The sequence below is a fragment of the Eleutherodactylus coqui genome, chromosome 3 (assembly GCF_035609145.1).
Source record: "Eleutherodactylus coqui strain aEleCoq1 chromosome 3, aEleCoq1.hap1, whole genome shotgun sequence".
In the NCBI taxonomy this organism is placed as follows: domain Eukaryota; kingdom Metazoa; phylum Chordata; class Amphibia; order Anura; family Eleutherodactylidae; genus Eleutherodactylus; species Eleutherodactylus coqui.
The window spans coordinates 158,104,718-158,226,613 of NC_089839.1; the positions used below are offsets into that span (position 1 = coordinate 158,104,718).

Below are 121,896 nucleotides of genomic sequence, written 5' to 3' on the forward strand. Positions count from 1 at the left end.
TTGCCTCTAACTGTCATTGTTAAGTGACATGAAAGCAAGCAGGCATCTGATTGGTTCATTCTGTCACTGATGTAAAAAACAAGAAACAAGCATCTGAACATTTGAAGGTTCCAAGTGGGACACTACATATGGAAGATGGAAAGATGCATCACATAATATGAGGCTGAAACACTTTATATCTATGAACCCTTTTCTACAAAACAGAAAGTTCTTATACTTTTCTCTTATTTTTAGGGTAAAACAGGGGCGTCATTTGTATCATCTCATTGTTACTCTGCTTATCTGCCCCAACGTGCAGTTTTTTGCTGACATAGGCGTGTTTTCTGCTGGATGAGTTATATTGTTAATGACACCATTTAATATACAAAATAATATGCTGTAAAACTTTAAGTGGGGTGAAATGGAAATGATGCCAATGCGCCATTGTTTGGGGTTTTTACAGTGTCTACTTGGCAGTAAAAATGACAATCACTTTATTCTGCGTGTCACTATGATTATGGCGATCATGCTGAATCTGGGGATGTGATGACCACTGGAATCAGCTTGTAAAGCCACAACGGCATGTACCACGTGGACTACTTGTGTGCGGACACATAATGACAGGACCGCTCCTCTCATTATAAGCCGATGCCTATGTAGTCCACGGATACAGCTGTGGCTCTCCAAGCAGATAAAGGGGGAACACAGAGGAAGGGAAGTATAATAGTTATATCTCCGCATTCAGCGTATCGGCTCCTACAAGACCAGAACTTTATGGGGCTCATAGGAGCGGACAGATTCCCTTTTATCTGGGCTAAGGAGGGGGACAGAACACACAGAGCATTGCAGGTTGCTGAGTATGGGAGGAGGGATATAACTGTAAGTTGGTCTTAGTGCCCATGTTAACACCTTTTAGGGTTTGGTGCTTCAATAAAAGGGGTTTGCATCCTAGTGCGATCAGGCTTAATTCCTACTCCTCTGGTCACATATCTGGAGGAGGGGTAAGAAAAAAGGATAATGATGGGATGTTTCCTCGATGTAACCCGTCAAAATAATTGTATTAAAGGGGCATCCCAGAAACTTACTGCTTCTTCAAGATTTCAACCCCCCCAACCCCCCTCCCCCAATGGATAGTAGAAACCTGATAAAGCGGTGGGGGTGCAACCACTGGGACCCCCACCCATCCTAAGAACAGAGGTCTGGTAGGTCTCTAAGTGAATGGAGCAGAAGTCATACATGGAACCCTGCTGCTTCATTAACTTCAATGAGAGTGAGAGAGATGACCTAATTCTGGGACAGCATGGTGCACCCTGCATTTCCCAATAGACTACATGAGTCCATAGCTGTGATCACCGGGACCTGGCTGTGCTCTAGGCAACAATATCAAGTGTAAACTTCACTAAGTAGCATTTACATTCATCAATTGTGTCCAGTTTATGGCATCACAACCGATGATAAATGACAGTTTTATAGTTGATTTTCTCCTTTGATAACACTGACCAATTTAATACAAATGCTCAGAAGCAAAAAATCCTGACACTAATTAGTGAGTGTAAATGTCCCTCTAATGGGGGTATTCAGGGTCAGTGCCTAGGGCAGCATGAGCTGGAAATACAAGCCTCAAAAAACTTTGTTGCAGACCAAGTACACCCCCATTCATGGTAACAATATTTCTTAATGGCTGTGGCAGGATAATGCATCCTACTAAACTTCATGGATTGTTCAGTAGTGGTTTGAGGAACGTAACGAAGAGTTCAGGCTGTTGTATTCATCTCCCAACTCCTCATATCTAAGTCCGATCAAGTATCTGTGAGATGTGGAGGAATAGTAAGTTTGACCCACAGAGGGCGCTTGATCAGTCAGAGCTGTTTTGGTGACATGAGAGAGACCTACACAATATTAGGCAAGTGTGTGTTTCTATATACTATATATACAAACAATGCCAGCAGGATTGTGGGCCATTGACCAACACAGGTGGTTGGAGTACCAGCTGCATGCAGTTAATGCATTGTGGGGTCTCAGTCTAAGGCCCCCTCCACATGGGCGACAAAGTCACGCGATTTTGTCGCGTTGCTACTATGCTACAAATCACATGTATGAGGAGCCCATGCTTCTGGCGATATGCCCACAACACGTGAGGTTTTGTAGCCCATGTTTCCCTAAAGAAGCTGAGAAGCTGCTGCGGCGCCCCGAGATAGCGCTGGAAAGGTGATGTATACTTTTTTGTGTTCTGCAGTTACAGCTTATTTTCGGGATAGGGCTTAGAGTTCAAGCCCCCAGCCCCCCCAAAAAACCTTGCATGTGATGCTACCAAGACTTTGTAGCGTCACACGTGACTTTGTAGCGCTACAAAATCACGGTAGTGCCACGAGAAGACGCAGCTATATTGCACAATGCAGCGATGCGATATTGCTGCGATTTTCTCGTGGTGATGCTGTGTCACCCGTGTGAAGGAGGCCTAAATGGGTGGGATTTATTAGGCACCAAGAAAACAGTCAGGTCTGGAAGTTAATGTTGGAAGAAGGAAAATGGTCAAGTGTAAGGATACGAGTGACTTTGGCAAAGGCGAAATTGTTATAAAAAAACACATGTGAACTCCAGCACCGTACATAAAAATGTAGAACTTTATTAAAGACTCATAAAACAAAGGGGAACGTGTACAAATAAAAAACGCTAATGTGAATCATCTCTAGAGGAGCCTCAGTCTTAGCATACTCAACACTGGAATGACAGGTCATTTATAGAAGTGGACATGATGTGTCCAAAAGCAGAAACTCTCAGTAGGCATAGACACACCATTACAGAAATGTGATTGATAAAGTACTATAGGGGATGCAGAGGATGCAGTTCACTCAGGCGCAGGAGCCTTAGGCACCCTGACCACGGGCGAGGCGGAATATCGCTAGCGATATTCTGCTGCCGGAGAGCAGGGGAGAGAACTGACAGTTCTCTGTGGTGAGCCTCTCTGACAGATAGGCTCACAGCGGAGAAAAAAAAAAATCTCGTTACTTGTATAGCGCCAACTTATTACGCAGCGCTTTCAGGTAATTTCTTTTATTTATTCCCCCCCCCCCCCCCCATCAAGCTGGATGCTCATTTTACTAACCTCGGAAGGATGAGTCGACCTTGAGCCGGCTACCTGAATCATGCGGGAATTGAACTTGCAAGAATCGCGGCAAATCACAGCATGACGTGATTTGAGTCCCTATGATTCTCTGCACAGACAGGAGTCTGCGCTTTCCATAGCAACGCTATGGAAAGCATGCACAGATTTACATTGCTAAATAGTTTCATACATCAATTGCCATGTAATTTGTTAGGTCGGCATTGTCTTGGACTATGGTTAATATCTGTTCTGCATTATTCAGGACAAGGTTGATAAGATTTGGGGGCATGAAAGTCATCTCTTGGCTCTTTGGTTCAGCTAGTGTTCATGCTATGTACCTGAATGACAGATATCTTACAGCCTAAACAATCCCTCTTTTTGTTTTTCTTGTTGTCTGCTCTTCCCTTCTCCCCTCCTTCCTGCAGTCCCACTTACCTTGTCCTAAATGTTGTCTCCCCTATTGTAAAATGTATCCTCAACCCAAGACGCTTTCTTGCTTCAAGTGTCTCTTTTGGTCTACTTTTATGATACCCAAGTATCATATATCAATTCGAGAAGTTATTCCATTCACCTTTCTTCTTGGCTTTTTTTCTATTTTCATAACCATTACATACTGGGATGTTGGAATGTTTTCTTCAGATTCTGTATTCGATTGGTAACCGACATTAAAATTCTATGCTAACATAGGGCCTTTTTCACACAGCCGGTAATCTTGCACAAATGAACTAATTCACTCTCCACCTATCATTTACGTACCACACTATAAGGCCCGTTTCACACGGGCTACAAAAATCAGAAAATTTTGCAGCAATGCAACAATGCTACAAATGACATGTATGAGAAGCCCATGCTTTCCTATGAGTTCCATCATATATGGGTTGTTTTGTAGCATGCTACAACCCGACACAAGAACCTTGCGGGTTTGGCGATATGCCCATGACTCGTGAGGTTTTATAGCCAATGTTTCCCTATGGGGCCTTCCTCTCTGTTGCGCCGCATCGCATGAACATACGATTTTCGTGCATTACGATGCAACTATGACAGCAGTAAATCCTACTGTCAAAGCCTAAGTTAAGAACTAGCTGCAGGGCAAAAAGAAACAAACCACATACATGACCCTTGAAGCACTGTCCGACACTGCTGCAGCTTCCTCTTGGTCCCGGCCCTGGGGATTGAAAAATGATGCTTAGCCAATCACAGCCAGCGCTCGATGAACCAATCACAGCCAGCGCTCGATGAACCAATCACAGCCAGCGCTCGATGAACCAATCACAGCCAGCGCTCGATGAACCAATCACAGCCATTTATTGAGCTCTGGCTGCGATTAGCTAAGCGTCAACCACTCACAGCCACCGCTTCCAGGAGGCGGAGATTTCTTTAATCCCCGGCCAGAAGAAAGAAGACGACGACTCCCGGGACCGAGAAGACGCAGCAGTGGAACCCAGGAAAACCGCTTCCAGGTGATGTATCCTTCTGTTTTTTCCTGCAGCTACAGCTTATATTTCAAGCCCCTGTCCCCCCCCCCCCCCCAAAAAAAATCCTCACATGTGGTGCTACAAAATTGCCATGATATTGCACTGACCAGCGATGCAATATTACTGCGATGCCGTGTCGCCCGTGTGAAGGAGGCCTAACATTTGTACGATGTTGCATTGCTACAAAATTGTGCGATTTTGTAGCCTGTGTGAAACAGTCCTGAGGCCTCCTTCACACGGGTGACACAATATGGATGTGAGAAAATGGCAGCGATATCGCATTAGTGGTCTGTGCAACATAGCTGCAGTTTCTCACAGTGATTTTGTGGTGCTACAAAGTTCCTCAACTTTCTAGCAACAGTTGCAAGGATTTTTGGGGGTGGGTCTTGAAATATAATCCCTACCCCAAAAATAAGCCCTAGCTGCAGAAAAAAAAAAATACATCACCTAGAAGTGCTGTCCAGTTCCGGACCCTCTTCTCCCCAATACTGGTCGTCAGCATCTCTTCTGGCCAGGGATTGGAAAATCCCCGTCTCCAGGAAGTGCTGCCTCTGATTGGCCGAGGGCTGTGACGCTCAGCCAATCGGAGCCAGCGCCCGATGAACCAATCACAGGCATTCATTCGCTGTGTGATTTATCGAGCGTTGGCTCCGATTGACTGAGAGACGCTGCTCAGCCAATCAGAGGCAGTGCGTGCTGGAGGCGGGGATTTTCTATTCCCCAGACGGAAGAGATGCATGTGCCATGCAGGAAAACATCGCTCATATGTATGCCCCTATTCAGAAGAATGGGGTTCACATTTGTGCTTCTCACAACGCACAAATATCATGTGATTTTGACGCCCATGTAAAGGCAGCCTGAGGATCAGACAACTGAGGAAATTCTGATATTTTGTATAGAGCTGTGAACTCAGACGTTACGAATTAGAAAAAAGAAAAAGCAGTTTGTTGTAGAAACAGAATTTATTAAACTAATTATCCAAAAATAATACAAAAAAAAAAAAAAGTGTACAGTCGCCACTAATCGTCGTCCTGTCCCAGGATCCAGGTTATGAACTACCTTTTCTTAAAGCCATACTTCTTTCTCTCATAGAAAAGATCTGTTTTGGAACTGCCCAAGTTTACAATCTTCGGACAACCATCCCTCTGGAAAAAACAAAAAGTAAATGTTTAAAATCAACAATGGAGCAAATTACAGAAAGTTATTAAGACTTGTAATTCCTGAAGTACAGTCCAGAATCTGTTCACCCTTCTCCCCCAAAAATTGAGTGCAGATAAGAAAAAAAAAATTTCAATTTCGCAACATTGATATTCCCAGCATTTACTGCAAGAAAAGGGTGACACCATTTTCTTGATCTGCATTTTGATTGTGGGCAACCAAGAGTCCAGTGACTGCTATGAGGCAATTAGACGTTGCTCGCACCAATGGTGCCCATATTGAAGGTAGAAAGAAATTCTGAGTTGCTCTAGAAATGAAAGGGGTTGCCTGCTTACAAACTGACTTCTTAGAGGCCCCAACGATCCAGCCTTGCAGCCCCTCCATCCTCACAGTCTGTTGAGAGCGTTAGTCACCTGCCAGAGGCGGCAGCGCTACAACCTGATCTTCTGGCATCAGCGCTCACATCCTGGGCACCATGATGCCAGGAGTTTGGGATGTGTTGCTGGTCCTTTGACTAGCAGGCTGCGGTTCAGAATTGCCACGGCTGAGGACGGGTTCACTACCGTATGTTTCATTTTTTTAACTCACGCAGATCTCTTTTTAAAATGTCAGATTGTAAGCGGACATCACCTGTCAGCAATTTGTTTCCCCAGCGGTTTTGGTTCATTTTCATGAATTACCCTAATAAGGTGAACAATTTCCAGACACACTGTGAAAACCATTTCTTGTGTTCAACATCTTGAAGACTCCATTCTCTACAAAATATGGTGCAGATTTGGTGTGAAAGATCTCACAACACACAAATCTTGCACAGTTCTCTTGCCCGTGTAAAGCCGGCCTAAAACTTTTGCCCAGTACTGAAGGGAGGGTGAAACATCTATCCTATAGGCCACCAGCACACGGATGGGTCGGATCCCGCAGGGGAATCCGACCCTGTGCCCGGCCGGTGACCCCGCGTACCTGTCCGAAATTTTCTTACCTGTATTGCGGATGCGCTGGCCAACGCACATGCACATTACAGATAATGCTGCACTGTTCCTAGGCGAGGATATGGACCTCGCGACCTTTCCGCAATGACGACTGCGGAAGGGCCAGAATTTAAAAGGCTTCCATTGACTTTAATGGAAGCTGTCCCCGCAAAGCCCACCTAGGAATAGAGCAATTGATTTCTGCTTACGGTAGGAAAAAACCTGCCATAGCATGCTATGGAGAAGCCAGTTTGCTGCGGAATCCGGAGGCGGACGCCTGCTCTAGATTCTTCAATGCAAATCTACCCGTGCGCAGGCGACCTTAAACACACTTTACTCATCAGCAGATTGTTCCATTTATATAACAGTATCCACTGTACACGCACGTCTCGCCCCGTAGGTTACGTTACTCACATCTTTCTCCTGGATGGTGCACTCCTTGCAGTAGTAAGCGTCCGATACGCCGGGGCCTCCACAGATGACACAACGACCTTGGTAAGAACCGTAGTTACACTCATCACAGATCCGGACCAACGTACAAGGGCGCACGTAGGAGTCACAAATTACGCACTTCCCATCACCTACAAAAACAACATTTTATTTAGCTGTATACAATAAAAATTGGAAATACTCAAGAATAACACAACAACGTAATATTCTATAGAGGACCGCTCTCACACGACCGGATAGGAATGCAGATTCTGTGAGCGTTTGATTCGCGGATCAATCACATTGGATTACAGAAAGCCACTCACATTAGTGGGCCAGAATTGCGCATGGAAAATATAAAATATGCTGCGTTCATTTACCACTGTTATCTGCACCATAGAGCCCACTGTTCGCTATGATTGTGTTTGGGCTGTGGGTATATCCACAATTACAATGTGTATGAACTGCAGGTATCTACGCCATCGCAAAATGACGGCACGGGAAATATAAAACAGACCACAAAAAAATGTGTACTGCTTTTGACCGCTTACATGAGTCTGTGGTCACACGCAGTACATTACATCACCATATGCAGGCTCACAGCTGAATCCACTATATGGAGATCCTCAAACAATCAGGTCAATTTTTGTTGCGGTTTCTGGACGAAAACCATGCGGAGACTAAAGCAGGCAGCCACATACAGATCTGCCCCATTCACAGTGGCCAAATCCACGTGCGGATCAGCATGAAAACTGACAGCTGAACTCCAAGGCTCAGAAAAACTCATCATGGATTGTAGAAACGTTTAGTCTGTTGTCTGTATGTGATTATGACTAAGCAGCATTTAGAAGATATACTTCATGGAAGCCTCATGGGCCGTTCACTGACCCACTGACTTGTATGGAGACTGTTCTAGGCGCTGTGTGACCTGCGGGGGTCATTGTGCAGGGAGGGGAGTACATAGTCCCAGCTAATACACATTGTGAACAGTGGGTCCTGTATTATCTATAGATAGGCGTTACACGTCAACATCGTCCAGCCTATGGAAACCTTTGCAGATAAAGAAGATGGGACAATACCTCTGCAGCGCCACCTATTGGAAGGCAGCATTCCTGCAAGTCAATATTATACTCTTTATACATGCCTTTTAACAATGACTGGGAATTGATCCTTTTACATGGGCATTGAAAAGAATGTATATAAAAAAAAATTTAGAAAAATTAAAAAAAAAAACCACTACTTTTTTACTCACGGATACGAATTATGTATTCCACGAGTGGAGAAAACAAATTTCAGCATGCTCTATTTTGACGTGGACTGCCTCCCTTGCAGTCAATTAACACTGCGTATGGCCTGTGGGTACCCGCATTATCGCTAAGTGACTGCGTGGGAAATACAAACCAAAAACAAAAACCTGTACTGTGCAGGACCGACTGCGAGCTGCCACAGTTATTCGCAATACAAGAAAAGAAGGTATGCAGGGTCACCGGCTGGGTTGACAGCCGGAATCTACTGCGGGCCTACCACTTGTTAAATCCGGTCTGCCTGTGTGAGCCCGGCTTCAGTGAGAGTTTAAAGGATTATACAGGACAACAGTCACTCAGCCATCGTACAGTAACTATCATCCTGACCCCGACCACACTGGAAGCATCCTAGCCAGTAATCATGGGGTACTCCTATCTCACACATCAACAGCACCAACTGTGAAAGATTGCCAAATTCCCAGCTGTCGGAACCCCCAATCAGAAAGTAATGGTAAATGTTGGCCCCGCCCCCTTATGGTAACAATCAGCCTGATCAGAATTTACTATTAATGACATTTACATCATTTATCAGAAAGGCTTCTATTTAACATACTTACATTTTTCGCACAGTCTTCCTATAGCTGAAACAGAAAAGGATACAAATGTTAGAAGATGAGATCGGAAATCATCCTGGATCATCGTTAGCGGGGCTTAATGATCCTCACAGATAAACTCCGAAATATATCAGAACTATTATAGTATCAGCACGGAGGTCTATAGAGATACTCAAGAGTGAGGGGTGAATGTGGTGGATGAGGGAACCGCAGAGACGTCTGCGAGGAGTCCTTGTACTACTATCCTAATCCGTGTATTACACCCCGCTGGCAGTAACATGGGCGTATCTGCACCCACACGTTTATGGTGACCTACATGTACGGCATCATAAGGGGGTCTGTCCTGCTGATGACAGGACAAGGTTAAAGGGGCTGTCCGGTTATCGGACTACACCCCCCTAAAGCTCCAACTGTTTTACAAGAAGAGCCGTAGCAGCCGCTCCTCTGCCGCGGGGATCTGATGCTGTGGACCCACCAGTCTCCAGGTATTTGTTAAGGAAGTCTCCTAAATGCTGCAGCCAATCACTGCCCGACCTCCACAGGATGTTGGAGGCTACGGACAGGGGTGGAAGTAGCAAATGTGGACAAGATGTCAGAGGAAGGGTCATGTGACAGGCTCACTGTGATAATGCACATTAGACCCCTTTAATTAAAGCATTAACTATGCTACATCTTATTGTTCCCAGGTAAGCCCCCACACCCTTACATACAAGGAGGCTCTCAGACATGACGGCCTCCTATTAGACGGATAACCGATCCGTCTTTCTTTAATCCCCACTGAATCCTTCCGTCTCCGTCGGACCTTCATCTTGATCTACTGGCCAGCATGGCGGCAGCAAGTGACGTATATCCAACCATGAACTTTGGTACAAGCCCGGTTGGCCCAGATGTCTACTTGCACCGCAGAGGACTGATGGGCGTTCCGTGGGTACAAGTGGATCTGCTACAATACACAACGCGATGCCATGCTGCCCCCTAATGCCCAACACGCGTGGCCCCATATACCGGTCAGTGCTGTGTGGCCTGTACACAGCCAGTAGAGGGCAGGAGTGAGCTGGGAGTGGGTGATGCTCTGCTACATTTCCCCAGCAGGCTGATGCTCGGCTGCCGTCACCCCTCGTCGTGGGCAGATCGTGTACATCTGCCCAGGATCTCAACAGAAAACATTCCTCAGCTCTCCCGTGTAGTCGGATGTGCTGCCCGCCCCTCACACGGTACGGCTTCCCTATCGCTGCTGCCTGGACCCGCTCCCTACAGCTTCACCAGCAGAGGCCCGGAATACCCGGACCGTCTACGGATCACGGCCGCTCACCTACACCCGCCTGCTTCCTGCAGAAAATAAGATCTGGATGATGCTTCGCCATCTTTCGCTTGTCCTAGACCGGAAACACGCTGGCCCTGCGTATCAAGCCTCGTTCCAATACCCACCGCTGATTGGCTGCCATACACAGAGCCCTCTGACTTCCGGCCCACGTGATTTACTTTATTAACAGTCATCGCGCCGCCGTGTGTAAAGTGAGGAGGGAGAGTCACGTGCCGTGAGGCCATGTGACTCCCCCTAGATGCTGCTGCCGCCGTGTAAAGTGAGGACAGGTGTTCTCGTGAGAAACATAGATGGCCGCCCAGCTACACCGTCTGTGAGTGCACGGACCCCGCAAAGCCGCAGTCATTACGTAGTCCTGCCCGGTACAGCAAATCTGCACACGTGCTTGCCAGGGAGCGGTTTAACCACCCTCACTAGCAGACCTTTTATGTGTTGTCGCGTTTTTCATTCCCACCTGCAAAGAACTACAAGTTTTGTATTTTACCACCTTGTCATCTGCCTGCCCGGTGGATAATGTTACTCCGGGTAAACCCCTTTAATATGGCTCCTGTTAGGATTAATGTACTGCAATACACACTGACTGCAGTGTATTCTATCAGCTGGTACGCGATGAACTGGTCAAGTACTCATAGGGGAAAAAAGAGGAAAAACCGCATAAGGGTGGACACCCACGTGCGTTTTTCTTGCACACTTTTTTTCTTGCCTGATTGTCAATGTGACTTTCTAATGTTAAAAATGCATTGCACAAAAATTTCAAATCCCCAACTTGCGATGAGTTTATAACATTAGAAAGTCCCACTGACAATCGCATTTAAAAAATGCAGAGATATCGTGTGAAACAAACGCAAGTGGGTGTGAGCCCTCTCCGCTGTTTGCAATGGGAGGAGGGGGAGATGGGGCAGACTTTAGCTCTACCCCATCCTGCTCCTCCCATTGCAAACAGCGGAGAGGGGGCGGGAGGTCAGTGCACTGCCCCTGGCCCGCCTCCTCCCCCTGCAGAGAGGGACGCCGTACATCGGCCGGGTGTGAAAACCCAGCTGATAACGTGTGAATAAGCCCTAAGAATGATAAAAGTGCCCACGATCGGTATAACCACCGCAGTAACAGCCTATAGCTGTAATATAAAACTAACATGCCGGAGGGAAGTCTTTAACCCCTTTGTAACATACATTATACGTGTGCGGGGATTGTACGGCGCCCACTTCATGCGCAGCGGATAACCCTGTAGATGTGGCGGTCTGCACTGACCATGGCATGTAAGTAATTGTTCCATTTGTTGCGCCACTTCCACACACATCCGCAGTACAGAAAATAGAAGACCTGGACAGGTAAGCAGAAGACAGGAAGACCCACACAGGTGCGCAGTGTCCTCAGCCGCGGGCAGGGTGGGATTCTGCTGCAGGCTCCCACATGTGGAATCCGATCTGCCGGAGGACTTGAGGCCTTATGAGATTTGCTATTGCCTCAATCGTGCTGACCGGGGACTAACACTAGACATTAATAATACTGCACAGTGAATGCTGTAGGAGCAAAGCAGAACAAAGTGGGCAAATTTTAGTCCGCCCTCAAAAAACGCGTTTTTATCAAATGTATACAATGCATGTACCACAAAATGATGCTATTACACAATGTGGTCATACAGCGATGCTGATGGAAATATAGACAATACCTCCTGATTATAAAAATAGTGAAAAACTGTTGGTCATTATTGGGCTGTGTGCCTGCGACAAACATGGACGTATCCTACGGCTGCTCTCACACCGCGTTTTCTAATAGCATTTTCAAACATTTGTCGGTAAAAGTCGCTGAAATGCACTAAAATAAAGCAGACTTTAGAACATCGCGTCTGAGAAACCCCATGCTAAATACTCTAAAAAACGGACTGTGTGAGAGGGGCCTGAGGACGCTATCACCAGTCTGGGAAAATAGTGCACGATTTGTGCGTTGTAAGAATGGGGTCATACACTGAGCCATTTCCTTCCTGCACCGTGTTGCGGTGTGGTCAACAATTGCGATAGCTCCATCTCTGCGCACTCCTCAGGAACGCATCACCCATTGCTGTCAATGGGACAGTGAAACACATGGCACGGCGTGATCTGCACACGAGTGCAGTGCGAGCAGTCGCCAATCCTCTAACAGAAAGACACCTGGCATCTGCGGGTACATCGCACGTTGTAGGGCTCCTAAGAGTAGAAGAAGTCACATAAGGGCAGACTGGACGGACTGCAGGGTCTTTCTGCAGGCTATCTTCCATATATAAATCTGCAGTCTAAGGAGGATTTTGAGAAAGATTAGCGAATGGCTCAATTTTGACCGCAATTTCAAAATCCACATTCAGCCGGGTCACACGGCCGTATGGTAATACACTGCAAAAAAATGGTTCGGCCTTTTTTCAATTTCCTTCTTATGTCTCCTGGCAACATGCGTAAAAAACGACATTGTGTACGCACTGCGTTTTAAGCGCACCCATAGAGAACAATAGGGCTCTTACGCACGTAATACGCGGTACGATGGAACATACTACGTTCTTTTCTACATGTGTAACATCCACAATAATTGTACGCTAATGTGAGTGGAACTATAAAACTCAATGTGCTTTCATTGACACCAAAGCTTCTATCGGATGGGATCGTCGGCTCAGCTGTATGACAGTTGCTTCGCGCCATCTATCTCCTCCCATAACGGAGAATCCACAAGCATCAATGTGAACAATCCCTTGGTATAGAGAGACACTAACCAAATGTTGGCTTAAATTGGTTTTATTGTGCAAAAGTGAGAATGGCTGTGATTGGTGCATCCAGCGCTGGCTCCGATTGGCTGGAATAGACTTCAAGAAAAGGGGTCAATTGTCAACTTCTTCACACAACTTTCTTTATTAGAAATTCATGCTTGGAACACAAGACACATGGATAAACTGCCTTGTCCGCAGTGACGCGTTTCAGCAGCAACTTCTGGCTTTGTCAAAGCTGACCACAACAAGGAAACACAACGATTTTAACCCTTTCCAATCCTATTTGTATCCTGGTTTTCCTAGGGGGCTTACTCTTTTTCTGCCGTTATACAATGGCGCCATCTGCTGGCTAAAGCCAGTACTGCATGAGGTGAAACATTGGATAGGCTCAGACAGCAGAGAGGCTGGCAATATACAGTAAGAGAACCCCGACGGATGTCTTCCAACATCGGAGCTGTACAGCCTTAAAGGGGTTGTCCCGCGCCGAAACGGGTTTTTTTTTTTTTCAACAGCCCCCCTGTTCGGCGTGAGACAAACCCGATGCAGGGACCTAAAAATAAATCCGCACAGCGCTTACCTGAATCCCCGCGCTCCGGTGACTTCTTACTTACCGGTTGAAGATGGCCGCCGGGATCTTCTCCCTCGGTGGACCGCAGCTCTTCTGTGCAGTCCATTGCCGATTCCAGCCTCCTGATTGGCTGGAATCGGCATGGGGCGGAGCTACACGGAGCCGCTCTCCGGCACGAGCGGCCCCATTCAGAAAAGAAGAAGACCCGGACTGCGCAAGCGCGTCTAATCTGGCGATTAGACGCTGAAAATTAGACGGCACCATGGAGACGAGGACGCTAGCAACGGAACAGGTAAGTGAATAACTTCTGTATGGCTCATAATTAATGCACGATGTACATTACAAAGTGCATTAATATGGCCATACGGAAGTGTATACCCCCACTTGCTTTCGCGGGACAACCCCTTTAACCCTTTCCAATCCAATTTGTATCCTGGTTTTGCTAGGGGGCTTACTCTTTTTCTGCCATTATACAACGGCGCTATCTGCTGGCTAAAGCCAGTACTGCATGAGGTGACACATTGGATATGCTCCAACAGCAGAGAGGCTGGCAATATACAGTAAGAGAACCCCCGATGGAAGTCTAGTAACATCGGAGCTGTACAGCCTTAAATTATAATGCATTCACTGGTCAGACAGTGGACTGGAAAGGGTTAAATCATAATGTCTTCAGACGTCAGACAGTGGATTGGAAAGCGTTAAAAGAATAAAAATTATAAAATCATGAGCAAATCTCAGAAAACAGTTTTCTAATATTTTTCTTATATTCCATCTAAAAGCAGAAGTTTTGATGGATATGACGACATGTTGTCCTGTATTACTGCGGTCGCTGTCACATGGTAAGACTGCTCACCAATCACTGCAGGGCGGACATGCAGAATATATTATTAACCCCTTAGTGACCGATCCTGTTTGCAGTTTCTTTCCATCGTCACATTCCAGGAGCTGGAACGTCTTCCTTTTTCTGACGATGTAGCCGTTCGTATGAGGGCTTGTTTTTTATGGTACAAATTGTATTTTTTAATGGCATCCTTTTTGGTACATATGATGCATTGTATGACTTTTATTAGTCTTTTTTTTTTAGTGGGATTGGGGGGAAAAAGAGCAATTCTGCCATTTGTTTTTTGTATTTAATTTTTACAACGTTAAGTGGGCAAAATGAATAATGTGATGACACTAAGCTATTCAGTAAGGACTGGACAGTGAAGCCAAGCCACCTGGAATGCTAAAGATGGACGCTATTAACCCATTAAGGACCAGGCGCGGTAACTATACGGCGCCTGGTCCCGGGGTTAGAGCACTGCCGGTAGTAAAATTACGGCGGTGCTTTAAGCTCATAACCCAGTGAAGAAGGCAGGAGGGGCTTTTAACCCTTCCTGCCTTTTCCTTCCCCTAGTACACAGTACTCAATGAGCACTGTGTACTAGAAAGTGAAATCAGAACTGTAGCTTTCACTACAGAAGACGGGGGAGGGGGGGGGGGGTCAGCAGAGCTGGGGGGTCAAACTAGATCCCTGCCAGCTCTGCCAGTCACTGAGACCCTCAGGGAGACAACAGAGCCGTGGGGCAGTCAGTGGCAGGCGGCGGGGCTCACAACAATGCATCCTAGGACCTTCCAGGACCTTGTATTCTTGCACCAATCAGGAGCTAGGGGAGTGAGAGGGGTGTTCCTCCTGTCAAACCCCTAGCTTCCGGTGGCGTCAAGATACACTAATACCCCCAGGAGCAAATGCCGTATATTTACTGTGCCTGGTCCTAAAATGTTTACTTGCCTCCTACTTTTTACTAGCACTATTTGTTGATTCATGCGACATTTTGATCACTTTCTGTTCCTTTTTTTCTAAGGCTAGATAGAAAAAAAATTACCTATTTTCGACATGTTTTTTTTCACGGTGTGCACTGTGCAGGTTAAATCGCGTACCAAGTTTTTTTCTGGGTCATTATGAACGCAATGATACCACATTTGTTTTACATAGTAAAGGGGTGAGGGTGGGGTTTTGGCAGTTTTACTTTATTTATGTATACTTTTTCAACCTTTTGGATGGACCCCCTTTGAGTATAATGGGGTCCGTTCAGTTTCCATCGAGCTGTTCGGATTTTAGATGGAAGCAGAAGCACTAAATGCAGCGCTATTTCCTCCGGTATTTGGAGCCGGATCTGCGATGGAACCTCCAACCGGATGTACGACTGCCCTAAGGGCTCCTTCACACTGGCAATCGCGATTTTCCTTGAAAAAGTTGCAGCAAAATCGCACCACTTGTGCTGTAAGAGCACATTTTTACTGCGATTTGTTTGCGCGAAAGTTGGACTTTCTAATGTTAAAAAGGCATCGCATCGCACGAAAATCACAAGTCTGTGCTGTGCGATGCGATAAAAAGGAGGCCCCATAGGGAAACATGGGAGATAAAAAGAGCGTAAAACACAAGAGAAAAAGAGCATGCTGCTACGCTCGCCGCAGTGTAATATCACATGAAGAAGGTCTACAGAGGGCCATAATCAGTGTGCTGCACTGTGTCTATGCATAGTAGCGGCACATTTTTGCTCGCAGGGCCACTTCACACGTGACACACTATTTCCGTGAAAATCAATGGCTAATAAGGGGCAGGTCTTCTTTTTCCTGAGTTTTGCGTAGTCGCACCTTCCTCTTACACATATTCCCTCCTGTCATAGACTTCTACAGCAAACCCAGGAAAATAGAGCAGAATGTATTTTTTGCGCACGCAGAACGTGTTTGTAACAACGAACCCATTGAAATCTCTGTTTAACGCACACAGATTTAGCGCACACAAATACCTGCACAAACATGGCCGTGTGATGGAGCCCTGAGGCCCTCTCCCGCCTCACCAGCAACCTACAGCACACGATGGATGGCTAATCCCCGAAGCTACAGGTTATCTGCTCCTTCTGGAGGGACTCTGGTTTATATTCCCAGTCATTTCTAGAGGTCCCGTTACAAGGTCAGACATCGTCTTGCAGGATTGCTCCCTTCCACCAGGTGGCGCTGTAGTGCTACTCTTCCACCTCCCAGTCTCATTACTATTAACAGAACAGCCTCGCATTACTTATCAGCCAGGACCTTCTCTCTCCACGCCCCTCCCCTAACCCCGCCCACTGTCAACTCTATAAGTATCACTGACGTGACGTCACGCTCATGTGACCTCATCTTTGTCAGTGAACAAAATGGCGTCCTACTGCCTCCTAGCTGGCCGGTTACAGGTGAGCGGAGCTTGTGCTTCCACCGCCGGAGCCGCGGTGCTGCTGGGGGGGTTACGGTCAGGGCAGGGTGAGGGGGGAGAGAGCTGTGCCGTGTGCATTGCGGCGCGGCGGAGTTCTGTCGCTGCCGTGAAGTGCGGCTGAGCTGTAGGTGACCCGTCCTGTCTCCATGGTAACGGCCTCGCCTGCTCGCACTGCTGCGCTGGTCTGCGGTGCGCGGCTGCTTCCACCGTATTGGTCAAGGTGACCCCAAGGTGACCGCGCTGCGCTGTGTACAGGGGAGGCCCTACAGGCGGGGCTGTCCTAACCCTACAGCGCCGCTCACAGGAGCGCCTGCCTCTCACTATTAACCCCTTAAGGACATAGCCCTTATTTTGGTTTTTTCATGAGGGCCTGTATTTTGTGGGATGAGTTGTACTTCCCAATCCTGATATTTAATGTAACATCTAATGTGTTTGTACGGCACACACTGCAACAGAGAGGAGCTGATCACGTTATTCTGTGGGTCGTGCGGTTACTACCATACCAAACGTTCATGTATAGATTTCCTTTTGCTGTACTTATTTTCTATCTTCTGCCATCTAGCAGCCATAACTTCTAACCTTTTCTGCCGCCTTGTTGTACGGGGCTCACTCTGTGCGCCGCGTCTTGTTTGTTTGCAGTACACACAACTTTTTGATAGCTTTTTATTACATTTTTTCTTGAAGATGTGGAAAGGGCCAAAAGCGCAATTCTGGTGCAGTTTTTTTTCCCCCATTTCAGATGACTTTTACCGTGTGGGGTAAATAATGCGTTACTCTGATAGATCACACTCTTAGGGACGCAGCGATGCCAGATGTACTCTTGTTGTTTAGATTATTTTATTATAAATTGGCAAAAGTTTTTGTTTTTTTTTAATAAAACTTTCTTTTAAATGAAGTTTTTTTACTTTTTTAAATTTAAACTTGTGATAGTGTGATCACCCCTGCAGTATGATGTACTGCCATAACATAACATTACACGGCGACCTAACAGGCATTCTATCAAGCCATGTCACTGGCATGGCTTGATGGGCAATCTGCAATGGCAGTCTCTCAGAATGCCCCCATCTGCCCTGGGAACCCACAATCTCCTTGTGGGGGCAGTGCAGGAACCCCAAACATTGATCAGGATATTTAAATGCTGCTGTCAGAATTGATGGCACTTAAAAGGTTAACAGCTCCTCTGAGCAACGCTGCTTATCAGAGATGTTGCGGGCAGGTGTCGGCTGTAAGAAACAGCCAGTACCCCCATTTATTGAAGAGTGCCCCACACACACACGCATATACATACATATGCACATACATACATGCACACATACTCGCATACATGCACGCCCACACACACGCATGCACACACGCATACATACACGCACACACATACATACACGCACGCATGCATACATACGCATGCATATGCACACACGCATGCATATACACACACGCATGCATACACACACACGCATGCATACATACACGCACGCATACATGCACACACGCACGCACACATGCACGCATAGACGCACGCATACATACATACATGCATACACACACGCACGCATACATACATGCACACACACACACAGAGCTCCCGCAGGATGTAACTGTACGCCTTGTAGCGCTAAGGCATTAAACCAGATTCAGCGCTTTTCAGGGTGGTGTCACACCGCTGGCTAGAAGAACACAGGTCCTTGGTGGCTCCAACTGGGAGAATAAAGCTTGGCTGCACCACAACTGGCGGTGACGCTGCAGATGACAGTACAGCCGGCCTTGCCACAGTCAGCCGATGGCCGTTGACCTGGCCGCTCCAGACTGGGCCACTGATCTGGCTGGGAACCTACAGGCCGTGGTACCTGCCGTAGAGAGGTAGCAGTTCTCAGCATGCAGTACAAGGTCATCATCGCGCTAGAAGACATCAGCGGTTCTCATCTGGTCTCAGGCTTCTTTCACAGGTTTAACCTGCCAAATCCACATCCGATGCGAGGCTGCACCTCAGACTTCTGTCACTGACTGTCATGCTTATCCACATGTGGGCTTAGCCCCAGATAATGGGACAAATCCCATATGCTGCCTGCGACCCCGCACCAAGAATTGACTTGGAGAGTCTCTTTTTATTTTTTTTCTGCAACCCGGGTTTCAAAATCTGCATGGTGTGTACTGTGATGTGGGTTCTCATAGCATCTGATGGGATTCTATATAGGTGCAGAATCTACAGCAAATGGGAATAAGGCCTAATAGGAGGGTCATCTGTACAGTGTAATAAGCCACATATTACATATACACTTCCATGCCAGTATCTCTGACCCCTGCTGTGAAGAATCCAGTTCTGTAGCTGCTTCCCTGCTTGCTGTGTATTCTGCACTTTTCTTCCAGTTTCTAGGTCACATGACCAGCACTCTGACAGCACTGTGTCCTGCAGTTAATGGGGCAGCTTTGTCAACTGCCTAAAAGAAAAACTTTCTTGCCCGTAGCAACCAATCACAGAGCAGCACCTTTTATTTTGCAGAGCAAAATACGAAGGGAAAACTGCGCTGTGATTGGTTGCTATCAGTGGAGGGGGGCGAGTCACATGTGTTCTGTCAGTTGACATAAATCTGCAGGACAGTGTTGTCAGAGTGCTGGTCATGTGACCGGGAGGCCAGAAGAGGAAAAGTGCAGAATACACATCCTGGGGGACGAGCTACAGCCCTGGATTCTTCACAGTAGAGGTCACATATATCGGGATGGAGTCCGCACTGATTCTGTAAGGCTGAATGCACATGGGGAAAAAAAAACTCATGTGAGGGCTTGGATGTGGCTGCAGGCTTCTGTAGTAGGTGACATTCCCAGTAACGGAGTCTGCTGCAGATCTGATGTAACAGGTCAAGAATCTGCTGGAGATTACTCGATGACCAGCAGGAAAATCTTATTAAAAAGTGTCTGACGCCAGAGCTCCTTTCCATACTTCACAACCCCCTGCTTTGGATTCCATCATGATATTTTGGAGTTTATTATGGAACAAGAAGTCCATTAGAATTAAACTTGGAGACCCTTCACAGCGATAAGCGGTTCGGAGGTGGTTCCAAATGGCTGGATATTTTTTCTGGTGTCTCAATTGCAACAGCTGAAGGGGGGGGAAATAAATTGGGGGGTGGAATGGTAGTTTGATGTTCTCCATAGTTGTGTGTTCCAGTTCCTTCAGTCAGCACACTTTTGTTCCTCCGGCCAGTCAGTAGCTGTACTAACGATCTAACAGCCTTGGGAGCTACAAAGGGTGTAATATCTTATATAGACAGATGATTTCTTATCACAGCAATTCCCAATAAAGGAAAAATGGGAGAAAGATCTAGCCTAAATTAGTGAAGATCAATGGGCCGCGGTGTTTTGTTATCTGAAGGTATTGTAATACTATCTGGTACATAAGTTTATTGGACGCCATTAAAGTTGTTGAACATGGGGATTCGATTAACCTCCAGACTGTCCGCAGTGTAGAATGGATGTGCAGATTTGATGCCTGTGTAAAACTACATATGTTTTGGAGTGCGATATTGGAGATAATTTAACAAGTACATCTTGTTGACATTGTTTTAACCCCAGACTTTGCATTTTTGTTTTTTTCTGATGGGGTTGATGGGCACACATTTTTGGAAATTACTTAGTGCCCACTGGATGGAGCCTGTGCCCCCCGGCAGTGGGAAATTTTGGTATAAGGAGGAATCACATGGCCAATTCTACAAATTCTAATTACAATAATTATTGAGGAAACGAGGTAATAGCAGCTGACTTGTATATACTGGGGGCTGGTTACATAACACATTCCCCAGAGTGACCCTTTAACATTGGTTGGTGGCTTGCTGAAACGTATGACATTATTTAGCAATAATACTTTAATGCCTTTTCATATTCTTGTTCCTCCTCCTTACAGCAAGCCTTGGGCCATGGAGCACGCCAGTACCACATTTCAGCCGTCCTGTGCCAGCGGGCCAAAGTGGCAATGAGCCACTTTGAGGCCAATGAATATATTAGCTATGAGAAAGTGGAAAAAAATATTAACATTGTTCGCAAGCGGTAAGTATATAACTTGTTCATGTCTGATACTACATTATTAGTGAAAGGAACCTGTCGGGACCTCCTGCACACCTACGTCGCCCCTCTATATACATTTGTCACTGGCCTAATTTTGTTTGCTTGCATTATCTTAAAAAGTAGTTTACTCCACATTGCCCTGGAAGTAGTCCCACTCCCCAATACTCACTGATGTCCCTATGGCTGGGATATCACAAGCCAACGTTGGCAGCATCTGCAGTAAAGTGAGGTACGCTCAGCTTCATCATTGCCTGACCCATGTACCGAAGTTGTGTTCTGATAACGTATCCTGCCCAGAGGGCATAGGAACATGCAAGTGTGATTCATTGGGAGAGCAGGACCACATGATCACTATTCAATGGCAATTTGCGTGTGCCATATTTAAAGGGATTTTACCCCACCCTACTTTATCATCCATTGAATGGGTGATAAATCTGATTCGAGCTCTGACTGTTGATGCCCCAGCTATCTTGAGAATGGGAATCTTATGTCCCCCTCTTTTCGTCGCTGTGGGCTCACTGCATCCACCGGCAGTGATGTGGAAATGGAATGAAGCACCGGTCGCAAATGTGCAGCGCCACTCTATTCATTTCAATAGGGCTGACGGAAATAGAGTCCAAGCACTCTGCTATCCTTGGCAGTCCCATTTAAGATAAACGGAGTGGTACTGCGCATGCATGACCACTGCGCCATTCAATCTCCTCACTGCAGGGGAGGGGGGGGGACGCATTGGACAGAGGCCCTCACTGATCGGACTTTTATCACCTATCCTGTTGGAGGGGGGGGGGGTCTATTTTGGTGCAGCCCCTTTAAACTTTTCATGCATAATGCAGGAACACAGAATGAATGTAGTGACCTTCAATGTCTCGTGTGGATTTTTTTAAGTGGGTACAATTGCATAATATCTGACTTCCGTTTTATCCTGCTTATGTAATCAGTTAGGGGATAAATGTCTTTCTATTATATTTAAAGTTTGGACCGACCCCTGACCCTATCTGAGAAGATTGTATATGGCCATCTCGATGACCCAGTTAAACAAGATATAGTGCGTGGAAAGACTTACCTCCGGCTACGACCAGACAGGGTGGCTATGCAGGATGCCACAGCCCAGATGGCTATGCTCCAGTTTATTAGCAGTGGGTTGCCCCGAGTGGCGGTGCCTTCAACCATCCATTGTGACCATTTGATAGAAGCACAGCTTGGTGGAGATAAGGATCTTAAAAGGGCAAAGGTATGGGCACTGCTGTACAAATCCATCTATGGGCCATCACTTCATGACTGTAGCTTTCCATACTACTTTATTTGGCTGTGTATTTAACCCTGCTGTCACCTTTAGGATATCAACCAGGAAGTGTATAACTTTTTGGCAACTGCTGCAGCTAAATACGGTGTTGGTTTTTGGAAACCCGGATCAGGCATCATCCATCAGGTGAGTCCTAGTGTACCTTCCATTTAAATACTTTTCTAGTCCTTAAAAATCGTCAGACTGCAAATGAGTGAAATAACAAATATACGTAGATTATACTATATATATATAATCTCATACATGTAGTTTTTTTTTTGTTTTTTTTTAATATGTCCTGAATTACGACTGAATCCCCGAGAATAAGAATCAGATTGTACCATAGATTTTCATAGTTTAAATGGAGACCAACGATGTATACATAGTGCTGTGAACGGTTGTGTTCTGTCCACGTGTCTGTTATTTACAGGAAAGCCATATTCGTGCAACTCAATAAAATATATATTATTTTTATTTCCTTAGATCATCCTAGAAAACTATGCATATCCTGGAGTACTCCTCATCGGTACAGACTCCCACACTCCTAATGGTGGTGGCTTAGGTGGCATCTGCATCGGCGTAGGTGGTGCTGATGCAGTTGATGTTATGGCTGGGATTCCTTGGGAACTCAAATGCCCGAAGGTGAGTTACTTGCATTTTAGTGTTTAGAGAGTTTGTCTACTAACCAGATGTATGACCCATCCACAGGATAATTGCTGATTATTCAAGACATGTGGAACCATCTCAGAGTAGGTGACGGTTATCACGTTGTTGGCAGTTTGTCTCCCGGCACTCTGGCAATCAACGGATTTGAATGGGAAGGCATTGCAAGGCCAAGCACAGCCACTACTAAATGTATAGTGCTGTGCCTTGTGGTAAACAATGAAGATTTGGTGCATGTTGGAGCATTGTGGCTGCAAACCCCCGCCAATGTGAAAGTTACAGCCAGTACTGGTGTAAATTGACGCCACCAGGAAGTGCTGGTGGAAATGAGATTGACAGGGGGGTTGACTCCCCCTGCTCCTGATTGGCCGGCGGCAGCCTCCTCTCGCAGGTCCTTGAAGTCAGTGAGATTAGAATTAGGACCGGGAATCAGCGTTCGCGGTGACAGCTGCAGCAGGTAGAGGAGAAAGGGGAGCAGTAGCAGACAGCGGGTTGTCCTCTGCCACCTCCGCTGCCTGCTGTCAGTCTCCCCTTTACTGGGCTGATTCCCGGTGGCAGTCCTCTCCTACCCTGCTGTCACTGTGGCCATCTCCCCTGTAGTGGCACCACTTCTGGCGGCTGTCCTGTCCCAGCTCTGGTCCCTGCTGGCACTCTCCCCTGTAGTAGGGCTGCTCCTGGCGGCTGTCCTCTCCCACCTTTGGTCCCCGCTGTCACTCACCCCATCTTCCCTGTAGTGGTCCTGCTGCCGCCAGTTCTCCTCTTGCACCACGGATGCCCTTAGCAGACCTGCTGTCAGTCTCCCTGGGTGCTGCAGTTGGCATACACAGGTGGGGGCTGAGCAGGGAGTGCAGCAGAGGGAGGCTTCTGTGAAGGGGAGTAGCTGAGCTCTGCCACGTTGGTGCTCCCCTGTCACAGCAGCGTCTGTATTGATTTTTCCTTGCCCTCCACGGTTAGGGTTACTTTTCCAGTTAGGCTTCCATGGAAGCCTGTACAGCTAATAATTTAAGTCTAACTGGAAAAATTACCCGAACCCTAACCCTGCAGGGCAAGGAAAAATCAATACAGATGCTGCTAGGACCTTCTGCTATACAGCCAATCGGGAGCTAGGGGTGTGACCGGTGTTCCTACATCCAAGCCCTGTCAAACCCCTATCTTCCTGGTGGCGTCAATATACACCAGTACCGTTACAGCCTATCATATGGATAGGCCATAGATATTAAGGTCCAGGAAAACTCCTCTAAATTACTAGGTGTGACCTCTGTATCTCCTCGCAGGTATTTTCATGGTGATGTGGAACATATCGTGGGAGATGGGGTTGGCGGGAGAGACAAACAGCTGAAGATGATGGAAAACCCCTAAGACATGCAACTTAAGTGCTACGCGTTATTTATACAAGTGTTGCCTTTGGTGTATGGGTTCTTTTTTCCTTGCACCCATTTCTAAGATGTCATCTTGGTTTTCCTAGTATCTCTCATGTCTATGAAATACTAAAAAACTTTTACAACCTGTTTTAGTTGGGGGATGGAGAAAAAGAAAGGGAAACCACAAAAAGCCACTTAAACTGCCCTGTTTGTAAAATGTGTTATTTCCCAAGTGACCACTTTTTATATCTATTTGTGATCTTAGGTTATTGGTGTAAAACTGACCGGAAAGCTTTCTGGCTGGACCTCCCCAAAAGATGTAATTCTAAAAGTAGCTGGCATTTTGACGGTAAAGGGCGGTACCGGAGCTATTGTAGAATATCACGGACCTGGGGTGGACTCCATTTCGTGTACTGGAATGGCTACAATCTGTAATATGGGAGCTGAAATTGGGGCAACAACATCGGTGTTTCCTTACAATCATCGCATGAAAAAGTACTTGGAAAAAACAGGGCGTTCAGGTGTGTCTGTATTCTGAAGATTAACAAAAAAAAGTTTGTACCACTAACATTGAATAATGGCGTATTTTAGAACTGGAAATAGTGGTATAGACAATGGCAGAACTCAGTGAGAAGAGAAAGGCACAAGTCAGTCAAGTACAATAAGCACTATAGAGGTTATTGGCCATATATACTGCGTGTTGCTAGTAGTTCTAGGTCATCATAAGCCAGGGCAGCAGCAACCTGCCATCCTCTTCTGGTAGGCCACCAATTTCTGCGGATGGCTCGTTGTAAAAGCTATTAGCCTGACGTTGGTGTTGAAGTGCCAGGCCCAGCTTGTCACAGCCAAGAGGTTAGCATTGGGAGAAGGGCATCTATAGGAAGAAACAGGATCAGCGTTGCCATCCCTTCTAGCCACACTGTGCCCAACTCATTTTGAGTATTTTCAGCAATATTTGGGAGTGGAAGGAAGTTGTCCAAACATCCTGCAAAGGAAAGTTGGTGTTTTTCATAGATAACTGTTTATTAAAGCACTTCATTGTTGTAGTGTAAGTATGCAGTATTTGCTGTCGTAGTAGATGAGCTGCATAGGACAAGAACTGCTTGAACACCTATGGAGACTTAAAAGGTTTTGCAAAGCTTCTTTCAGATAATGCAGAATAAAGGGTCAAATCCCTCTGCACATTGCCATGCTAGCCTTTCAGTGTTCCCTGAGTGTGAAGGGGAAGCTGTATGGGATTCACGGGGCTATAGTTATAGTGCTATGGTATCACAACTGTATATTCATCCGTTCTAGACGTGAACCCAGCAAGGTCAGTTATTGCAGGGATTAATTCTCACCACTTTTTAATCTTTGTTTCAGAAATCGCGTCTCTGGCAGAAGAATTCAAGAACGATTTGGTACCAGATCAGGGCGCAGAATACGATCAGCTGATTGAAGTTAATTTGGATGAGGTAGGCAGTTTCTAAAAAATGTTCTTTTAATGCACAAGGGCCAGTTGGTTTTATCAGAACACTACATGTAGAAAGTACATTCAAAAATAGTCCAATCCAGAATACTTTTTCTTCATAAGTGTGTCAGGTGATTAGCCATTTCCCCCTTGCCCTTTCTGCAGCCAAACAGGATTTTGACCTAGAGCCCCCCCCCCCCCCCCCCCCCCCCACTATGGCTTGTTAGGTGTGACACAGGGAGGGGGGATACAGGAGGGTTGCAGTTTAGTCAGAAAGGAAAGAATGTAATGATTACCCTGTGGGGTAACCTTTGTGCAGAGAACGAGGGCGGAAGTATTATCAGAAATGCTGGTATATACTCCAGGTGTGAGGTTTGTAGAATAGAACATAAGATATGGTGCTTGCTAGCCGTGTATGTGATTTTTATGTTTTTATCTCACTTAGCTCAAACCATACATCAATGGACCTTTTACGCCTGACTTGGCAAACCCTGTTTCGGAGGTTGGGACTATTGCAGAACAGAAAGGATGGCCTTTGGATATTCGAGTTGGTAGGTTGTTCTGGCAAAGCTTGAAATCTACATTTCTTCAACTGCACGCTGATGTGTATCTAAAACATGTCTGCTCCTGCCAGGTCTCATTGGCAGCTGTACAAATTCCAGCTATGAGGATATGGGCCGCGCAGCTGCTGTCGCAAAGCAAGCTTTATCGCACGGACTAAAATGCAAATCTCAGTTTACGATCACTCCGGGTTCTGAACAGATCCGAGCCACGATTGAGCGAGACGGTTATGTAAGTATTGGATGCTCCATACACTTCTTGCCACCTTCGACCATAAATGTATTGCAGATGGTGCAAGGAGTTAAAAATGTTATAATTAGTCCAAATAGAATAAAGTACAGAAGGCAGAAATCCATTTAGAGATTTCCAAATGACATTCAGCCCATACACTAGACTTTTTTATAGTAGTCTACCTGTTGATTTACTGCTGCTGGTTGATACGTCTCTTTATATTGCCCACAGGCTGCCATTCTTCGTGACGTAGGTGGTGTAGTTCTTGCAAATGCCTGTGGACCTTGTATTGGTCAGTGGGACAGGTATGTAGACTTCAAGCTACAGAGTAAACTGTACACCTCTAGAAACTTCTTGATTCTTTACCTATATACAATGTATTAATTAAGGTAAAATCATTCCTTGCAGGAAGGATATTAAGAAGGGAGAAAAGAACACAATTGTCACGTCCTACAACAGAAACTTCACCGGAAGAAATGATGCAAATCCTGAGACTCACGCATTCGTCACATCCCCAGAGGTACTTGGTCTGTTTGGAGCAGCATGTGCAATGACGTGAGGGACTACAAGCTGTGTTCGGCTCTGCAGTGCTAGTTAAAAGGTGTTAGCTAATATATGATTAGCAGTGTAGTAAGAGTCCAACCAGAGGGCTTTTAAAGAGGCACCTGAACTGAGTCTCCTGTGGGTTTCCTGCCGGTAAATATCAGGTTGAAGGCATTCCAGGAGAAAGAACTTTCTTCCCTTTGATTGGTGTATTGAGGCCTGCCACATTCCATGACACCAGCTTAATGCTTATGGAAGCTAAAATCTATGTATCCGAATAGGAAGCACACATGGCCTCCAAATTATGATTTACTGTGGTTGGCCATACTCTTGAAGACGGAAGTGTTGGCGTGTTGATCGAGGGTCCTCAAAGATCAGCTGACGGCCATTATCTTGCACTTCTAGTTTGTCTGGAAACAATAATTGAAACCTTATGGTCTTTTCATGAAGATAACGGCAGGTTGGCGTGAAAGATTATTGTTGCTGGGAAACCTGAGGCAGAAAAGTCCTGAAATATCAAAACTTTGAAGTCTAATTTTTAGGACTGATTGACGATGGTCTTTCAGAATGCGCTCCTTCACTGCCCAACTTAGATACTTTGCAATTACCAGCCTGGGATGTTGATTATTGGCATCTGATGATCTGGGGTCTCTATTCTATGAGCTTGAGACTTCTATGAGCTTGAGACTTCTAAGTTAATGGGGTTGATGAAGTTGTACAACCTTGGGACAATGCCTTCCCCATGCAGTAAAATAAATGGAGATATTCACGCGTCTCTCTGCTACCGCTGTGTCCAAAACCTACTGATCACTACTGAGCTCCATTATTGGCTGCAGCCCCTGTGATGTCCTGTAAACCAGGCGGTACTGCAGCTGTAAATGCAGACTGGAGCGGAGGACCAAGCATAGGCGCAGGACACAGCAGGAGTGGGGAGAGGTGAGTATATACCTATTTATGTTGCTGTATGGGGAAGGGTTTATCCCAAAATCCTCCAACTCAGACAATCCCTTTCATGCAGTTTCCTAGTATAGTCTCTTCAGCAGCCTTGCATGTGGATCTGAGTATTTAAAGGGGTTGTTTCAGCTATGTTCACAGGATAGGTGATAAATGTCTGATGGCACAACATTTCTTCTCTCTGTGATCATGATAAATATTTAAATACAGAAGTGGGTCTCATTGTCGACCACCACTCCATTCATGCAGAGAAGAGGTGTGCATGGGCATAACATTGCCTGTTTGTCTTCCATGACTTGTATGGATGTTTCTTGAGAGGGTTTTCCAGTTAAATATAATCAGCTTTGTTTGAGTTATAAATAAATGGTACTGTTCTCTAACGTGTTATATACTTCCAGATAGTCACAGCTTTGTCAATTGCGGGAACCTTGAAGTTTGACCCAGAAAGAGATTTTCTCACTAGTGCTGATGGGAAGAAATTTAAACTGGAGGCGCCAGATGCAGACGAGCTGCCAAAATCTGTGAGTTTCTTTTTTCACTAACTGCACTAAATTTAGTGAGGCAAACGGGAAGTTTTATTTGGCATTTAGAGAGAAAAACCTTTAATTTGATATGTGAAAGTTTTTGTCATGTTAAGCATATTTGCAATTTGAATGATGTGAGTTAAGCATGTGGAAATTTTCAACTAATTTTTTACCAAACCCATCTATTGTGCATACAGAAAATAAGTTGATTTTATGTTCAGGTTGTCTGCCTTTAAATTGTAATTGTTTTGGGATGGGGTGAAATATCGCCAAAAGAATGAACATGCTGCAAGTTTGTTTTCTGCATCGCAACACGGTGCGATGCAGGAAAACATTGCATGTGTATGAACCCATTCAAAAGAATAGGCTTCATATTTGTTCAAGATTTGTGTGCCTCGCAACACACAAATCTCGCATGATTCTATCACCAGTATGAAGGCACACTAACAGGCAAGCCATTCATCCAGCCTGCAGCAGCAGTGCAGTCTGTGACAGCTGACTTCTTAACTCTGGTGGTTGCGAGCACCATCCTGTACGAAGCACGAATGCTGAGGTGAGAGGTCAGTGGTCACTGGCTCAGAAGCAACTGCCTGAATGAGTGGGATGTTGGCTGGCTAGAGGCCAATAGGGGGGTTACTATTATTACTTGAGACTACTATGGGGGGCACTATTTCTACCTGGGCCACCAATATAGGGGACCCTATTACTGCTGGGGCCACTATGGGGGACCCCTATTACTGCTGTGGCCACTATGGGGGACCCCTATTACTGCTGGGGCCACTATGGGGGACCCCTATTACTGCTGGGGCCACTATGGGGGTCCCCTATTACTGCTGGGGCCACTATGGGGGACCCCTATTACTGCTGGGGCCACTATGGGGGGACCCCTTTTACTATGGGGGAACCCTATTACTAATGGGGCCACTGTGGGGACACCTATTACTATACAGTCTTACAATTAGTATCGGCCTTTTGAACCATAAGGCTGATATGGCCCTTAGCCTTACCCAATGTAATCTCCATATACCCAAAACTGCACCTCATGCTCTTCTCGTCCTGTTCATATTCCATCATAAGAACAGTCTTACCTTGGTCATCCAAAAAGTATTCTTTACCCGTGGCATTACACAAAGTGTAGGGTGACGAAGGGAAGAGGTTTCATCTATCGACTTTTCCACTGAAGACCACAAACGAAGCGCAGAAGTCATAAGAGACATGAAAAAGGCAGAGAGATCCTATATCGTGTGTTCAGTGCGGCTGGGGAGATTGTACTAAGCTTTGTGCAGGAAGTGCCGAATTAGTAAATTTCCCCCTGAATTTATATGTATGTAATACCAAAATTCTTATATTGTGTTCAATAAAACATGTTTCAAAGAGAAAAACAAACCCGTATATTGCATCTGCAGCATGTCTCTGTTGGCCATTTCCCTCACTACATGTGAACGGGGTTTTGTAAATGGCAATTAACGTACTTTCATACACCACACCTGACGTAAAGATACAGTATATAACAATTGCTATTAACTTCATGTTATCCGGCAATATCTTTGTCTTTAGTGCCTTGGGAGTTACTGAAACGCCATAACTCACTGTGCACTGCTGCTTCTAGAACGCTCTTCACTTCTATGGCAGTTTCAGTAATACTCGTAACTGCGTATTTCGGCCATGTTTGGAGGTGTGACTACTCTACCCAATGAATACAGAAAGACATTTGTACTCTTATCTGCTGTTACCTTTTATTCATATTTAATTTTACACTTGTTCTGTTGTCCTACAGGATTTTGATCCGGGTCAAGACACCTACCAGTACCCACCTAAGGATGGAGGCGCTGAGCGTGTAGATGTGAACCCCACAAGCCAGCGCCTGCAACTTCTGGAGCCTTTTGATAAGTGGGATGGAAAAGATCTGGAAAAGATGCAGATTCTAATAAAGGTAAAACACGGCAACCTTCCTGCACGTTATCTGGTGGCTAGTCACTGGTTAATCAGTAGCCAGTCTTCTGTAAAGCAGGTTGAATTCACGTTAACATCTAGTAGGGCTTTACAGAGTTACTTTCCGAAAGGGAGGAGCATATTGCAGTGTGCGAGCAGATCTCTTTCTGTACTCTAGGGGTACAAAGCCTCTGCAGATGTGCTGCTCTCTCCAGAAAGTGCAACTTGGTTTCACATGTTTTCAGTGATGGTTTTGGTGAAGTGTTATGTAGAGTTTATCCGCTGCTGATGGTGTAGGCTTGATTCCAGAGCCCAGCTGTACAACAAGTGTATAGATGCTTAATTGTAACTTCTCTTTTCTCTTTTGGGGGGACCTTAATCACAGGTGAAGGGCAAATGTACAACAGATCACATTTCTGCAGCTGGACCCTGGCTGAAATTTAGAGGTCACTTGGACAACATTTCTAATAATTTATTAATTGGTGCCATCAACATAGAGAACAACAAGGCTAATAGTGTGAAAAATGCTGTAACTCAGGAATATGGACCAATTCCTGACACTGCTCGCTACTACAAGGTAATGCTTTTTATTTTTTGCAATTGTATGTTTTTGGGGTTTTTTGTTTTTGTTTTTTTTAAACAAAAACAACCCCTTCCTATCAGAATTGAGCTGTTGTGTATAAAATAAAGCAATGTGGAGCATCTGTCAAATCACTTACATTTTAGATACGTTCAGAGCAACACTTTAGCAATATTTTATTTTATTTTTTTGTCCATTAGGTAACTAGCCTCCCAATATATATGTCGAATAGCGTTGCGTTGGTTAGTTATTCCTTTCTACCCGAAACCTCTAATCATGGGTGCATTTCTTAGACACTGTGGCCTATATTCTTTATTATTGTAAAGGGGTTTCAAAGAAATGTTTTTTTGTTTTTTTTTGACCTGTGTTCCGGATAGGCCGTCAATAAAAGATCTGTGGAGGTCTACTGCCTGGGTTCCCTCCTAATCAACTGTTTCTTCAAGCTGCTGCATGTCTGAACTAGCACAGCTCCATGCACTGCATCAGCTTGCAATACCATTCTACCCAGCTGATCCTGCGGACATGTCACTAAAAGAAAAAAAAAAAAGCTGTTAAACCCTTTTAAAAGTGTGTGTTTTTTTGTTTTGTTTTTAGGCACATGGAATTAAATGGGTTGTTGTTGGTGATGAGAACTATGGAGAAGGATCTAGTAGAGAGCATGCAGCCCTGGAACCAAGGCATTTGGGAGGTAGAGCCATAATTACCAAGAGCTTTGCAAGAATTCATGGTGAGTTTAAAGAGAATCTGTCACCAATGTTCTAGATTGCAATAATTGGTCTGCTTTATGTATCTATGAAGGAGTTTGTCAGAAACTTGCATTTTATTAGTAATAGTACACACAGGAAGTAGTCCTTGATATTCATGAGCTGCAGGCTAGCATTACCCACTGACAGCATATACATCCACAGCTGTGAATCAGTGACTAGGGGGTGGGATGGGTTGGGCTCACCTACATTTCATCAATATGAGGCCTTCCTGTAGCCTTCTGTGTGCTGCTACCAATTAAATGTAGTTTAGTTATAAACTACTCCACAGCTGCATAAAACAGACAGATCGCTGCCTCCGAGGGCAGAATAAAGGTGCTGACAGACTTCATTTAATGTGGAGCTCAGTCAGTGTGTGGTTTGAATCTTACAGTCTACTAATACTAGGACTATATTTCAGAAACCAACCTGAAGAAGCAAGGACTCCTGCCCCTCACTTTCTCTGACCCAGCTGATTATGATAAAATTCATCCGGAGGATAAGATCACACTTGTAGGACTCAAGGACTTGGCACCTGGAAAGGTAATACATTTGGCTGAAAATTATGGGCTCATGCTCCTTTATATTTATATTAATGAATGCAGTAAGAAATATTCATAGTTGGTGTGTAAGTCTGTAAATAAACGTTTTGCATTTTCTTTTTCTCCCCTATTTAGCCCTTGAAATGCATCATCACACATCAGAATGGAAGCCAAGAGACTATTACCCTGAACCACACCTTCAATGAAACACAGCTGGAATGGTTCCAGGCAGGCAGTGCGCTCAACCGCATGAAAGAACTCCAGTAGTAGAAGCACCGCGGCCGTGTTCTTGCCACTAACAGACTGTTTCCAGAATGATTAACCATGCCAATGTTGGTCACACAAATAGCAGTTAGACAATTTCCTCATCCAGTCTGTATTAAAAATAAGTAAAAATCCGTTGAAGGTTTTCGTTCTTGCAGAAGCTGCCGCTCAGACCGTTCTTATATGGGTTCCGTCATAACATTTCTTGTATGTAATGGCAGTTTTGTATCCTGTGCGATTGGTAACACTACTGTAGCGCTCTCCATTCTGTGAAAAGGTTAAAAGGAATCATGCTGCATTAATATAAATATTTTATTTCAGAGCAGACTTGATAAATTAAAATCTATTACTGGTCATTTTGCACTTTGTCCTCAAATTATTTGCGGCATTAGTATATTTGGATAATTTTGATGCCACATGCAGCTCATTTTAACCCCCAAATCGCCCATGATGGCACCAGGAGAGGAGAGTGGGTCTGCCCCAAGGACAGGAAACTTGCAGAAATAAAAGGCAGAACCATCCAGCTTCCCTCAGTAGTTTCCTGTCTTTGTAGCTGGATACCTGGAGTCTAGGATGCTACTGGAATCGGGGTAGTTTTTTTAAATCGCAAAGTAAGCACTGCCCGTCCAGGTACAGAGGTGTGGGGTGTCTCTACAGACCAGTTGGTGAAGGATGAGGTTATTTACTGAAGCTGGAGAGTTGTAGGGACTCCTCCACTTCCAGGACTATACCAGAACGTAGCGCAGGCTCACACAGTGATGCAGGTTCAGCTTTCAGTTCGTTTTTCCCTACAACATCATGACAGCATACGCTGGAGGTTGCTCACCTGCTGACCTGAAGGGACAGGAAGAGGCAGAGCATAAAAGAAACCTCCCCTCCACCAACACCAGTGTATTTCCTGTCCCTTCAGGGCCACTGCGGCAGAGCTCCAGCGTATGCTGTCACATGCCGCCGATTCAGGACTCGCCAAGGCGGCGGGCGGCATCCGTTCTGGTAGCCACGGCTACCTCAGTGGGAAGTACCTCGCCTGGGTCCTAACCGGGGGCTGCGTGGGCCTGGGTCCAAGTATGAGCTTTCCGGCACCACCGTGGCTATCATACAGACGGTGGATGCTGTATCTGCTCCCCGGCGCTTGTGGTTGATGTCAGACACTTCGCAAGAGGGCGGGGCTTCGAATGGCGCGCATGGAGAGGGGGGGGGCATGGCTTGGCTCCAAACTCAAAATTTAAAAGCCCCTGCACCAGGATGATGCAGGATGTTGGCCAGGAAAGACCCAGACAACCTCCAAATTGTAAGTGGTCCTGTGGGCCAACCTAAGTACACCTGCACTACACTCCCTTTACTAATGGAGTTCTCCCTTGTCATTTCAGGACGGATAGCCTAGGAAGGCTAGGAGAAGTAAAAAGTGTCCAGTATGCTTAGCGAAACTGGATGACACCTATACTAAAACGCTATGTGTTGCGTGTTCAGCAAAGATTCTGCAGGAAGAAAAATCTTCCCTTATGTCTGAGATCTGGACAGTCGTCCGGGAGGAAGTCCAATCCTCTTTCTAGTCTTCAGCCAGGGCACTCGAGCCGCTAGAAAATCGGCTATGGTAGTGTCAGAGTCTGACTCTTACATAGCTGAGGAATTTGCTCTGGGGGAATTAAGCGAAGTGGCACAGGAGGAGAAAAAAATATCTATTCTCCACCCGAACATGGATCAATTATTAAAAGGAAGACCATGCAAGTTGAGGAGGAAGTACAACAACCTCGCACAGCACAAGATGAAACAGTTGATTCTAAAACAGTGGAAATGTGTGGATCAAATTCCTTTGCTTTCTAAGGAATTTAAGGAGTGACTTATTTTCGGATAAAGACATTGCTACCTTTGACGAAATGCTGAAAATAGATACAGCTATCTCTATAGTGGCAAAGAAAACATGGCTACCCTTTGAGGATACGTCCTACTTGAAAGCTCCGATGGACAGCAAAGTGGATATGACCATGCGAAAGGCCTGGTCGAAATCAAGTTTGCTCATGAAAACAAACATTGCGGCCACTTCGGTAGCACGCTCCATGGCGGTCTGGTTGGATAAGCTTACCTCTCTAATCGATCAAAAAGCCTCAAGAGAGAAAATTGCTAGTGGCATTCCTTTACTTCAGTTGGCTACAGGATTCCTGGTGGATGCTTCCATAGAATCAGTCCGCTTTGGGGCCCGTATGGCAGCCTTATCCAACTCGGTCAGAAGGGCAGTCTGGATAAAAGAATGGTTACCTCTAAAAACAAACTGTGTACTTTACCCTTTTCAGGGTCTACGCATATTTGGACCAGACCTGGATCGCCTGCTAGAAAAGGTAGCAGACAAAAGCCAGGAGCTTCCAACTATCAGACTTTCTAAAAGACCATTCACCCCCTGTCCCTCTGTTCCGGCCTATACAGGGAAAGACCGGGAGATTGTCTTATCCAAAGGGAGGAAGGGGTAAGGTCCTTACCATTGTCTCCCAGTCTACATCTCTGTGCCCGATGGGCGTAAAATTTGCTTATTTCCATACCAATTGGCAGAATCTAACAAACAACGAATGTGTTCTACACCTGATAGCGGAAGGTTACAAGATTAAGCTAGAATCTCGTCCCCCGGATAGGTTTGTGTTAACCTTTTTGCCGTCTCCAATTCTAGAACAGGCTCTCCTTAAAGGAGTGCAGAACCTGTTGGACCTTGGTGCTGTCACCCCTGTCCCCAGAAGGGAATGGGGGAATGGGTTTTACTCCCTACTATTTCTGGTTCCTAAACCAGATGGGTCTCGCCGCACCATAATCAACCTTAAAGACCTAAATAATATCATAGAGTACAGGAAATTTAAGATGGAATTGATCAGAACTCTAACCCCCGAATAGTGTGATTGCTACTATTGACCTGAAGGATGCGTATTATTACATCCCCATCTATGCTAACTCATCACTACCAGTTTATTTGCCTTCCTCTGCTCTGTGGGTTTTTTCTAAGGTTGATATTGAAATAATAGCCTTTCTGCGTGATCTGGGAATTTATTATCATCCCATATTTGGATGACTTCCTTTTGGTGGTGTATTCTCCGACAATTCTAAATTCACACTTAAAGGGGTTGTCTCGTGAAAGCAAGTGGGGTTAAGTACTTCTGTATGGCCATATTAATGCACTTTGTAATATACATCGTGCATTAAGTATGAGCCATACAGAAGTTATTCACTTACCTGCTGCGTTCCTGGCGTCCCCGTCTCCATGGCTCCGTCTAATTTCGGTGTCTTCTTGCTTTTTTAGACGCGCTTGCGCAGATGGGTTTTTGGCTCCGCCCCCTTGTACGTGGCATCGTGTAGCTCCGCCCCATCACATGTGCTGATTCCAGCCAATCAGGAGCATTTGCATAATAGGCCCAAGTGTGTGTCCTGTTGATCCACACTATATAACAAGACTGTACTCATTTTACACTGTCTATTTTTGGCCAATGTCCTCCGTGATCCCTGTGCTCCATACAACTATTGTGTGTCAAAGCTGGACACGTGGCACAAACGTGCGCTGTACGCCTTGGGGGTGCTGGCGTGCCCTGCCTCTAGCGTGTTATCAGAGAAGGTGTTTAGTGCTGCTGGGGGGATTATCACAGATAAACATACCTGCCTGACAACTGACAGCGCCAACAGGCTTACACTCATTAAAATGAATAAAGGCTGGATTTCCCTAGACTTCTCTTCTCCACCGGTGGAAAGCAGCTTAACATAAAGTATCTTTAAGCTGGAACTGGAGAACCATGCACCCTCTATCATCCCAAAAAAGGGTAGAAGTAGCTTGGTCTATCCTTCTCTGATCTGCCTTCTCCTTCTAAACCAGCATGTCAGCACGCTAAACAGCCAATTCTTCAGAGGGCCAAAGGCTCTGTAAAAACTATTTTTTACAGGCTCTGTCAAAACAATTTTTTCTGAGGGCTGCCTCCAGGTTCTCGCCCCCAATTTTGAAGAGGTTCACCACTAGAGTTCAGCAAACGTGCTGGTTCCAGCTTCATACGCCCACAGAGTCCACAAATGTATCCCAGCGCAGTGTCAAGCTATCTAACACCGAGACAGAATGAATTGTCCTGGTTTGTCCACTCTAATTTCTTTATAGTACATGCTGTCTGGGGCACTGGTTAACAAGCCCCTCGGAGAGAGGCAGGGGCTAGGACAGGCGGTAGCTTGCCTGTCGGTGGACTGCCACCTGAATCCCATTAAGCAAGTACGAGCTGTCACTCAAAAAAATCTTTTAGGTTTTTACCTATACTCTTGGTAAACAAATCTTTCAGGGGTTCACCTATACTCTTGGTAAACAAATCTTTTAAGGGTGCACCTATACTCTTGGTAAACAAATCCTTTTAGGGGTTCACCTATACTCTTGGTAAACAAATCTTTCAGGGTTTCACCTATACTCTTGGTAAACAAATCTTTTAAGGGTGCACCTATACTCTTGGTAAACAAATCCTTTTAGGGGTTCACCTATACTCTTGGTAAACAAATCTTTCAGGGTTTCACCTGCACTCTTGGTAAACAAATCTTCCAGGGGTTCAACTACACTCTTAATAAACAAATCTTTCAAGGGTTCACCTATACTCTTGGTAAACAAATCCTTCAGGGGTTCACCTTCACTCTGGGTAAAAAAATCTTTTGTTTTTGAATTGGTTGTTGAATTTTGGAGATGTGTAGAAGTACTGGCATCTGAGTGCTCTTTATGCCCACGTTTGTGGATCATGAAATTTTGTGACGGAGGAGGCATGGGATTGGAATTATGATCATACGTTAATTTATCAGCAATTCTCGTCAGCATTGTGGGCATATTGATTGTGGCATATAAGGGGTTAAACTCCCAGAATCTGAGATTTTTCTGCTACTGGCTGTGTTAGAGGAAGAGCCTGGCAGTCAGTAGTCATCTAAGCCACCATGTTAAAAAGATGTAGGTGCAAATTAAAAGCCCATTAGTGAAGTCAGTAAAAAGGAGTATTAGACATCACTAAAGGGTTAAAGGGGTTGTCCCGCGAAAGCAAGTGCGGTTATACACTTCTGTATGGTTATATTAATGCACTTTGTAATATACGTTGTGCATTAAATATGAGCCATACAGAAGTTATATACTCACCTTCCTTGCGCTGGCGTCCCCGTCTCCATGGTGCCGTCTAATTTCAGCGTCTAATCGCCCGATTAGACGCGCTTGCGCAGAAGGGTCTTCTCCCTTCTGGTCGGTCTGGGCACGAGTGGTGTTCTGGCTCCGCCCCCTTCTACGCGTCATCGCGTAGCTCCGCCCCGTCACGTGTGCCGATTCCAGCCAATCAGGAGGATGGAATCGGCAATGGACCGCACAGAGCCCACGGTGCACCATGGGAGAAGACCCGCGGTGCATCGTGGGTGAAGATCCCGGCGGCCATCTTGGAGGAAAAGAAGGAAGAAGTTGCAGAGAGGGGATTCGGGTAAGTAAAATTTTTTTTTTTTATTTCAACACATCCCTTGGGTTTGTCCTGCGCTGAACGGGGGGGCCTATGCAAAAAAAACAAAACGTTTCAGCGTGGGATAACCCCTTTAATTTCAGCTTCTGCCCTTTGACATTTCAATAGCTCCCCTTATTTTCACAAAAGTAGTTTCAGACATGGAAGCTTGTAAAAGGGATATATTGGTTTTCCCTTACTTGGACAACTTCTTAAAGTCTATCAGCTAATTTTTGCCTATTCATCCCAATATACTGATTCATGAGTAACTGAATGATTGAAACGGTAACATTACCTCTGTGCACTGTGGCTCTCATCGCTAGATAAAGCTGCCGAAAGGCTTCCCACGCTATATGTTAATTAGCCTCGGACCTTCCAATGGGTGGTTCGCAGCTGTCAGCGGTTCAGGCTCTCCCTCCCTCTTCAGCTATAAGCGTCCTCTTAATTCCGAGGCTAATTAACTGCGTGGGAAGCCTTTCTGTGGCTTTATCTAGAGATGGGGGCGTCTGTGCACAGAGTTAATGGTATCATGTTAATCCTCATTCAGTTGCTCATGCATCAGCATATTGAGTTTAATAGACAAAAATTAGCTAACAGACTTCCTTTTAATCACAGCCCCCTCAGAAGTTGTGGGATTGGACCATATGGAACAGTTTCTATCTATACTTTCATCCACTGACTGGAACATACTACATGGTTAAGTATTATCTGTATCCACTGGTAACATGTTTAATTCCATTATGCATTGTGCTTGAGAAAGGAGGCTGATCCACCTGTATGTCCTCTGAAACAAATTTCACTATCCTAAACTGGTTATACTCTGTCTTCTTTCTGGAGTAAACTGGATCTGTCCATATCCTGTGAACCTCTTGTCTGGGCAACCTTGTAGTATCTTCTAAGTTAACATGGAAACTTGAGGGGGTTTGCGAATTCCTCACTCAATGTGCCTTTCATACTTTTATTTATAACCCACTTATGCACCTGGAGTGCTGTGGGGTTTTTTTTTGCGAATTTTATTACCTGTCTTTGTGACCAAGGTACTGGTGTGCCCTGGGTTACCCCTTGACTTTCTTCCAATCTATTTGGGATTAGTTTTGGTATAGTAGACCACTGGCACTACATTGAAGGCAAACCAGGACTAATGGTGTGGCAGCCTGTCTATTAACGGGCGGTCCGCACCAGGTGAGTCCTGCTTTAACGGTTTTCCACAATGTACATTCATTTGCACCAGCTCTTACCTGCTCCATTCATGAGCTGCTGTGCTAACTGCTCTAGTATCTTCATCCCTTGATTGGAGAGATAATAGAATTCCTGGCTAAGACCCCTGAAGTATCAGATGGGCATTTTGATTGTGTCAAAGGTGTGATTAAGAACAGCTTCCATGTTATGGCTTTACAGCAGCATAGATCAGAAGCCTCCATTGGAAAAAGCACCAATTGTACATTTCAGAAGAGTTGTAGTTACGGTTCGCTCTGCCCTAGGCACGAAGCCTGATGAAGCCTCTATTAGGAATATGTTCCCATGCGACCGATTAACTGTGAACTTTTTGCAGCAGAAAATCCGCAGTGGTAAAAACTGCACCAAAGGTTTGGCTATAGATTTCATTTCAGAAGTGCTGTGGATTTGCCACAGATTTCACATTTGGCACATCAAAGAATGATATAGAGGACACTGTAAACAATTGACAGACTTTAGATTCCATGTGGATTTTGTCCTCACCACGTGGATTAGATTTGCTAAAATCTCCTTCAGGGTTGTATGGCAAATGCTGCAGATTTTGCATAAGGAGATTGCACACGGAAAGCCCGCAGCACTTCCCCACTGTGGGAATCTACCATTACATACCCTTGCCATCACTATGACACTTGCTGGGAGTCAGGCTATCTTTGTTGTTGATGATGAATTGTGATGTAACAAGGTTTATTCCCCCCAATAGCAAAATATTCACTTCAATATAGTTAATTTGAAACTCTCGCCCCTCCACCCTCCCAAAAAGCATCACTTCAAAATCCTTCATGAAGCTAATCCCTACTAGATACAGATAACTCCCACTTTGTCTATCACCCCATATAAAAACACATCACCCCTCTAACCATTAGACACCGTTACTATTACTGTCTTACCCCAAAAATAAGCCCTACCATACTTTGTTTTTTTGGGGGGAGGGGGCTTGAAATATAAGCCCTAGCTATACTACAGAAAGAAAAAAAAAAGGAATACATTACATAGCAGTCATGGTCTGGATCCCTCACGCAGCACTCCAGAGGTCTGTGCTATTCCCGCAGCCCTAGCCGCTCATACATCATCACTTCATAGTGATGGGATTCATAAATCCTGGCTCCAAGAATATTGATTGGCTGAGCCACAGCACTCGAAGAACCAATCAACAGCTATCGCGTTGTGGAGGCGGGATTTATGAATTAGCTGAGCTGTGGCAAAAATTAACAAAAGACAGGGCCTTATTTTCAGGGAAACACAGTACTACTCCGCCGCAGCAGATCACCCCCACAGTGCACCCCCCCTAAACAGCATACAATGCTAGTATATTACCGCAACACCAAACAATGCTGGTCCCCTAAAAAAATATATATAACAAGCACTTTCTCAGTGTTAGCATGAAAAAGCAGCAACAAGAGGTTAATTCCCCATAAACAGTATCTTGAGATTCAGCAGCAACAAGCCCAATTACATGACTCTGGAATGTCATGTGACCCTCTGACATTAGGTCCTTAAAATACAGTTGGGTGGCAGTTATAGATTCTATGGCAGGAAAGAGAGGGAAGATGATCAGTAATGCTTGGTCTTCTCTACTAACCCTGAAGTAACTGCACTTCTACCTACAGTTCCACTAGCTGCACTATAAAGGGATGTTTGCATGTACACTGTGCTCCCCTGCACCATTGTTTTAATAGTAGGACAGAGACAGAACAGTGCTGGTGTACAGAAGTGGAAACATCATTTCTACATTTCTATTAGGGACACGACCTTGTGTCTGTCAGCACCAAGACACAAAACATAGGAAGGCAGACTAGTAAGGATGTGCCTCCCTCTCCTGAGAGGTGAGCACTGATTGGTGTAGCAGCAGACACTTCTATCTACTCTTTCACTGATTTGCAACCTGTGACCACCTATTCCACTCCATCTGCTCTCCTCCAAAAAGATTATGGTTACAGCAGTGAGTCTAGCAGCAGACAGGGCAGGGGGGGTTAAAAAAATTAAAGTGTACTTTGATCTTTAGCAGTATTTGATGGTGCCCTCCAAAAAGAGCCGCCCTAGGCACAGGCCCTCAAGTCCTTAATGTTAAATACCACCCTGCATCTCGGATGTATGCTGCAAATGCAATTTGGTTTGGCCCTTAATCTCCTCCTTTCACTTGATTCTATTTTGCTTTATATTACAATTAAAACAGAGAAATATATAAACTCTTCTCTATGTGTCCCAGGAGAACAGCCATTTCCCACCTCATCCTTCTTAAAATCTAGTGTCTGGCTGTAAGGAAACTGGCTACAGAAGCAGCTTTTCCCTCACAGCACTGCAATAAAAGACAAAGATTGTTAAATGGTCACTTTTCAAATTAAATGAAAAACGTAACAGATTTATTGTCAACGATAACTCTACCCCACATAGGTTGTAATCATCAAAGTCCAGGTTCATACCAAGGAAAAAACTCCTGGGGCCCTAGAGAACCCGAGAGCAAACACAGCAGCCAAAGCAGCAGTCCGGCTCCCCTTGGATGAAGTAATGGCCATTAACCTGGTTGTAACCAAAGCGGGCGTGTTTGGTTGTCCTCTCTGTTGTCTATTTTACAGGAACAAACCTTAAAGGGAGAAAAAGAGGAGTAGCACAAAAAGGGTGCAGAGCGGGATGAGATGGGAGTCTGGAAGAAAGGTAATCACCTGTGCCTCCCCCGAACATTCTACTTTATGACGACACATGAGCCACAGACCAACTCACCAGTCAAAGGAGGTAATGTGTGACATGGTGTCTTCTGCTTGGGTTAATCCAGGGTTCAAGAGTCTTGAAACAAAGGTTTAAACAGGTCATTATTGTCTGTGCATGTTATGGCCCAGGTATAATGTTAGAAGTACCTGCCCAATAAACTTTATGACCACCTTACCAGTTTCAGCTACTGCAAAGGAGCCTCATCCAACTGCCAGAGGTGGCAGATATGAGTGTATCTTTGTTTATTTTGATCTCTTTTTAGGTTGTGACCACACCTACAGGAAATTATGTGGCTAAGAAGCTATAGTCTGAGGTAATATGTTAGTATGGAGTCCCTTGAGGTAATAGAGGACCACATTTTGTTTATGGAGTTCTTGAGAGGAATCAGCATCTCTTAAGGATTGTACAAGTGTCTCACACTTCATAGTTTACAAAGTAGTGGCAAGGAACATAGACTCAATGGGAGCCTCAACCTTAGCAAGATTAGCAAGACCAGAGAGGAGAAACAGAAACTGAGGCCAATCTCAACTCATTACTTTATATTCTATCAGGAACACACCCCATGGGAAGATGTCACTTAATCCTTTGAAATTTTGTTTGGCTGGGCCCCTGGTATAGAGTTCGGCCCCCCACAACAGACACAAGCTATGCACAAAAGAATGGTAACAAAGCATTTGCATGTGATGGTGATTTATATTCGAACCCTATAAAAGTGGTGTGCTGACTTCCAGATGTGAAGATTAAAGACATATCTGATAGGCTATCAGGACTCTTCAATCCTATAGAACAGTGTTTCTCAGCTCCAGTCCTCAGGGAGCCCCAACAGGTCATGTTTTCAGAATTTCCTCAGTATTGCACAGGAGATGTAATTACTATCGGTGTCTCAGACATTGCTACAGGTGTTCTTACTATAGGATATCCTGAAAACATGACCTGTTGGGAGTCCTTGATGACTGGAGTTGAGAAACACTGCTATAGAACACTACCCATTCCTACTAATATATGTAGAGACAAATGGCACTGCAAAAAAGGACTCGAACTATCTGCAGAGACTTTGAAGACCTCACCAGGAAGGTGAAGGAACTAGGAGCACAGGTAACACTACACAACAAAAAAAACAACTTTTTGTTTAAGTGATTTTTCAGTTTTTATTGAGTTAATCTGGTCTCAACTAAGATTTATTGAGCATTCCCTCCTGCGTCAAAACGTTTTTCTCACTGCGAAGTTCGATTTACATATTTTATTGGTATATAAAAACAGTGCAGAAGCTTTTGTATACATAGATAAGTTTCTTTTTTTTTCTTTGTTTTAGGGAAAGTTTGTGAAGTTAAAATTTGTAGCAGTCATTTAAGAGTTCATTAATTCAGTGATGGCAACTTTTCGAACCTGCAAATATAATCCAGACTCTTTTTGCTACATCTGTGGTGTCTTTCTAAATGCCAAAAGCAGTCAAGCATAGAATCAAAGGTGCCAAGAACTTCTGTACAATCTACAAGGCCTATTTTCGCATGTCAGTGGGGGATCAAGACAGGAAATAGGCTCCCCATGTAGTTTGTGGTAATTGCAGGTCCAATCTTGAGGCATGGTATAGAGGAGAGGGTCGACAGATGAAGTTCGGGGTGCCTCGTGTCTGGCGTGAACCAACAGATCATCTCAAAAACTGCTATTACTCGGTCATTGATGTGTCTCATCACCAAAAAGGGAGGAAAACAGGCGTGTTTGACTATCCAGACATTCCATCATCCTTAAAGGGGTTGTCTCGCGAAAGCAAGTGGGGTTAAGCACTTCTGTATGGCCATATTAATGCACTTTGTAATATACATCGTGCATTAAATATGAGCCATACAGAAGTTATTCACTTACCTTCCCTGCGCTGGCGTCCCCGTCTCCATGGCTCCGTCTAACTTCAGCGTCTAATCGCCCGATTAGACGCGCTTGCGCAGAAGGGTTCTGCCTTCGGGTCTGTCCGGCAGCAGCGGCGTTCTGGCTCCGCCCGCTTCTACGAGTCATCGCGTAGCTCCGCCCCGTCACGAGTGCCGATTCCAGCCAATCAGGAGGCTGGAATCGGCACACGTGACGGGGCGGGGCTACGCGATGATGCGTAGAAGGGGGCGGAGCCAGAACGCCGCTGCTGCCGGACAGACCCGAAGGCAGAACCCTTCTGCGCAAGCGCGTCTAATCGGGCGATTAGACGCTGAAGTTATACCGAGCCATGGAGACGGGGACGCCAGCGCAGGGAAGGTAAGTGAATAACTTCTGTATGGCTCATATTTAATGCACGATGTATATTACAAAGTGCATTAATATGGCCATACAGAAGTGCTTAACCCCACTTGCTTTCGCGAGACAAGCCCTTTAAGGCCTGTTGCACACAGCGACAAGATTTCTGTTCCTTCTACTCCAAGAGAGAATGACCGTGATATTGACTCATCAGATTGTGAAAATGTGCAAGATGAGGAATTCTCTGAAGATGCAGATTCCAAACCTTATTTCCCGAATCAACAAGACTTAAAGGATTTAATCCGAGAACTTGAACTAACAAAATCAAACGCAGAGATTTTAACATCAAGGCTAAAGGAATGGAATCTGTTGGATAAAAACTGCAAGGTATCTAAGCAGCGAAAACGTTATCAAACATTCTCTCAGTGGTTTGTTCTTAAACATCAACTGTGCTACTGCCACAATGTGAGGAGCCGATTTGGAGAAATTGGATTTCCTTATGATCCAAAGGACTGGCGACTATCGATAGTTCTAGCAAACGTTTAAAAGCTTTTCTCCTTTATAATGGCAATAAATATTCTCCTATCCCAATTGTTCACTCAGCGCATCTCAAAGAAGACTATAGAAATGTCCAATACATCCTTCAGGTGTTACAGTATGGGCAACATCAATAGGATGTTATAGGTGACTTCAAAATGATCACATTCTTGGTGGGATTGCAAGGTGGATATACAAAGTATCCATGTTCCATGTGTTTATGGGATAGGAATACTGCCAGGCACTATGAAACTGTTGAGTGGCCGAGGAATAATTTTGTGGTTGGTGAGAACATAAAATGTGAACCACTTGTGAAGCAAGAGTAGATATTAATGCCTCCTCTTCACATAAAACTGGACTCATTAAACAATTTGTCAAAGCATTAGACCTTAATTCTGAAGCTTTCCAATACCTAAAGACTTTTTTTTCCACATCTTTCAGAAGCGAAGATCAGAGGTGGAATTTTTGTGGACCCACAGGTAAGGAAATTAAAGGACGATGACAAATTAATGAAGAAGCTGCTACCAATTGAAAGGAAAGCATGGAAGAGCCTCATTAACGTTGTAGATGGTTTTTTTGGGCAATCACAAGGTGAAGAATTACAAAAATGTGGCTCAGAATCTTCATAACAACTACCACAAGATGGGATGCAGAATGTCATTCAAGTTGCATGTTCTCCACTCACATCTAGAAGTGTTCAAGACAAAAATGGGCGCATTTTCAGAGGAACGGGGAAAAGATTCCACCAAGACATTAAAGAGTTTAAAAAGGAGGTAACAAGGACAGTATAATGAGCGAATACTTGGTGACAAGAGATGAGCGAGCATACTCGCTAAGGGCAATTACTCGATCGAGCATTGTCCTTAGCAAGTATCTGCCCGCTCGGAAGAAAAGGTTCGGCTGCCGGCGGTTGGTGGGGAGGAATGGAGGGGGAGACGGGGAATCTCTCTCTCTCCCCCTCTCTCCCCCCCCCACTCCTCACTGCCACAATTCACCTCTCACCTGCGCTGGCAGCCGAACCTTTTCTTCCGAGCGGGCAGGTACTCGCTAAGGACAATGCTCAATCGAGTAATTGTCCTTAGCGAGTATGCTCGCTCATCTCTATTGGTGACTATATCTGGGGAATAATTGAAGAAAGTGACGTAACCCACAAGAGGAAGAGTAGGAAAACTGTGCACTTTTAGAGGTTATTATGTGTTTAATGACATTTAAGAACCCTCAAGTGATTTTTCATGCACTGATGAATATTTTACATGTTCAGGAAAGTTTCAGCAATTTTATTGTCAGTGAATACTTTTATACAACACTGCAATCCAATTTGAACTGAGAAAATAAAGGAATTTGCTCAAATTTTGAAAAGTCGATCTCCTGATTCTAAAAATTATCTTACAGATAAAATTTTGGATGTTTTCATGGTTTGGTGACTTAATGAAATCAGAAACAAAAAAAAAATCTTGTTACACAGTGTAATCTTTTCATCCATCCTCCCAGTGGATGGCCATGGTATAAGAAGATGGAACAGGATTATAGAGGTGAACAATTGTCTACGTCGACGGCAATTGGGGCCGTCAGCAAAGATTTGGATTTCAAGACCATGTAGTGAATTACCTAGATCAGTGTTTCCCAACTCCGGTCTTTAAAGCACCCCAACAGCTCGTGTTTTCAGGATTTTCTCAGTATTGCACGGGTGATGTAATTCTTTTGAATGCCTCAGATATTGCCACAGGTGTTCTTACTATAGGATATCCTGAAAACATGACCTGTTGGGGTGCCTTGAGGACAGGAGTTGGGAAACACCAACCTATATAATGGACTCCTTGATAGAGACAGATTGCTACTTACAAAGACAGGAAAGCAGGTGCCTTGTTACTTATCAGGAAAGCTTTAAGCTAGAACAACATGGGAAGAGAAGGGAAAGGCCAGGTAAAAATTAACAGCTAATGAATACAATTGAGAATCTTGCTATTAGAAGTAGAAAGAAAGAAGAAAAAAGACAAACAATTCATAAGGAAAGTAAAGGAGCAAAAGACACCGATCACAAAGAAAAATGTATTTACACAAATGCACGGAGAATAGGAAACAAGGAGAATTAGCGCTCCTAACACAGGAAGAGAAATATGATGTCATAGACATCACGGAAACTTGGTGGGATGATACACAAGATTGGGATACAAGGCTTGAAGGATACAACTTATTTATAAGAAACAGACCTAATAAAAGAGAAGGAGGTGTTGTATTGTATGTGAGAAAAGCATACACCTCCAGAGAGATTCAAGATTCAGAGATTAGTAGTTCTGTAGAAACTGTATGAGTAAAGGCCCTTTTACACAGGACAATTATTGTTCTGGTTGTTCAAAGCCCGCACTCTCAGATTTTTGAATGACAATCGTCCCGTGTAAAAACATGCAGGTACTGAATGACTGGACAAGAATGGTCCAGTCGTTCAGTTTTAAGCATGCCTAAAATCCTGAACAGCCATCATTCAGTGTAAACAGCAGCCGTTCAGTACTGAACGGCCACTGATTACAGTGAATGGAGAGGAACGGGAGGAGAGCGGGGAGAGAACTCTCCTCCATACGCCCTGTCTCCTTGCTGGTGGCGATCCAGCGATACTTGCTCTTGTGTAACAGCATGGGACCTAGTATACACGGGGACGAGTATTGGGCATTGTTTGCCCGACGCTCGTCCCGTGTAAAAGGGCCCTAAGAATACAAGGAGAGAACAACAGATAGGACACCACTGTAGGCATTTACTATAGGCCGCCTGGACAAGCAAAAGATATGGATTAACTCTCTCTATATCAGATGGCCAAGTTCTCAAAAAAGTACAACATAGTGATCATGGGAGATTTTAACTATCCAGACACTTGTTGGGAATTTCTCCCAGGCAAAAACAATGGGCCCAACAAATTCTTATTGCTCTTGCTGACAACTTTATCTTCCAAAAGGTAGAAGATTAAACAACGGAATCTGCTATCTTGGACCTACATCTTACACCCTCCCTTAGCTACGGTACACAGATAACTACACCTCAGCTGGAATATAATGACTGATCTCAGTAACCTGTGCGCTTTGACAGACTGCTAGAATAGGGAGAAATCTCTTATCTGGCGAATCTAGGTCAAAAGTAAAACTTACACTTGAGGCTGAATTAGGCTTGTTTGTAATCATAGAGGAGTGCATTTGAATAACCTATGGAAATTAATGTAACACGTTTTGAGATTGATCTGTGCTGGATACATGTACATTGTGTTGAAGGTTTCAGTCTCATATTAGTAGTCTTGTGTTTATTCAGTCTAAGGTCTACCCGATTACTGCATTGAAGTCTGGGACTCCACCAATGGATTAAAAGACTTCAGGGAAGTTTCCCATTTGACAATGCAGCAAAAATTCTGAATTAGCGGCTTAAAAGACTTCAGGAAAGTGTGTGCTATGTAATCGTTGCAAGTACGACATTTGTAGCTGCAGCTCATCTGGGATAAGTAAATAAATGTCCAAGGGAAAAAGCAGAAAACCCAGTGGAGCTCTTAATTCAAATGTGCACTTCAGTAGTGCCAAAAGACGGGTACACCAAATACTGGCTGTTTGGATGTGGATAGAGAATGTTTACAAGTGATTGTAAAGGCAGAATGAATTGCTTCATATAAAAGTCCCTGCCTGTAAAAACGTGTGATTATGGTCAGAGCATTTAGAAATGAGAAGGAAAACAGTGAAATCTGTTACACAACTCTGTTACTTGCCTAGAAGGAGTTAATTTTTTTTTCAATGTCTTAAGTTGAGGTCTCCTGCTCTTTCTTTGCTAATCATCGTTAATTTATTTGGACCATAATAGATCTTAGATCCTGGTAGCCTTATTGCCAATTCTAAATTTAAAGAAGTACTCAAACACTGTCTACTGCCTGATGTCAAGTGATGCCAACCTATAGTAGGGAAGATGGAGAACAGGACATGAAGGAGGGTGATGACTTATGCTGCTCATTTAAGTCTGTAGAAAGCGAAGAAGGAAGGCAGAAGCAGAAAGTCACACAGATGCTCCCTATGGTGAGTGTTTATTGTGCAAGGGTGCTTTCACATAGGCGGAATTAGCCCGCAATCCAGACTGCAACACACCGTAAATTCCATACCAAATTTTGATGTGGAATTGAAAATAGCTTACGTTTGCCTGCAATTCCACATCAAAATTCGCAGTTAGAACTGTGGATTTTCTTGTAAAATTATACAGCAGCAGATTAAGTTGCAAACTGTGATGTATATTGTGAGCTAATTCTGGCCCAACTGAAAGCATTCTTCTAGATCCTGAAATCATATCTACACTGCTCAGTACATCTCTAATATCCTACTTGATATGTATCTGTATGTGTGTGTGCAGGGAAATCTGTAACAATGTATATAAGAAATCATAATAATAGATGGCTCCACTCACCAACTTAGAAAGAACTAAAAATCACAGATACTGCCTGCCGAGGTGGAAAAGGGTAAAAATGCAGGATAAAAGTCATATCATGGCCAGAAATAGTGTAATTTCTCATGTATACGCCAGTTTTCTGTAAAGTTAAGAACGCTTTTAAGGGGTTGTATCACTACACAAAGCTCACTACAATTTTATTTATAACAAAGCCTGCTATAATAAAAGCATACACCTGTCTAGCCCCCACAGGACACAGCCGAGTGGCTCCTGTCTGAAATCCTGGCATCAGTGCTCACATCCTGGGCCATGATACCAGGAGTTTCGCACAGTGAGGCTGCAGCATCTGACTTCCACCAGACATATATGCTGGAGCCGAGGCTGCTCAGCTGTGTCCTTGGGGCTGAAGATAGGTAAGTATACGCTCTTTTTTATTTTATAACAGGCTCAGCTGTGAGAATTTTTTTTTGCAGTGACACTACCCCTTTAAGCCTTGCTGTATTGACTAAGCCATACTACTAGTCATTTATCAGCCAAACATTAAGAGATCAGCAGGGAATGAACTTTTATGCACTTTTTTTTATTCATCTTAAGTTTAGGTTTCCTTTTAAGATTTAAAAATACAATAATCCATTATAAATGAGTATTGAACATGTTCTGTTGCAATAAGTGATGCGTGTAACTGTACTCCAAGGGTTGGGTCACTCTGTGGATTTTAGCACAAATTTCATGTTCAATTCCTATGAATGGGAATCTGCGTGGTCTTCACGATGTGGATTTGAAATCTGTATCATGAAAAAAAAAAAGGAGTGACATGGCACTTCTTAACACGGATCCGCATTGGAAATTCCACATGCGAATTTTGCTCATTCACAAGGGTGAAATCCACATGTGGATCCGCATCAAAGTCCACAGCCTAGCCGCAAATCTTTGCCATGGTTCCAGAGGCAGAATCAGTACACAAAAATCCATGCTGGTTTCCACAGTGTGAACATAACTTACGTAATGATATCTGTATACAAAATCACCTGCACAAAAGGTTAAAAAAGAAGCAAAATAAAATATTACATAGTTTTATATTAGACGAAGTTAAGTTACAACAGCCATCATATTTCTTAATGGTCTTCTTACACAGGAGGACTGTCAGGCGCTTCAGTCCCCGACAGTTGTCCCAACAATAATCGCTTCTGTGCTTTCACAGTTATCGGTCAGTAAATGGATGCGTAGAGGACCTTAAATCGCTTCGGCCACCCGTCTCCATTCACAGTAAACAGCCCGTCTTCGTACATGAATGACTGTCTGTTTACGCAGGCTGGTCGTCGTTTAATTTGTATGTCTGCATAAACTGAACAATAAACGAATTATTGTTCGTTCAGTCGCTGCCAGCATTTACAGTGAATGATTACCATTTAGATTTCCACTGTGAGAATCTGAATGAGGATAGTCCCTGACGTAGAAGATTGCTTATGCAGAAAAATAAATAAATTGCACTCTTCAATAAAGAGTCCGCACAAAACTTCTCTTGAATTCTCCCAACTGAAATTAATATTTACATTCTACTGAAGACAGTAAACGCAACAAATCTTGACTCCGTTCTGTTGTATAAAAATGAAGACATCATCCTGGTAACCGGCTTGGCTCCAACTGTTTCATAAAAAGTTTCTTCAAGTCAGAGAAAAGCTGTAAACAGATTCCTTGATCCTCAGTTGTTAGTCCACCAGGAAAGAAGACCCAGCCCAGGTTCACTTATGGAACCCTAATGAATGGAGAACAAAAACCAAGACTTAGTATTACATTAGAAGAAAAGGGGAAAAAACAACATGTAATTAGAGATGAGCGAGCGTACTCGTTAAGGCAAACTACTCGAGCGAGTAGTGCCTTATGCGAGTACCTGCCCGCTCGTCTCTAAAGATTCGGCTGCCGGCGGGGGAGAGCGGTGAGTTGCAGGGGTTAGCAGGAAGGAGCGAGGGGGAGAGGGTGAGAGAGAGATCTCCCCCACGTTCCTACCCGCTCCCCCCTGCCGCTCCCGGCCCTCCGCCGGCACCTGAATCTTTAGAGACGAGCGGGCAGGTACTCGCATAAGGCACTACTCGCTTGAGTAGTTTGCCTTAGCGAGTATGCTCGCTCATCTCTACATGTAATGCGTTTCCTTTACACATTTAAACTTTTTATGGTGCCGTGGGTTCTTGGTAGCTTGGATAATTTTCACACTTTTGACATGTTTATAGATATAGAAACTATATTGTAAAATAAAAAAAATTCTGAAAGCAGATGCCTGGCAGATTGTCAAAAGTCACTCAGCAAATTAACGAAAAATTGCATGAAAGCGCCTTTGCAAATAATGTGTGATTTTTTTTGGTAAAAACTGTATAAAAATTCATATTTGTGGTTAGAAGTCTGAGTTAACCAGAAAATCAGGTGCACAACTATTCCTAAAAATAAAAGTTCAAGATATTCAGATTTTACACATATCACTTATGCCTACACACCTATATATTTACACAAAATCATCAAAAATTAAAAGACCCAAAGTCTTGTTTTAAACTGGAAAAAGTAACAACTTAAATAACTTTACAGAACAGGGATTACCCTCTCTGAACAGCATTTACCCCAAATCCCTCCATACAGTATTTGCTGAAAGCAGACAACCTGACGATTGCAGTTATGTTAATACCATAGTTTGTAAGGCTACATGCACATGGATTGAGAAAAAAAAAGAGTTTCTGCCGAGATTCTGCCGTCCGTGTGCTGTCCAGGACCCCACACACGTACATGTGCTATTTTCGTCCAAGAATTGGTAAAAAAATAGGAAACGCTGCAAATTTTTTTTGCATAAATCAGGTAGGATGAAACGTAATCTTCGGGACTCTACACAGCATTTTGGCAATCCAAGAATAACTGAGCAAAATAGGCCAATGTTTGCATATTAAAGGGGTTGTCCCGCGGCAGCAAGTGGGTCTATACACTTCTGTATGGCCATATTAATGCACTTTGTAATGTACATTGTGCATTAATTATGAGACATACAGAAGTTATAAAAAGTTTTTCACTTACCTGCTCCGCTGCTGGCGTCCTCGTCTCCATGGTTGCCGTCTAATTTTCGCCGTCTAATGGCCAAATTAGACGCGCTTGCGCAGTCCGGGTCTTCTTATCTTCTCAATGGGGCTCCGTGTAGCTCCGCCCCGTCACGTGCCGATTCCAGCCAATCAGGAGGCTGGAATCGGCAATGGACCGCACAGAAGAGCTGCGGTCCACGGAGGAAGCAGCCCCCGGCGGCCATCTTCAACCGGTAAGTATAGAAGTCACCGGAGCACGGGGATTCAGGTAAGCGCTGAGCGATTTTTTTTTTAACCCCTGCATCGGGGTTGTCTCGCGCCGAACGGGGGGGGGGGGGGGGGGGTTGAAAAAAAAAGAAAACCCGTTTCGGCGCGGGACAACCCCTTTAAAAACATGGTTCAGTGGGAGGCGGAGCCTGACCACTGAGTGTGATGGTAGCCCGAGTCTGCAGCTCCGTCACATATGTCCCCTATTTAGCATCAATTCAGCTATCCCCAGCTGGAAAATGGTGAAGATTGGAAAAGTTGAGATTCGAACTATTGTGGGGACTCCAATTTCCACCAAGAATCAAGCAGACCTACAGAGATTCCTTTAAAAAAAAAGGAGCACTTCACTCACTATCCGGGGCTCAAAGATGGCACCAGCCTCAGTAGATGAGGAGCACCTTATTGCACATTCTGAACTGGAGAGCAACACGGAGGGAGAACAACGTGACACAACTCTAGCTGATATCATTGATGCCTGGCAGTCATTCAACCCTTCTTCAAGAGATTATTCCTTTTCTCAGTTGGATAAGACACACCAACATATGGCTTGATTACATATTCATCTCTCGAAATCTAGTCCCCACTATCCAATATACAAAAATTGGCAACATAACCATATCTAAGCATGCTCCAGTTTCAGTCTCCCTGTCTCCAGCCTCCCTCTGTGTCAGAGATTGGAGATGGAGACTGAATGAATGTCTTCTGGACCAAGGGGAAGCATACCAAACTATCTCCTCGCACTTAGAGCATTCATTTTTTTCAAGACAACACACAAACCCCTGATTGCCATTCCATGGTCTGGAAAACCCATAAGGCTTATATTATGAGTATCTTCATCGCCCCTAGGTCTAAAATAAAAGAAACAAAAGAAAGAAAAAATAGACAAATATACTTCGTCAAATATCTGTGCTCGAACATATTTCCAAACAAACAAAAGCCATTTTGGTCCAATCGAAGTTGATATTCTTACGAAAAAAAGCCATCAGAGACAGGGCTGGAACCCTTCTTACTAACACATCTGGAAAGGTCCAAGCTTTTCAATCCTCCTAAGCGGACCTGTACAATCTAAACACAGATAGCTCAACTCAATTCGTAGCCAAAAGAGATCAAGCTATATGCACCACTTTAGACTCACTCTGCCTTCCCTCCTTAAAGGGGTTGTCCCGCGGCAGCAAGTGGGTCTATACACTTCTGTATGGCCATAATAATGCACTTTGTAATATACATTGTGCATTAATTATGAGCCATACAGAAGTTATAAAAAGTTTTATACTTACCTGCTCCGTTGCTGGCGTCCTCGTCTCCATGGTGCCGACTAATTTTCGGCCTCCGATGGCCAAATTAGCCGCGTTTGCGCAGTCCGGGTCTTCTGCTGTCTTCAATGGGGCCGCTCGTGCAGAATGCCGCCTCCGTGTAGCTCCGCCCCGTCACGTGCCGATTCCAGCCAATCAGGAGGCTGGAATCGGCAATGGACCGCACAGAAGAGCTGCGGTCCACGGAGGAAGAGGATCCCGGCGGCCATCTTCAGCCGGTAAGTATAAAAGTCACCGGAGCGCGGGGATTAAGGTAAGCGCTGAGCGGTTTTTTTTTTAAGTCCCTGCATCGGGGTTGTCTCGCGCCGAACAGGGGGGGGGGTTGAAAAAAAAAAAACCCGTTTCGGCGCGGGACAACCCCTTTAAATGCAAATGCAGCCCTGGAATTGGTAGCTTCAATTTCTTTAGACAAACCTAGTCTGTTGTCAATAGCTTCCCTTTGAGAAAAAGTCCAGGCTCCGGGGGATTGCTATTAGATTTTATTAGAAAAAAATGTTAAAACACCCTTATCCCATATCTAGGCCAATCGTTAAACATATTATTAACCCTTTCCAATCCAATTTTGGATTCAGGGTTTCCTAAAAGGCTTTCTCTCTTTGCTGTTATACAGCGGTGCCATCTGCTGGCTAAAGCCAGTGTGTGTGCGCCAGAGAGGCTCTGACAGCAGAGTGGCTGGCAATAGACGGTAAGAATACCCTGTCGGACGTCTTCTGACATCGGAGCTGTACAAGCTTCTATCAGAATGTAAGAAGATGTCAGACAATGGATTGGAAAGGGTTAAATTCTGTGTCCCTGGAGAAGAACAAGAGGCTCATATTACTTTAATACATAAAGAAGGAAAGGATCCAGAATTTTCTGGAAGTTACAAACCAATTTCACTCCTAAATCTAGATGTTAAAATATGGGAGAAACTGTTATCGCGAAGAATAAATATATCCCACAATTATTGAAGCACAGATGAGGTTTTTCGCACGTAGGGAGGTTAGAGACAACTGGTCCTGCCTTCTACATGCTATTAACTCCTCAATGAGCGCTATGTACTAAAAACGGAAGTATAACTTTCACTACAAGAGCCGGCAGTCACCTGACCGCCGGGATTCCCTGCTACAGCAGAGCTGCAAGGTCATAGCAGACCCTGATCAGCTCTGCCAGTGACTAATATCATTACAGGGGATGTTTTCTCCTGTAGTGGGAAATTATCAAGTTAAAAAAACAAACAAACATGTGACTGTCCTCCAGAGGTCTTGTATGATGTCATGGGGGCCATAGATGGTAAAAAAAAGTAATTACATAAGAAAAACAAAATTACAGAATAAAATAAAAGTATGTACAAAGAAAAAGAAAATAACCCAGAACCGTCTCCGCATGCGCCCTGTAATCCAAAACCAAACATATTATATGTCAAAACGTCTGAAACAAAATGAGGAACCTGTTCCCATACCTTATTTTAGTGTAAATTAATAAATTTAACCCCTTCCCGCTTTATGACATACATTTACATCATGCAGCGTTGGGGTGACAGCTGTAATCGGCCGCGCGGACAATTGCAGCTATTAACCCTTTAAATGCCGTTGTCAATTCTGAATCATATTTACCCCGCACGGTAAACATTGTCCGAAAAAAAATTAAATAAAGAACGCCAGAAATGTACTTTTTCAGTTACCCTGTCTCACAGAAAAAATGCAATAAAAAGCGATCAAAAAGCTGTATGCACTCCAAAATACCAATGTAAACTAGAGGATGTCTCGCTAAAAATGAGCCCTCGCACAACTACATGGATGGAAAAATAAAAAAGTTATTGCGCGTAGAAGATGGCGGCAGAAAATAAAAAATTAAATGTCTTTGAAAAAAAATAAAAGTAAAAAAAAAGCCATACAAGTTTGGTATCATAGTAATCGCACTGACTCATAGAATAAAGTTATTATGTCATTTTGCAGTTTATGTGCCGTAGAAATAAGACGCTCTGAAAGATGGCAGAACGTCGTGGGTTTTTTTTTCATTTTACTACACTTAGAATTTTTTTAAACGTTTTTCAGTCCATTTTGAAAAATAAAACTCGTCCCGCAAAAAACAAGCCTGCATACAGCGACGACGATGGATAAATAAATGAGCTATGATCTTTTAAAAGGGGAGAGGAAAACAGAAAATGGAAAAGGGCTGCGTCATTAAGGGGTTAAAAAAATAACTATAAATGTTAAAAAAATATCTTTTCTTTTGCTTTTTACCACCAATAAAACTAAAAAGTTAAAAACATATTAAAAATATAGCCCTATATGTCACGGAATTAAAAAAAAACACAGCAAAAATAAAATCCCTAAAAATTGTCTGGTCCTTTAGGTACAACACAGCCTGGTCCTTAAGAGGTTAATGTCTTTTATCAAGTTCGCCATCACCACGTCCTCCAGAGAGAGTTCCATAGTCTCACTGCTCTTCTAGACAAAAAAAAGCTGTCCGTCCCCTAAGGTGCGCACCTCTCCAATCTCACATAGTATAAATATTTCTGTTGATGGTTGGTTATCATCCACATGCACTAAAGCTTAGGGAGGAAGACACATTTATGGCGACATTATACACTATACAATGGGATGCTGATATACACAGGAGACATCGAGGATTCATTTCGGAAGTAAATACTAATAACAAACATTCTATGTTTTTATGCAGAATGAACTCTTAGGCCTCATGTCCACGGGCAAAAGAAGAATTAAAATCCACAGCGGATTTTAACTCTTCTCCCCCCCCCGCGGATCCGCACCCCATAGGGATGCATTGACCCGCGGATGGTCAGTAAAAGTGATTTTTTAAAAATGGAGCATGAAAAAATCTGGACCATGCTCCATTTTCGTGCGGGTCTCCCGCGGGGACGGCTCCCGCGGGCTTCTATTGAAGCCTATGGAAGCCGTCCGGATCCGCGGGAGACAAAAATCGGAATTTACTCACCCGCTCCGGTTCTTCCCTTCGCCGCGGCGCCATCTTCACTCCGTCGCGGCCGGATCTTTTTTCTTCGGGCCGGCGCATGCGCAGGGCACGTCACTGACGTCATCCTGCGCATCCGCCGAGCCGAAGAAAGAAGATCCGGCCGCGACGGAGAGAAGATGACGCCGCGGCGAAAAGGAGATCCGGAACGGGCGGGAGGTAAGTTTATTCTTATTTATTCTCATTTTCAGCGCTCATGTCCGCGGGGCAGGAGGGACCCGCTCCGGATTCTCCATGTAGAATCCGGAGCGGGCCTGATTTTCCCCGTGGACATGAGGCCTTAATCTTCATTTATCCATTTTTTGGGAAAATATAACATTTTGATTGATTTTTATTCCATTTTTTTCTGGATTAACAAAACCTGCAATTCTGGCATGTTTTTTATTTTTAATGGCATTCACCATGCGGTATAAATGTTACATTAATTCTGCAGGCCATTACAATTATGTCAATACCAAATTCATATATTTTTCTTCCTTTTTCACTTTTTTAACCCCTTAACGCTACAGGACGTAAGGTTATGCCATGGCAGCATGGTATTTAACGCGACAGGGCGTAACTTTACATCATGTGGATGGTGCGGGATTAGAAGTGAGCCCGCATTATCGGACAGCGGAAGCCGGCCTCCCACTGCAACAGTGGGGGTACATGAGGACAGTGACCTCCATGGTTAACCTCCTACATGCCACAATGTATTTACATCACAGCATGTAAAGAATTCACAAAGGGAAAGTGCTTTATCTGTGATGTCATTGGACCCCCGCTATGTAATTGCAGAAGGCCGACGGGTTGCCATGGCAATACGACGCCAGAAACTGGCGTCCTGCTTTGCCATTGCCTATAATCGCTATTACAAGCGATAAGTCACTGCAGTACATAAGTCATGCAATGCTTTATCATAGCTGCGATGGATCAAGTCCTCTTCAGGGACATAAACAATGTAAAAATGTAAAAAATTGTGTAAAAAGAAAAAGACGTAAAAAAAATACCAAAACCCATTAGGTTTTTGGCCAGTCGTTAAGGCGTAAAATAACCACCCAAATGAACAAGCAAATATGTCAACGTCTGCTTTGGTGAATGACTTCTACCTCCATGTAAAAGTACCCTTAGCAAGAAAGTTTAGTCAGAGAATCCCTAGTGTAGGACTATGTAACACTCTATGGTACAGAATGAAACTCTACACATAAATTTCATTGTTCTAGAAGCTCAAACTTATTTGGCATCTCCACTAAAGAGAAAGGATTATAAGAAAAAATAATGGATACTGGACTGCTAGACTGTTTTCTCTCTCTTCTTTTGCTTATAACAGTACTTTGGTTACCCACCATCCCCCCTCTTACCACTAATGTGTAGGGTGCCTCTTTGCGTTGTGTCTCTTCTGCAGCTGTGGAAGAGGATGACTCAGTAGCACTTGGTCCAGTCGGAGAGGTGTCAATGAAAGTTTCATCTACGACACGGAACCGGATATCTTCACCAATATCCATGTACAGATCATGAGCTCCTTCGTCCGTTTCATATTCCCATACCCAAACTTGTTCTGCCTCATCACTGGAGTAAACAGGTAAAGGACAAATACTAGCTAAGGTGCAAACATTTAACGAGCTTTCCGGAGTTCGACTGGTTGACCAGGATTAGAAAACATGGCTGCTTTCTTCTAAAATCAGCGCCAAACCTTCCCACTGGTTAAGTGTGGTACTATAGATCAACCCTTTTACTTAAAATGAGCAGAGCTGCAATACCAGAGATAAGCTATGGACAAGTGTGGCGCTGTTCCTGGAAGAAAACAACAATGTTTTTGTAGTTTTGTAAAACAGCTTTAAGTTGTAATTGTTTTTAAGCGGTGTCTATGCGTGACCATGTTGCTACTAATAAACTATTTCCCGTTGGCTGCACAGAGGCCATGGGACCTCATGGCTTCTAATACTGCAAAAACAGCTCCAGATCTATTTAATGAAGCAGTCAAGTGGCCTCTATAGAGAGCCGGTGCTCCATACAACATGTGGGTAGGAGGGCGAAGGAGGACATGTATGGCCTGAGTCATGGCTGCAACATTTCTGTGTGGCTGTGGCTAGCAAGAGGGAGTGTGTGTGTATGTGTGTGTGGGAGGGGGGGGGGGTAAGACCATAATACCTTTTAGTATAACCTAGAACACAGTGATAAGCCAGTGTTGACCGTGCTATATCTCCTCCCTCATCTCTACCCATGCTCTCCACTCTGCTAATGACAGACTAATGCTGCATTCACACAGAACGTTATTGTTCAGAAAATCACTAAAACGAGAGAAACTGAATGATACCTGTTCTGCTTAAACACAAGCCAACGGCTGAGCGACGAATGAGAATCATGAGGTTCTTGGTTGTCATTCAGTTTCAGCCGCCATAAAAACCAGTGCCGGCTTGGGCACTTCTCGTGCAGTTTAAACACTGCTCGTCAGTGTTTCACATTCTCGTTGATAATCGTGCAGCCTAAGTACGCTGCTCGAGCGAGTTAGTGATGACATCACCAGCTCATTCGCTTGGATAAACAAGAATCCTGTGTAAAAGTTACTCACCAACCCCAACTTCCCACCTGTCTCCAAGATTTCTCCAAAGCGGCACCAGCTCTCTAGAATGCGCTACCCCAGACAGTCACAGTTTTAAGTGTACCCTAAAAGCACACCTTATCAGAGGGGCCTACCATATTCCCTACTCTTACTTTTCCCCACTTTCCCCGCATCTACACTTCCCATTGGAAGCCTGACCCCCTTCTTCCCACTTTATCCCTCACACAACCTATTGCAATTCTTACCTATTTATGCACAAATACGGCTGGTGACCGGCTCATACAGCTTCTCGGTTTATATGTGTAGCACCCTATATTTGTTTGTTTTGCTGGACTGTATAGAACAAGCTTTCATACGCCGTGTCCCCACTATTTCCTTCCAGTCTGTAGGCTCTATAGTTCTATAGTGGGAACTGTGCATCGGTTTAATACTGTATGTTACTTTGCGTATGTTCCCTCTGATTTATAATGCGCTACGGAATATGTTGGTGCTATGTAATGAATTATTGTTATCATCATTATACGTTAATTGGGTGCTGCACCTGAGGAACAATACAACTGTGACAGGAGTCATCGATAAGCATTAGAGTCCTGAAAAGGAATACAGTTCTACAAAAAGTACGAGTTGAGATAAGGCTTACGCTTCGAGTGTCAGATACAACAGAGCTCCAACTGCTATGAAGATACATTTAGAAATTAACACAAAGTTCCCTAACTTAGGCCCAATGTCCATGGGCAAATCGGATTCTACATGCATGAACCCACAGCCAAGGAAACTGCCTACCCATCCAGGTCTTCTGCTCTACACGTCCGGGTCTTCTATATTGTTCACTGCGGCTGTGTGTGGAAGCGCCGGCCGGCGCGCAGCCATACATGCGCAGTGGAGTTTTTTCTTTTTAAACTCCACTTTCTCACGGAGTCTGCGGCCTATCTGCAAGTACATTGCCGGGTGGGCAATAGACGGGCTGTGGATCTGACTGCTTTCACTGACTTCAATGGAAGCTGTCCGTGCGGGAACCGCACTGAAATGGAGCATGCTGCGATCTGTTTTCCGGACTAAAAGGTCGTCAAAATAAATCTGCATGCTTTAAATCATGTGCAGACGCCCATGCTTCCCTATGGGCGGCTTGGTTTGCAGATCTTCTGTGCAGGTGACCCGCGTGGATTCCGCAGATCGGAACCGCCCGTGGACATTGGGTCTAAAAAGGACATGGTGATAACAGGTGAAGATTAAACTGGGGGTTTCCCTCATCATATCAGGTCTATTTGATTTTGTTACCAAGTTGAATATACCTTGTCTTGAAACTCTTCTAAACATCTGGGATGTATAAGGGTTGATGAAGAACAGCGAATACAGTAATGAGCCCACACTACAGATGTCTGGAAAGGATACAATTTAGCAGGTTGCTGCAGGGACTCGGGAGGTATCACGATATCATCAAAAAAGCCAAGAGATACTGAGGAAAAAGAAGACTGAATTATTATCATGTCTTTTCTGTAAAGCCAAAATAAGACAGATGTCACGTAAAATAACACGCTGCAGTCCTTCCTACCAAAGACACATTGCTTCAGGGAACAAAATGTTTAGATGAGGCTGCCAGTTGCATAAATTACCACGGCCGTGGAATATCTTCAGCAGGCCAAGCAGATCAGTAAATATTGTATGCATTAGGCTGCGATCACGCTGGCGTTAGGGTCAGTTCAGGGTTTTCGTGTCTCTGCTGCGTTTTTGGAAGAGAGAAACTGAAATAAAACAGGGGGAAAACATTCCATTTTTTTCTCCCATGGATTTCAATGGGGTTTCAAAAAACACAAAGCAAATGGCAAGAATTTAGTTTGCTTCCATTCCATCTGCTTTCCGTTTTTTTTTAACCCTATTGAAATATATGTTGGAAAAAAGGGATCCTTTTTTTCCCCCTTTTTTGTTTTAATTCAGTTTCTCTCCTCCAAAAATGGAGCAGAGAGATGGAAACCCTGAACTGACCCTAACGCAGGGGTGAGAGCAGCCCTAGGCCGGTGACCCTGCATACCTATAATGACCACAGAGACTTGCAGGCGGCAATTCACAGTAGTTTTTTTTGTTTATTTGTATTTCCCGCACAGTCGCTTAGCGACAACGTGGGTACACAGCCCATACGCAATGTTAATTGCGTATGGGCTGCAGGTCAGACGCCTCCATTGACATCAATGGAGGCCGTCTGTGCAGAATCCACAGCAAAATAGAGCATGCTGTGAATTTCCTTCCACTCACATAATAGGTAATTCGTATCCGCGAGTGTGAACGACAAATTGAGAATCCATGCCTTTCAATGCCCGCATTTTACCACGGATCGTCTGATTGGGCGGTGATCACAGAATCCACAATACAAATCTGCTCGTGCGAGCCCGGCCTCACATGGGCAGCAATGATCATTTTACAGCTGGGATTATATACACAGATGTCGGTCGGATTAGGTCAGCAACTAAGGTTCTGTTCACAAAGAACTTTTCAGTTACTTTCGACACATACGCCAGAAATCTCCCAGTGTCTGCTGAATGTAAACCACAGATCTGTGCAACTGTACAACATATCGCCATTGACTCACCTGTAAAGTATGTTTCTATGCAGATTGGCTGTACTGAAAAGCATAGTCACATATACTTTTCAGTGCAACTGCAAAAAAGAAAGCTATGCTAAAGCAAAACCCCTCCCCAAAGTGTATACCACGCAGATGGTGTGTGGGTACGCCATTTCGTTGAGTGTGTTCTTTGTTGTTGACCTCGTAGAGGCCTGCACAGAAATGTCACCTCTGATGCGCCGGCTCTGCTCTGCACATGTGCCGGCTGGGTAGCAGCCGGCACATAGCAGAGCGGAGGAGATGAGTTGCGGTGGAGCACGGCTCACATCCCGCTGCGAGAATTCTTGCAGTTGGATTCGACCCGGCCATCTGCATGAGGCCTTATTAGTGTTTTTTTCAGCTTTGTCTTTATATACTGCTGGAGTTTTCATTATTAATTTTACATATATATATATATATATATATATATATATATTTATTTATTTATTTGATGTGCCAAAAGTCATGGGATAGCAGTATGTAAATTGATTACAAAGTAGTGTTATCTCAGAGGGCAGCTTGGGAATGAGGCGTCATCTTTCGAGTGAGGTTAAACACTGGTCAGCATGCTAATGGCAAGGCAATGTGAAATATCGGAGTTCAAATGAGATGTGATAATGAGTACCAGACAGGTGGGACATTCCATTTCCGAAGTTGTGCGGGCATTTAACATTCCTCGATCCATAGTGTCACGCATGTATCGGGAATGCATGATTGAAAACATTACTACCCACGGTGGACAGCGCAGTGGTGCTTAATGATCATGAGTGGCGGTGTCTGGCTAGAATTGTCCGTGTGAACAAAAATCACATCCACATTCAATGCAGGAGGCCCTACACACATATACTGCTGGCGAGTGCAGTGGTTTTTTTAGCTTCCGTGGGATATGCGAGCAGAAGACCCACCAGAGTGCTTCCGGTAACACCACAGCACCAGACACAACACCTCACCTGGGCTAATTTCTTTTCCCATGACTTTAGGCATGTCAGTATATGATGCCTGTCAATAGGAGTTATCAATCAAGGGTATAAAAAAAGAGTTGATATTAAAAGTAGAATTTGGAACATTAATTATGACCTGGCTGTCTAGCAAAATAATTGTCCACTGTTAAATGTTTTTCGCCACAAAAAAATAACACTTTAGAAGACATTATGGACATCTTCATAAGAGTTTTGCTGCATGGATAATCCGTCACACTTACCATGAACTCCTTCGGGGCTACAGCCTTTGATTTTTCCCATTAGGATCTCATCAAGGAAAGGGTGGAAGACAACATATCGGAAATGGACTGAAAAGTAAATACAAGACTATGACATCAAGTATTTATCCAATAAAAATACAAAGGGTGAGGCTTGATCAAAATAAGTGCAAAGGAAAGGTAGAGGCCTATGAGCCAATCATGGTGCATCTATCATTAAAGGGGACTCTGAAAAACGAAAAATGGAATCTGAATGGTTGTACTTTTTCTTTGCACTTGGTTTGATAAATCCCGCAGTGTGCCTCCAGAACACCAAATCATTTTTAGAAGGGCTTGTCCCAGTTATTTTGCGGTTTCAAATTCCTGCCCCTCTCAGCCCAAACTATACCTGGTAATTACACTTACTGTGATGCCCGGAGTACCTTTTCAACACCGCAGCTTCTAGCCCGGTGACATCCCGTCAAGTTATCATGTGGGCTTTTAGCGTAGAAGCCCCCCCCCCGTTTACAGAACGTCACTGATGATGTCCCATGTCGGACCTCCTATTGGCTGCAGCAGTCATGTGGATAAACAACCACTTCTCTGTTGCAGACAAAGAATAAACAAACCACTGGAGGACCAGAGCAGCCCCTTTACATTTTAATTATAAAATAATTAGATTTCAAAGAAGTTTGAGCGTTCAAGTAACAAATAACTATATAAAATAACTAATATTTATACTAAAAGAGTAACAGCAGCTTGGAACACATGTCCGCTTTTGGTTGGAAAAAATACAGTATATGAATTTAAAGGAGTTGTTCAAGAATAGCTGTCCATACAGCCAGTAAAAGGTTGGGAGAATTGATGTGCATCTAGGAAAGGGTAGGGGCCACAGGATGCATAGGCTAATACTACACTGTGCTAATGCTGATGTCATCTTTATAGGCTGTAGTCAGCCGGAGCGGTCTCTAAACAAGCTACGATTATTGGCTGCAGCAGCAGGTTTACAGGACATCAAAGGCTGACCGTATAATGACAAAGTCACAAAATGTTAGACATTTTTTTAAAAGTGTTAAAATCTGAAAACTAACATTTTGCATTGTCATACGTATTCAGAACCTTTGGTGTGACACTTGAAGTGTAGCTCTAGGGGCTTCCCATTTCTCTTGATCATCTCCAAGATGTTTCTACACCTAGATTGGAGTCACCTGTAGTACTCAGCTCAGAATTTTAAGAGACACGCTCCTGTCTATATAAGGTCTCACAACTCACAATGCATATCAGAGCCAAAACCAAGCCCTGGGGATGAAAGAACTGCCAGTAGAGCTCAGAGACAGGATTGTGTGGAGGCACAGATCGGAAGAAGGCTGCAAAAAATTTCTGCTGTATGGAAAATTCCCAAGAGCACAACGGCCTCCATAATTCTTAAATGGAAGTAGTTTGGAACAACCAGGACTCTTACAAGGGCAGGCCAACCTACCAAACTAAGCAACTGGTTGAGAAGGGCCTTGGTCAGAGATGTGACCAAGAACCCAATGGTTGCCAACCTAAATGTTTCTTTTTTCTGGACAACTTATTCAAAAATCACAGACAGCCAAAATTTTTCTTTACAGACACATGGAAAAACTCTAATGAATGATAAAAATGATAAGAGATACATGTCTATAGATCAGATACTGACATGAACTCATTCCCAGTATTTACTGTGACAGTAATTACAATAATAATAAAGTATTGCCCTATATAAGCCCATCATGTTCATGGTGGCTGTTCAATGTGATCCTGCAAGTAGATATTTTTTTTCAAACTGAATGTCTTTAGTCGCATTTATGCTTTTGTAAACTTGTATCTCCCCCAGCAGTTAAAGAGCCTGTCAGAGCTTCTTACAGTGCTTAACGGTGTACTTACTGCATCTTCTCCCTGCTGATCTTCTGTCTCCTTCAGTCCCCCAGGTCACCTCACCTCCAGCTGGCTGATTCTTCTGCTGCCTGTGACAAGTGTACATTCACATGCAGTCTCTTTCCTGCCCGGAATGTACGCTATGTCACTAGTTCACAGTCTTGCAGGGAGTGCCGAGCTATTGCGGAAACTGCGCATGCCTGCTGTCTCTGCAACAGATCAGCATTCCTTCCTAGCCAGTGAAGACTACATCACAGGGATGTGACCTTCACTGACCAGCAGGAAGAAGAATGTGAGGAATGCACGCTTCATAACAAGCGAGCCAAATTGCGGTAAGCTGACCTGGGCGACTGGAGAAGATCAGCGAGGAGAAGATGCCGTAAGGAGTCTGCCTGTGGAGGAATAGTATAGAATTTTTTTTAGTGACAGAACCCCTTTAACCCCTTCCCTTCATAGGACGTAAGGATACGTCATGGCAGCAGGGTACTTCCCGCAATTTGACATACCCTTATGTCATGTCATTAAAGTGTCACCGTGGTGACAATCGCGGCGACACAGTAGTGATGACTGCTGACAAAGTCAGTAGCCGATCACTACTTGCGGGCTAGGGACTAATCACAGTGGTCCCTCCCCCACGATCGCTGTGATTGGTCAGTGAACCGCTCACTGACCAATCACAGCGCGGCAGCAGAGTTCACGCTGTTTACAGTATTGGCTCCGTCTGCAAGCACCGCAGGGTCTTTCCGGTGCTTGTAGAGAGAGCACCTGCTGTCAAAACTGTGAAAAAAATAGAGCAATTGGTAGTGTAGTGTAGTGAGTGAGTGTTCCGTAGTGTAGTGTAGTGAGTGAGTGATCAGTAGTGTAGTATAGTGAGTGAGTGATCAGTAGTGTAGTGTAGTCAGTGATCAGTAGTGTAGTGTAGTCAGTGATCAGTAGTGTAGTGTAGTCAGTGATCAGTAGTGTAGTGTAGTCAGTGATCAGTAGTGTAGTATAGTGTAGTCAGTGATCAGTAGTGTAGTGCAGTCAGTGATCAGTAGTGTAGTGTAGTGTAGTCAGTGATCAGTAGTGTAGTGTATTCTATGATCAGTAGTGTAGTCAGTGATCAGTAGTGTAGTGTAGTCAGTGATCAGTGGTGTAGTGTAGTCAGTGATCAGTAGTGTAGTGTAGTCAGTGATCAGTAGTGTAGTGTAGTCAGTGATCAGTAGTGTAGTGTAGTCAGTGATCAGTAGTGTAGTGTAGTCAGTGATCAGTAGTGTAGTGTAGTCAGTGATCAGTAGTGTAGTCAGTGATCAGTAGTGTAGTCAGTGATCAGTAGTGTAGTGTAGTCAGTGATCAGTAGTGTAGTGTAGTCAGTGATCAGTAGTGTAGTGTAGTCAGTGATCAGTAGTGTAGTGTAGTCAGTGATCAGTAGTGTAGTGTAGTCAGTGATCAGTAGTGTAGTGCAGTCAGTGATCAGTAGTGTAGTCAGTGATCAGTAGTGTAGTCAGTGATCAGTAGTGTAGTCAGTGATCAGTAGTGTAGTGTAGTGTATTCAATGATCAGTAATGTAGTCAGTGATCAGTAGTGTAGTGGAGTGTAGTCAGTGATCAGTAGTGTAGTGTAGTCAGTGATCAGTAGTGTAGTGTAGTCAGTGATCAGTAGCATAGTGTAGTCAGTGATCAGTAGTGTAGCATAGTGTAGTCAGTGATCAGTAGTGTAGTATAGTGTAGTCAGTGATCAGTAGTGTAGTATAGTGTAGTCAGTGATCAGTAGTGTAGTATAGTGTAGTCAGTGATCAGTAGTGTAGTGCAGTCAGTGATCAGTAGTGTAGTGTAGTCAGTGATCAGTAGTGTAGTGTATTCTATGATCAGTAGTGTAGTCAGTGATCAGTAATGTAGTGTATTCTATGATCAGTAGTGTAGTCAGTGATCAGTAGTGTAGTGTAGTGTAGTCAGTGATCAGTAGTGTAGTGTAGCGTAGTCAGTGATCAGTAGTGTAGTGTATTCTATGATCAGTAGTGTAGTCAGTGATCAGTAGTGTAGTGTAGTGTATTCAATGATCAGTAGTGTAGTCAGTGATCAGTAGTGTAGTGCAGTGTAGTCAGTGATCTGTAGTGTAGTGTAGTCAGTGATCAGTAGTGTAGTGTATTCTATGATCAGTAGTGTAGTCAGTGATCAGTAGTGTAGTGTAGTGTATTCAATGATCAGTAATGTAGTCAGTGATCAGTAGTGTAGTGCAGTGTAGTCAGTGATCAGTAGTGTAGTGTAGTGTAGTCAGTGATCAGTAGTGTAGTGTATTCTATGATCAGTAGTGTAGTCAGTGATCAGTAGTGTAGTGTATTCTATGATCAGTAGTGTAGTCAGTGATCAATAGTGCAGTGTATTCAATGATCAGTAGTGTAGTCAGTGATCAGTAGTGTAGTGCAGTGTAGTCAGTGATCAGTAGTGTAGTGTATTCTATGATCAGTAGTGTAGTCAGTGATCAGTAGTGTAGTGTATTCTATGATCAGTAGTGTAGTCAGTGATCAATAGTGCAGTGTATTCAATGATCAGTAGTGTAGTGCAGTGTAGTCAGTGATCAGTAGTGTAGTATAGTGTAGTCAGTGATGAGTAGTGTAGTGTAGTCAGTGATCAGTAGTGTAGTGTAGTGTAGTCAGTGATCAGTAGTGTAGTGCAGTGTAGTGAGTGACCAGTAGTGTATGATCAGAAGTGTAGTGTAGCGTGTTGTTTTAGTTTAAAAAAAAAAAAAAAAGGTCCTGTTGTATTCCCATTTCATAGTAACCCATCCCGTCAGTCAGTGTAGTGTGTAGCATTTAGTTAGTCCGTGTAGTGTGTAGCATGTAGTTAGTCCGTGTAGTGTCGGTGTATTCGTCAGTGTAAAAAAAATACAAAAAAAAAAAAGTTTCTGTTGTATTCCCATTTTGTAGTCACCCATCCTGTCATTAGTCAGTGTAGCGTGTAGTTAGTCTGCGTGACTGAAAAAGTGCATTTCTGGCGTTCTTTTTTCGGACGACATTCACTGTGTGGGGAAAATAATGCGTTACTTTGATAGATCGGACTTTTACGGACAGGGCGATACCAAATATGTATTTTTCATATTATAATTATGGCAAAAAGGGGGTGATTTAAACTTTTATTACTTTTTTTTTACAATTAATAAAAAACTTTATTGATCTTATTTTTCTTTTTTTTTTTTTTATGTCCCCTGGGGGACCACAACTGTTGATGCTTTGATCACTCCTGCACTATGACGTAACACCGTATGATTGCAGTTATTGCCAGCAGGTGTCAGCTGTAATAAACAGCTGATGCCCGCACTGTATGAAGAGAGGTCGTGCCACGATCTCTCTTCATATATACCCCAATGCTGCAGGACGTAAATGTAATCTGCAGAGTGCCCGGCACAGAAAAAAAAAATAAAACATGGCAAAAATAGCTAATTTAGCCTATCTCACCATACAAAAAACGGAATAGAAAGGGAGCAAAATGCTGCACAGATCAACAAATGGTACTAATAAAGTACAACTAAAATAAAATAAAAACCCTTACACAGCTCCGTTTATTAAAAAAAAAAAGAAAATGCAAGGGGTCTTTAAATGCAGCGATAAAAAAAAAAACTTCTTTTTTTAAACTGAAAAACTAGCAAAAAAGAAAAAAACTATTACAATTTGGTATTGGCATAGTCATAGTGGCCTGTTATATATTATTTATACTAAATGCAGTGAAAAATAAAAATACAAAACATGCCAGAATTACAGATTTTGTTAACCTTGCCACTAGAAAAAAAATGGAATAAAAAGCGATCAAAATTTTACATGTTCCTAAAAATTAGATAAATGAAGACTAGGGTTTATCGTGCAAAAAAACAAGCCCTTCTAGAGCTCTGGCAATGGAAAAAAAAAAATAATACGGCTCTTGAAATGTTTTAAATGTACAAAAATAGCAAAACATAAAAAAACTGTATAAACTTGGTATCGCCGGAATCGTGCTGACTCAGCGAATAATGTTATCACACTATTTATTCTGCACGCTGAACGCCGTAAAAATAAAATCCAAAAAACAAATGGCAGAATTTCTTTTTTTTTCCCCCAATCTCCCTACAATTTTTTAACAAAAAATTATGCAATACATTATATATACCCAAAAATGATGCCATCAAAAAATACAACTTGTCCTGCAAAAAACAAGCCCTCATATGGCTGTGTCAATGGAAAAATGAAAAAGTTATGGCTCTTGGAACGCGACTGCAAAATTAGTTGAAATTAAATGATTAGACGATTTAAAAAAACCTGCCCTGGTGGGCACGACAGGGTGGTAAGAAACCCGCCACTCAAGGGGTTAATAGACATAGGGACTTGCTGGGTTGAGATCCCTTCTATTGTAATATATGCAGGACAATACCATAATGCTGCAGTCAGACATTGTAAAAAAGATGGAAGACTATAGCAGCCAGGACTAACCTTTGGTGTGAGAAGCTCCGTCACCGGGAAATATGTAGGAATCATCTAGTTTAGTGATATCGTACAGGCAGATGCAGAGGCCCACATTATATACAACCTGCGGGAGAAGAGAGCGCCATGAATCCTTACTCTACAACAGATTTCACATTAGATCCTGCGCAACAGACTGAAAACTGCTGCTGTTAGTACAGAATGTGCTGACAAGATGTCAATCTGCAGTCTGTGGCTAAGGAGCGGGGACTTTAAAGATTAGAATGGAAAGCTCTGCACACATTGGATAGCATATTTTGGATCCTTATAAAGAATAATAGTACTGAATATAGAGAGAAAAGGGGAAGCTATTAGTCTAGGGCAGGGGTGTCAAACTCATTTTCACCGGGGGCCACATCAGGTTTTTGGTGAACTTCAAAGGGCCGATTGTAAGACAGTACAGTAAGGGCTCGTTCACACCAGCGTATTTGCGCACATAATATGCAGAGAACAGAAGCCATTGATGTCAATGATTTCATTCACATGATGTATATTCTCACACAGCATGACCTATATTGTTTCAAACTACGCACCCCGATAGGCCATTGAAGTGAATGGGCCACGCAAATACGTGGTGAATGCGCAGGAAGCCTGTGTATTCAATGCATATTTGCGCACCATCTCAGGGGGCCCATCTACGTTCTTTTCTGCGTGCCCAAATACGCAGGCATAAGCGATTTTCGATTGCGCAAATACGTAGCGTATTTGTGCGACCGAAATGCAATTACGCCCGTGTGAACGAGCCCTAATAGTGACCCCCTCGCAGTAGTAATAGTGACTCTGATAGTGGCCTCAGTAAAAATAGTGACCCCTATAGTGGTCGCAGTAATAATAGTGACTCTCATAGTTGCTCTAGTAAAAATATTGACCCCCACAGTAGACCAGTTAGTAATAGCGATCCCCACAGTGGCCCCAGTAGTAATAGCGACTACTACAGTAATATTACCCCCTCCCAGCAGCAATATTACCCCCTCCCAGCAACAATATTAACCCCCCCACACAGCAACATTAACCCCCACCAGCAATATTAACCCCTCCCAGCAACAGTATTAACCCCCACCCACCCAGCAGCAATATTAACACCCCCCCTCCCCTTCCCAACCCTGCAGCAATATTAACCCCCTGCCAGCAACAATATTAACCCCCTCCCAGCAGCAATATTAACCCCCACCAGCAATATTACCACCCCACCCGATGCCCGCAGCAATATTAACCCCCTGCCAGCAACAATTTAAACCCCTCCCCCCCAACACACCAGCAATATTAACTCCCTCAGCCCCGGCAGCAATCAGCATTATTAACCTTCTCCCAGCAACAACAATATTAACCCTCACCCCCCAGCAGCAATATTAACTTCCCCCTTCCCCAGCCATATGCTTACCTCCTCCTCGGATCGTGCTGAGCCCGGGTGGCATATGAACTTTTCCCACAAGACTTCTGCACTATTGAGCAATTCCAGCAACCTGATTGGGGAATCAGCCAACCCAGAGAACCAAACAACCAATCAGATTGCTGGAATTGCTGACAAGTGCAGAAGTCTTGTGGAAAAAGTTCATATGCGTCCGGGTGTGCACTGACATCAGTGAGCAGCACGGCACGCTTCCTCCGTGAGTCCTCTCCTGCGGAACTGAAGAGCAGGGGACTCAGGGGAGAAGGGATCAGCGCTGTCAGTGTGATTACCAGCGGGGAGCTGCGGCACCCCAGCTGGTAATCACTACTCGGCACGCCGCGGGCCACATAACACAAGGCAGCGGGCCGTATTCGGCCCGCGGGCCTTGTGTTTGACACATGTGGTCTAGGGTATACATGGCTTATTAGAAGTACTAGGAATACTTTACTCCCGTTTTAATGTTTCCCTCTACATCCCCTCTTTTCTAGCGATGTGGCTCAGATCTTATGGTGGAGTTGTTCCTTGATGCCACACTTTGTTGAATGCCTGTCGTGGTTTCGCCCCAGTTAGCCATGGTTCATTCTCAATGGCACAAAAGGGCCTTTTGAAAAATTTTCTGGCTGACACCCGTTCAATTATTCCTTGACACTGGAAGACCACACATGAGGTATTGACGTCTCGGAGATGCATTATCTATTGTTGATGGAACAGATGATAGCAGAGAATGGTGATAAATATGATCATTTCTACAGTACATGTGCATCATGGATAGAGTTTCTTTTCGGTGCAGAGAGAGAACAATGGCTTATCTGAGCTGCCAAATAGCTTGCAAATAAGGGAGCTGGAACAATACCTCTGCAGTGCCACCTGTTAGAAGGCAGCATTCCTGCAAGTGAATGTTAGACTCTTTATACAAGTCTTGTAACAATGACTGGGAACTGAAATGGCCTTATAAGTCTCCTCACTCACTCACCTTCTAGGTGTTCTCCCTAAGGAGCAAAGATAGCGTTCCTGACCCAAATAGCTTGATACGGTATTGCATGGGTGCAATTGGATTTTCCCTCCTTTTACTCCTGTTTTACTATGATCAGGACCAGGATGTGCTAAGGGAGAGGTCAGGCACTGCTAAATCTATACGAGAGGACCAAGGCAGACCGTCTGAGCATGAATGTCTGCCTACAGGGCTAACTACAAGATCTATCTTTGAATTTGGTGCAGAAAATGAAATTGATGTAATAACCTTGTGGCTTAGATGGGGCCTGAAATATTGTGTAATGGCCGTGAGAGATGAGAGAGTGAAGAATGGTGCGGGCGTGCCACCTACCAGATACACACTCTACTAGCTGAGCGTGAGGAAGCACAAGTAATTAGACACAAAACTGGTAAAATGGCACAACCTTACAGAGAACTTGAGAGCACAAAGGAGTGTAATCCAACTTCTCTTAGCAATCAGCAGTAAAATGTGTTTCGGTATTGTATGATATTACATATTTATCTTTTTTTAAAACATGGTCTTTTAATTTTATAGCTCCTTTTGCATGTTATTATCTTTTATGTGATTTTATATCAGACTGGCTGATATACCCGGCTTCGCCTGAGTTCATGTGGTACACAGAAAATTTTGTGAAGTCGCGGTTACTTCAGAGGAACCGAAGAATAAAATAAGTATACACATAAAGGAACGTTAGATTCTGCTCAGACTGCATGTACCGATGTCCCTCTGCAGAATGTGTCACCTCTCCTTTTACCCTTAAATGTAACACCCCTTTTTATTCCAATTTACCCCCAGACTGGAGATTGCAGCCCCTTCTTCGCCTTAAAGACATGTTCCATCCCTGCAGTCCATGGCCACTTCCTTATGTACTTTACGGCCTTTCAGTATATACACACAGAGGTGAGGTAGATTCTCCTCGGTATATACACACGGAGGTGAGGTAGATTCTCCTCGGTATATACACACGGAGGTGAGGTAGATTCTCCTCGGTATATACACACGGAGGTGAGGTAGATTCTCCTCGGTATATACACACGGAGGTGAGGTAGATTCTCCTCGGTGTATACACACGGAGATGAGGTAGATTCTCCTCGGTGTATACACACGGAGGTGAGGTAGATTCTCCTCGGTGTATACACACGGAGGTGAGGTAGATTCTCCTCGGTGTATACACACGGAGGTGAGGTAGATTCTCCTCGGTGTATACACAAGGAGGTGAGGTAGATTCTCCTCGGTGTATACACACGGAGGTGAGGTGGATTCTCCTCGGTGTATACACACGGAGGTGAGGTGGATTCTCCTCGGTGTATACACACGGAGGTGAGGTGGATTCTCCTCGTTGTATACACACGGAGGTGAGGTGGATTCTCCTCGTTGTATACACACGGAGGTGAGGTGGATTCTCCTCGTTGTATACACACGGAGGGGAGGTGGATTCTCCTCGGTGTATACACACGGAGGGGAGGTGGATTCTCCTCGGTGTATACACACGGAGGGGAGGTGGATTCTCCTCGGTGTATACACACGGAGGGGAGGTGGATTCTCCTCGGTGTATACACACGGAGGGGAGGTGGATTCTCCTCGGTGTATACACACGGAGGGGAGGTGGATTCTCCTCGGTGTATACACACGGAGGGGAGGTGGATTCTCCTCGGTGTATACACACGGAGGGGAGGTGGATTCTCCTCGGTGTATACACACGGAGGGGAGGTGGATTCTCCTCGGTGTATACACACGGAGGGGAGGTGGATTCTCCTCGGTGTATACACACGGAGGGGAGGTGGATTCTCCTCGGTGTATACACACGGAGGGGAGGTGGATTCTCCTCGGTGTATACACACGGAGGGGAGGTGGATTCTCCTCGGTGTATACACACGGAGGGGAGGTGGATTCTCCTCGGTGTATACACACGGAGGGGAGGTGGATTCTCCTCGGTGTATACACACGGAGGGGAGGTGGATTCTCCTCGGTGTATACACACGGAGGGGAGGTGGATTCTCCTCGGTGTATACACACGGAGGGGAGGTGGATTCTCCTCGGTGTATACACACGGAGGGGAGGTGGATTCTCCTCGGTGTATACACACGGAGGGGAGGTGGATTCTCCTCGGTGTATACACACGGAGGGGAGGTGGATTCTCCTCGGTGTATACACACGGAGGGGAGGTGGATTCTCCTCGGTATATACACACGGAGGGGAGGTAGATTCTCCTCGGTATATACACACGGAGGGGAGGTAGATTCTCCTCGGTATATACACACGGAGGGGAGGTAGATTCTCCTCGGTATATACACACGGAGGGGAGGTAGATTCTCCTCGGTATATACACACGGAGGGGAGGTAGATTCTCCTCGGTATATACACACGGAGGGGAGGTAGATTCTCCTCGGTATATACACACGGAGGGGAGGTAGATTCTCCTCGGTATATACACACGGAGGGGAGGTAGATTCTCCTCGGTGTATACACACGGAGGGGAGGTAGATTCTCCTCGGTGTATACACACGGAGGGGAGGTAGATTCTCCTCGGTATATACACACGGAGGGGAGGTAGATTCTCCTCGGTATATACACACGGAGGTGAGGTAGATTCTCCTCGATATATACACACGGAGGGGAGGTAGATTCTCCTCGGTATATACACACACGGAGGTGAGGTAGATTCTCCTCGGTATATACACACACGGAGGTGAGGTAGATTCTCCTCGGTATATACACACACGGAGGTGAGGTAGATTCTCCTCGGTATATACACACACGGAGGTGAGGTAGATTCTCCTCGGTATATACACACACGGAGGTGAGGTAGATTCTCCTCGGTATATACACACACGGAGGTGAGGTAGATTCTCCTCGGTATATACACACACGGAGGTGAGGTAGATTCTCCTCGGTATATACACACACGGAGGTGAGGTAGATTCTCCTCGGTATATATACACACGGAGGTGAGGTAGATTCTCCTCGGTATATACACACACGGAGGTGAGGTAGATTCTCCTCGGTATATACACACACGGAGGTGAGGTAGATTCTCCTCGGTATATACACACACGGAAGTGAGGTAGATTCTCCTCGGTATATACACACACGGAAGTGAGGTAGATTCTCCTCGGTATATACACACACGGAAGTGAGGTAGATTCTCCTCGGTATATACACACACGGAGGTGAGGTAGATTCTCCTCGGTATATACACACGGAGGTAAGGTAGATTCTCCTCGGTATATACACCAAAAAACAGGGAATCCCACGCAGAACCTTATGCATGCAAGCAAGACCACAACAGAACATACATGACTCCAAACAACAAGTTTCTCTACATCCTTGAAACTAGCGAGAATCAGGAAAATAGCAAAAAGAATAAATGACCAGAACCCTCTAGAAAGAGCGGCTGTATGTATATATATATATATATATATATATATATATATATATATATATATATATATATATATATATACACAATACTTAAGAAATGTGCCAGGTGTGCCTCTGAGTTAGAAGGAGGGATATATTTAAGCCAAGAACTATTTTCTTACTTATCGACCTGTATCTTTGAATTTGGCAGTACAGAAGGAAAACCATGAAGATATCACACTTAGCTGAGACGCTTCATCAACATGTACAGATCAGTCAGGCATGTGCATGCCAATACATTTTTGCAGTGTTTCTATTCTCTGACCATGTTAAAATAATAGCCCTTTTCTCTACATCCTTGAAACCGGTAAAACAATAGCCCTTTAAGGGCTTATTCACACGGGCCCTTTACAGTTTTAGTCAAAAGTTTGGGCATGCTTTTTTTTTTTAATTATTTATTTTCTACATTGTACATTAAAGACATGAAAACCACAAAGGAAAAAACACAAATGGAATTAAATAGTAAAAAAAAAAAGTGATAAACCAGAATGCTTTATATTTTAGATTCTTCAATGTAGCCCCTTTTGCTTTGATGACAGCTTTTCACTCTCTCAATTAGCTTCATGAGGTAGTCACCTGGAATGGCCTCCCCACACTCTTGAAGGAGTTCTCAGATGTGATACACACTTGTTGGCTGCTTTTCCTTCACTCTGTGCTCCAACTCATCTCACACCATCTGGATTGGGATTAGCTCAGATGCCATGTCATCTGACGCAGCACTCCATCACTCTTCTCCTTGGTCAAATAACCCTTACATAGCCTGGAGGTGTTTGGGGTCATTGTCCTGCTGAAAAACAAATGATGGTCCCACTAAGCAAAAACGAGATGTGATGGCATGTGGCTGCAGATACTGTGGTAGGCATGCTGGTTAAGGGTGCAATCCCACAAACGTATATTGGCTCGGTTTTCACGCCGAGCCGATATACGTTGTCCACATGTGCAGGGGGGGGGGGGGGGGGTTGGGGGGAGGATGGAAGAGCCAGGAGCAGGAACTGAGCTCCCGCCCCCTCTCTACCTCCTCTCCGCCCCTCTGCACTATTTGCAATGCGGAGAGGCGGGGCTAATTCTCGGAACTTAGCCCCGCCCCCCGCCCGCCTCTCCCCATTGCAAATAGTGCAGAGGGGCAAAGAGGAGGTGGGAGTTCAGTTCCTGCTCGTGGCTCTTCCATCCTCCCCCCTGCACATGAGGACAACGTATATCAGCTCGGCGTGAAGACCGAGCCGATATACGTTCGTCTGAATGCAGCCTAAGTGTGTCTGGAATTTTTAATAGATTTACCAACAGTGTCACCAACAAAGCACCAGCATACCATCATACGTCCTCCTCCATGATGGACGGTGGGAACCACGCATGTAGAAACCATCTGCTCACTTTTTCTGTGCTTCACAAAGACATAGTGCTTGCAACCCAAAATTTCAAATTTTGACACATCAGTCCGAAGTACAGATTTCCACTGGTCTAATGTCCATTCCTTGAGTTTCTTGGACCAAGCAAGTCTCTTCTTGTTGATGATGCTCAGTGGTGGCTTCACTGCAGCCCTGATCCTCAAGTCTCTTCTAAACAGTTGATTTAGAGATGTGTCTGGTCCGTGATCTCTGTGAAGCATTTATGTGGGCTCTAATCTGAGGTGCTGGTAACGCTAATGAACTCATCCTCTGCAAGAGGTAAGGGTGCTTTTAGACGGAACGATTATCGTGCAAAAGATTGTTCAAACGAGCTAAAGTGAACGATAATTGTTGAGTCTAAATGCGAGCCAGCGACCAAAATGATGAACGAGACTCGTGCACTTCTCACTTATTGTTCATTTTATGCAGGCATAAAAATCATCGTTGGCTCGTTCACGTCTCGTTCCATTTAAACAGCGCTCATTCAGTCTTTAACATCCACTAATGTGAACGTCTGCATGATACTGAACGATTGTCGGTCAATGAATCTGCCTGTGTAAACAGGCTGCACGAGAGCGACGAGCTAGCGGTGATGTCACTGGTTCGTTTGCTTGTGCAAACGAGAATGGTCTCGTCTAAAAGGAGCCTAAGTCTTGGGGCCGTCCTTACAAAAGCCCGGTTCATTGCAGCGTTTCGATGGTTTTCCTGACTGCACTTGAGGATATCCTCAGTCTTTGAAATGTTCCCAGCTGACTGACCTTCACGTCTTTAAGTAATGATGGACAGTCTTTGCTCTTTACTTCATTGAGTTGTTGCTGCCCTAATGTGGATTAGAAGAGTAGTTGTATAGAACGAAACACTGTATGGAATTGTGTACCAGCTCTACCTCTGCATAATGCAACTGATGGCCTTAAGCACATCAAGGAGGTACGAAATTTCACAAATTAACTCTTGACAAGGCATGCCTATTAACTGAAAACCATTCCAGGTGACTACCTCATGATTGGGAGAATGCCAAAGCGTGCAAGGCTGTCGTCAAAGCAAAAGGGGAGAGAATCTAAAATATAAAACATATTCTGCTTTAACACTTTTTTATGTACTACTTACTTCCATATGTGTTCCCTCATAGTTTTTACATCTTCAATATGAAAATACAACATAAGAAAAAAAAACATGACAAATAAAGGTGTGTCCAAACTTTTGACTGGTACTGTACATAGAGGAAAAAGGTAACAACCTAGAAGGGGGTTCTTTACTGTAAGAGCAGTGAGACTACAGATCTCTCTGCCTGAGGACATGGTGATGGCAAATTAAAAAAAAAAAAAAAAAAGAGTATAAAAGGGGTCTGGACGCCTTTCTAGAGTGTTAGAATATTACATGTTATATCACTGATTACTCAGAATGGTCGGTGATCCAGGATTATTCTGATTGACAGTTTGGAATTGGGAAGGATTTTTTTCCAAAATTGAGGAAAATTGGCTTCTACCTCATTGGGGCTTTTAGCCTTCCTCTGGATCAACATTACAGGATGACAGGCTGAACTGGATGGACATGTTTTTTTTCATCTTACACACTATGATAAAGCATTATGCCGCCCATCTAAAGGGCAGATGTGTTTGAAAGACCCATGTACACATACTACCCTGACTGATAAAGAATGCCAACAACCTAGTGCTATGGGCAATACTGGTTGGATTTTGCCTGCCTGATATTGAGAAGTGCAGAGTCTCACTATTAACCCTTTAATAACGCGGCCCTTTTTCTTTTTCCATTTTCATTTTTTCCTCCCCCCTTTAAAAAAATCATAACTCCTTTTTTTATCCATCGACATCACTGTATGAGGGCTTGTTTTTTGCGGGACGAGTTGTATTTTTCAATGGTGCTATTTAAAGTACCATATAATGTACAGAAAAACCTTTTAAAAATTAAAAGTGGAGTAAAATGAAAAAAAAAACGACATTTCGCCATCTTTCAGTACGTCTTGTTTCTACGGCGCACAAACGGCAACAGAAACGACATGATAACTTGATTCTATGGGTCGGTACGATTACTACGATACCAAACTTGCATAGTTTTTTTTTTACTATACTCCTCTTTTTTTTTTTTCAAAGACATTTAATTTTTTTCAATGATTTTCTGCCGTCATTTTGTGCGCACGATAACTCTTTACTTTTCCGTCGACGTAGTTAAGCCATGGCTCATTTTTTTCTGGATGTTCTGTAGTTTCTGATAGTACTGATTTGGAATACATACGACTTTTTGATCGCTTTTTACTGCGGTTTTTCTCGGAGACAGGGTAACTAAAAAAGTGCATTTCTGGCGTTCTTTATTTTTTTTTCGGATGACGTTCACTGTGCGGGAAAAATAATGCGCTACTTTGATAGTTCGGACTTTTACGGACGCGGCGATACCAAATACATATTTTTAATTTATTATTTCGATTTTTTATTAATAGATATGGCAAAAGGGGGGTGATTTAAACTTTTACTACATTTTTTTTTTTTCAATTAAAAAAAACTTTATTGATTTTTTTACATTACTTTGAAGTCCCCCTGGGGGACTTTAACATGCGATGCTTTGATCGCTCCTGCAGTATGACGTAATGCTATAGCATTATGTCATACTGCTTTTTGACAGGCAGTCTATCAAGCCACCCCACGGGGATGGCTTGATACGCAGTCTATTAAGGCAGCACTGCGGCCTTTCATTAGGCCCCCGGCTGCCATGACACCTGCACGGCTCCCCCGATCTCACCACGGGGGGGCCGTGCGGGACCCCCGAACATCGTTCGGGGGATTTAAATGCCGCTGTCAGAATTGACAGCGGCATTTAAATGGTTAATAGTCGCGAGCTTGCCACGCAACCTCTCTTCATACATACCCCGACGCTCCATGACGTACCGGTACATCATTGGTCGTGAAGGGGTTAAAGCAACATGTGGTTTGGCCTCCAACAGTCATATTAAGGCTGGCTGTCCACGGGCGAGGTGTCATTGAGAGATCCGTGGTGATAAATCGCACCCAGAGCTCATATGACAAGCTTTCCGTAGGATAACTATGGAAAGCTCAGCCTACTGCACACAAGTGTAAATTCATAATGATTTTCCGCTTGTGTGATTAAAATCGTGGCATGCCGCAATTCTCCACGATGAGCCTGTCATTAATATAGGCTCACTGCGGAGACCTTTTAGAGCTCCCCCCTCCTCCCCCGCGGCGGAATATCGCTAACGATATTCCGTCACGACAGTGAAAAGGCGACCTAATATGGAGTCAGAGTAATGTTTGTTGAGCCAAAAGCCACCTAAAATCTATGGCCAGGTTTACCCCTCTCACATTGCCCTCCCCCCTCCATCCCATAAGGAACTTTCAGACCTGTTTTCTTTTTCGTGAGTAGTTTAGTGGAGCGTCTGTTTTAGGCCTCCTTCACACAGGCAACAGCGATATCACCACTACAAAATCCCAGCGATATCGCAGTTTTATCCCCGTGACTTTGTAGCGTCATAGCGATGCATTTTCAGGCAACGCTGCTGCATGCGATTTTATCGCGAAGTTAGGCCCTTCCCCCGAAAATAAGCCCTAGCTTAGCTCCAAAATAATTATAATAATCTTTATTTGTATAGAGCTAACTTATTCCGCAGCCCTAAAATGCTCGGGCCGGGTCTTCTGCCATCGCATTGTTTCATCCAGCGCTGCATTGGTTGGCTGAGCAGCGCTCACGAACCAATCAAGGTCATCGCTTACTGCAGACGGGATTTATGAACTCTGCAACCAGGAAGTGATCTTCCATGGGCAAAAAGGGCTGCAGGACACGTGGCAGACCCCCAAGAGCAGCAGGAGGACCCGGACTGAACCTTTTAGGTAAGTATTCCTTTAAATTTTTTTTTGGTGCAGCTAGGGCTTATTTTCTAATGTTAAAGTCACATGACATCACATGAAAACCGCAATTTTGTGTGTTGTGATGCAACAAAAACAAAGACTCCATAGGGAAACATGGGCTACAAAAAACCCCAAATCACGGCAATACAGAGCATGCAGCGTTTTTTCTTGCAAGATATCATCAGAGAAAACATTGCTAATGTGAAGGAACCCATTAGAAAGCATGGGCTTCACATACATGCGTTATATCACATTGTGGCAAAAACACGCCATTTTGTTGCCCGTGCGAAAGCGAGCGGCCTTACAGAAGTTACACAGTAATTAAGTTCCTTCTTGGGCTTATTCAGATAAGTGGGTCCATTTTCGGTCTACAAACCTTAGACTGATTGTAACATGGTGTATTTTACGGGTCTCATTCATACGAGCTTAATTTCTCTGTCAAATGTTTTTTTTTAACATTCAAAAAAACAACTGAAAATGTTTTTTCATAGCATTGCTTATCTGTGATCTGTGAAAAGCGGAGTGAACACTCATTGACTTGAATGACTGTTGTGCAAGAAATCGGACCAGAACAGGATTTACTACTACATAGACTATTGGTCCATGTAAAAATACCTGTCTGAATAGCCCGACTGACAGTACTGGGTTCGTGCAGTCATTGGCGCACACGGACAGCACAGGAAGGAGAATTATACTTGTGTGAATAAGTCCCACAGTTTACTATTTCACACACACTACAATGTTAACGCAAGTTCAAAAAACTGATCATACTCTTGGACAGTTTATCTTGCACTATACTTCACCTTGTTGGCCAACTTCTTGTTTAGTTCTTCAGCAATTGAGTCATTTAGTTTGCGTTCAAACTGCCATGGCGTCGTCCGCACAGTGTCCACCATCTCCACTAGGACGAACATGGCGGCAGCTGACAAATACAGAAAAGAAGTAAGCAACAAACACTGCCGTTATAAAAGTATTAAGGTGCAGAAATACATTAATAGCATCTGTGTAGACGACACTTCACGGATGTTGGTAAATAGAATTCATGGCTGTAGTCACCGGGGTGACAGGCGTAGCTGTGGGGCCCCAACGACTAACAGCTGTTAAGGCCCACTTAGACAGAATAAGTGTTGGGCAAACGATGCCCGAGACTCGTCCCCGCACATACTTGCTCTAATGCTGCAGCACAAGAACTAGTATCGCTGGCTTATGGCGGGGCAGCTGCAGGAGAGTTTACTCCTCACTCTCCCCTGACCCTCTCCATTGACATAACATAGCAGCCGTTCAGTACTGAATGGCTGCTATGTACACTGAGCGATCAGCTCATCGTCCATCGTTTATGCGGCATAAACGATGGACGATGAGCTGACTGTTCAGTGTAAACGACTGAACAACTGCTATGTTAATTCCATGGAGAGGGGCAGGGGAGAATAAGGAGTGAACTCTCCTGCAGCTGCCCCGCTGTAAGCCATCGTTTGCCCAACACTCTTCCCATCTAAATAGGCCTTTAGTGAAGCTGCTGGAAGGGGGCGCTCCTTTCATATAATTTCTGTACTGTGACATCATGTGTTATGTTTGCATGGTGACAACATTAGGCTTTTCTTTCCTGTACTCGGATGTCACAGTGTACATGGAAACATGCCCTTGCTATGATATAATCCACTTGTCACAGTGTGCGTCCCCTCCGCAGTGTGTGTGTTAATGTTCATCCCTGTCAGACCCGTGACTAAGACAGCCTGGTCTCTCACAGACATCAGGCTTCCAGCCTTCTTGTAGCCCCCTCTCAGGGTGTAGCTCCAGCAGTCGTACCTCCTTCGGGGAAAGAGCGGAGTGGCTCCGGTGAAGATTCCGCTGTCCGCACACCCTGGAATTCATGTGACCACTGCAGCCAATCAGGGGCCACACAGTCACCGCCCATATCCTGGACACCATGATACCAGGAGTGCAGACAAGGCCTCTGATTGGTGCAGTCACCACCTGGGAGGAGGAGAGGGGTAAGCACTGCCTAATGACATAACCCGCCATTTAAAAAATAACTCAGATAATTCCTCTAGAAACAAGAGAGATGGCAAGCCTACGGCCGGCTTCATACGAGCGATAAAGTCACGCCAGATTCATACGTTGTTAAACACACAAATATGAACCCTATTCTCATACATATGAGTGATGTTTTCCCGAAGGCACCAGGGTTCTGGTTTCCCGCTGTGTTTGGGGGAAGCAGGAAAGTGGAATCCCGTGACCAAACGGTTACATCTCCGGCCGGAGCCCCACACTTCTGGCTGCACTATTTCTTCCTGTATTTTGAGCCAGATTTGCGACGGAACCTCCGACCGGACCTTCCAACGAAAATGAGCCCCGGCCTGACACGGATGCCACCTAGTACTGTATTACCTGTCGGCGATGATCACCACCTGGTGCCAAGCTTCAGTAGTACAAGGATAGTAATGGCCGTGTAGTATAAACAGCGCCACCAGCTGGAGGGGCAACTACAGGAGGCACACTCACTGCTTTGTACAATCATGGCCCCGGTGAGATTGGGAGCCGCTTAGTTTCTGCTTGTGCCCCATCAGCCTCCCCTACTTCCCGCAGACCTTCCTTCCTGCTTTACGGGGGACGACGTGCAGGACTGTAGGCACTTACCACCCAAGGTAAGTACATGCTACAAGGTGGTCTTCTCACCTGTGTTAGGGTCAGTTCGGGGTTTCCGTCTCTTCGCTCCGTTTTTTACCCTTTAATTTCAATGGGGTTTAAAAAACTGTTCAGCCTCTGGTCGGCTTCCATTAGGTTTACACTTTTTGTAGCGCCGTCTAAAGCGGACGAACGGAGCGAACTGAAGACGTGCTTTACTTTTTTTCTCAGTTTTATTTTCACCTTCCTAAATGGCGCCCAAAGACGAAAGCCCCGGACTGACCCCGACGCAGGTGTGGGGGCGGCCTCAGGCCAGGCTGACACGAACATGTGGTAAAACGGTCCAGAGTATCATCATGTACCGCAGAGTTCTTCACCTGCACAAGACAGCGGATCTCATGCACACGTTGCCTGGTCTATTTCTTTACATTTACGCTCTGTTGCTTAGCAACATCACGCATGATGTAATTACGTACGTACAGCGCATAATACGCAGTAACATTGAACACGCTACATGCTTTCTTACACGCGTATTGTACGCTATGTTCTACTGTACGTTTTAAGAAGCCTCTGGAAGAGTAGAGTAGTGACCTGATTGGTTGCCAGGAGGAACTACACAACTTCACTGTGTAACAGTCCTACTACAAGGAGGACAACTAGAAGGACCGTCACACCGGGGTCCATATACACAGCGGAGAGCCCCTCATACCTGGAACCACGTGATGTACTCCCGGGAAGGCAAAGGACCTGTAGTGACGTCACGTTCATGTGACCAGTCACGTGTGTGGGCGGAGTCAGGCTGTTGTGCAGTGTGGGCTCTACAAGGTGCAGGCAGTAATGCGGTGATGCAGAGCTGTGTGTGCGCGCTGCTACGTGGGTTTGCTGCAGGGTTGACCACAGGATTTTGTCTGTCCCACAAATCAGGGACAGAGAAGAAGCTTCACGGACACATTATGTTCACAGATCACAAAGTGTCGCGTTTCACAGGCTTTGCAGATGGTTGGCGCCCGGGTTGTTGCAGATAGGGGGTGCGCATATACGGGCTTATTCACATGAACATATTTGTGCATGCAGCACGCAGTGAATAGAAGCCATTGATTTCACATGAGCAGATTTTGCACTTGCGTTTTGGTTGTGCGAAAAAATATGCAGCATATTCTATTTTTGAGCGTATTGTGCCCGAAAATAGCACATATTAAACCTAATCGCAAAGGGAGCATGTTTGTGTGTTTAGTTTTTTTTGTGCGTGTAAATATGCAGGACACGGGTGCGCAAAATATTCCGTATAATATGCACACACACGTACAAAAACAATGCACATGTAAATACGCTATCACCCGTGTGAGGCCGGCCTAACTTACAGATGTGGAACACCAACCATTAGATTTGCACTGCATACATCACCATGACAACAGTAGTAACACGCGTGAGCAGGAAAGCACGTGTGTGATTACACCTCAGGAGGTTATTAGAAGATGTGTATGTGTCGGTCACGGGGTTGTCGCCACCACCATCATACAGTATAAGGCCGGGCTCACACAAGCGTAATTTCATCGCGATGTACGTGCGCGTAATGTGCAGTAATTGGAGTCTATGAAAGTACATTGATATTATTGACCCATTCACACTAGGGTTTTTTTATTGCATATAATATACGCAGCATGTTTATTCCATATTACGCACGGTAGGGCCCTATGGTTTTCTATGTTCGTGTAACTGCATTGCGTATGTGCCATGTTTATACGCAACGTCGCTAAGTGACAGCGGGACATTTAAAAGAAACAAGTCAGACTTGCATGACATCGTGCGTGAGATACATGCGTGAGATACGCTGTCATGCACAGTGCAGAATCGCTGCTATACACGGTGATATGCCGGCTCACACAGCGGTAAAACGCCGCATTATACACGCAGCATCTTACACATACGCCCGTGTGCGCCGGCCCCAAGGCCTTTTAGTCAGTATTTGTAAGCCAGAACCAGTAGGGGCACCAAATCTTTCCTTCTGCCTCATTCACTCAGGCGCCATTTCAGCGCTCTGATAGCTGCGCTAAAACATTGCGGCTATCTGAGCGATAAATCATGTGAGCGAATAGCAGCCGCGAGTATGCTCCGCCCCTCCCTTTTCTGGCCAGCCTCCATATTCCTATCTTTTGATGGAGAGAAATCTTGGTGTAAAAAAAAATCGCAATCATTTAGCACACAATTTTCTTTGGCGCGTCAAGAAATCGTTCTTCTGAAAGGACCTATAGGAAACCATGGGTTCTGTGCGATGCAATTTTTTTTTGACGCACCTACTCAGCGTCAAAATGACAGCCATGTGAACGAGACCCTAGGGCTCCTTCACACAGGCGAGGGTGATATCAGGCTGTGACTCACCATGTGAAAACAGCCTCCCCTCACTACCGGGAATCCCTTCATCCCCATGGTGATGAAGGGATTCCCCTGCTGCGGCTGTCACAGCCACGGATTAGGATCATGGTGTTCTCCCATTGCTTTCAATGCAGCCGGCACAAAAGGATAGAACATGGTGCGATTTTTTTTTCTACGCAACATTGCATGAGTGATGAAACCATTGAAAATCATTGGTTTCATAATTCTGCGTTTTCACTCATTCTCGCATGGCGCAATTTTATCGCCAGTATAAAGTCACCCTCAGGCCGCTTTCAGATGAGCATACTGTCACACATCCATAATTACAGGTGACGTTATGACCGCGTCTCATCTGTATCTGCCTCCATATTTGTGCTCATTGGTTCTATTTTCTACATGTGGGGAGCCTCGTAGATTTACACCAGCTCAATATTACGATCCGCAAAACACGGACCAAAGACGGAGTTAAAATACGCCGGTCTGAAAGCGGCCTTCTATTATTTCTCTGGGAGTTCCACTCTTACAAGTACTGGAACAAGATACTAATGGATACACTGTAGTCTAATGACATCACGATTCTCCGCAGGGCTTATTCACACCAGCGATAGTGTTGCATGAGTTTTGTGAAATGCGCACAAAGCTCGCACAAATACGAAATCCATTCTTAGAATCATTCTCAAGAGCTATTTTTTCCTCGCAGCATGTTCCATTTTTGGTCGTTCCCTCGGAAAATGGGAGCATACTTGCAATAATGGTACAGCCAATGAAATGAGTGGCAGAGAATGGGTGAATGTGCCCTCTCCTCCGGGCACAGATAAGCTCCAGTAGGGGATGCAGCCTGGGACATTACTATTCAGACTGTGGCTTTAAAGGGACAGCCCTGTGGAACTCCTCCTGTCACAGACGTCACCGCTGAGGGGTGTGTAGCAGAATTTAGATGCAAAATAACAAGGAAGATTTGGATCTAGGAGAACGGTGCCCTTTAAGTGTCTCTGGAAGGTGAGAACTAGGACTTACATACATACAATGTTCATACCTGTTTTGGGAGGAGTAGATCTGAATGACAGCTGAGCCTGTCATCTGTGAGTGGGGGAAGGCAAGGTAAGGAAGACCCCTTATCCACCATATCTTCTTATCATCCAAATCAGCTATGCTATGCAAAGGGTGTCAAGACACGTACCAGTGAGGAATCATTCCTGCAACATGTTCATGCCATGTGAAGAATGGCTTACGCTTTTCATGCTACCACCGTGCAATCATGTCTGCATATTGGTTGTTTATTGTAACATTTTTTGCAGAGCTTTGTTTATTTTTTCAGTTGTTTGTATCACAATCCTATCTGTACGATTACCAAATATGGGATACAAGAGCTCATGTGACCTGATAGTAAACAGCTAAGATTACAATGTATAGAAAATAGAAATGTATCAAAATCTCATCTGCTTTATATCTGCCCTCCTCCTTCAGTCCTAGGGGGTCTCTATATGACCAGATAAAAAAAAGCGACTAACGTTGATAAATGAATGTCTGGAGCAATAATATGCCAAGACTCCTATATGTTGTATATCAGGCAGCCAGATATAAAGGGCTTTAGGTTATATTACTATCAATCATTGCAACCAAAATGGTGATAGTTGAGTAGATCCGAGGAGACAGTGACAGGTTCGTGCTGCCCCTCTGAAATAAGATTTTGTTTTTTCCTGCAGCTAAATAAGGGCGGATATCTTGATGTGTCACAATCCCAGCAGACCGGTGCCTTATTGCAGTAATGTTGCTTCTCCTTTAGCTGCCTTGTAAGGCAATTTACTATATAGCTTTGTATACATTGTATATAATATATTTTATTCAGCTGCATGCAGTATATATATATATATATATATATATATATATATATATATATATCTGCAGCTAAAATGAGACACAAAGAAGATCCAGACATTTGTACAACAGGGCGTTAAATATAATCTGGTGACAAATCCTTCCACAATAATACCCCCAGGGACAACGCTATAATCGGAGCAGGCAGCCTTTTCCAGAGCGACTCTTAACAATACTTATTAAATGGCTGGCAGCTTCCCTAGCGCAGATAATGTCCTGTAGACTGGAGTGCTGTAAACACAATTCTCAGAGAACAATTGACATACAAATGAAGTGAATCGCGGGCGTATGTGATAATATGGGGTCTACGCTGTAATCCTGAAAGCTTGGCCTGCTGTAGTGTATTGTGCCATTCCTCTGTGATGCACAAATGTGTCGGGGTAATTTAACATGGAGGGGCTTGAAGAACATTGTAGACAAATGCTGCAGTTGTTGATCCATATTTTGAAGCCAAAACTAGGAGTGGATTCGGAAAAGAGGAGAAGTGGTATCTGCCCTTTATATTTTCTCTCCTTTTGTAATCCACACCTGATTTTGGCTTCAAAAACTGCACTGAAAAGGGGAACAAAATCTGTTCCCTTTTTTAATGCAGGTACAGGCAACCTACCATGAATGCACAGATAGAAAATATTTCCTTGTGAATAAGCTCTAAGACAAATAGTCCTTGTAGTACTATATAAAGCGTGCACTGCATAGTAGGGAATCCCCCGCATGATGATGCGAAGAGCACCCTACTGGTGATTGATACAAGCTGCTGGGTTTGAGGATGTGTGATGCTTACCCACAAATCCTTGGATCTAAACAAAAATGAGCAATTGTAACAATGCTTTACAAAGTGCTTTTATGTATATGAATACAGTCCTTATATAAACTACTCGGCCACCAAAACAGCTCTGAGCCATTGAGGCTTGAACTCCATAAGACTTCTGTGATATTTAGCACTAAGAAGTTAGCAGAAAATTCTTAAAAGGGGTTGTACTATGTAATAGGGAATAACCTTATGGTGAATGGGGACCACTGATCCTGATGACAGGGGTCCGATGGCTCCGCATGAATGTGTAGCAGAGAATGTGTATGTGAGCCACCACTCCATTACAGTGTGACAGTGACGGAAATCGTCAAACACTCATACATTGTCATTTAAGTGAATGGAGCAACAACGCGTTTGCATGTCCTCCACTCCATTCATGCAGGCACCAGCACAACCCCCACTCTCGGGATCAGTGAGGGGCACAGCGGTGGGATCGTAAGGTTGTCTCCTACTCTGCGGATAGTTGCGAGGTGGGGCTTCTATGGATTAAACTTTTTTTTCCAGCACTTCATACAGATGTTGAACCAGATTAAGGAAATTTGAGGCCAAGTCAACACCTTGAACACTTTGTTATATTCTTAAAACCATTCTTGAAAACTGTTAGCAGTGTAGTACAGCACATTATCCTATGGAGAGGGGCCAATGCCACTAGGGAATACAGTTGTCACGATGGGCCGTATTTGGTCTGCAGCAATGCTCAGGCAGGTTGTATGTGTTAAAATAGCACTCCCATGAATGCCAAGTTTCCCTGTTTCACACTGCCTCTGCCTACTTACTTTCTTCATATAGTGCATACTGACAGTCACAGCCAGCTATCCGCATGACATAAAAGATAAAATGATTACTCAGACTAGGCCACCTTCTTCCATTGTCATGTGGTTCAGTTTTTGTGCTCAGGTGCCTATTTAAGGTGTTTTCAGAGATGTATCAGGGGTGAGTAAGGGCAGTCTGACTAGTCTATGGCTGTGCAGCTCCATACTCAGCGCGTTGCGATGCTTTGCTTGCTCTGGCACCTATCATAGTCTGCATTAGGATTTTCAGCAATTTCTGCTACAGTAGCGCTTCTGTGAGAACGGACCAGATTGGCTAATCTTGTCTTCCATCAATCGACAATGCATGCCCATGACCATGTTGACAGTTGGTTGTTCTTCTATGGACAAGTCTTGGAGGTACGAACCACTGTATACTGGGAACACCCCACAAGATCTGTGTCCACTATATTTCCCAAATGGCAGTTGTTTAGCTTTCCCAATATGGCCCCTGTCATAGTCACACAGATCTTCAGGGTGCTATTACATTTGCACCACCCCATTGACTTTTCTGGGGACCTTTGGTGCATATTAGAGCATTGTTCCATCTCTCCATTTGCGTATTTTGCAGAGGAGCATGTATGGCCTTATAAGTCTCCTCCCACCTTCTAGGTGTTCTCCATAAGAGGAAAGGATTCCCTTCTTGACCCAAGATAATTTTATTCCCTTCACCTCTCAGTGGTTTTAGAGCGTGGACACAAGTAGTAGCAGCTGCTGCAGTGTCTGTGCCTTTCATGATCTGGCTAATGGGTTTATACAGTATCTACAGAGACTTGCTATGATAATTTAGGTTAAAAAGTGATTCCAAGTGATCCAAAAAGATCTAGAAAAGCTTGCACAGTGGGCAGCGACTAACAGAATTGTATTTTACAAGGAGAAATGCAAAGTTCTACATCTGGGCAAAATAAAGAAAGCACATACAGAATGGAAGGACTTGAGCTAAGCAGCAGCAGCACATGTGAAAAAGACTTGGGTATACTAATAGATCATAGACTGAACATGAGTCAACAATGTGATGCAGCAGACAAAAAGGCAAACACAATTCTGGGATCTATTAAGAGAAGCATAGAGTCTAGATAACATGAGGTCATTATCCCCCTGTACTCTACCTTAGTCAGACCTCATCTGGAATACTGTGTCCAGTTCTGGGCACCCCACTTTAAAAAAGATATAGACAAACTGGAGCAACTTTAGAGAAGAGTTACCAAGATGGTAAGTGGTCTGCAAACCATGTCCTATGAAGAACGGTTAAAGGATCTGGGAATGTTTAGCTTGCAAAAAAGAAGGCTGAGAGGAGACTTAATAGCTGTACACAAATATCTGAAGGGCTGTCACAGCACAGAGGGATCAGCCCTATTCTCATCTGCACAAGGAAAGACCAGAAGCAATGGGATGAAACTGAAAGGGAGGAGACACAAATTAGATATTAGAAAAAACTTTCTGACAGTGAGGGTGATCAATGAGTGGAACAGGTTACCACAGAAGGTAGTGAGTTCTTCTTCAATGGAAGTGTTCAAACAAAGGCTGGGCAGACATCTGTCTCGGATGATTTAGTAAATCCTGCACTGAGCAGGGGGTTAGACCCGATGACTCTGGAGGTCCTTCCAACTCTACCATTCTGTGATTTCATTGAAAACTTGAATATGTTGAATTAGAACTGCTATTAAACAAGTGCTAGCAGCAGCGGCTAGTGCTTTGTGTTTTCCTGATAATTGCCAGCCTGCACATGTAAGCCCAGGTGCAGCCCAACAATTAGTACTACTGCGTGAGCAATAATGGCAAGTAATAGTGCTAATTATCCGCCCGCACCTGTCCTTGCTGGTGCAGTCAGGCAATTGTTAGGAAAACACGGGCAATAGCGGTAGCTGCTAGCTCTTGTGTAATAACACCCTGTCTTTTTATTTGGCAACAATAAGAATTATTTTCCCTTTAAAATTTTGTCTGGCATTCTTGCTGCTTAAAGCCACCTGTCCATGGGCGTTGCATTTTAACGCGAGCGGATTTCCGCCGCAGGAGAACACTTAAAATCACCTTGATTTTCCACGATGAACCTTTCATTTCGCAATTTTTATACGCATGCGGAAAATCGCGGCGGATTTCCGCTCGTGTCAGCAGGTTGCGCTTTCCATAGTTATCCTATGGGAAGCGTTTCATGCGTTACCTGCGTGCGGATTATCACCGTTGATAACGCAATGAAGAATCGCCTGTGGACAGGAGGCCTTAAGGAAGTTTTTCCCGCCACTCATGCTACATGCATATGAGCGCAAGTGTCTCAGACTTGTCTGGGCTTTCTCCTCTTGTTTATCTTAAGCCATTACTAGTGGGGTACCACAGGGGTCGGTATTGCGCTCCAACCTCTGTGTATTTGTGGTGCTGACAGCATGCACCCGCTGATAGGTCAAGATCCCGAGCGTCGGACCCCGGCTGATCAACTATTGATGACCTATCCTGATGATAGGTCATCCATAGTATTTCACTGGAAAACCCCTTTAATGACCTGGTAGAAGGATTGTGCAGTAAAATATCAATATTTGCAGATGACACAAAACTATTTAAAGGGGTTGTCTCGTGAAATCAAGTGGGGTTCAGCACTTCTGTATGGCCATATTAATGCACTTTGTACTATACATCGTGCATTAATTATGAGCCATACAGAAGTTATTCACTTACCTGCTCCGTTGCTAGCGTCCCCGTCGCCATGGATCTGTCTAAATTCGCTGTCTTCTGGCGTTTTTAGACACGCTTGCGCAGTCCGGTCTTCTCCCTGGTGAATGGGGCCGCTCGTGCTGGAGAGCTGGTCCTCTTAGCTCCGCCCCGTCACGTGTGCCGATTCCAGCCAATCAGGAGGCTGGAATCGGCAATGGACCGCACAGAGCCCACGGTGCACCATGAGAGAAGACCCGCGGTTCATCGTGGGTGAAGATCCCGGCGGCCATCTTGGTAAAGGAAGAAAGAAGTCGCCGCAGCGCGGGGATTCGGGTAGGTAATAAACCTTTTTTTTTTAACCCATCCCTTAGGATTGTCTCGCGCCGAACGGGGGGCCTATTGAATTTTAAAAAAAAACGTTTCGTCGTGAGACAACCCCTTTAAAGATATTAACACACGAGAGGAGACGAGGAGATTGCAAGAGGATCTGGATAAGTTGGGGACAGAAAAGTGGCAACTGAGGTTTAACACTGATAAATGTCAGTTTCTGCAAATGGGTAGGAAATACATGTCCCCATTACACACTAAATGGGAAACCACTGGGGAACACTGACATAGAAAAGGACTTTACTTAACTGTAAGCTTAACTGGAGCAACCTGTGTCAGTCAGCTGCTGCCAAGGCAAACACGATCATGGGGTGCATCAAAAGAGATCTAGGGACACATGATGAGAACATTGTTCTTCTTCTTTACAAGTCACTGGTCAGACCACACATGGAAGATTGTAGACAGTTTTTGGCACCAGTACTCAAGAAGGACATATCAGAGTTTGAGAGGGTACAAATCCGGGCAGCTAAAATAATAAATGTAATTGGTGGACTACAATATCCAGAGAGATTATCAAAATTGGGGTTGTTTACTTTAGAAAAATGATGGCTGAGGGGCGACCTAATAACTATGTATGGATATATCAGGGAATAATACAGAGATCTCTCCCATTATCTATTTATACCCAGGGGAAAGCGCTCTAATAACTATATATAGATATATCAGGGGACAATAAATCTTTAAATAAAAATTTTTTTTTATTTGTATAGCGCCAACTTATTCCGCAGAGCTTTCAGGTAATTTATTACCCAATACTAAGCTCGGTACTTGAGCTAGCTACCTGAGCCATGCGGGGATTAAACTTGCAGGTTGTGGGCAAGAGCATTTCTGCAGTCTGCCGCACGGGACTCTGAGATCTCTCCCATCATCTATTTATACCAAGGACTGTAAGAAGGGGGCGCTCTATTAACTATGTATAAATATATCAGGGGACAATACAGAGATCTCTCCTATCATCTGTTTATACCCAGGACTATGACTGTAACAAGGGGGCGCTCTCTACGTCTAGAGGAAAGAAGGTTTCTACACGGACATAGAAGGGGGGTCTTTACTGTAAGGGCAGTGAGACTATGGAACTCTCTGCCTGAGGATGTGGTGATGGTGAATTTGATAAAAGAGTTCAGGAGGAGCGATACAGTAATACATGTTATAATCATTAATACCCTCAGAAGGGTTGTTGATCCAAGGATTGTTCTGATTGCCTGATTGGAATCAGGAAGGCACGTTTTTCCCTTAAATAGGAAGGGTTGGCTTCTGCCTCTGTTTTTGTTTTTTTTTGCCTTCCTCTGGATCAACATTCGGGGGGGGGGGGTAACAGGCTGAACTGGACGGACATATGTCTTTTTTTGGCCTTCCATACTATGTGACTGTATTACTGTGTATGTTACTATGCTCACTGCCTACTGATTGATATTCCCAGTTCCTTTTGCGCTCTCTGCCTATCAGACTCCTTGCCACAGACTTAAATGTAGTATGTGCGGCAGGAAAGCACTGATTTCAGGAGCATGGCAGCAGTTTGAAATGAAGCAGAAGTATGAGTTTGCTCCCTTTCGCATTGCCATCTGTTATTGGGATTCATTTCCATGCATGATTATTTCTGCAAAGTATTGTCATCAAAAGTTATGATCTGCTGCAAAGTTGTTCCAAGCTGCACCCCATGACTTGGTTTATTTTACGTTGCGCTCAGTTCTTTTCTGCTGAAGTCGGTCAGGTAAAGAGACCATGCTTGCACAGGATTCTGTATCCCCCCCCCCCCCCCCCCCCCCCCATCTCAGTGGTTTACCTACCAGGCAGCATCAAGCTTCAGCTCGGTCTAACTGAGCAGTATGAAGGTAGACCCCTTTTACTGATGTAGAGGAAATCTGAAAAGAAGGGAGATGATCTGCAAATCACAAGGAGAGGGACTGCAGTAACCAGTGTAAGAGACAGAACCGTTGCAGTCACGTGAATATAGATGAAATCACAGACACTTTTCTCAGAAATGAATCAGAAGTTTCATGAATATTGTTGATACTTCAAGTGAAAATGCCGGTTGATGTTTGTGGGAGAAGTGTGAAAAGTTATTAGCTTTAAGGCAAAAGCAGAACAGTCACCTGCACTCCGACTGGATAGGGAACAACACAGAATGGACAGTATATCTATCAGAATATTGCCCCCTGGCAGTAATGACTGGTGGCTGCCTGAGATGGACTACACCCCTTGTCTGATGGATGGGGCACTTCCTTCGTCATGATTGTAAAATATTTGTACGTGTGATTGATGAACTCTTCCAACTGACCGTGCATCATATTCTTGGATGCTAGAGGGCTTTTTGATGAATAAGAAGGATTCTCAATATAACTTTTCTTCTCAAAAGAACAAGATTTGTACACATCCCAGCAGTGCTGTCTGTTTTATGTTCTATGCAGAGAAAGGCTTTCCTCTGCGCTGGTCAAACACAGACCGTGAGAGGAGGGTCATGTACTGACAATGGTTATTAGTCTAAGGGCCCCATTTACATGGGGCAACCGTCAGGTGCAGGAGCAATCATTGTTTAGTCAATGGACGTGGAGCAATCCGAATCATTCCTTCCTGTCTGCCTCCATTTACAGTAAACAGGCAGTCCTTCATAGATAAATAACTGCCTGTTTACACAAACAGATTGTCATTTGACTTTTATCCCTACCCAAACTGACCTATGCGCTAATTATCATTCATTGTTCAGATTGTGCAGGCATTTACACTGAACAATTACTGTTCAGATTCTCACAATCCAGCCCTTTAGGCTAAACATATTAACATAGTGTTGCGGCGGTTCTGGGATTGCCACTTTACTGGTAGTCTGGTGCTGGTTTTGGAGATGTTTCTACATCTTCTGGCTCAGTGGGTATGCTATTTGGTGTGACGTGCTTGGTGGCACCTGTGGATGATTACTTGGGCTATTTAGCCTGGCTGTAAACTGAGCTGAACTGTGGTTGATTCTCAATCTCTCCTTGACTGGGTTAGCAGTCAGAAGGTTCCAGCTGGATCGTTCAGTTACTTACTGCATCTAAAGCTAAGTACTGCATTTGTTTGCTTTGTTATTTTGGTTTCTGGTTTTTGGCCTCTTTCCCCACGAAGGGTCAACTAGGGGTCGAGGTACGCGGTCGGGGCCATCCTTATCGGGGCAATCGCCCTGCTTTCAGACAGGGCCCTTCTCAGTGTTTGTTTGCATATGGACACTGTTTCCCATATTTTTGCTCCATTCTTGTTTTGTTGTTTATTTGCATTTTTGTTAGATCTGGGAGTGACAGATCAAGCGCATCAAGGTGGGATGTAACACATAGTATGTAAGGCTGAAAAAAGACATATGTCCATCCAGTTCAGTCTATTACCCGCCCCCCCCCCAATGTTGATCCTGAAGAAGGCAAAAAAATCAATGAGGTAGAAGCCAATTTTTCCCATTTAAGGCTTCTTTCACACGAGCGCATGTCGGCCGGCCGTCTTCATGGCCGGCCGGTATGCGTAACGTTGGGGGCGAAAAACTTGGTGAACGGGTGCACAAATCAAAGGCCATCACCAGGCCATCTGCCATTTCCCCTCCCTCCCCATCGCAGGCTCACCTGTCTTCCTCCCGCTCGGTCTGTGCAATGGGAAGGGAAGAGATGGGGCGGAGCTAAGCACCAATCTGCCCCGCTTCCTCCCATTGATGGCTATGGACAAGGGGCACTTAGCTCCGCCACGCCCCCTCCAATTGCACCGAACCAGCATGGAGGAAGACAGGTGAGCCTGCACGGGGAAAGGGAGGAGAATAGAGGGAGATTAGCAGCCATGCTGCTAAACTTCCTCCCACCTACGGCCGCTGCCATGGGCTCTCATAGGAGCCCATGCAGAAGCCGAAGTATTCTGGCCAAAACATAGTTCCAGAACTATGTCTTAGGCCTGACGTAAAAACGCCAGGCGCTATAGTGGCTTGACCCGACGTTTTTACGTCTCACAAATACGGAATCCAATGCATCAGATCACAGCACATATCTTAGGCAAAGAAATTCCTTCTTGACTCCAATCTGGCAATCAGAATAATCGCCGGATCACCAACCCTTTTGAAGGTATTAATGGTAGACATAGTAGACATAAATAATGGGGCATATTTACTAATCCTGTCTAGTAGACAATGTAAACATGAAGCAGGTCATCTAAAACTGTGCTACATTTATCACAGTGGCTAATGCTGGATGGTAATTTTGATTTTGCCTAACTTTATACCACCTGTTGGTTGGCTTAGTTTGGGCCAAAATTATGGAAGAAACAGGCGCAGCTTATCTGATTAGTAATTTGGCCTTCCTTGTTAGGCTACCTACACACAGGTGAGTGCAATATCAAGCCGAGAGACTCTGCCCGATATCGCGCTTGCCAACGTCCATTTTCACTGCGATGCAAGGCATTTTTTGGGCAAAAACACCTATCATCTCTTCTGTGAAATAGCAATTTTCCGTCTTGGCTTTCAGCTGTGTCGGAGAATCAGCAAGTCTTTCCTGTTGTTTTCAATGGGAAACCTTGCATCGCATTCACGAACACAACACACACCAGGCGAGGTGTTTTACTGTCCCATGGAAAAGAATGGGCGATGTGTTCCGAGGAAAGGTTTTTTTTTTTTGTTTTGGTTTTTTCTACACCACCTAATAAGAAAGAACACAGTATGTTGTATTTTACCTAGTATTATGCGCAATAGAGCCCTATTGTTCTCTATGAGCGTGTAATAAACAATTTACATATGTAATTACGTATGTGCGGTGACTATATGCAACGTCACTAAGTGACAAAGCGGGACATTTTTTTTAAAAAAGGAAAAAAGTCAGACCGCGCATGACAGCGTGCATGAGATACACTGTCATGCACAGTGAAAAAGCAGTGCCACACGTGGCGATAACCATCTGACACAGCGGTAAAACACTGAGTTATACACGCAGCACTGCACAAGCCTGGCCGCACAGGAACAAGCAGGGAAGTGTTAAAATTCAGCAAACAGAAATCTGAACATAGCTTCTTGTGGCACATTACAATTTTAGGGAGATAACACACAGATAAGGCTCCGTTTACACCAAACGATTTATCATTTGACTGAACGAACGATGTCAGAATTCGCTCATACGCTCTTGTGTCGCCTGTTTATACAGCAGATACATTGTTGGTTTGTCCAAACGAGAAGTCATACAGTCATTCACATTCGCTGCATAAGGCTGCATTCCTACGAACGAATATAGGCTCGGTTTTCACGCCGAGCCGATATACGTCGTCCTCATCTGCAGGGAGGGGGGGGGGGAGGATGGAAGAGCCAGGAGCAGAAACTGAGCTCCCGCCCCCTCTCTGCCTCCTCTCCGCCCCTCTGCACTATTTGCAATGAAAGGAGGTGGGATGGGGCGGAGCTAAGTTTTGAGAATTAGCCCCACCCCTGTTCTGCCTCTCCCTATTGAAAACCGAGCCGATATATGTATGTGTGAATGCAGCCTAAGTGAAAGCGACTCAATGATCGGTATTTAAACTGAATGATTAGTGAATGAGCCAATGATGACTAAGATGAATGAAAAGCAAATGAATTATCATTCATCATTTAATCGTGTGCTGCATTTACAGGGAAAGATTAGCATTCATTGTTGCTCGTCTCAATGATTATTCGAACAATAATCGTTCTGTTTAGGAGGGTTTTCATTCAAACAAGTTAACAAACAGTGGAATAAAAGGAGAAAGATCCCTGCCCATAAGAGCTTACAATGTAAATAGCTAGTAGTCGTGAATTTCATGAGAAGTCAGAGGTTGAAAGTAGAATTTGGCGACTATTTTTATGCTTCTAAAATAAGAAAAATTCTTTGCAAATAGTTTTAATCAAAATAACTTTCTTTCTACATAATAGCTGTTATACGAACCTATGGTGCCATGGTTACAGAGTACCAACAAAACCATGTGTAGTCTGATAAAGCAGTTATATGCCTTCCATCTGTTACTGCTAGCATACATAAGTATGACTTCAGGATCAGACTACTCAGGGCTTGTTTGTAGTCTGTAACCATGCCAATACATCGGTCCACATGGGAGCTGTAGACAAAACAGGATGATTTTGTTTTTCACAGTCTCTTGATATTTTATTTTACATGCATCGGAACTACTTATGAGGGTGCCTTCACATTTGCGATAAATTTGCGCAATGCAAGAGTGACTAAAAACGCAGGATTATGAAACTAATGATTTTCAATGGTTTCTTTCCCATTTGTGATGTTTTCACTCATGCGATGTGGCATTAAAAAAAAATCGCAGCATGTCCTATCTTTCTGCATTTCATTCTTTTTATCCCATGTTCCCCTACGGAGCCTTTGTTTTATCGCATACGAATGCACTAACTTGTGATTTTCGTGTGATGCGGTGCATTTTTAACTTAAAGTCCTATTGTCTAAAACAAGCAAAACCCGCGAAAAACCGCAAACGGCAGCGATATTTTTGCAAGAAAAAGCATCGCTGCCGCTCAGACATTTCATGAATAAAATTGTGACTTTGCTGCGATTTTCTCACTGTGATATCGCGATCGCCAGTGTGAAGGAGCCCTAAGGCCTCATGTCCACGGGGAAAATCAGATCCGCTGCAGATTCTCCATGGAGAATCTGCAGCGGGTCCCTCCTGCCCCGCGGACATGAGCGCCGAAAATAGCAATTTAAAAGAATTTACCTATCCGGCGCGGGCGACGAAGCTCTGCTCTTCCTCACGGCCGGATCTTCATTTTCGGCCGGCGGATGAATTCCTGATGCCGGCGGCACGTCGCCGGCACGTCGTCGACGTGCCGCGCGCATGCGCCGGGCACATCCGCCGAGCCGAAGCAAGGGAGATGCGGCCGTGAGGAAGAGAAGAGCTTCGCGGTCCGCTGCGGGTGAGTAAATGCTTTAAATTCCTATTTTAGGTCTCCCGTGGATCCGGACGGCTTCCATAGGCTTCAATAGAAGCCCGCGGGAGCCGTCCCCGCGGGAGACCCGCATGAAAATGGAGCATGGTCCAGATTTTTTCATGCTCCATTTTTTTTTAAATCACTTTTATTGACGATCCGCGGGTATTTATGTACCCGCGGGTGGTCAATGCATCCCTATGGGGTGCGGATCCGCATGCAGGAAATCCGCTGCGGATCCTAAATCCTATTTTCCCCGTGGACATGAGCCCTAAGAGTATATAGCCTTTAATGAGACCTTTTAAGGCCTTATTCCCATGAGCAAGTTCCATTTTGGCGCATTTTTAAAATGCGTGTTTGTCCGTGTGACATACATATGCATTTCGTATTTCCATTTTCTTACATCCAAGTGCGATTCATGTGTCATCTGTTTGTTTTTGAATAAGCCCTAAATATAAGTCTCCAGTCATTTTTAGTAAATGGAAAATAGGAATGACATCATTGGACTTTGTAGATAAACAACTCGTGAATTCTAGATCTTGTATATATGATGTTCGTAGGATTGTGGAGAGCAAACATAATTTCCTAATAACTGACATGCAGGAACTTGATTAGGATTTGCATTTAATGTGTTGGCACAACTGCATTTTATGTAAAAATTACATGTACATTGCAAGAAGGACTTGACGGTGTGCAAATGCAAACTGCAAGACCTCTGGATACAGTATGTCCACATGCTTACATTTAAGAATTACTTACTTATATACAGCATATCCTGTCGCACTCTGGAAAAAAAAACTTTAGAGAAACTGAATGTTCAGTTCACAAGAAAATAATAGATGCAAGGTTTAGGCCGCAGGGTGTCCGCCTCAGGATTCCACAGCAAGTACCCTTCATAGCATGCTATGGAAAAGTGCTTTTTCCTGCACACGAGCAGAAATCAATTGTGATTTTCTGCTCCTGGAGGAAAAAATTGTAGCATACTCTATTTTTGTGTGCTGTCCGTATGGACTGCTTCCATTGAAGTCAATGGAAGCCATCCGAACAGTGGCCCTTCCGTAATTAACATTGCATAAAGGTTGCAATACCTGCGTCTTCGCCTAGCAACGTTGCGGGAAAATCTGCACTGCGCATGTCCGAAGGCGAGCTGTCCGGACCATAAACAGCACAGGAAAAGAAAAGAAATGACAGGTACACAGGGTCGGATTCTGATGTGGGATCCAGCATCCGAAATCCAACCCATTCGTGTGCAGACGGCCTAAGGCTGCCTGTCCACGGGCGTTATTGGATTGCATTCCCCGTGGTGATAATCCGGCCGCGGGGAACGCAATGCACGCTTTCCATAGCCTTACTATAGAAAGCGCAGCACCCCTGTCCACAAGCAGAGAATCATAGCGATTCTCCACTTGAGTGCAGGAAATCGCAGCATGCTGTGAATTGTCGCGATTCTCCGTGGTCAGCCTATCTGTCAGGTAGGCTGACAGCGGAGATCCATCCGCTGGCTTCTGCTCCTACCCGGCGGCTCCCACAGCGGCGATCCGCCGCAGGATACCGCAACGCCCGTGGACAGGCAGCCTTAAGGGGAAAAATGTCACAGAGTCGGTGAGATCCTAATAGTCAACAACTTACAGATTAGAATCTAAAATTAATTCCTTTATTATATAATGATTAAAGACAAAGCAAGAGATCTGGCTTTGTAGCCATAGAGTGATTATTATGGCTGCCGATCACGAGGTTTTAAAAAAATCCACTGTATAAGACCATGGCCTAATTTACAAGTGAGGCAACCCAAACAATAAATAACGCCCTATTTGTAGGCAGATGGTAATTGCTTACTAGGATGTATGGTTGCCACACTTGTAATAGCAAGGTCACTTGTCATATGCGAATATGTTCACATATAGGTTTATAATGGGGCACTAATCTCACACGGACAGTGTATTGATAATTATTTCACAGCGACACATAATCAAGAATGTGAACATGGGTCTACAGTAGATGCGGATTTGAGCACCAACCTCACTGACAGTGTACTACTAGTTCATAGCGACATGTAACGTGTTTCTAAGGTCAATTTAATAGACTTCTCTTCAGGAGTCAAGTCAAAGTAATAGAAATTAGTCTTTTGTTAATCAATCTGTCTTCATAACGACAGGAAAGATTACCAAATGGTGATGAGAACAAAGTAATAAAAGTTGATATTCAGGTAATTCAACTGTCATGTTAATGACAGAGAGGATTGGGAGCAATGGAACCGCGGCATGTAAAAGAAGGACAGAGGGAGGGGGCTCCCTCTGTCACCCATCAGACTTCCACAATGTGATCGTGGAGTCCCAATAGGTTGCTATGCACTCAGAGGCTTGAATATGACCTCCAGGGCTGCCAGCTACAGTGGCATATGAGGTTGAGCTTCATAGGCTTTATAATACACTGCAATACTGGAGCATAACAGTGTATTATAAGAATGATAAAAGATGGTGATGTTCAAGTCCACTAGTGTGATAAAAATAAAAATGAAACTGTTAAATCCCTACATGTCCTCCTTTACTATGTAAAAAATTAAAAATAAAGTCACAAGTCTGGCATTGCCACGTTCGTAATAGCCCAAAGAAAAAAGTTAGTGCATTATTTAACCTGCACGGAGCGCGCCATGAAAAAAAACCTATAAAAAACATGGTGAAAATAGCTAATTTTGCCTATCTTGCCTTACAAAAAATGGAATGGAAAGCAATCAAAATGTAGTATAAATGCTACCATTAAAAAGTACAACTCATCCTGTAAAAAAACTCCTTTAAATGAAAAATGCCTTGCATCGTTGCGAAGAACGCACATTGGCAAGTGCCATATAAGGCCAAGTATCTCACACGTGGGCATGTAACCTTAGGCTGTTAACACTAAAGTATATTTCAATGAAAAGCCACATTAAAAGTCAGCGTGGTTGCTGCAGATTTCTAACATGGATTTTCGTATGTTACAGCCACGGATCTGTGCTTAGATTTAGCACAGTCAATGGTGGTTTTTCTGATGCAAAACGTCACTTTTTTTTTTTTTTTACACGATTTCACGTTCGTATGTGGGGAAAAAAGTGTTTTATACACTATAGCACAGATCCCATTAAAACTAATGAGAAACTTCACATGCAGATTTCACTGTGAATTTGATGTGGATTTTGCACAGCTTGCACTTCTATTTCACAGTGAAAAACACCATGTGAACATGGTCTTAGCAGTATCGGGCCAGGGCCCACCAGTAAAATTCATTATGAGGACCCCTGTACAGCTACATACAAATATTACCTCATCCCCATTCACAAATTCCTCTCTTCTACATTCTTCATTTATTTCAATAGTAAGGTGGCTGCGTTTGCATGCGGCCTGTGCCCACTGAAGTATAAGGAGAATGAAGCAGGCTAGAATTGGTAGACTTCCATTAAGGCCGCCTGCAGACGGCCGGGTCGGATCCGGCTGCGAGAATTCTCGCACTGGGACCCAACCCGATCAGACAGCAGTGCGAAACTCACCCAGTCCCGCTCACAGTGACGTTTCTGCGAGCCCCACACAGAATTAGAGCATGCCGCGGTTTGTTTTCTGCGCGTGATTTCGCGCAGACAAACCGCGGCCGTCTGCATAGGATTGCGTATTGTAATGCAATCCTATGCAGGCGTGTACGGGCGGAAATTCTGCGGGGTATCCCGCAGTGGAATTTCCGCCCATCTGCAGGCGGCCTTACTCAATATGTACAGATCCTGTGCACAGCTTGTGGGGCACAGGGTGGAGCTAGTGACCCACCCTGGCTCTGGGTTCACCGGGGAGAATTCACCTGTTACCCTGTGGGCTAGTCCGAGCTTGGTTGTAAGTGACGAATCGGCGCAGCACTAACAGCCAAGGGTGCTGCTGGGGTCTTAAGACATCAATGTCACAATCCTCAAGACTTATGTTCCCCCTCCTTCACCCACACAGTAATAATTCCCCTGTGCTCCCACGCAGTGTTAGATCTCATGAGGTCATCTTTATTTCCTGCACTGTAGAAAAAACTGAAAGAAACTCCCCTGATAGCACAGCCCGGAGACTGACTCTCACCACAAATGAGACTGAGCACATGACACCTCCAGCTACTTCAGCAGCCTTTCTATACATTTGACTGGTCATCTGGTCATTACATCATGATGGTCCTTCAACCTTTCTCTGTTCTCCTCCAGAAACCACAGTTAATTGCCATTACACTAGGCTGGCACTCCCCCCTTCCATTATCATTGCACCCAGGGCACATGCCTCGCCTGTCACCCCCACCCCACTAAGTCATTGGTTAAAGTAGTGTAGTGTTTGACCTAATTGCATTCTATAACTTAAATAGTGACTGAATGCGTAAAGCATACCTGAACCTGACTTTTCAGATTACTTTTAAGAAAAAGCTGCCATGTGTGTACATAAAGAACAGCACTATTTCTGACCATTATATAACTTATATCTGGCATATATCACTAATTTTCCCTCTGCAGGTTGTATATCTAATTTTCAGATCCCTCAGAGCTGGTGAAGTCTAGCTTTTATGTTGTCTTCTATAACACGCAAATGGAGAAGACGGCATGTTTTACTCCCTGTCTGTAGCACACACGCATATAAATAACATCATCAGAGAGGACACTACAGTAGTAATGAGAAAGGTAGATGTGATTACAGTAATTATAGTACAATAAAAACTCACCATTAGCTCCAGCACCATGTATGTGCGAGTCTCTGTTCCTCTCCCTTCTTCACTCCATAGACTTCTATGGCCAGCATGATTCATCACCTTCCTTCACTTCCTGTTCTCTGTCTTGTTATCTCTGTTACTAGAGACAGACTTTACTTGACAACAGACAGTAAACAGCAAATTAGAAGGGAGAGAGACCCCTAGTGGCTATTACTTTTGAAATGTATTTTTTTTAACACAAAAATTTTATTTTAGGCAGCTAAAGTGATGTGCACTTTTGCTAATCATCACATTGGCTATCTCATAAGCACAAGTTATTTGAAAAGTCAGTGAATATTTAAAGATTTTGTACAGAAGAGCCTACAGAGATTTTTTTTCCTAATTGTTGCTCTTAGTGTAGACTGGGGCTGTCCTCTAAAGGGAGATTAGATTAATTTTTTGATGGAGCATTCGACATATGCAGGGATGGTTGTGAGGAATTATCGCTGCTGATGCTGAGCGGAGCATACTACATCAATGCCTACTTGAGAGATGAGGGAAGAGCACTGGTCATCTCATTCCCTCTCTACTGTTTCCTGCAAACTACTAGAAGTATCACCATGCCAATTGTCTGTGCACATCACATACCATGCATACGCGGTAAGATTATGGGGATTGTGGGCTATTTTTGCTATTGTACGGAGCTTACGAAGATAGACAAAGGTCAGAAATTAAAGTCACAACCAGAGAAAGCACTGAAACTGGAACAGCAGGAATATAGGAAGGTTAGAGAAAAGCACAAGACACAAGAATGCTCCACGTGGGGTAAAGATATTCTTCTGGCCCATTAGATTGTGTAAACTAAATCATCAGATGTCAAGAATTTGTAGCAGCTTGCTAGTCACATCATATCTTCAGGACTATTTTTTGTTTTGCCATGGATGGAAATCAATGGGTTTTCTCTGCATATTGAACGTGCAAAATGTTGCGCAAATATGTTTGTGTATCGCAAGCCTAAGATACCACTTCTTTGGCCAGAAACTTTGGAAGAGACTTCTCTCCCATGATCTGTTTAGACCCCGGACTGGGGAGGGGGAGAGGCTCTCTCTACGTCTAGAGGAAAGAAGTTTTCTACACCAACATAGAAGGGGTTCTTTACTGTAAGAGCAGTGAGACTATGGAACTCTCTGCCTGAGAACAAGGTGATGGCAAATTCAATAAAAGAGTTCAAGAGGGTTCTGAACTTTTTTCTTGAAGGATACAATAGTATATGTTATAATCATTAATAACTTCAGAAGGTTTGGTGATCCAAGGGTTTATTATTTGGAGTTGGGAAGGAATTTTTTGTCCTAAAATGAGGAAAATCATGAGTTTTTTTTGCTTTCCTCTGAATTAACATTGTAGGATAACAGCCTTAGGGCTCTTTCACACGAGCGTATATTAGCCGCTGTTTTCACAGCCAGACAATATCCGCTACAATCTGAGGAGTAAAAACTCATGAGTAATTAATCGTTCAGATGGCATGGGCCCGGCGCATATACACTGAGGCTGCCATGCCGTTGCACCTTCCCTCCCCCTCGCCAGCTCACCTCCTCTCTCCTGCCCTCTGGCTGTTTGCAATGGGAGGGTGTGAGACAGGAGCGGAGCCAAGCTTGTCTGCAGCCAGAAATGGGAGGAGGTGGGACGGGGAGGCACTTAGCTCTGCCCCTGTCCGGCCCCCTCCCATTGCAATCAGCTGGAGGGGAGAAAGGAAGGTGTAGGGAGTTTAGCAGTCACGCTGCTAAGCTCCCTCCCACCTCCCTTCTCTGTCAGCTGTCATTGGCTCCCATAGGAGCCCATGCAGCGGCCGATGTATTCCGGCCTGAAAGATAGTTCCAGGACTATCTTTTGGGCCTGACATAAAAGTGCCCAGCGCTATATTGGCCGGCCGGACGGTTTTGCGTTACAGGAATACGGCCATGTGATCTGATGCATTTGAATCCAGTGCATCAGATCGTAGTGTATATCAGCCAGTTGTGAAAACGGCGGCCGATATACGCTCATGTGAAAGAGCCCTAAACTGGATGCATGTTTTTTTGTCAGCCTTTAGATATTATGTTAGGTGGCTTAATACAGCAAAAACGGAAGATCCAGCATGATGTGTAGAGAAAACAGACGTCTTTGTTCAATATAGTATAAAAGCTTCCTGTACACAACGTCCACAGAGAAACCGCAGTCTTCATCACTCTGCCGGTCTTCTCTATAGCTGTGTAGACATTGTATACCATGAAGCTTTTATGCTATGTTGCATAAAGATGTCTGTTTTATCTACACATTGTGCTGGATCTTCCTTTTTTGCTGTATCAGTATCCACATGTTGTTTTTATTAAAAAAAAAATTTCTTGTCTGCTTTTTTTTTCAAAATGGTGATAAAATGAAAGCCATGCAGAGTGTCTTATAATAATCACTTAAAGGGGTTGTCCCGCGGCAGCAAGTGGGGTTATGCACTTCTGTATGGCCATAGTAATGCACTTTGTAATATACATCGTGCATTAAATATGAGCCATACAGAAGTTATTCACTTACCTGCTCTGTTGCTAGCGTCCCCGTCGCCATGGTGCCGTCTAATTTCAGCGTCTAATCGCCCGATTAGACGCGCTTGCGCAGCTGGGTCTTTTCCCTTCGGCTCGGCAGCAGCGGTGTTCTGGCTCCGCCCCTTCTACGCGTCATCGCGTAGCTCCGCCCCGTCACATGTGCCGATTCCAGCCAAACTGTTTACTATTCACTTGCTTTTCGCTATCACTGACATAGAATGTGAAGCACTAAGCAAGAAGCCAGCGATAGTCAGCAATGATCTGCCTGTCTAAACGCTCTGCACAAGCGCTAACAAGCAGTTTCAGTGCTCATTCAGTTGTTTAGAGAGACAGATCGTCCCATCTAAATGCACCATTAGATATTGTAGCAAGCCCTAAATCTTTGGGACAGATTCAGTACTGTGTTCAGAGTATCATAAATTGGCTATAAATTTGGTCATAAATGGTAAAAAATTAGCATTCACACTTCTTTCCCTTTTAGAATTTGGAGTTGCTATTTATTATAACATCTTTCATATGTTGTACATTCTTTGTCTACAAAAATGTGTAGCCACAGACAACAAGTCATCCTGTCTTTAAATGTTATTTCATCGCCCCATGTCTCTGCTCTTGTGTGTGTCGGTGTATACTGTATTATATATCTAGCCTCAAAAGCTCACTGTAACATCACATCTCTGTTAGCCAATAAAAGGCATCATATCTACAAAATGTAGTTTTTCTTACTGAGAACAATGACATTTGTCTTTCTGCTGGCTAACACGGTACCGAATGTTTTCCTTTTTATAGACATGGGATGTCTATGGCACGTAGGATATAACCTATGATGTATTTGATTTTCTCAGTGAGATATTTCTTGAAATCTACATGTATCGCCATTATTGCATCCAGTATTGGAAAGTGTGGCTTGCAGCGTGCCATTTGTCTTTTAGAAATGTATGGTTCATATGTTATCTGCGATATTCCTGTACTGGTAGCTTTGAGAAGTCTTTGCACAAGCTTCCATATGCCCTAAAGCCAGGCTATACAATATGTGTGTGTGATAAATCCAATGACATTTGTAGTAATGTTCTTTGTAAACAGGTTATTCCTTATTAATTATTTCTTTCTCCTTTTCTTTTTGGAAGACAAGTAGACCTTCCCTCATTTTGATACGTGCAGACATGTCTTCTGACCCCACCACACCAACGCAGCCTCTTCAGTCCCCAAAGTCACCAGTAGCTCCATCATACCCATTCCACAGAGAAGGGAGTCGACTCTGGGAGAGGAGTCATCTACTTCTTGGAGAACTGCCCAGCCCTCTTCCAACTAAGCGAACCCGTACATATTCAGCGTATGTATTATAAATAATCAGCAGTAAGGTACAATTGTAACAATTTGGGGTATGTGGCTTTTATTTGTAAAAATTGATAAATGCAGATGAGTACAAATGGTGGAAATATTTGAACAGGAAATTATACATTTTGAGTATATGTGCTTCCATGATGGGAAGTTCAGCCCTTATTCTCTCCAAGTTTAGTTCTGAAAACTGCAAGACATATACATCCTCATTAAAATGTGCTATTATTACCATTATCACTTTTCATGAAGGAGTGTGCCTGTGAGACTATTGGTGGTTGTTGATAGCCAACATCCCGCTGCAACAGTAGGCTGTTTGATCACTTAGATGCATAAGTGGTGTAAGAGGACTCCCTCCATCACCCCATCTGCATTTCCTCGATGCACAGATCTGCCATTTGTAAATGCCTAATAGATTGCCTGTCAGTGTAAAGTAATACAGCAGTATTGCTATATATTATAGAAGGGGTTATATGTTCAGACCCTCTAGTGGAGCTGAAAGAAAAGGTAATTTATTGAAAGAAAAAGTACTTTTTTTGCTCAAAAGGAGTGCGGTGTAAAAATTATACATATTGTAATGACCTCTAGGATAACATTAATATCTTATTTATGTAAATTTGACATATTATATGTTCAACAAAAATGGAAAAGCCAGTGAAAAGCAGAACTGGTCCTAATAGGTAGCTAGGTAAGCACAAAAAGTTTTGTTTCTTCCAAATGTGGTGGTTCAAGAATGAAAAGAATAACCACCCTTTCCTGATGTGCCAAAGTAGACTACACCCTTAGACCAGCTCCACACAAGTGTATTACAGCCACATTTATGCGTCCGTAATATGGGCGGGTGTCCTGGCTCAATCGTAGTCTAGTGATCCAAACTCAGAACATGATAGATCCCTATGATGTTCTGAATTCAGCTCACTAGAACCATGGTCAGACCAGGATATGTATTATGGACGCATAAATGCGGCCATGATATGTTTGTGAAAAGCTGATCTTAAAGCGACTATCCATTTCTGCAACAAAATTTTGTCCCGAGGCCAAAGGGAGGTTATTTTACCTAGTGCCCTCTACTTAATTCTTGTACAGCAACTAGAGATGAGCGAACCTACTCGTTTCGAGTAATTACTCGATCGAGCACCGTGATTTTCGAGTACTTCCGTACTCGGGTGAAAAGATTCGGGGGGCGCCGGGGGACGGGGGGAAGCGTGGCGGAGCGGGGGTAGCAGCGGGGAACAGGGGGGAACCCTCTCTCCCTCTCCCCCCCCCCCACTCCCCGCTGCAACTGCAACCCCCCCACTCACCCACGGCGCCCCCCGAATCTTTTCGCCCGAGTACGGAAGTACTCAAAAATCGTGCCGCTCGGGCGAAAAAGGGGCATGGCCGAGTAGGTTCGCTCATCTCTAACAGCAACCAATGCACCAGTTCCTGGGACCTTGTGCCAGTGATCCAACATGGTTCAATACTGATTGGCCAGGACTGCTTGGATCTTGGATCACCAGAGTTGGCCCCAGGAATTGGTGGATTGGTGACCTATTGGAATAAAGGAGGACACAAGGTAATAAGCCCCCTCCAGTTCTAGATATTGTATGTCTTGTTACATGTGAGACGATCACATTGGTTAAGTCTGATACCTTTGGACACTGCTGTTTTTTATATTTAAGGTTTGCTATATTGTGTTTTAGTTTTGTAGAAGAAAGCGGTATAGGAAAATGTTTCTAGAACTGTTCCTATAGGGAACTGCAGCATTTCAATTTAAAAGAAAAATACAATAAAAGTTGTAAAAAAAAAAGCTGTGTGTCCTATAAATATGTCAATGGAAATACTATGTAGTACAGTGTAAAGTCTGGCCACTGTGTTCTTATACCAAAGCTGCAGAAAGACTGCAAACGGCATGTGAATGCACCCTACATCACGAAATAAACAGCTTCGATTTCCTGAGGGTGTTGAACAGACACAAGGCTTCCCTCCTCTAGGCTGCTACTAGCTTCCAAGGATATTGTGAAATCATTTCAGAATGCTGATGTAACAATAACTTGTGAAAACATGTATACATAAATGTTTCTTTTTTGAGAAGGGAGGAAAGTATATATTGTATCACTTCAGCAAACTTTAGATCATGTGGTTATCCAGATTGTTTATTTCAAAATATCAAGATTTGCTATTTGGTTTGAGCTTTGTTAGTTTTTGAGTATAAAGAATAAGAAGACAAATAAGAACAGTACAAAATATCAATCAACATTCAAGATAGAGATAGCTGCATTGTGGCATAGTCAAAGATTTACTGACATTCAAAACAATCTGTAGATAGAAAAATGTATAGTTAAAGGGGTTGTCCCGCGAAAGCAAGTGGGGTTATACACTTCTGTATGGCCATATTAATGCACTTTGTAATGTACATCGTGCATTAATTATGAGCCATACAGAAGTTATTCACTTACCTGTTCCGTTGCTAGCGTCCCCGTCGCCATGGTGTCGTCTAATTTCAGCGTCTAATCGCCCGATTAGACATGCTTGCGCAGTCCGGTCTTCTGGCTGGTGAATGGGGCCGCTCGTGCCGGAGAGCTGGTCACCGCGTCGTCATTGTAGCTCCGCCCCGTCACGTGTGCCGATTCCAGCCAATCAGGAGGCTGGAATCGGCAATGGAACGCAAGGAAGGAGAAGAAAATCCATGGTGCACCATGGGAGAAGACCTGCGTTCCACCGTGGGAGAAGACCAGCGGCGCCATCTTCACAAGAAGAAAAGAAGAAGCTGCAGAATGCTGATGCAGGTAAGCGCAATGTGCTTTTTAAAAACTAACCCATGCTTTGTTTTTAACAGAGCAGAATGCGGGGGTAAGTGAAAAAAAAAAAATTTTCGCTTTCACCGCGGGACAACCCCTTTAATTTGTAGAGCTAATTGTTGAAATATATCTTGAGTTTGTACTTTAGGCATACCATATCCCAGTAGTGGGACAATGTTCACCTGATATATCTATGTTCTTATTAGCACTGCAAGAGCTTCTGCAGGACCAATCTACAAGGGGGTCTGCAAGCAGTTCTCTCGTTCCCAGGGTCACGGCTTCCTCATTCCTGAAAATGGAACAGAAGACATATTTGTACACATTTCTGAGTAAGTTCTCTTCATTGGATCATACTCAAGTCAATGTATTAAATAGCGTTATAATGTGATATATGTTTTATGTATTTTAATTTAAATGAGTCTAAGCATTAGAAGGAAATAGGGCTAAGTTGATGCATGATCAAGAAATATACATCCACAAAATATACAATTTAATATTGCACTGTTTTAAAATGATCAACTTTTCCATGTGTCTCCTCTGGTTAGAAATTTGTTTTTCATAAGTAGCATTTACCTGTGACGATCCATTTTGGTGGTCATACATGTGCAGTTGTTTCAGTCTTCTCTTCTGTAACATAGTAACATAGTATGTTAGGCTGAAAGAAGACAATGTCCATCTAGTTCAGCCTGTTTCCACTCCACCTTGTTGATCCAGAGCAAGGCAAAAAAAAAACAACCAATTAGGCAGAAGCCAATTTAGCCCATTTTGGGTGGAAAATAATCCTTCCTGACACCATAGTGGCAGTCAGAATAATCTCTGGATCAACATTTTAAAACTTCTTATCTGACTCCAAGACTCGGACCAACAAGCCTGCTGTTTATTTAATGTATATGTCCTGTAATATCATAGTGCTCTAAAAAGATGTCTAGTCCCCTCTTAAACTCCTCTATCAATTTTGCGATCACCACTTCCTCAGGTAGAGAGTTCCAGTCTCACTGCTCTTACAGTAAAGAACCCTGCCCATGCACCACTATTGGGTTCTCCATACTCCTGCAGGATTTTGCATATGCATTATAGATGAGTTTATACATGGAGGGTAGACAATTTAGTGTTATGACATATCAATATATTCTCCAACAATCAATATGATGAACTAGACATGGTACAAGTAGCACTCAGGAATCTTCTTGTTATAAAATCACATCCTCAGATGTATCTTTTTTGAGTCCACATAAAAGCAACATTTCAACCAGCGTGTGGTCTTTGTCAAGCTTGACAATAAAGATACATCTGAGGTGTGTGTGAGTGAAACCTGCCTCTGATTGGTCAGGCTGTGACCAATCAGAGGCAGATCATTCAGCAGGCGGGGATTTTAAAGCCCCGCCGGCTGAATAGTGCCGAGAAGCAGTTCAGGAGAACTGACAGCGGCCGCGGCAGAACTCCGGCTGCAGCGGAAAGGTGAGTATACAATTTTTTTTTTATTTTAACACATTTCTGGATGAATTGCAGGGAAGGGCTTATATATTTAAGCCCTTCCCAACAATTCATCCAGCGCTCGCCGGCAGCCCATTGCTTTCAATGGAGACGGTTGTATTGCCGGCTCTATGAATTAAATGGGCAAACATCGTTCTTCTCTGCCACAGCTGTTACAGCTGTGGCAGAGAGGAATGATTTGTATTCTATATGTTCTCAATGGGGTCGGCGCTGCTGCCGCCGGCCCCATTGAGCGCATATAGAGAAGAGAACAGGAATCGCAGATCGCAGATAGGTGCGATCTGCGATTTCTGTTCTATAATTTATCGGACGAGCGCATAAAAAGCGCTCATGTGTCCGATACCATTGCAAAGCAATGGTTTTATAAAATCGCCGGACGCATGCGCATGCGCAAATCGCGGCTAAAAACGCCCGTCTGACTAAGGCCTAACACTGTGTTCACTTGTTGTCTAATCCTGTTACTCTGATTTATCATGCATTTGGCTGATGCTCCCAAAACAATGGTGTTTGCAACCCAAACAAAGCATAGCAAGATTAGTCCCTAGCGCTAGTAATCTCTGTTTAGAGGTTTTAACTTTGTTACTGGCAACCACAATTTGCTAACCAATAGCGTCTACCATAAAGCTTTGTTTATAATCAATTCTCCCAAATCAAATGGCCAGCTCTGTAAAATGTTGGAACCAATGGAGATATGCCCCTTTCAACCAAAGTAACTAGGTATCCATGTTGTTGGATGGCTAAAGAAGACTTTTGGATGAGCCACCCTACAAAATTAGGCAATATTTCTGCAACCTTTTTTTTAATATTTCATTTTTATTTATTTTATGCAATGACAATGAAAATTAATAAAAACAAGCAATAACACAAAGTTAAAATACAAGCGCAAGTCCATTTGTGTAAACAGCTACAATATATAAAGAAAGAAAATGCTGAGTTCGTTGCTTATATTTAGCAATATTTGTCTACTAATCTTGTGTATTCATAAAGAAGGGAGAACTCCAACCACAACACGGGAAAGTAAAAAGAGAATAGAGCACAAAAAGAGAACTAGGGAAGAAGAGGGGAGAGAGAAAAGAAGAGGGGGAGGTCATAGAGGGATGGGACAAACAGTCAAAATGATGCTCCAAGAGCCCCTTTTAGTGTCATAAACAGGTACAAGCGAGATAACATTCATCAAGCATGTATAATACTAGGAAACTCTGAGGAGTCCTTAAAGGAGATCCAGCCCTGCTAGGTCTTGTAAAAGGCATTCACATCAGCCTCATCCCTAGTAACCAGTTCTTTAATTCTACAAAGAAAATCCTTCTCCGTAATCCATTCCCCAATTGTAGGGGCCATGTTAGAGCACCAGTGTATAGGTATAATGGCCCTCATGGCAGTGAGAAAGTGGATCAGCAACCCTCTCTTCACTGAATGCATAGAACCAGGAAGCATAAACAATAGAGCAATCTATGAAGTTCAGATAATTGTTTTATCGGATATGCAATATTGTGTGCTATGAAAATAAATAGAAAATACGTTTTCCCATAGCAAGTGCATCTGTGTACATGACCACCATATAAGGGTCAGGAGGGGTATCCTTAAGGAGAGCACATAGAAGGTGAGTGAGGAGACTTGTAAGATCATGCATGCCTATCTGGGAGATATATGCAAGTAAGGAAGATAGAACACTACCTCTGCAGCGCCATCTATTGGATGGCAGCATTCCTGCAAATTATTGTCCGACCCTTTATACAGGTCTTTGTAACACTGATTGGGAATTGAAAACCAAGCCTGAATCAATACATGTACAGCTGTTTGCTAGAAAGTGCAGAGGTATTCTTCCATCTTCCTTATTTGCATATATTTACCAGTGGAGCATGAATGGCCCTATAATCCTCCTCAATTACCTTCTTGGTGCCCTCTTTAAGGAGTGATGATACCCCTTCCGACTCACGTCATAGGCCTCTCACTAGCCAAATCAGAATCCTACTGCACACTGATGAGAGGCAAAAACCTTGAAGCAGCTGTCTGTGTATGGATTCTGGCTGGGGTTTCAATTCCAAATCAGTGTATGATCAGATCTGTATAAAGGATTGGACATTGATTTGCAGTAATGCTGCCATCCAATAGGTGGCACTGCAGGGGTATTGTTCCATCTTCCTTATTTGCACCATATATGGAGTATAAAGAGCCTATCATGTTATGATAGGTGCCAGCACTCCTCAGAGACAAGGGGGTACATTTTATGAAAATCAGATTGAAAATGGTACCACCTAGTGGTGATTTTGTAGTTCATTTCTTGGGCACTGCATGCCATATGCAGTAAATGAAAGCTTTTCACCATTGCTCCAAGGAGAACTATGTGTCAATTTCCCATTCCAAGTGCCTATGTACCAGGGAAGGGTAGTGTCCGCAGCTGATTGTAAAATGCAATAAAGTTGGAATATAATCTGAACAGGGTTAAACTTTTGGAGAAGTATAGATTCTAATGGTGTAAATTATATAAGGTAAGTGCCGAGAGGGGACAGATCGACGAGAGGAATGATCGCAACTAATAAGGCAGCCAAGAGATGGAACTCCCCAGGCAGATTTCACAAATCTCTACTAATGAAGGAAGAGCCAGTGAGTGTCAGGTTTGATGCATCCTCAACTTAGGAAGATTCACCTATACTAAAAACTGGTCCACATTCATTCCTGGAGGAAAACCAGGGTTATTAAATATGGGAATAAGTGGACCCCAAATATGAGAGATTACCAAACTAGCTGACAGTGCGGTCCCATGTTAACAAGAGGTCTCGGGTGAGGATAGACAATGGTTCTCTGCTTGGGCAAAAGAACTTCTCAATTCATGGTAAAGAAGTAGGAGCTAATGAGGAGAGAGACAACTGAAGGTTGACCCATTGTTTATGCCCAGCACCATAAAACCAGTCCATCATTCATGTAAAAATAGAGGCTTGATCATAACGCCAAAAAAAATCAGGCAGATCTGTGCCTATGTCTTATTTAGCTCTTTGCATAAGTTGGCGTCCCAGGCATGGTCACGTTGTGCCCCATTGAAAATTAAAGACTGCATGTGACAGCTTTTTAACCTGATAAGGACCAAGCACCGTAAATCTACGGTGCTTGGTCCTGGGTTTTAATCCCAGCTGATGGTAAAAATACAGCATCGGATTAAAGCTCCTGTAGCAGGAGCAGGTCGGGTCCTCTTCTGCCTTCTCTCTTGCAGGCAGCTATTAATGAGCACCATATAATGAATAGAGAAAATGGAAGTCCCACTTACGCTATTCAACCTAGGCATCACGTGACCGTCAGGTGTCCCCTGCCATGGCAGAGCTGTAGGGTCTTAGCGAACCCAAATCAGCTCTGTTAGTAACTACTGTTACTACAGGGGATGTTTTCTTCTGTAACTGGGGCTCCTATGGATGCCCCAGCTACACGGGAAAAGTGTGAAATAAAAAAAAAACAATTTGAATGTCCTCCAAAGATCCTATATGACATCATGAGGGACATAGATGTATAAAAAAGAAAATGAGCCAGCACTGACACCAACCTAAACTGTTATCATAAGCACCCTGTAATCCAAGACTGCACAAATTATATATCAAAGCATCCAAAACAAAATGAGAAACTCATTCCTGTACTTTATTTTAGTGTAAATAGGAAAATTTTACGTGTTTACGTGTAATAAAACAAAAAAATGGGGAAAAAAATTCTGTCAAAACAGGTATAAAAATAGCCCTATATGTCTCAGAAAAAAATGCAGCAAAAATAATTTTAGTAGCTGAAGAAAAAATAATAAGACCACAAAACCACCACATAGGTAAAATACCTAAAAAGTGTCTTGTCCTTCTAAACCAACAATACTCTGGTCTTCAAGGGCTAAAGAAGGGCAGAGGTAAATATATCAGTAGGGCTTGAAACAAATAGAGGAATTGAGGCAAAATATCCATCTTGATGATGTTGATTCTTCTAAACCAGGACAAAATTACTGGATTGTAAGAGTACAGATCAGCTATGACCCAAGAGAGAAGTGGTTAAAAGTTCAATGTTTAAAATTGAGATAAATCAGTAGGCCATTTCTGCATTTTAGGCCATTCTGATATTTAAGATTTCTGTTTCAGAGAGGTTTTCTTTAAAATTGCTAACAAACCATATTTGGTAAATTCACTTTAAATAGAAGGGAGAGAAATTCTGGGGTTGGTGACAAATAAAAAAATCTAAGACACCTTTGTATTAATGGCCCCTGACCGATAGACCCTTAATAACAGAATTATGGCGTATAGCTACCACTAGATGCTCCATCACAAGACATAAAAAAGGGGGGACAAAGGACACCCTTGTCTGGTTCCATTGGAGATCATAAAAGGGGCTGAAAGAATCCCATTTGTACAGACTTTCAGACAAGGCCTATGATACAAAGCCATGATTTAATCTAGTGTAGAAGGACCAAGGCCAATTTGTGACAGGTTACTTCACTGAAATGACCAGTGAATTTTGTCACATTTTTGTTTTTTTTATCTTTAATAGAACTTGCCAACAGAGTCATGCTGCCCTGGCCATGGGTGGTATGAAATACCAGCTAGCTCCCTCATTACAAAGAACCTCATTTTACTCTGAAGCATTGTGGAGTTTCAGAGAAAACATAATTTTAAAAAGAGACGGTAATAGGCAGAAGTGTCCACCGGGCAGCTTACCTTTGACTTCTCCACTCCTTAAAAGACTGATCTCTTTCTATATACAAATAGAGAGAGACATGTTAGCCAAGCCGAGCTAACCGGAGAGCAGCTGGAGGGGAGATACCCTGTGGACCATTGGTATTTCAAGCTGCCCATGGTTAGGACAGCATGAATTTACTTATAGGTTCTCTATATTACATTGTTATGAAAACAAATGTCAATGGTGTGTCAGGTGCGTCACCCCCAAGAAAAAGGGGAAGACGCACCTTGAGCTCTTCAACCATATAATAAACCCATATATTGCCCTCTTCAAAGTTGTTTTTTCAGTGAATTTCAAACTGGCAGACAATTTTAGATTATTTTAAATAACCAAAATAATGTGCTTGTGACGTGGTTTTAGAAAAACAAATCTGCATTTTTTCATAGAGGACTTATTAACATTTTGTGGAATTGTCTCTAATCTATTCCTAATGCTTTTCTTACTTGTACTTATTACAGCATTGAGGGGGAATATGTGCCTGTAGAAGGAGATGAGGTGACATACAAGATGTGCCCGATTCCACCCAAGAACCAGAAATTTCAAGCTGTGGAAGTTATCCTGACTCACCTTTCTCCTCACACAAAGCATGAGACCTGGTCAGGGCAGATAATCAGTTCTTAGAGTTTATCAAAGCCTTCCGTAGGTGGTGGGGACCAAACAGAGACATAAAACTGCCATATTGACCCCGTGTCTAAACTTTCAAGAGTCAGATCTTCAGGAAAGATTGAGCCAGTCATGCTGGGAAAATTTTCTTTATTAATGAAGATGAGGGAAAAAAGACTGGTTCAAGCTGTCCCTAAGATCTATAATTAATTCCTAGGCTTGTCACTTGTCCTAACGTCAATATCATTGAGTTGGATTCCATCCAATGTACTATGGGGATTCTCTTGATCCTCAGCACATAGCAGTATATTATACTATCACATGCTGTCATCTGTTTTTCACTCTGTTGGTCATTTCATGTAACCTTTTTATTTGCCATTTTTGTGATTCACGGAAATATAAAATAATTGAGTTGTCACTCTAATTCCAAGCCTGACTTTTCTCACTCTTTAGAGAGTACTACGCTTTTATAAGAGCTTTCAACAGTTCTTGGGACTTCAGGTTTTAAGACCTTAACTATGGCTGCATTTCTAGATTTTGTATCATCGGCTCATTATTGCTCTGCTGTCATTTGTATTTTACAATTTTGTAATCACTGTAACCATATATGATCAACACCACAGCTGGTAACTTTTGTTTATCCTATACAGTACACTTGACTCCGTTGGCGGAGGGAAAATTGAGCATATATGATCTTAGCTAATGTGAATATGACCTGCTTCCCGATTTCTGAATTTTCCTGCCGGTTCTAATACTGTTTAAAGTATATTATTGTGATTTTTTTTAAATATATATTTTTGTGTGTGAGTGCCTTAATTCTTGTAGTATTGTGCACTGTTTTATATGGAAAGCAATGATGTTATTTCCTATTTTATTTTTTTTTTTGTTTGATTAGATTTCAATTTAAATGGTTGTCTTGATGAGAGCGTTGTCTGTTCCTCAATGATGTAACTTCTCCACTACAGGCAGTACCACAGTGAGATTGTTATAGCAGGTCCATACTGTAGCACTTATTGATTTATCACTAATGCCGTATTGAATATGAATGGAAGGATGAGCTGAAGAAGTCCAGTTCATCATGTTCCTGTAATACTTAGCAACCCCTATCATAAAACACTTTCCTTACTGTAACAGTTGGTCCATGAACACGATTCTGTAATTCCCGGGTCATTTTACATAAAACAGTATTCATCACATATTTTATAAATGCCTACAAAGTACAGAATTCCATTGAACAACAAATGACTTAGTGGTTTAATTGTAAGAATGAAATGCATGCCATCCTTGCTGTTTCCTTAATGTGAATTGTATATTTTTTGGATGATTTGTTTGCAAAAGTTTGATGAATTATGTACATGAATTGGAGGTAATTGATGCTTTTTTTCACTTATGAGCAATATGAGCCAAGACTGTCTACAGATCCAATAAAAGCAGTCAGTGCTCATATGCGGGCTTTGTCCTTCCGTTTAGAAGGAGATGATAGCATGGTTTTATTGCTTCTGTTACTTTCTTTCCCACATATTTTTAACCTGCATGACCTAGTTCTACAGCAATCAAGGCTTTCATTAAAGGTGATTGCATTTACATACACTGAGGCCATTTTTACTGCAAAAACAGCAATTTAGGAACTCGGGACTAGCGTATAGACTGTAAACACTGCATACTGTATAAATAGGGGGGTAATGTCTAATACAGAAATAAAAGGACCACATACCAAGGGCATCAGAAGGTGACAGAGACTTTAAATATTATTTGTTTAAGCTTAAAGGAGATGTCCCGCGCCGAAACGGGTTTTTTTTTTTTTAAACCCCCCCCCCCGTTGGGCGCGAGACAACCCCGATGCAGGGGTTAAAAAAACCACCCGCACAGCGCTTACCTGAATCCCGGCGGTCCGGCGTCTTCATACTCACCTGCTGAAGATGGCCGCCGGGATCCTCTGTCTTCATGGACCGCAGGGCTTCTGTGCGGTCCATTGCCGATTCCAGCCTCCTGATTGGCTGGAATCGGCACGTGACGGGGCGGAGCTACACGGAGCTACACGGAGCCCCATAGAGAAGAGGAGAAGACCCGGACTGCGCAAGCGCGGCTAATTTGGCCATCGGAGGGCGAAAATTAGTCGGCACCATGGAGACGAGGACGCCAGCAACGGAGCAGGTAAGTATAAAACTTTTTATAACTTCTGTATGGCTCATAATTAATGCACAATGTACATTACAAAGTGCATTATTATGGCCATACAGAAGTGTATAGACCCACTTGCTGCCTCGGGACAACCCCTTTAATAGAACATAAATGAATATAAAATATGTAAAGACAAAATTACACCAGAAACACTAATTTGCTAATGTGTATTTTTTCCTTCTACAAGACTTGTATATATTCCTACGACAGGGTTGTTTACTGTTAATTCCTAAATGTCTTCTATCCTATCGGCCAAAATGTTTTAAACCTGATATTCCAAATAATTAGAAGGAATATAACTAGTTACACCAATGGCCACAAGAGTTTAAAATTGGTTTAATACAATCCTCCAGTCCTGCAACATTCATTATTGCCCTTTAAGACAATTTAATTACCCCGTGCACCTTTCTTCAATGTTTAGAGGCCATTCTAGTAAATATGTTTATTTTTATTATTCTAGACTTAAGGCCCATTTACACCGGAGGAGTGTTGGGCAAACGATGCCCGACACTCATCCCTGTGTCTCCGTGCTCCTGCACGGGAACTAGCACAGCTGGCTCGCACACGGAGCGGCCAGCAGGGGGCGGGGCAGTGCAGGAGATTTCTCTCCTCTCGCTCCCCCGCCCCTCTCCATTTAGATACACAGCGGCCATTCGCTATGCAACGGCGGCTGTTTAAACTGAACAATGAGCCATGATGTTTTATGCAGCAGAAAAGATGAGCAATGAAGATCATCACTCATCGTTAAGTTTAAACAGCCGCCGTTCCAAGCTTGACAAAGACCAAACAGGTCGAAACGTTGCGCATATTGGAGGAATAAAGTCTATTTATATTTTTGCATCATTTATGCTGCCACTCTTCCTTGGAATCAGTTTGGCTACATGAGAATGTATGAGAGTACATCTGAGTACATGCATGGCAAAACTTACAACCTCATACATTTTTTAGAATATCATTTATTTCATATGTGTTATCCATGCATGACATGGCTAGATAGTACATACTGTACACACTTCATCTGGCAAGGCTTCATTATTCACAGTAAGGCCTGCTTCACACAGGTGTAAGTGTATTTATTTGCACAAAGAGCATTGCATTTTTGTGCACGTGTGTGTATTTTAGACCTCGTTCACACAAGTGTGCATTTGCATGTGCGTAGGTGCGCACAAATCTGTGTGTCCATGCATGTGCCAAAACACGCATGAACGAAGCTCCGTGCAGCATTGCTCTCAATGGGGCCGCTGCAGCTGCCGCCAACCCCTGCAGTGATTTTTCGAGGAAGGGCTTTAAATATAAGCCCTTCCCTGAAAATTATTGCTAGCTGTAGTAAGAAATAAAAAAATATATATTCTAATCTCTCTACCGCTGCTGAGGCTTTAGGCGCATCTAGCCACTTGTTCTTCCTGCACTGCTCTGAAGCTCTTTCAGCAGGCGGGGATTTAAAATCCCCGCCTGCTGAAAGGGCTGTGTCTAATTGGCTGAGCGCTCAGCCAATCACAGGTAGCGCTCAGCCATTCATTGAATGACAGCTGACGCTGCCTGTGATTCGTCGCAGCGCTCAGCCAATCACAGGCAGCGCTCTGCCATTCATTGAATTCAATAAAACACATTACAAACAGTGCTGTTTTTGTGGCTTTTTTTTAAAACACTTTTTGTACTTTTTAAAAATTTATTTTCTAAATACTCAAAAGCTGCATGCTCCAGGTATGATGGTTTCTCATGCACTTTCCTATAGGCTTCTCTATAGGACTGAAAGCACACATAAAAATGCATGTAAAAAATGAATGAATAAAAGCAATGCCACCTAAAAACACTTAAAGAAATGCATAAAAATCACAGCATTTTTCACAAAATAAAAGTGTGCGTGTGTGCGATGGGAGCCTTAAATATATCATGTAATAAATGTATACTAAAAAGAGAATGATTATGATGTAAAAATACATTCTTATTCACGAGAAAGAATTGGCAGGTTAGCAGTTGTTTACATCACATTTTAATGTGCATTTACATCAATAGACAATCTTTGGTTAGCCGTTGCTGGGATCCCTGCCAATCAGCTGATTCCCGATAATACTGTCGCTGGGGTCAGCGAAGGAAACGGAAAGTGCTGACCATAGTGCAGTAGTCCAGGTTGGTATTGCTGAGCAGCTCCCATTGATTTCAATGGGAGCTGTGCCTGCAATACCAAACCGGGCCACTGCGCTATGGTCAGCGCTTTCCGTTTTCCTCCGCTGACAATCGCAACAGCATTGGGAATCAGCTGATCTGCAGGAATCTGAGATGCGTGTCCCCCATGATTGTCTATTGCTGACGTGTCCGTCATCAATAGAAAAAGTTAACATAGTTCCGGAATACCCCCTTTAAGTATAAGTATACTTTTTAAGTGTAATGCTATGTCTAGCTATACGTCAGTCCATTTTTACAATAAAAATTGTGGTTTTCAGTGTAAAGTCTTTTTTCTAAATAAAATTTAGCAGTTGAATACTATTAAGGTAATAAAGTATTTGAGGGCAAACAAAAAATATCTGTTAAACATATGGAAACATCCAGCCTTATGTTTCCTATTGACTATAAGGTAGAAAAGAAAAATATACATCGAGCATACCTTTCCCCCTTTGAACAGTAAAGCATGGCATGTTGTGTTTGTAGTCCCACAAAAACTTACACAAGCATAAGAAAGGTTGAACCTAGTCCAAAAGTCTG

At 43.9% G+C, this 121,896-nt stretch overlaps 4 protein-coding genes across 5 annotated transcripts; 2 read left to right on the top strand and 2 right to left on the bottom strand.

The window, feature by feature from the left end:
- Positions 1 to 5,503: 5,503 nt before the first annotated feature.
- PHF5A (PHD finger protein 5A) lies at positions 5,504 to 10,402 on the bottom strand. The gene is made up of 4 exons (XM_066596429.1): positions 10,286 to 10,402; positions 8,977 to 9,000; positions 7,101 to 7,267; positions 5,504 to 5,705 (listed from the first exon to the last, which is right to left on the bottom strand). Exons 1-4 carry the CDS (start codon positions 10,335 to 10,337, stop codon positions 5,616 to 5,618), a joined length of 333 nt encoding a protein of 110 aa, XP_066452526.1. The 5' UTR covers positions 10,338 to 10,402; the 3' UTR covers positions 5,504 to 5,615.
- Positions 10,403 to 16,712: 6,310 nt separating this feature from the next.
- Positions 16,713 to 32,876, top strand: ACO2 (aconitase 2). Its single transcript, XM_066596430.1, has 17 exons — positions 16,713 to 16,811; positions 20,730 to 20,872; positions 21,863 to 22,121; positions 22,227 to 22,319; positions 22,656 to 22,814; positions 24,462 to 24,717; positions 25,559 to 25,650; positions 26,092 to 26,197; positions 26,281 to 26,438; positions 26,670 to 26,743; positions 26,847 to 26,958; positions 28,334 to 28,456; positions 30,237 to 30,392; positions 30,777 to 30,968; positions 31,566 to 31,698; positions 32,136 to 32,257; positions 32,392 to 32,876. The coding sequence occupies exons 1-17, from the start codon at positions 16,776 to 16,778 to the stop codon at positions 32,521 to 32,523; spliced, it is 2,346 nt and encodes a 781-aa protein (XP_066452527.1). The 5' UTR covers positions 16,713 to 16,775; the 3' UTR covers positions 32,524 to 32,876.
- A 16,768-nt stretch (positions 32,877 to 49,644) lies between these two features.
- Positions 49,645 to 83,856, bottom strand: POLR3H (RNA polymerase III subunit H). The gene is made up of 7 exons (XM_066596431.1): positions 83,778 to 83,856; positions 81,247 to 81,365; positions 69,350 to 69,446; positions 63,037 to 63,123; positions 60,632 to 60,695; positions 58,038 to 58,245; positions 49,645 to 50,841 (listed from the first exon to the last, which is right to left on the bottom strand). Exons 2-7 carry the CDS (start codon positions 81,355 to 81,357, stop codon positions 50,788 to 50,790), a joined length of 621 nt encoding a protein of 206 aa, XP_066452528.1. The 5' UTR covers positions 81,358 to 81,365; positions 83,778 to 83,856; the 3' UTR covers positions 49,645 to 50,787.
- Positions 83,857 to 86,356: 2,500 nt separating this feature from the next.
- CSDC2 (cold shock domain containing C2) lies at positions 86,357 to 121,643 on the top strand. Of its 2 annotated transcripts, none has more exons than XM_066596432.1 (4): positions 86,357 to 86,440; positions 107,227 to 107,432; positions 110,424 to 110,546; positions 116,868 to 121,643. In XM_066596432.1, exons 2-4 carry the CDS (start codon positions 107,263 to 107,265, stop codon positions 117,028 to 117,030), a joined length of 456 nt encoding a protein of 151 aa, XP_066452529.1. In that variant the 5' UTR covers positions 86,357 to 86,440; positions 107,227 to 107,262; the 3' UTR covers positions 117,031 to 121,643. The 2 variants fall into 2 exon arrangements, with proteins under 2 accessions (XP_066452529.1, XP_066452531.1); XM_066596434.1 differs by having other exon boundaries at positions 86,422 to 86,542.
- The last annotated feature ends 253 nt before the right edge of the window (positions 121,644 to 121,896 follow it).

Excerpts from the sequence above, each read along its gene's own strand:
- PHF5A (XM_066596429.1), bottom strand. The coding sequence starts at position 10,337 with ATGGCGAAGCATCATCCAGATCTTATTTTCTGCAGGAAGCAGGCGGGT. Across the intron at positions 7,268-8,976 it reads AGGAAGACTGTGCGAAAAAT|GTGATGGGAAGTGCGTAATT; the intron begins GTAAGTATGTTA and ends TTGTTTTTGTAG. Across the intron at positions 5,706-7,100 it reads GCACCATCCAGGAGAAAGAT|AGGGATGGTTGTCCGAAGAT; the intron begins GTGAGTAACGTA and ends TGTTTTTTCCAG.
- ACO2 (XM_066596430.1), top strand. The coding sequence starts at position 16,776 with ATGGCGTCCTACTGCCTCCTAGCTGGCCGGTTACAG. Across the intron at positions 31,699-32,135 it reads GAGCTTTGCAAGAATTCATG|AAACCAACCTGAAGAAGCAA; the intron begins GTGAGTTTAAAG and ends ACTATATTTCAG. Across the intron at positions 32,258-32,391 it reads AGGACTTGGCACCTGGAAAG|CCCTTGAAATGCATCATCAC; the intron begins GTAATACATTTG and ends TCCCCTATTTAG.
- POLR3H (XM_066596431.1), bottom strand. The coding sequence starts at position 81,357 with ATGTTCGTCCTAGTGGAGATGGTGGACACTGTGCGGACGACGCCATGG. Across the intron at positions 69,447-81,246 it reads ACAAGAAGTTGGCCAACAAG|GTTGTATATAATGTGGGCCT; the intron begins GTGAAGTATAGT and ends CTTCTCCCGCAG. Across the intron at positions 50,842-58,037 it reads AGGCACCCTACACATTAGTG|GGTTCCATAAGTGAACCTGG; the intron begins GTAAGAGGGGGG and ends TCCATTCATTAG.
- CSDC2 (XM_066596432.1), top strand. The coding sequence starts at position 107,263 with ATGTCTTCTGACCCCACCACACCAACGCAGCCTCTTCAGTCCCCAAAG. Across the intron at positions 107,433-110,423 it reads CGAACCCGTACATATTCAGC|CACTGCAAGAGCTTCTGCAG; the intron begins GTATGTATTATA and ends TGTTCTTATTAG. Across the intron at positions 110,547-116,867 it reads ATATTTGTACACATTTCTGA|CATTGAGGGGGAATATGTGC; the intron begins GTAAGTTCTCTT and ends TACTTATTACAG.